General features: G+C 43.0%; 1 protein-coding gene across 4 annotated transcripts; it reads left to right on the forward strand.

The window, feature by feature from the left end:
• The first annotated feature begins 16543 nt into the window (after positions 1–16543).
• Tnc (tenascin C) lies at positions 16544–110868 on the forward strand. 4 transcript variants are annotated; one of them, XM_029476825.1, is made up of 27 exons: positions 16544–16753; positions 47804–48385; positions 50279–51688; positions 53341–53604; positions 55749–55864; positions 56578–56734; positions 60753–61022; positions 61778–61963; positions 62208–62297; positions 63198–63461; positions 68763–69035; positions 69548–69820; positions 74081–74353; positions 76623–76895; positions 85295–85567; positions 87108–87380; positions 93446–93568; positions 94667–94810; positions 97218–97337; positions 99298–99441; positions 100155–100285; positions 103245–103377; positions 103812–103963; positions 104797–104893; positions 105721–105882; positions 108311–108474; positions 110131–110868. In XM_029476825.1, the coding sequence occupies exons 2-27, from the start codon at positions 47929–47931 to the stop codon at positions 110239–110241; spliced, it is 6333 nt and encodes a 2110-aa protein (XP_029332685.1). In that variant the 5' UTR covers positions 16544–16753; positions 47804–47928; the 3' UTR covers positions 110242–110868. The 4 variants fall into 4 exon arrangements, with proteins under 4 accessions (XP_029332685.1, XP_085695372.1, XP_029332682.1 ...); XM_085839246.1 differs by lacking the exon at positions 85295–85567; XM_029476822.1 differs by lacking the exons at positions 68763–69035; positions 69548–69820; positions 74081–74353; positions 76623–76895; positions 85295–85567.
• The last annotated feature ends 33311 nt before the right edge of the window (positions 110869–144179 follow it).

The following is a 144179-nucleotide window of genomic DNA, read 5'->3' on the forward strand; positions in this document are numbered from 1 at the left end:
GTTCTGTCAATTGTAGGTAGACATCAGCAACTCTGCCCCATCCGTTCTAATTGGTAGTGGCACCTCTGTTCACTCATACCTATTACAGATTAAAACATTTCCAGTTCACTCTGAATTCTCCTTGTGAGGGTGATAAAAATCATAGCCAGTTAAGAATCCCCAGAGTGGGACAAATTAGAATACCTTCTTATCAAAAGATCAGGGGAAATTTTGAGGACACAGTGAGTCTACAGTTCCTTATACTGTTTTAGACATAAATTAAAAAAACAGAGCAGGGGTGGAGCAGACAAGGTAGTTCCTGGAATCTCAGCCCTGGGGAAACTGAGGCAAGAAGAGTGCCACAATGTTTGATGTCAGCCTGCTTTCCATAGCAAGTTCCTGGCTAGTCTATAATGCACATAGTAAGATCCTATCTCAATAAACCTAGCTGAGTGTCTTTGATTTGTGGGTCAAATGGCACTAGTTAAAGAAGAGCAAAGCCAGAGGCAATGTGGACAGTGCTCCTCAGCCCACAGCAGGAGGGACTGCACACTTATCTCCACTTCATACATGAAGACTGGGGCTCAGCTGATAGACATTCTTGCCCAGGACATACAGCCAATAAGTGTCTGAGCTTTAACTTGGATTCTGAACTTAGACCTGTGGAGATAGCTTTTCAGGTAAGGCAGTTTCCTCTGCATGTATGAGGACCTGAGTTCAAATCCCCAAGTACCCACATAAAGTGTTGGGCATGGCTAGAAGTACCTGCAACCCCAGTGTGATGAGGGGCAGAGATGATCTTGCTGGCCACTGACATAGCTCCAGGTTCAATGAGAACCTGATTCAAGAGAATAAGGAAGAGAGTTGAGAGCTGCCCATCCAGTATCCTCCTCTGGCCTCTGTACATGCATGTATGTGCATGTGCCCACATGCACGTGTACACACACCCCACAAATAAACAAGATAAATAAAATACAAATAAACATGAAACCTGATCTTCATGATTCAAGTGACAGAATTCTGAGCCACTGGGTTCTCTTAGCCTTTTACTTTGATGTCCATAGCCAATGCTATAAAAATAGCAAAGCTTATTCAACTAAGTATTTTACCAAGGACTTTGGCATTTAATATCATCTTCAACTAAAGTGGATGGGCTTCAGTATGCAAATCAGGCTTTCTAAGCTCTTATCTAGACAGGATTAACCCACACTTATGAATCAACATGAGATAGCACAAAATTAACCCCTGTGTGAGTGACACATATTGGATGGGTAAAAAAGCATACTTTAAAACAAGTGTTTCTAGTAATTTAAGCTTTCCCTGCATGGGGGTAGGAGAACTGTGTACCATGAAATTCAGCACACAGATTTATTGAGCTTGACAGTATAGACTTGGCTTTGGACAACCCTGGGTTCTAATCCCCAGCCTACCACTCTCCCTGTTGTGTAACACTGAAAAGGCAATTTATAGTGGGGAGCTTCAGTTCATTCCTCAGCGAACTGTAGATTTAAATCTCCACTTCTTAGGGTTGACTGGAATAACTAAAACCAGGTCCTGAGAATTAACATGAAGTATTCCATGCTGACTTGGCCTTTTCTCTTAGATACTTTCCTCATGGCTGTGACCTAATGCCTAACCAGAAACAACCTCAAAAAGGGTTTCTCGTGCCTCCCAGTTCTATAGATTCAGACTCTCATGGCAGGGAAGGCATGTCAGCAGGAGGAAGATGTTGCTGACCACATTGTGCCTGCAGTCAGGAAGCAGAGAGCACACAGAAAGTGGAGCCAGGCAAAAGATTTCAGAGTCCACCACCAGTAACTCACCTTCTGCAACTGGACCCTACCTCAAGACCCAGCACCAACTGGGGGCCAAGAAAGTGTTCAAACGCGTGAGTCCACGTGGGATAGGGATAGTCTACATTCAAATAGCAGCACTCCTCTAATTACATTCATCATTCTGCAACCATATGTGTGCTTATGTAGCTATGTGTATGTGGTAGTGTGTGTGTGTGTGTGTGTGTGTGTGTGTGTGTGTGTGTGTGCTTCTGTATCTGTTTCACAGTCATGTCATTTCTGAGTCTGAAGTTCTATGAATAAGAGACCCTACCTCTTCTAATGTGCCAAGACTTCTGTGGTTCCTGGCTCAGCTAAAGTATGCTCAGTTAATATTTAAAAAAGTGTTTTTACACTCTCTCTTCCCCCATTCTCACCCAATATAGTGAGCTTCCAGATAGTAAAACATTTAATCAAAGAAAAAAAATTAGATTCTTTATTGTTCTATACTCCTCTCAGCCTCTAAGGATTATTTTCACTATTGAACCTATCACATTGTTTTGTGTCACCATTTCTATGGTAATAAACTTCTTCATAGCTAAATGGCTCACTTATCAATCCCTATAATTTGATTTTATTACATGTACTCAGGGTATGATACATCTCTGACTCCAATAAGTTTTTGTAGAATTAAAAACATTGATGCCTTAAGGGGTACCTGTCCACTAAGTTAGATCTCAGACAAAATTATTCTTCTCATGTCTCATGACTCATAAATTCTAACTGCTACCAAATCTATCCGGACCTTTTCTGACAAACAGGAACCAATGGGAGGAAATGGAATTGTTTATGTTATCCTTGAAAAAAACTCACAACTAATCAATAATTCTCTATTAAATTAAATTTGATGCTTTAAAAAGAACTATGAGCCATATTTCCGTATCCAACTAGTACCTGAAGATTTATCACGATCGATCGATCACTCATGCATAAAACAAATGCCTACAGGTTGGTTGTTCAAAGTTGTGAGGTATTCAAGACTCTACTTAAAGCTTCCTAGGTCTTTGAAGACTTAAAGATTGGAGCTGGAAAGTTGGTTCAGTAGTTAAGAGCAGTGGCTGATCTTCAAAAGTACCCAGGTTCAATTCCAGCACTCACACCATTGCTCACAACCATCTGTAAGTCCAGCCCTACAACATCCTATGCCCTTTTCTGACTGGTGCCCTTGACATGCATGTGACACACAGATATACAAGGAGGCAGAGCATCCATATACGTTCAGTAAATTTTTAAAGAATGATTTTTAAAGGGAGAATATAAGAGCAATATTCTTATTTACCAAAATGGAATTCCAACAGTTTGTATTGGCTTACTTGGGGCAGCGAGTAGTAGTAAAGTCCTCAAGAGTATCTATGACAAATTCCTTTCCACTGATCTCAGCACTATTGGTGAAGGGAAACTCTGATACACAGAGGAAATGGTCAGTAAATGAAGTCCAGAATAGAATGCTTAAGGGCTGGAAAGTTTGGTACACCTGTGGACATCATCTCGCCACCACCAGGAACATCTCCAAAAACAGGAAGAGCTACTATTTCATCTGTCATTGTTCTCCACAGGAAAGAAGAGGGAAGCTAGCTATTGTTACTGCTGTCTAGCTGTAGTTAGGAATGTTCTGCATGTAGCCCTGTCATGGATTCTTTCTAACACTAAGGACAAGATGGATCTAGTTTCTTTGCTTCCCTCATCATGCCATTTTTCTGAGTTTCCTCCTAAGTGATGCACAGTGAATTCACTTTCATTTGTGTTATGAGTTGTTCCTCTTGCCTGATGGTTTATTCGGGAACCCAAGAATCTTAGACGGTCCAGGAAATTTGGGACCCATTTGCTGCCTTCTTCTTCCTTTGCCATGTTAAGAACCCTCATTGCCTGGCTTTTGAATCTAGAATCAAGCAGTTCTATTTCCTCTATACTCAACTCTGATGCTAGGAGTTCAGCAAAGCCTGGGAATCTCAGGATGCATTTCTCACTGAAAAATTATAATTAAAAAAAAGTCCTCATCTATCATGGTACTTGATATTGCAAGAAGGTAGTACTTGTTCCACATTTCACAAAACCCAACAATTTCTCATGCCATAATGTCTCATAGAAAGTCTGTGCTTAAATTTTGCCCATGATACTGTATGTTACAATATGATATTAACTTCAGGTCATCCCAATATGAACTATCTGATAATTGTCACGATCTTTATCTCTCTGTTTGCTAGATCAGCATTATTCAAATTCGGAACTAATGACAGTTTGTGCCAGATAGTTCTTTTTCATAAGACATCATCCTGTACACTGTAAACTTTTACCAGAGTCCCTGACTTTTGTCCACTTGATGCTATAGCAACTCAAAATTGTGGCAGCTAAAATATCCATAGGCATCATTAAACATCACTGAGGATCAAATTCACCCCTTGATGAGAAATGTCCTGGAAGATAACCATCACAAGAAAAGAGATTGTGTCTGCCCTGCCTGCAGCTGTGTTCTCAACATTTACTAGGACCTGTGTGTATAGACTGAATAAGCAAGTAAGTGAAAAAAAAGAATCAGAAAAAGTATTAATGTGTCCTCTTCTGGTATCCCTCGCCATGTGTGTGTATGTGTGTGTGTGTGTGTGTGTGTTGTAACTAATAAAATGAAAACATATATAATAACATTTACAAAGCCATAGAAAATAGAATCTGACACAAAACTAATAGGATCTTGGGTCCTAACCACACCTCTGACACCAGCTACGGTTATTATTTTTGCTCAAGTAACTTCTCTTCCTCAGGTGTCCATTTAAAATTGTAACAATTCTTATTCATAAATTTGCTATGAATATTAAATTAGTTTTGTATAAATAAAGTCCTAAAGATAAAACCAACATATAACAAATGATAACTAAAAACAGAATATAAGAAATGATGAAGAAAAACTACTTTTCCTTGTGAAAGTCTTTCTTTTTTAATTACTTTTTAAATTAATATTATTAGATATTTTCTTTATTTACATTTCAAATGTTATCCCCTTTCCTCATTTGCCCTCCAAAAACTCCCTATCCCATCCCCTCTCTCCCTGCTCCCCAACCTACCCACTCCTGCTTCCCTGTCCTGGAATTCCCCTATACTAGGGCATGGAGCCTTCACAGGACCAAGGGCCTCTCCTCTCATTGATGTCCCACAAGGCCATCCTCTGCTACACATGCAGCTGGAGTCTTAAGTCCCTCCATAAAGACATTATCCGTACACATTTTCTACTGCTTGGTCCAAAGACACCACACCTCCTTCCTCTTCCTCCAAACTCATCGCCCTGGCTTTATATGGTCAATATCTATCCTTTAATATTCATATCACCTTTTAAAATCTCCTTGACACATCCCTGACACAGACTATTCATAATACAAAAAGATGTTTATCTTGTTTTATATTTATAGAAGTTTGAGCCCAAGGCTAACAATCTCATTGGTTTGGACGTATGTCCAAGGTGGATAAGATGATAGAAATGTGTGACAGAGAGAGAATGCTTATATTTTAGGTAGGAAACATAGATAGAAGCCAGAGAGTCCCAATTCCTTTTGAGGGCATATTCCCCAGAAACCTAAGGAAATTATATAAGACTCTATGTCTTAAAGATCCATAGCAGCAACCAACACTGCCACACTGAGAACCAAGCCTTTACTTACAGACCATGAAGCCCTTACCTGAACCAGTTCAGTCACCTTCCTGTTCTTCCTGCTTTCTGAAGACAGGTTGGGCATCAGAGAATATAGTCAATTAGCCACGGTTATCAAAACAGTATGAGCTGGGGCACCTCAATGCCCTTCATGACTTCCATGACAAGACAGACATTGGGAAAAGTCTTAAAACTTAGTCAAAGTCCAAGTGTGAACTATCTTTGTCACAGATTTGTAAATATAGATCAGAATGTCCCATGTTTAACTATGTTCTTATGGGTCAAATATACTGTTCAAGGGCAATTTATTATGGGTTACTTATTAAAAAGATGTCAATAAGATCACAGCTTTCAAAAGAACCCAAGTATTCCCCATTGCATCAAAAGCAATCATTGACTACTGACTCCAGCACTTTACACCAGGCTCTCAGCAAGTCTTGCCTGACAATGTTTTCCACTTAAATGAGCCCCTGATGGAATCCACTTCAAAGCAAGCCCCCTTCAGTTGCTCTTAGCGTACAGCTGTCTCCCTGATTCATCCTGGCCCCCATCCCTGCCTTTCCACAGGGATTATCGAGGCTTTGCTGTCATTTCCTTATAAAGCGTTTCTACTAAGGGAAGCTTCTATCATCTGTCTCAAATGGTGAGTCATCTTTCTATCCCCACTTCAGAGCACTCCCATGTACTGTTCAACCATAAGTCAAGTCTGATCCTGGCCAAGTCAGGTGATCCTGAGGATCTGGAAAGTCTAAACTCCTTGTATGGAGGGTGCTCTGCAGGATGGTTTCTGAAAAGCTTACTGAGGGGTCTCCCTAAGCAGATCTCCAGTCCCCAGGTACCACAGCCACATCTGCCATGATTGCTGATCTCAGTGGAAACCAGAGAGAAACTGGAGAGAAAGATCAGACCTGTGGGCTGTTTTCAGAAGTTCTAAAGGAACAAAGAGTCTGGCATCATTCCACTCGTTCCTCTCAGATCCCTCTTAATGTTTACCCTGTCTACGTAGAAGCAACCAGATGTGTAAAGAGAGTTTAGAAGCAATCTATGGCAGAGTTTGTATAGCTCTTATGAAAATCTAGACTAGGTCCTTTCCCCACATAGGATGCTGAGTCAGGATAAGCACACATGGATGCAGGCCTAGCCTGTCCCACAGTGGGACAAAGCTCTGTGCTTCACTTTCTTATCTCTGGCTTGAGCATAATCCTCTCTTAGCTTTTCAGTTTGACAAAGTGTACTGTGGATGAATCCTTAGAGTTATCGATGAGCAGCCATCCAGATAAAGCCCGACACTTCCTGGCGTCACTCTGCCCCTGGGATGATAAGGAAGAAATGTGTCAGACCAGATTTCATCTTCCTTTCTGGCCTAAATCACTCAACACTGCAAAGCTCCCACATCAACAGACTGACAGCAAAAACTGTCAGGCTGAGGGTGAAGGTTGCAATTCCCAGACAATGTTTCTGTTCTTCTCTGTCCTCTGACCCACCCCATGAAATAAGCCTAAAGGAGCTGAAATAAAAGAATGTAGAAATGTCATTCCAAATTCCAAAGGAGACTAACACCATCTCTCACAGATAATCTCATTTAATAAAACGCCCCAAAAATTGTAAAGCCCTGCTGTGCAGAATATAGAAATAATACCTCAGAGATACTATCCTTAGATTCATTTCTATTCACGTTTTAGCAAATTATTCCCAGAGTTAGTGAATTAGCACTAATGAAATGTATTCTCTTGCAACTATGAATCATTGAGCATGAAGTGAGTTTAATTAATTAACTTCAAAATGTCAATAGGACTAAAGTCTTTCTAGAGACTCCATGGAGAATCTCTCTTGCCACTTCTGGTGATCACTGGCATGACCTAGCCTGTCGACACAATGCTATATAGTTATGTACCCTGGCCATATTATATTCTTCTCTCATGTAGTCAATACCCACCATGACTTCCTCTAATGGGACACATGCAATTAAATCCAGGGCAATTTTCAATTCTCAAGATCCCTCACTCTTCTACAACTACACACTATCCTTTGTCATGCAAAGACATACTCACGAGTCTCATGAGTTAGTATGTAGACATCCACCATCTTCTATTCAGGCTATTAGTCCATTTAACGACAACACATACATTCAGGGCAAGGCTTTTTCCCCTAGTCAGTGTGCTAGTCAGCATCCTCCACAGCTGTACAGAAGTGCACTTGGAAAAATGGTTAGCTCTTCTCCTGTGAGCATGCTGTTAACCCTGTGACATAAATATTTTCACTCTATTCTTACAGAGATAGAAACAAAATGAGGGGGCTTGAAAGGGGGTACCCAATACTAAGACACAAAGATGACAGCAATATAAGTCTGACTCATTTCAAACAGTGAGTGCATTACCAATTAGAAGTAGAGAGCCAAGGGAGTAGTTGTATGTATTATAAAACAAGAATTATTTTTGGATTGGCTTACACACAAAAAAATAAGTTTTTTCCCAGTGGCTACTGGAGAAGCAGAGAATGTAGGGACTTCTCAGTCCAAAAACCTAACTGTGATGCTGAAAGCGGGAAGCTCTGTGGAGAATTGATGAATTGGGACTTTAACCGTCTAACATCAGAGGACAATAATGGCAGCCATACATACATACATGTGCTATGTATGAAAAAAATGGTGTATATACAGAGAGAGAGAGAGAGAGAGAGAGAGAGAGAGAGAGAGAGAGAGAGAGAGAGAGAGAGACTGCTTTTTTTCTTCCTACTTTTTGTCCCATTCAGACCCACCAACCTCACACATTCAGAACTGGTCTTTATCCACCCATCACTTTCTCAGCTATTACTCCTTTCTAAAGCAGCTCCCCATAGACACAGCAAAAACCCTTCACCAGTCCTATCAAAATAACAATCCAGGCAAACCATTAAAGTATACTTTTACTATATATTGAACCCACAAAATTAATAAAAAATACATTCCTTACAGATAGATGCTTCAGTGGTAATTCCCACATGGAGATCTCCCAGTTAAGCCACAGGCTGGGCAACTTTAACCAAATGGGTTGACTTATTCCCACTTTAGGGAAAAAGTCACTTATAACACAGAGGACTCCCCATGTGAAAGCTGAGATCACAGCAACATTAAGTAATACAAACTGAAGGGGACTTGTTTGCCACAAATCCTCCAGCACTAGGCTGGAAGGTGGCATCTTAACCTATTTCATTGCTATAACAAATATGAGACTGGGTAACCTAGAAAGGGCACTTACTTTGACTTGTGATTCCACAGGCTGAAAAGTTTAAGAACTTTTTTTTTTCTTGTTAGAGCTTTGTGATTGTGATACTTCCAACAAAGTGAAAGGCAGGGGGCCAAGTAGCCCTGAGAAAGGGGAAAGGCTGAACTCTCCCAATGGCTCACCTATCCCCATGTTAAAAAAACAAAGCCAAACAAATCAAAACAAACAAAAAACTTGAATCAATTTATGAAGTCTTTACCCCCATGTCCCAAACACCTGCCAACACTGGCACAGTATAATCAAATTTCAACAGGAGTTGGAGGACAGGAGTGAAGAAAGCATCTTCAGACCATAGCAGGTGGGGAACAGGTAAGGATACTTAGTCAGAACAGAGGGCCAGCCCAGGATGCTCCCCACAGGGAAGAGAGGTGATTTAAGTAACTTCTTGAGGCTAGTCCACCAAGCCCCAGGTCCTGCTGAGGGCAATTCTGTTTCTGGGTTAGCTGAAATCAGCTGACTCTGAATGGAGGAAATCATCCTACTTAGAAAACAATGAAAGAGCAGTGATCTTGATCTTGAATCTCTGCTATTTCTGTTGCTGTTGGAGGGCAGGCAAAGGGAATTTTAGTTTTTGAAGGCAATTCATAATATTTCTCTCAGATATTAATCTCTCAGAATAACATTGAACATCCCTGCAGGAAGGCATTCAATTTTTCTTGCCTTTGGTAAATTCTATGAGAGAGAGAGAGAGAGAGAGAGAGTGTTGTATATGTGTAGTAAACAAGAGGGGTAATTCATGAAATCTGTGTAAAAAGAGTGATTACTACGAATTGGCCAAGCAGTGATCTTTGTAGCCTCTCTGAAAAGGAAATATGTATATTTCATTTTCTTGTTTATTTATTAATCTTTCATATTTAAATGTACACATTACTAGAATGTGGGACCAAGATTATGTTTTCCAAATACAAATAAGGAAAAAAGAAAAGGAAAAAAGGGAAACATTTGAAATGTAAATTTAAAAAATCTAATTAAAGAAAGACCCTATGAACATCTTGACTTCAGATTTCTGCTTGAGAGAACTGTAAGATAATAAATTTATGTTGTCATCTAAAAAGAAAGAGAGACAGAGACAGAGAGACAAAGATAAAGAAAGAAAAAAGGAAAGAAAGAAAAAAGAAAGAGTGCTTGACTGTCTCTTGTGAGGCTATGCCAGTGCCTGGCAAATACAGAAGTGGATGCTCACAGTCATCTATTGGATGGAACACAGGGTCCCCAGTGGAGAAGCTAAAGAAAGTACCCAAGAGCTGAAGCGTTCTGCAAACCTATAGGAGGAACAACAATATGAACTAACCAGTACTCCCAGAGCTTGTGTCTCTAGCTGCATATGTAGCAGAAGATGGCCTCATCGGCCATCACTGGGAGGAGAAGCCCTGGTCTTGCAAAGATTATATGCCCCAGTACAGAGGAATGTCAGGGCCAGGAAGCAGGAGTGGATGAGTTGGGGAGCAGGATGGAGGGAGTGTATATGGGACTTTCGGGATAGCATTTGAAATGTAAATGAAGAAAATATCTAATTAAAAATTGTTTAAAAAAAAAAAAGAGTGCTTGACAGAGGGACCATGTTTTTCCTTAAGATGAGTTACCTTCTAAATATTCAAGCTGAATGGAACCCAAGACTGACTGTGCCAAACTTATGTCTTTACCATAGTTGTTATCATGAAGCCAGCCAATGGGTGTGCCAGTCATTTTTATGGAAACATGAATGGACTTCCTGTGGTTTGGGCATGTACAGTAGGAAAATGCTGCTTGCCTTCAAGGTGCTGTCACAGAACGGCTGAGAAAACGGACAAGGAAATCAGTGATAACATTCAGCATTGTAAGCATCATCTCCAAAATATATATATGTCACTCTAAACATGAATGATATACAAAATTATTAACAAATTATTAATAAATATCAAGACATTGGCCATAAACAGATGCTAGTTATAAACATCCCTGCCAATAAACAGACATTAAGACCCAGTGCCTGTCATAGGTATCGGTGGTTTAGTAGAGCAAGGAGCCAAAGGAGAGACTACACGCATAATGTGCTAACAAAGAATAATGGTAATGTAAATGAGTGTAGAGGTGGAGTCCTCCTGTCTGGGTGCAAGAGCTCTGGAAACAGTCTCAGAAGAAAGAAACAGTACAAAATAAAACTTAAAATATAATTTATCATAAAGGTAAAAAATTGTTTCTCCTAGCAAATTGGATGAACAAAAGTGCTCAGGCTTCTAAATTATGTCTTTAAATTTTAACTTAAAATATTTGAACTTCTAATGTCCTTAGCAAGTGCCCATTTGATACCAAGGCATAGAGAGCTAGTTGGTGCAAAGGACATTCCCAAAGTCACACAGTCAATAAAACACCCCTGGAACTAGAACTCAATACCAAACCAAGTTCTTTTCATGCTGTTCAACCCCATAACTGACATCTTGGTTACTTGCGTACCTGACCTACCCTTTTCTTTCAGCCAAGCACCCATCTGTCTTGCTTCCCATTCAGGAACATCTTTGAGTTTTGAATTTTTGATGATTGGTTGGTAGTTTCCTTTGTTGTGTGGGAGAGTGAAAAGAGGTGAAATAGAGAAGCCAATGAAGATGATGTGTAGATAAGATGGGGAAAGTTTATATTAAGCAATGATTTTAATTGAATGACTGACAGTCTGCATTGGATCTAAGCTTTATCCAATTGTTTGAGAAGACTTCTGGCCACAGAAGAGTTGCATGAGACTTTGAGATGAGTTTTGGCATGCTAAATCACCATACTCAGACTCCATAACCATTCATCATAATCCTCTTGAGTCTAGAATGTGGACAGGGCTAGGGGCAGGAGAGGCAAACGTTACCAGAGTTGGAAGCCAGAGATCCTCACAGGAGGTGAGCACTTGATTTCCTCAAGTAAACTAGTCCTGGCCAATATTCTACTCACTGTCTAGTCCATCTGGAAAAAAATGTAATCGGCCATTAAGAAAATGAGAGTGATCTCACCTGAGGCAATCCTCCATACTCCCTTTGGCCTCCAACCACAGGCTCCACCAGCAACTCATGAATGAGAAGAGCAAGCAGCAACCAAGTCAGTCCTTGGCAGGGATTGATGGGCAGAGGCGGTGTTTACAAGCCTTCTTTCTACCCTCTCACATGGAAAAGAAATTCTCACAGTGCTGAAAAGGATATACCCATGCAAGATCAGATGCCAAAAGGTATCCTTGCCAAATCAAAAGATTAGTGGCTATTAGTTTCCATAAGCATCCTCTGCCTTAATGACTGGTAGATTTTGGAAGCTCGGTTCTGACTAAAATGACGATGGGCTGCAGCCATAGTGGCCTATAGCTAGTCATTTCTCCTTGCTAAGTCCCCTTTCTTCATGTGTACAACGAATGTGTTTGACATTATAATCCAGTTCCCCCTTATGTTCTGTAGCTAGAACAAAAGACTAGTTATACAACATAGTATGTCAAATATTCACGTATCCCTCCATCACATCATATATTCAACAACTACTTTTTGAGCTCTGTAATGTCCAAGTCTGTTTACTAGACACAGGAAGAAAGCCCTGGTCACAGACCCAGAGGAAGCCGAGGGTCTAGGGGGGAATAGTGGGCATACACATGTAGAACTACAGCATGTGAAAGTGATGCCTATGCTGACAGAACTGAGCTATGTGTGTGGAAGCATTTTTGTTGTTATGTATGTTTTGTATGTTTCAGAGCAGTTAGTTATCATTTCTTGACATAAACCTACACATATCTAGGAGGAAAGAATCTTAATCGAGAAAATGCCTCCATGAGATGGGTCGATAGACAAATCGTTGAGATATTCTCTTAATGATTGATGTGGGAAGACCCATACCACTGGAGGCAGTGCTACTTCTGTGTGCTGGGTGCAAAAAAAAAAGCCTGTGGATCCCGACCCCTTCACTGGGCTCCCTTGTCTGGCCTCAGTGGGAGAGGATGCCCCTAGTCCTGCAGTGACTTGATGTGCCAGGGTGGGTTGATATGAGAGGAAGAGGGGAATCCCCTTCTCAGAGGAGAAGGGGAGGGGGATGGAGGGAGGGGCTGTGTGGATGGTTCACTGAGAGGAGAGGGGGAGCTACAATAGGGAGGTAAAATGAATAAAGAAAGAAATGAAGGGTAGAACAAGAAAGCAGGCTACTAGGCACTGATGAAGACTAAGAGCCTTGCCTGGTTATAGAAGATGGCCAGTTCACTCTCTTTATGCCCCATTATGAGGGGCTTCACTAGCATCACTCTCACAGATTCTAGGGAGTTTCCACTGCAGTAGGTTTCAACATCACCAACAAAATGCCCCCAATTTCCAGTCATCTTTCCAAATACTCTCCCTCCATCCCTCCTATCCACCTTACCCTCAGCCTGATCCTTCCTATTCCCATCATGGCCTATTCCCAGTCTACCTGCAAAATCTATTCTATTTCTTCTTCCCAGGGAGATCCATGTGTCTCCCCTTGAGCTATTCTTATTGCTTAGCCTGCCTGGGTCTGAGAATTGTGGTATGATTATCTCTTATTTAAGAGCTAATGTCCACTTATACATGAATACATACCATGTTTTCCCTTTTGAGTTAGGGTTACCTCACTCAGGATAATATTTTCTAGTTCCATCCACTTGCCTATAAATTTCATGATGTCATTGTTTTTAGCAACGTACCACATTATCTTTATCCATTCTTGGGTTGAGGGAAATATCAGAGGGGTATCAGCCAGCAACTGATGGGGGCAGATGCAGAAACCCACAGCCAAACACTACGAAAATCTCTGTGGAGGAAGTTCAATATGTTGAAACTAGGGCTATGGCAGTTAGCCTGAAATATCGGAGTCAGTTTACTGTGGAGATTCTGCAGTAGCCACATTGATCATGGCACCACTCACAATCCATCTACCTGTCATCTGCAGATGAGAGGAGGAGGAGGAGGAGGAAGAGAAGGCACTAATTACACCCAGAGAAGTTTTATTCAGCCATAAAGAAAAATACAGCTATGCCATTTGCAGAAAAATGAACAGACCTGGAGATCACCGTGCTAAGTGAAATAAGCTAAACTCACGAAGGAAGACAAGCACTGCACGTTCCTCTTACATATGCAAATTAGGAGCGAGAAACATGTAAATGGAGCAGGACAGTCAGGGGTATGGAGGGCAAGGGTAGGCAAGGCATTAGAAGACTGATTATCAAAGTATATTATGTGTATTATGGAAACAGCACAACAAATGCAATCACTCAATATTATTACTCTATGTAAAATATAAAGAGTCCAGGGGGACAGAACAATGTCTAGTCTGAGCAGTCTTCCTCACTGTAAGACTGAAGTATAGCTAGAATTATGATGTTTCTCAGCACTTTGGGAGAAAACTTTTTTTGTTAGTGTAAGGGTCTTTTGTTTGTTCTTGGGGGTTTTGTTTGGTTGGCTCTGTTTGTCTTCTAGAAAAGGTTTCAGTCTAGGCTGACCCAGACTCATGGTGATTCCCAGGCTTGAACCCCTCAAATGCCAGGATCATGACAGGATGAGCCTCCATAACCTGCTGAACATTCCTTTTACAAGTAGATTGCAGTACAGCAGAGGCTGAACCTCCAGCCAAGGGATAGCATGGGCTAGGCCAAGGCTCCTCACACATATGTAGCAGATGTGCAGCTTGGTCTTCACGTGCCCTCCCCACAACTGGAGCAAGGGCTGTCTCTGAATCTGTTTCTTGTCTGTGGATCTCATTCCTCTAGCTGGGCCACCTTGTCTGGCCTCAGTGGGAGAAAATTCACCTGCAGAGAGATTTGATGTGTCAGGGTGGGGTGACACCTAGGGCCTGGCCCCCTTCCCAGGCAAAAGGGATGGGGCAAATGGGGGAAAGAGCTGTAGGGCAGGCACTGGGAGGAGAGGGAGGCTGGATACTGGGATGTGTAGTGAATAAATAAATTAATGGGAAAAAAGATAGATCTCAGGTGTCATGTGACACATTTCTGTGACCGCTGATGGTTATATTCTTATGTGTCAGGATCACCATCCTCAGGGCCTCCCATCTGACTTCGCTTTCCAGTAATAGGTTAAGCAGTTTGTGGTAGCTGTGAATTTATGATTGACTATAGAACACTAAGAATTGTTGGAGACCAGGGATGTCAAGTCTGGAATATTCTTAGAAGCCCTATTAATCACAGGGCTTTTAGCAGACTCTCTCGACTTTCCTTGTTCAGACATAAGAAAATGGTTACAAATAAACTGATTATATATTTATTGTATATAAACATAGCTCATAGGACACATGGAGTAAAGACACATCTAACACTTTATTTGCTAACTGAGAAGAGGTATCCTGGGTCTGCTTAGGAAAGCCTAGAGGCGTGGAAGCATTCACTACTGGTGGAAAGACAGGCTCGTGCCACTGAAATATGTTTTGGCTAACATGCAGAATGAAAAAAATTCCCAAAGCAACCAACATCTGAATCAGCCCAAATGGTTTAAAAGTTCAAATGAGTCGTTTTACGACATGACTATTTATGGCTGTTCCTGATGTCTGAGCGGTGTGGGGAGAACACTTAAGCAGGCAGTCTTCGAGTCCTGGAATCGATGCCACCCTGGGAATAGCCTAATTTTGGCTTGCTTTATTCTCCCGGAGAGATTGAAACTAAACGTTATGAGAAAGGCTGAAGGATGGTATCAATCAGTAAGGGGATGGTTGAAATTTCCGATAATAGTTGTTAATTAAAACATCAGAAGTCTCTTTTAAATTACAGAACAAAGAGATGCATTTTCCACAGTCCAGCAAAGCAGCTGTGTCTGTTGTCATGGGTGACAGTTTCCTACTTAAGCATCACTCACTGTTTCTGGTCACCAGTGTGTCATGGAGCCATGAGTTCTAAGTGCTTCCCAGGCACAGTTCCTTGGTGGCATTAAACTGCTTCTCTAAATTGCAGGGTACAAGCACTGCCCAAACAAGCCCAGAAGTACCGGGAGCTGAGCGTGGCCCCAGGTGCCCTGGGGATACTTTAACAGCTAAATGAGGACTTCAACCTAAATAATCTTACCTTTTGAAATGTATTAGTGCTTCTCTAAGAAAAAAAAAAAAAGTCTTCACTCAGCACCTAGGTACACTGAGAGCGCAGGAGTACACCCTGAGCTAAGTACTACACCCTACTTAGTAGACCCTACTAAGTAGAAAGCACTTAGCATGTGGCATAAAAAAATGTCAAAAAGTGACTCCTGCGGGGACATTGGAATCTGGATAAAGATTCCTCCAGGCAGCTGGGCAATGCTGGGTCCTGCTTCAGAAAAGCTCACTCTTCTAAGCTCCCAGTATGGTTCCCACCTGCTGAGAACTAATCTTGGGTTATCTCCAAGCTGGCCAAGAGAAACCTGAACTGCCCCGGGCTTGCTCAACCCTCCTCGATCTCCTCTTTCCAGGAACTCGGTTCAGCCCTCAGGCTTTCTCTGGGGTGCCACCCCGCAGCTGCTGCCCAGAGCCTGAGGGAACCCAGGTCGTGTTTCCAGCTTGCTCTTGTCCAGGAGCAGAGCCAGGATCCAGTTCCCTCTTATCCCAGCTCCCAAGGCTTCTGTTTCACAATTAGAATACTCATTTGTGGAGCAATGCAAAAAATCACACTTCACTAACAACTTCTCTGCGGGGGCGGAGGGAGCTGAAATTCCTACTTTTTTTTTTTCTTCACTATAAATTGTATGCAAATGGTCCGTTAGCTGGCTGCGCGCCTGGAGTGAGTGCGTCTTTCATGAGCTAACCCTGTTCCGCTGGGAGGGCTGTGCCTTTAACTCACCAACTGAAAAAAAAAGTGGGAAAGGATGTCTGGAGGCGAGGCGTCCCATTACAGAGGAAGGAGCTCCCTATATAAGCCTGCCAAAGCTGGCTGCTCCGGCCACAGCCTGCCTACTGTCACGCGTCTCTCCCGCGCGCAGACACACACCCTAGCCTCTGGTGGGCACAGACAGTGGCTGGGAAGACGCTAGGGACCGCGCGCTTGGGAACTCGCTGTGGCTTAACCCAGGTACTTCTTCAAGGAGCTGGTGCACCTAGAGACTTTGATTTTCCCCGACCTGGAAAAGGTGAGTCTGTTGATCCCATCACCCAGGATTTTTCTGGTGTGCTCCTGGCATTCCCGGTACCCAGTAAGGTGTGGGTTTGTAACTATAAAACTTTTGTTAATTTCCAAGCCCGGTAAAAGAGTGTTTCGCTGGGTGTGATCTGATGCGTCCCGATTATTCTATGCTTGCCCTCCTGCGGTCTTGTATTTGGTATGGATCTGTCAATAATCAGAGGAACTCAGGGAACTTTTGGTAAAGTTTTTGTCTCTGCCTTTCTTTGGAGGAAAAGTCTTACTTTAACACTTACCCTTTTACCTCATTGATTCTCACCTGTGGATTTTCCCCTTTTTTGGAGCGTTAGAGAAGTTGCATTTTAAAGTGGCATTTGCTCACAGCACTGGGGTGGGATGAGTACCGCGTACCCATAGTAGGGAGAACACAACTGTGCATCTACACAGTCTCAGCACTTGACAGTTTTTGTTCCCCTCTTGTCCCATTTGATCCTCAGTGTCCACTCTAGGGAAAGATAAGAGCTGGGTACCAGAGAGAGGAGATGAGTTCTGGGCACTGATGAAAAGCCCATAGGCTGTAAGATGAAACTGGTGGGCACGTCTGTGGGTTCTTGAAGCAAGGTGCCATCCTCCTGATTCAGAGACCTCAGGTGGGGCATGTTTAGAAGGTTTGGAGGCACCTGAACCCCATATTGCTCCCAAATCGGGCTCCCTCCTGACACTTTATCCCAGAACCTCAGTAACATCTTCCCTTCCCTGGTGAACTTTGGAGAGAGCACAGAGATTCCTCTATGCCATCGTTGTGACAGAGGGAATAAGAGGTTGGGGTTTGACCCTAGAAGTGGCTTGGGCATTCCCACTAGTGCCACCACAACATAAATGTGTCAGGAAAATATGTAACTTCTGTGAACCTTAGTTTCCACTTCTCTAAAGTGGGGACAGCAGCCCCCCTTATAATGAGGAGCGAATGAGGAACAAAAAAAGATCAAATCAGCAACTGGGCAATCTCTGTCATTGCCCAAAGCTGCCATCACCCTGGACGTGAAAAGCAGAGCCTCTTAACCCAGTTTTGCAGTGTGTCTGCTTACCCCGAAAACCTCTGTCTTCTTATCTTGCCCAATCTGAGACAGCCTGCTAGCCTGGCACGTATTTTACAAGCAAGGGGTTGTGTTGGCACCATTAGGAGAAAAGGTGGCAGCCTCAGGCTTGATGTGAATCTGGAGTTCTGACTCCAGAATGTCCTCAGGCATTTACAGGCTGAAGGGCTTGGCTATGGAGTGCTGTGTGGCTGGTGGTCTTTGGAATCAGATTCTTTGCCTCAGAGGATGAGCTGGACTGGGAGCTCTCTTTAAGAGCGAATGCCTCTTTTTCGTGTGTTTTCGTGGAATCTTTTTTTTTCTTTGTTTTATAGAGCTTTCCCTACATGCACCTTAGAAATGAAAGCTGCTCCCCACCCCACTGCCTTTCCTGAGATGCAACAAAGCTCACCAGGGCTGGCGAGAGGCATGCTCTGTCTAAATAAGCTGATGGAAAGTCCTCCTGTCTTATGAACCAAGCCTTTTGAAGGGCATGGGGGGTGGGGGGGCAGTGTGCCTTGGTCTGGTACATTCCAAGAATGTGACCACATCTAGGGAAAGAAGGGGGGTGCAGTGTGTGAATATTCTCTGGGTTACTCAAATGGGGTGAGCACGAGAGAGAGAGGGGGGGGGAGGGAGAGGGAGAGGGAGAGACAGAGAGACAGAGACAGAGACAGAGAGACAGAGAGAGAGAGACAGAGAGATGAGAGAGAGAGACAGAGAGAGAGAGAGACAGAGAGACAGAGACAGAGACAGAGACAGAGACAGAGACAGAGACAGAGACAGAGACAGAGACAGAGACAGAGACAGAGACAGAGACAAAGACAAAGACAGAGAGAATGGATGAAGCCAAGCTTGGTAATCACCCACTCCCTCATTTGTTCAAAACACCTAACTTCGCGCTCTTGGCCTCTCTTTCCCCTGTCTCAAGAGGTGACAAGACTTCCATCCATCAGTTTTGTCACTCATACAAAGAGGGTGAGGAGTTACCTCTCCCGGCGCTCTGTGACACACACACCATAAGAGTTCAATAGACAGAGGTGTTTCTGTTTACCTTGTTACTAGATCACAGATACTTTCAAGATTAATGTCCTAAACAAATGTTTGTCAAGTTTAACAATAGAAGCAGTTATTAATAAATTATGAACAACCCCCCTCCCTGAGTTTCTGACAGATAAGCATGAGGCTGCATGGGCTAACATGGGGTTAAGGGGTGCAAACACACTATTCATCCCCCTGGAACATTTTTACCAGATTGCAAACAACAGGACACACAGCTCCAGGTCTCACAGTTAGGCAGTCCTTACTCAGGTCAGCGTTCTGAAATCCAGCAGCTACGGGAGTAAGGACAGTTCCCCAAATGAAACAGGAGACAGGAATTTTAGAGGCTTAAGAAAGGTTGGTTAGTTCAATCAATGTTAGTAATCACTATAGCAGCATAGAATTAACCAGTGTATGAGCTATAGGCTCTTGATGCTTCCCTGGGCATCATGATATCTAATGGCCACAGCAGGTCTCTGGAGCATGGGTGTACTTATAAGACAGAGAGACTCACAGAGCAGAGAGATTGGGTCTTGGAACTCAAGTGATAAGGCCAGAATCTAAGTTCATATCTTTCTTTGGAGGCTGTGCTTCTTTTCAATGTGTCAGCTTCTTGTATAGCCCTCAGAAGGAAAGCACTTCCTTTCTGACAAAATATGCCCCACCAGGCAGACTGTGGCCACCCATAAATACAGCAATAGCCTGATCATATAACCAGAATAGAATTTGGAAAGGGAACTTAGGCTGACAGAATGAAAAACATACTCCCTGAATCCTATCCGTTCTCATGTTCACTGTGAGCTAAAAACACCTCTCATCTCTCTGCCCTCAGTTCCATGAACTTACAAAGTGGCTTTCACAAAGCATAAAGGCTCCTCCGTACTGAGGCTGTTTGGGTTTGAAAAGTAGAGCTTGAGAAACAAATATTTAGTTGGTTCTCCATATACAGTTTCTCTATGGTAGTCAGACACTGACATAAAATAGCTAATAGTCAGGGATGAAGTGTGACACAGTGATGGGGAAGACTGTCTACTTAGTTTTCTAAAACTGCAAATTACAAATCAACAGCTCCATTTAATAGAAGGAGAAACTGAGGCTCAAGGAAGCTGAGTAGCTCAGCCCAGGATCTTCCCACAAGAGTCAGAACTGGCTGCAAACCCAAACTTTCTAAGTAAAACCCCACCGTTTTGTCTCTTGTGCCACGCTGCCTCCTGATGTCAGGCTTGGCTACCCAAGTGCAGAACTCTGCACGGTGTCCTTTGGGGAATGGCCAGAAGAGCACACAAGACTCCAGCTGGCATTGGTGCCTCTTGATTTCACAGAGGAGCCCTGCAGCTATCGTTTTTCATGGTGCACGGGAAAGGTTAGCTGGTGGTAGTGCAACCCAATGCTTAGAAACGGAAACATTCCAATTTCAGCTGAGGGACAGGGTGGGGGAAGTAGAAAGGAGAGAGACAGAGACAGACAGAGACAGAGAGATAGAGACAGAGACACAAAGAGAAAGACAGCAAGAGAGAGACAGAGAGGCAGACAGAGAGAGCAGAAAGAGAGAAAAATCACACACACACACACACACACACACACACGAGAGAGAGAGAGAGAGAGAGAGAGAGAGAGAGAGAGAGAGAGAGAGAGAGAGAGAGAGAGAAAGGGGGTAGCAAGGTTGCAGGCATGTCCTTTCTAGTGATTTTCATGACATCAGCCCATACTTCCCATGGCTGTGTAGGTGGGAGCTACAAAAGGGAGAACAGCCATACCTGCATCTTCTAAGATGTAGGAGAGCTAAATGTGTGGTTTTAGCTGGGGAGATAAAAATGGGGCTATCCCAGGTCTTTAAAGGTAGTCAGGGCACAGCTATAGCCTCCATGCTACAGATTCTGCCAAAGCCTCAAAGAGGAAGATTATGATTCAAACACCTCTCACTGCACGAAGATAGCTGGGAATCCCCTTGAATCCCATCCCAGACCAGTCTAAACACCTTCAACATATGGAAAACATTACATGAAGGCCCCTTTCCAAGAAGGAAAACCCCTTAATGTATAGTGAGACAAGCCTCCTAAAAATCCCAATCCTTTACAACACAAAGCACACTGGTGACTTTGCCTTCTATGAAATCTGCACACACCCTGTGACCTCTTGTGGAGGAGAAACCACTACATAGTTCTCTGATTCCAAGTCTGGTGCTCAGACTTTTGTTCAATTATACCCTTAAATCTAATCATCTTTGTTCTTTCTCCTTTTCTGCCATATATACTTCCTAGAGCAGTGGTTCTCAACCATCCTAAAACTGTGATCCTTTAATTCAGTTCCTCATGTTGTGGTGATGCACCCCCCGAAATAAAATTATTTTTGTTCCTTCATAACTGTAATTCTCTAGTTATGAATAGCAATGTAAATTTGCTGTTTTCTGACGGTCTTAGACAACTCCTGTGAAAGAGTCCTTCAACTCCCAAAGAGGTCACAAGCCACATGTTAAAAAAAACACTCTCCTAGACAGTAAGAGCCACCTGGAGTTCAGTGCTCTCTGCCATTCTTGATTCTCCACCATGGAACAAAATCAGAATGCCCACACTCAAAGCAGGTTGTGAACGGAAAATCCTTTCCATGTGTCCTTTCACTCTATTTGTGAGTGGAAATTTTTAAAAGATTATTTCATTCCAAGTCATCTCAGATGTTTGAAATTTCCTGAAGTTCACAGGTCCTGAAATGTGGGCACTTAAACTCAAATGGCTTTGGCTGGTCCTTTAACCTTCCTCAAACAGAATGCCAAGAGACAAAGGTGTTTCATAAGCCCTGAAAGCAGATAGCTTGCTTCAGAATCAGCCAAAGGTCACCTCTTACCCTAAAAGAGGGAAGGTGGCTTCTGTTAACATCTCTAAAGAATAGTCCAAACTATTCTTGATGCGGGAAGATGAAGGGTAACTGTGAAAGTAACTGCATTTGTTACTTTGTCCATTGTCAAGGCTTTCATTTGGGTTACAGTTTGCAGGGACATAATCTGTTCTGGCAGAGGAGGCAAAATGGCAGGTGCTGAGGGTGGCTGGTCATCCCGTATCCATGCTCAGGGAACAGAGTGATTGAGAGCTGGTACTCAGTCTCCTTTCTCCTTTGTATGGAGTCCAGAACCCCCACTGCATGGAATGATGCCACCCACACTTAGGGTGAGGCTTCTCACATCAATTAATGCGATCTAGAAAATGACTAACAGACACGCCCAGAGGTTTGTTTCTAGACCCATTTTTTCAAATCCTATCAAACCAATGATCAACATTAACCAGCCCACTAAATGTTGTCACCTACTCGATCAATACTGTGCCATTTTACCATTGTTTATTATTTGCAATATCATTGCCATTCTAATGTTGGGGACCTGGGGTGAATTAATGTAAGTAGCCTGTTGAATATCATGCAGGTAGATGATAGGGGAAACCTTAACATAAACCCGGGCCAAGTCCCTAGAAGGAGGGACCATTAGGCTACGTGAGCCATGCTAGGCACCATGCTTCTGCTCCTCTTGTCATGGGCAGGTCATTGTCCCCAGAGTCTGCATGCCTTCTGCAGGCATCAGACACTCAGAATGTAATGTCTGTGAAGTTCTATGCTGTTCCCAATACAACAGGGTTTGACTTCTGTAGGTGTGCTCTGCAGCTCTTTCAGGTTTCAGGACTGACCATGTTTCTCATGTGCAGGACGGATCTTCCCAACATGGTAGGCTCATGAACCAGTGCATTAATGAAACACTCCTATGCACATCACCTCGACATGCTCCCAGACTGTATACAGAAAGGCTTTGCAGGAAGGTAAAATGAGGCCTTTGTTACTTGCTTAAAGTAGAAGGTAAAGGCATTCAGAGCTCCTTCACAGGACCAACACCATAGAGTTTGTTTCCCTCGTTATGCCACAGGATTCTAAAGAATTGACTCAAGTGTCTACATAACAAAACAGCTTAGAGATGACAGGCTATTGGCTTGATGAACATTTATATTTTAAAGATTTATTTTGTTTTGAGTTATGGACGTGTGTCTCTGTTGAGGTAGGTGCACAGAAGGACAGTTTCTCTAGGGGGTCAGAGGAGAGTGTCAGATCTCTGGAGCTGGAGTTCCTGGCAGTTGTGAGCATTCCTGCTTAGGTCCTCAGACCTGGACTCATCCCCGCTGAAAGGACAGCACAAGCCGTCTCCACAGCCTCACATTTGCATTTTGGAAAGGTAGTTAAGTAAAGCAGGCAATGCTTAGATGGGTGAATGAATTATCAATGAGGGGCTTTAGACAAGTCTGTGGATTCTGTGCACTGGAAGAGTCATATAAGACAGTTAAGGTAACAGTTGCTGAGTTAAAAAGTGGAAGAGAATCAAGACTGTTGAGAAAAGCATTAGTTTTATTCAAAATGTTAAAGCTATAGTACTAGGTCTGGGAATATTGGATAAAAGTACAGTGTTCAGGGAGCCCGAACAGCCATACAACAGGACGCCACTGCACGTCACCTGAAGAAGCAACAGACTGAGATCAGAAGAAGATAGTCCAGAACTCCATTAGACCATCTGCCAGCCCTTGCAAAACAATGAGTGTAAGTGCCAGTGTATGAAATGGTATATCTTTTTTAAAAAGATTTATTTATTTTACGTGTGAGTGCACTGTAGCTGTCTTCAGACACACCAGAAGAAGGCATCAGATCCCATTACAGATGGTTGTGAGCCACTATGTGGTTGCTGGGAATTGAACTCAGGACCTCTGGAAGAGCAGTCAGTGCTCTTAACCACTGAGCCATCTCTCCAGCCCTGAAATGATAATATCTTAAAAATTTTTTAAAAAGTATACATCTAATACTAAAGTCACCTATGGTGATAGAAGTTTGGTGGAGGTAACCACAGAAGGAGCTCTGGCACAGCAGGGGAGTCTGCTTGCTAGGGAAAGACAGGAAGCCAGACAGCTCCCTCCCACAGTGGACAGTGGCATCATGGATAGCCTGTGTCATTGGCAATCATACAGAAGTAGCTGGAAGCAGGGATGTTATAGAAGAGTGTTCTTACAGAGGCTGCTTTCACTAGAACTTAGAATGTCAATGCTGAAGAGGCTGATTGATGGGTACCCTCAAAGCCAGGAGCTTACAGATCAGGTTCAAAAAGAAATCCAGAGGTTATTCAGGAGATCCCGTGGAGAGAAGGGTGAGGCAAAAGTCACTTTCAACTTCATTTCAACTAAAGCCCCTCTCCGTTTATGTTTTGTGCATGGAACTTTCACATGAGATAGAAAGGAAGGCTTCTCTGGCACAAAAAGAAGAAGAAAGGAGGAGGAAGAGGAGGAGGGGGGAGGGGGAGGAGGAGGAAAATGTTTGTAAAAATCACTGGCCAACTTTAACATCTTCATTTTAAAGATGGTGAAACTGAGACATGGGGAAGAGAGATATTTTCCTAAGATGTCATGCCAGCTGGCAGCGGGTCAGGGCAGAATCTTGGGTATCCTGACTCTGCTCTTAGAATCCAGGGACAACATAAAAGTCTGCAGTTAATATATCCTCTTACAGAAGAAAAATGAACTGTCTTATTCTCTAAATAGCATAACACATGTGGATTGAGCTAACAATTCTATTAGTTACTTACCCACCACAAAAACGTAGTCATTAAAAACATCACAGGTGCCGGGCATGGTGGCACACACCTTTAATCCCAGCACTTGGGAGGCAGAGGCAGGTGAATTTCTGAGTTTGAAGCCAGCCTGGTCCACAGAGTGAGTTCCAGGACAGCCAGGGCTACACAGAGAAACCCTGTCTCGAAAACAACAACAGCAGCAACAACAACAACAATAAACAAAAACAAAAACTAAAACATCACAGGTTGTGTCTTATGGCTTCTATAGGTCTAGAATCAAAGCATAGCTGAGCAGAGTTAGGCTGGAATTTCTATGATCAGTTGTCATGGGCCTGGGTTTGGATCATATCTGAAGGCTTGAGTGGGGATCAGCCCTCTTCCAGGCTGTGTCTGTTGACTGGACTCCATTTCTCAGGAGGTTCTAGACTGAAGCTGTCAGTTCCATGCTGCCTTAATAACTGCTCACATGGGGCATTTCAACAAAGCCATTTATCTCATCCAAGCCAATCACACACACACATACACACACAGAGAGAGAGAGAGAGAGACAGAGACAGAGACAGAGACAGAGAGACAGAGAGAGAGACAGAGACAGAGACAGAGACAGAGACATTAGATAAATGGAGTTTGCTTAACAATAATCACCCCAAGTAGGATTTTGGGTTTTTTTAAACTCTTATAACTTTCTAATTTTTTTAACTTTCTCTATATATTTTTTTTTCATTTTTGCAGCACTGGCCTTTATGCCCTGCCAGCAAGCACTCTGCCAGTTTAGCTACACCTTCTGTATTCTGAGATCAGGTCCTAGGTAATTGATGTTAGTCTTGAACTTTCTCTGTGGCCAAGAATGACCTTGAGTTTTCTCCAGCCTCCTGCTTCCTAGGGCTGGGATGACTTGCACACACCACCACACCTGGTTTCAAAAGTAATCCATTGAACTAATTTGATCATGATGAAATCTCGAGGCTATTGAGAGCTAGTATCAATACAGTCAATTTTGAGTCAGCTTGCTATCGCTAATAATCCAGTGTCACCATTCCCTGGCATCATATTATAGATAACAAATTCACTCAGTCCATCTGCACTTATATCAATGGGTAACAAGATCACCACTAAGGTGATCTATGTTTTAATTCTTCTACCCAATTGTACGGTAATTATCATAGATCATTTTAGTGGCCCTGATTTCTTTCAAATATCACCCCAAGGCAGCATTTTAAAGACAGTAATTCCAAATGTATTAGCCAAGGTTCTCAAAGAGCAACAGAACTGATTAAATATCAGAAAGAGATTTACTATATTGGCTCACAGGATGTTGTCTGAGTAATCTAACAATGGCTGTCTCACACTGGAGAGGCTGAGAATCCAGTAAACTTTGAGTTTGTAAGACTGAATATCTCAGCAGTCTCCATTGGGTACTGACAACCTGGAGGACTCCTGAAGAACTGCTGGCTTCCTGGAAGTGTTAGAATCCCTAATTAATTGTTTCTGTTATTGGTAAAGGAATGCCTCAGCAGCAGAGTAGATGAATATGCCAGGAAGAGTGAAGGAAGATACGTGTGTTATTCATTTGGGGGTCTAGCTGTGGTTCCGTGATGCAGCACACAGTCTACAGGATGGAGCAGAGTTTGAAATGACTAGGGTTCTGCAGGATCCCAGGCTGGCTGGCTGGCTGTGTGTGTGTGTGTGTGTGTCTGTGTGTCTGTGTGTATAGTGGGCTGGTCTTAATGTTACAGATCTTTTAGACAAATACCTTCTCCAATGGTCTTCAATGAAACAGCTGAGAGGACCTTAGCTTATGCACATACCTTTATTTGGGCTGGGTTTGTATGTATTTATTCAGGGTGAACCAGAGCTATATATGGGCCTTGGAGAGTGGGAAGGAGTTTTTAGGATAAATAAAATCATTGGCTAGAGTTTAAAGTTCTGTGAATGGCTCATTTGTGTGGAGAGGCATTCCAGGAATCTCAGGTACTTCTGATGAGGGTTCTTATTGGGGGTGGGGAGAGGAAGTTGAACTTGTAGGTCTGCCAAGGACTACTCACCTTTCCCAAGATAGAAGGTGTGAGAAGTTGGGCTCCCCAAACAAAGTCAGAGAAGGGGAAACCCTGCTGGTAAATGGGAGTCCTCCATTTTCCGCTGAGTTCTGGTGATTTAACCAGTCATAGTAGACGTTTACCCTAAATTAGCAGGATTTCCTCACAGACAAGGAGCCAAAGAAACAAGTTTCTTTGTTTTATGATCTTTCATGTGAGCTGCCATCATAAGGTGCTATCCAGATTTTAAGATGGACCATCCTGCTTCAAATAATCTGATTGAGAAAACCCCTCACAGGAGTGCCCAGTACCTTAGATTCCAGATTCAGTCAAACTGACAAACAAGATTAGCCATCACACAAAATATATTTTACTGAACGTTCAAGCAGTGAAAATGAAAAGCACCTGCTTTTCTTATCACCCATCTAGGCTTCCCAGCATATAAATTAAGACTAAACTTTAGAATTTCATTTTCTTTCTTTCTTCTATACCATATGCAGTATGGTGTGCCCTCTACTGCTGTTATTGTGTCTTAGGATATCCACTGCAATGAAAAGACACCATGATCAAGGCAACTCTTATAAAGGACAACATTTAATTGGGTCTGGCTTACAGGTTCAGAGGTTCAGTCCATTATTATTGAGATGGGAGAACGGTAGTGTCTTGGCAGACATGGCATTGGCGAAGGACCTGAGAGTTCTACATCTTGTTCCAAAGGGAACCAAGGGAAGACTGGTCAACCCACCCCTTACAGTGACACATTTCCTCCACCAAGGCCACATCTACTCCAACAGGGCCACACTTTCTAGTAGTGCCACTCCCTAGGCCAAGCATATTCAAACCACCACATTTGGTTTAAATATAAAATGCTTCTGAAGGTTTGTTATTTCAGTACTTAATTCTCAACTGGAGATGTTGTTCCAGGGACTATAGATTCTATAAGTCAAAAGAATTTTCAAGGGCAAGGTCTGGGTGGCAGAATGTTACATCCAGCCCTCCTCCCTATTTTTATCTCTGGCTTTGTGCTTCCTGGCTTGCAATATGTGAGTGGCTTCTGACACATGCTTCAGTCACCACATCTTCTATATTAGCTCTCAAGAAACAGAACAAATAGGATGAATATATATTAAAGGAGATTTATTAGGTTGGCTTACCATATTAAGATATTGTCTGTAGTATAACACTGACTGTTGTCATAATGGAGAGCCAGAGAACAGGTGACTACTCTGTCTACAAGGCTAGATGCCCCAGAAGACCCAATGTGATATTTAATGTCTGGAAGAATCCTGAAGCACCCCTAATCTTTAGTCCATATTGGGAAGCTAAAGAATCTGAGTCCTCATGTCAGTGAAAGATGGCAGCAACAGAGGTAATAGTGGCAACAGAGTAGATACACTCACCAGTGGGAGAATAATGCAAACAGACAGAAGAGAAATCACTTTCCCCTTGGATCTTCTCATATACTGTCATCAGAGGAAGTTTCCACACACTCTGAGGGAGATCACTTCCCTTAATTTCCCTAGTAAATAACCTTACAGACCTGCCTTGATGTACACTTCTGAGCTGATTCCATATCCATTCAAGTTGACAACAAAGAGCAATCATCACAACTCCCTCCCTTGTTAAACTGATACCCAATCACATCTCCTTATGTTATGCTTCAATTCCCAAAAGGTACTGCCAAGCATGTTGTAACTATCTGTAAATGTGCTATACCACCCCACCCACGACTCCCCAGAATAGGTGACAAAGTCTTTGAGGAAATCTTAGTCTATTACTGTCTCACGAATTTAAAATATTCTCTGTCACGATGGACTACAACTCTCTGAAACAGTGAGCCAAAATTAAACTTTTCCTCCCTTAAGTTGGTTCTTTTTGGGGGATTTTGATCTAATCAATTACAAAGTAAGTATCAGAAGTCAAGCACTTCTCTGCCTCCCCATGCCCTCAGTTAGCAACCTCTATACTCAATTCTCAGCATCTTATAAATGAGCCAATACAAGAGATTCCTACTGGAGCCCCATCACACCTTTGATCTATGTCACAAGTTAGAATTATAGAGGCCAGAATGTCTATGCCCAAATATTTCCAAGCAGTTATTTTCTATGAAGAAAATTCGCATCACCTAGTTGACTTTTATGGTTTCCTATCGTCCAGACCCCTGGCCCCCAAGCAGACTCTGGGCCTCAGTTAGCATCATGCTTTCCACACACAGCTTTCATGCTTATTTTTTTCTTGTAAATGTCATTTTCTATTACATAAAATGGCATTCTCTGTTTTATATCTAAATGATCTTCTTTCTTTAGTTGTCAGTTCTGATGCCACCTCCTCCGGGTACAACAGATACTCCCATATTGTGCCCTTTTGCACCATCCTTTATATCAAGATGTAATTATTATACAATAGACAAACCCTTCTGACACAGCAGTTCTCAAGAGGATATTTGTACCTGGTTCACCTGAAAATCAGCATGATTCAAAATTAATCTTAAATACCTGATAAAGTCCTTATTTCCAAGACTCAAAAATCCATGTCTCATGAGTCTTGCTTAGAAAAACTAGAGTTAGAAGTTATTTATGTGTTTTCAGCACTGGACAGGAAACCATGTAGGACACAGACTTCAAGGATTATCTTTGCTTTCAAAGCCAGTCCTAAAAATAACTGCCATCATGACTTGGGATTTGGGAAAAGCCAGTACCAAGGACAGAGGACATCTGTCAGGGGATTTGAGAATGAGTCAGAGATGGCTGTTGTAACAAGATTGATCAATTACCAACTAGTGGGAGGAATGAATGGTCTCAGGGAAGAGATGAAGACAAGGATCTCCTTGAATTTGGATATGGGGAAAATCACAACCCATAGAAAGAAATGAATCGTGATTAAGAGTGTGGCTTTGGTATCTGAGGGCTCTGAGTTAAAAATATTTTTGTTTGCTATGCAAGCTTGACTAAATAACTGCTCTAACTTTAATATGTAATATATAATGTATAGTATATAATATATAATGTATGATATATGATATGTGATATATGATATATATGACACACTATAGCAATGCCTATCTTAGAAGATCATGATGGTGATTAAATAATATTATGTATTACATTGCTTCCAAAAATTGGCATGTGGCACAAATAGTGTCATTCATGTCGATACTGCTTTTGAAACAGTTCTTGGTAATAAGACCCCACTTGGTAAACTGTTCTCAAATTGTATCCTATGAAACAGATCCTTACTGAGAGTCACTTAAAGAGGGTTCTGTGGCTACTAAGTCTGGAAACACTTGACAATATCTTGGAAATTCGGGGTTCATATAGTCTTTTCAGCTCTCGTTCCAAAGGCTGACAACACAGTAGCAGAAACAATAAGGTAATATCCTATAATTCATTATAAAACTATTTTTCTTCTATGTGGGCTTCTATGGCAAATTTTTGTGTACTGGGTAGTATGGAAAGAACAGAAATCCACTTGCCTGGAGAATTTGATCTTAAGAATGAAACACCAATAGATTCCATGTCTCGGAAGTGCTCACATCCTGGTTCATAGATTAAGATTCACAGCTGTGCCTACACAGGTTGGAAGAGACAAGGAGGGGAGGGTCCATGGGGCATCATTCTAAAGGACAGTGATCCCATTATAGAAAGCCCTATCCACATGAACAGTTACTTTCTAACAAGCAATAGTACAATATTGTTAGGTTCCGATACATGAGTGTTGGGAGTATCCACAAATATCCAGATCATGCCATGAGGGAAGAGAGGTGATAAAAAGGAGCCAGACTAACTCCTAAAACCTTCAAAGGAGATGTCAGAATGGAATATGGACTGAGGTCTTTAGGCATTGGTTAGGAATCTGAATATCCCTGTTTGATTAGAAACTAATGGAATGTTTGATGTGATCAAATTCAGAATCTGAGAAATTCTGTTCAGCTCTGGTGAATCCATATCCCCAATCTGATGAGACCACTGACACCCTTATCCATTTGAAAGCTGCCTTAAAATGTGTTGGACCGAGTCCAATCACGCGGGACCTGAGACTTCTTTGGTTGGGGAGGCAGAAATCCGGCCTGAATAGGGCCACAAGCCTCTCCGGTCAGAAAAGCGCCGGGGTAGCTAGGGCGCTGGGTCGGCTGACACTCGCCAGCTACCCACAACACCCACCACAGGATCTTAAGACTTCTGGTGAGTGGAACACAGCTTCTGCTCCAATCCAATTGCGTGCGGGACCTGAGACTGCATTAGTTAGGGAAGCAGGAAACCGGCCTGAGTAGGACCACAGGCCTCTTCCGGCCGGAACAGCACCGGGATAGCTAGAGCGCAGGGTCGGCTGACACCCGCCAGCTACCCACGACCCCCACCACAGGATTTTGAGACTGCTTGTGAGTGGAACACAGCTTCTGCTCCAATCCAATTGCGTGCGGGACCTGAGACTGCTTTGGTTGGGGAGGCAGAAATCCGGCCTGAATAGGGCCACAAGCCTCTCCAGTCAGAAAAGCACCAGGGTAGCTAGAGCACAGGGTCGGCTGACACCCGCCAGCTACTCACGACCCCCGCCACAGGATTTTAAGACTGCTGGTGAGTGGAACACAGCTTCTGCTCCAATCTTTAAACAGTGACAACGACAACAACTAACCCCAGAGATTACCAGATGGCGAAAGGTAAACCTAATAATCTTACTAACAGAAACCAAGACCACCCACCATCATCAGAACCCGACACTCCCACTTCGCCCAGTCCAGGGCACCCCAACACACCGGAAAAGCTAGACACGGATCTAAAAGCATATCTCATGATGATGATAGAGGACTTCAAGAAGGACTTTAATAACACACTTAAAGAAATACAAAGGAACACGGGTAAACAGGTAGAAGACAGTAAAGAGGAAGCACAAAAATCCCATAAAGAATTGCAGGAGAACACTGCTAAAGAGTTACAAATCCTTAAAGAAAAACAGGATAACATAATCAAACAGGTAGAAGTCCTTACAGAAAAACAGGAAAACACATCCAAACAGATGATGGAAATGAACAAAACCATACTAGACCTAAAAAGGGAAGTAGACACAATAAAGAAAACCCAAAATGAGGCAACACTGGAGATAGAAACCCTAGGAAAGAAATCTGAAACCATAGATACGAGCATCAGCAACAGAATACAAGATTTGGAAGAGAGAATCTCAGGTGCAGAAGATTCCATAGAGAACATCGGCACAACAATCAAGGAAAATGTAAAATGCAAAAAGATCCTAACTCAAAACATCCAAGAAATACAGGACACAATGAGAAGACCAAACCTACGGATAATAGGAGTGGATGAGAATGAAGATTTTCAACTCAAAGGACCAGCAAACATCTTCAACAAAATTATAGAAGAAAACTTCCCAAATCTAAAGAAAGAGATGCCCATGAACATACAAGAAGCCTACAGAACTCCAAATAGACTGGACCAGAAAAGAAATACCTCCCGACACATAATAATCAGAACAACAAATGCTCTAAATAACGATAGAATACTAAAAGCAGTAAGAGAAAAAGGCCAAGTAACATATAAAGGCAAGCCTATCAGAATTACACCAGATTTCTCACCAGAGACTATGAAAGCCAGAAGATCCTGGACTGATGTTATACAGACACTAAAAGAACACAAACTCCAGCCCAGGCTACTATACCCAGCCAAACTCTCAATTAACATAGATGGAGAAACCAAAGTATTCCACGACAAAACCAAATTCACACATTATCTCTCCACGAATCCAGCCCTTCAAAGGATAATAACAGAAAAAAACCAATACAAGGACAGGAACCACGCCCTAGAAACAACAAGAAGGTAATCCCTCAACAAACCTAAAAGAAGACAGCCACAAGAACAGAATGCCAACTTTAACAACAAAAATAACAGGAAACAACAATTACTTTTCCTTAATATCTCTTAATATCAATGGACTCAACTCCCCGATAAAAAGACATAGACTAACAAACTGGCTACACAAACAAGACCCAACATTTTGCTGCTTACAGGAAACTATCTCAGAGAAAAAGATAGACACTACCTCAGAATGAAAGGCTGGAAAACAATTTTACAAGCAAATGGTATGAAGAAACAAGCTGGAGTAGCCATTCTAATATCTGATAAGATTGACTTCCAACCCAAAGTCATTGAAAAAGACAGAGAGGGACACTTCATACTCATCAAAGGTAAAATCTTCCAAGAGGAACTATCAATCCTGAATATCTATGCTCCAAATACAAAGGCAGCCACATTCATTAAAGAAACTTTAGTAAAGCTCAAAGCACACATTGCACCTCATACAATAATAGTGGGAGACTTCAACACACCACTTTCACCAATGGACAGATCATGGAAACAGAAACTAAACAGGGACACAGTGAAACTAACAGAAATTATGAATCAATTGGATCTGGTAGATATCTATAGAACATTCTATCCTAAAACAAAAGGATATACCTTCTTTTCAGCACCTCATGGTACCTTCTCCAAAATTGACCACATAATTGGTCACAAAACAGGCCTCAACAGATATAAAAATATTGAAATTGTCCCATGCATCCTATCAGATCACCATGGACTAAGGCTGATCTTCAATAACAAAATAAATAATAGAAAGCCAACCTTCACGTGGAAACTGAACAACACTCTTCTCAATGATACCTTGGTCAAGGAAGGAATAAAGAAAGAAATTAAGGACTTTTTAGAGTTCAATGAAAATGAAGCCACAACATACCCAAACTTATGGGACGCAATGAAAGCATTTCTAAGAGGAAAACTCATAGCTCTGAGTGCCTCCAAAAGGAAACTAGAGAGAGCACACATTAGCAGCTTGACAACATACCTAAAAGCACTAGAACAAAAGGAAGCAAATTCACCAAAGAGGAGTAGACAGCAGGAAATAATCAAACTCAGGGGCGAAATCAACCAAGTGGAAACAAGAAGAACTATTCAAAGAATCAACCAATCAAGGAGCTGGTTCTTTGAGAAAATCAACAAGATAGATAAACCCTTAGCCAGACTCACTAGAGGGCAAAGGGAAAGCATCCTAATTAACAAAATCAGAAATGAAAAAGGAGACATAACAACAGATCCTGAAGGCATCCAAAACTCCATCAGATCCTTCTACCAAAGGCTATACTCAACAAAACTGGAGAACCTGGATGAAATGGAGAAGTTCCTAGACAGATACCAGGTACCAAAGTTGAATCAAGATCAGGTTAATGATCTAAACAGCCCTATATCCCCCAAAGAAATAGAAGCAGTCATTAATAGTCTCCCAACTAAAAAAAGCCCAGGACCAGATGGGTTTAGTGCAGAGTTCTATCAGACCTTCAAAGAAGATCTAATCCCAGTTCTTCACAAACTATTCCATAAAATAGAAACAGAAGGTACTCTACCCAACTCATTCTATGAAGCCACAATTACTCTGATACCTAAACCGCAAAAAGACCCAACAAAGATAGAAAACTTCAGACCAATATCCCTTATGAATATTGATGCAAAAATCCTCAATAAAGTTCTTGCTAACCGAATCCAAGAACACATCAAAACAATCATCCACCCTGACCAAGTAGGTTTCATCCCAGGGATGCAGGGATGGTTCAATATACGGAAATCCATCAACGTAATCCAGTATATAAACAAACTCAAAGACAAAAACCACATGGTCATCTCGTTAGATGCGGAAAAAGCATTTGACAAGATCCAACACCCATTCATGATAAAAGTCTTGGAAAGATCAGGAATTCAAGGCCCATACCTAAACATGATAAAAGCAATCTACAGCAAACCAGTAGCCAACATCAAAGTAAATGGTCAGAAGCTTGAAGCAATCCCTCTAAAATCAGGGACTAGACAAGGCTGTCCACTTCTCCATACCTATTCAGCATTGTACTTGAAGTCCTAGCCAGAGCAATTCGACAACAAAAGGAGATCAAAGGGATACAAATTGGAAAAGATGAAGTCAAAATATCACTTTTTGCAGATGATATGATAGTATATATAAGTGACCCTAAAAATTCCACCAGAGAACTCCTAAGCCTGATAAACAGCTTCGGTGAAGTAGCTGGATATAAAATTAACTCAAACAAATCAATGGCCTTTCTCTACACAAAGAATAAACAGGCTGAGAATGAAATTAGGGAAACAACACCCTTCTCAATAGTCACAAATAATATAAAATATCTTGGCGTGACTCTAACTAAGGAAGTGAAAGATCTGTATAATAAAAACTTCAAGTCTCTGAAGAAAGAAATTCTAGAAGATCTCAGAAGATGGAAAGATCTCCCATGCTCATGGATTGGCAGGATCAACATTGTAAAAATGGCTATCTTGCCAAAAGCAATCTACAGATTCAATGCAATCCCCATCAAAATTCCAACTCAATTCTTCAACGAATTAGAAAGTGCAATCTGCAAATTCATCTGGAATAACAAAAAACCTAGGATAGCAAAAACTCTTCTCAAGGATAAAAGAACCTCTGGTGGAATCACCATGCCGGACCTAAAGCATTACTACAGAGCAATTGTGATAAAAACTGCATGGTACTGGTATAGTGACAGACAAATAGACCAATGGAATAGAATTGAAGACCCAGAAATGAACCCACACACCTATGGTCACTTGATCTTCGACAAGGGAGCTAAAACCATCCTGTGGAAGAAAGACAGCATTTTCAACAAATGGTGCTGGCACAACTGGTTGTTATCATGTAGAAGAATGTGAATGGATCCATTCCTATCTCCTTGTACTAAGGTCAAGTCTAAGTGGATCAAGGAACTTCACATAAAACCAGAGACACTGAAACTTATAGAGGAGAAAGTGGGGAAAAGCCTTGAAGGTATGGGCACAGGGGAAAAATTTTTAAATAGAACAGTAATGGCTTGTGCTGTAAGATCGAGAATTGACAAGTGGGACCTCATGAAACTGCAAAGCTTCTGCAAGGCTAAAGACACCATCAATAAGACAAAAAAACTACCAACAGATTGGGAAAGGATCTTCACCTATCCTAAATCAGATAAGGGACTAATATCCAATATATATAAAGAACTCAAGAAGGTGGACTCCAGAAAGTCAAATAACCCCATTAAAAAATGGGGCTCAGAACTGAACAAAGAATTCTCACCTGAGGAATACCGAATGGCAGAGAAGCACCTGAAAAAATGTTCAACATCCTTAATCATCATGGAAATGCAAATCAAAACAACCCTGAGATTCCACCTCACACCAGTCAGAATGGCTAAGATCAAAAATTCAGGTGACAGCAGATGCTGGCGAGGATGTGGAGAAAGAGGAACACTCCTCCATTGTTGGTGGGATTGCAAGCTTGTACAACCACTCTGGAAATCAGTCTGGCGGTTCCTTAGAAAATTGGACATAGTACTACTGGAGGATCCAGCAATACCTCTTCTAGGCATATATCCAGAAGATGTCCCAACCGGTAAGAAGGACACATGCTCCACACATGTTCATAGCAGCCCTATTTATAATAGCCAGAAGCTGGAAAGAACCCAGATGTCCCTCAACAGAGGAATGGATACAGAAATTATGGTACATTTACACAATGGAGTACTACTCAGCTATTAAAAAGAATGAATTTATGAAATTCCTAGCCAAATGGATGGACCTGGAGGGCATCATCTTGAGTGAAGTAACACAATCACAAAAGAACTCACACAATATGTATTCACTGATAAGTGGATATTAGCCCAAAACTTAGGATACCCAAGATATAAGATACAATTTGCTAAACGCATGAAACTCAAGAAGAATGAAGACCGAAGTGTGGACACTGTGCCCCTTCTTAGAATTGGGACCAAAACACCCAGGGAAGGAGTTACAGAGACAAAGTTCGTAGCTGTGATGAAAGGATGGACCATTTAGAGACTGCCGTATCCAGGGATCCATCCCATAAGCAGCTTCTAAACGCTGACACCATTGCATACACTAGCAAGATTTTGCTGAAAGGACCCAAATATAGCTGTCTCTTGTGAGACGATGCCGGGGCCTAGCAAACACAGGAGTGGATGTTCACAGTCAGCTATTGGATGTATCACAGGGCTCCCAATGGAGAAGCTAGAGAAAGTACCCAAGGAGCTAAAGGTATCTGCAACCCTATTGTTGGAACAACATGATGTACTAACCAGAACCCTGGAGCTCTTGTCTCTAGCTGCATATGTATTGAAAGATGGCCTAGTTGGCCATCACTGGAAAGAGAGGCCCATTGGACTTGCAAACTTTATATGCCCCAATATAGGGGAATGCCAGGGCCAAAAGAATGGGAATGGGTGAGTAGGGAAGTGGGAGGCGCTATGGGGGACTTTTGGGATAGCATTGGAAATGTAACTGAGGAAAATATGTAATAAAAATTAAAAAAATAATAATAAATGACAGAACAAGATACTTAAATGCAACTAAACATTATATTAGATAGAATTTACATAAAAATAAATATTAAATATATGTAAAAAAAAAGAAAGAGAATTATAAACATTGCTTTTGTTATGCTGCACAAAAAAAAAAAAAATGTGTTGGACCATGACCTTGGAAATGATACCAGAGCACCAGGCTCCACAGATGCTTAAGGGAACTGTCAATTTGCCCTCACACATTTAAGCTGACAGTAAAAAGGGCAAACATCCCACTTGAGCCAAAACAGGCATGCCCAGGTCAGGAAACCTAGCTGGAGAGGCAGAGACATGTAGAGTGTCATCCCAATTAGCAACTCTTTCTGGCTAGGGAACCCAGTGAGCAAAGCCAGACCCTGGCAGATTCTGGAACCCTGTCTAAGCCAAAGAGAACTTGCCAACATGTACCCAGGAGCTAATAACCACTTGCAAACAGTGCACCTTGGCTTTGGTGCTCTCCAGAGAAAAAGCACACAAAGTAGGAGAGCCAGCCAGAGCTCAGTGAGGAAGGCAGAGGTCAAATACTTGCAGAGTTACATGTGGAGACCACTTAGACAGCGGCTAGGGGTCTGGGAAGCAGAAGGTGAAGGAACTGTTTCTGCACTCCTTATCCTGTCCCTTACTGAGCAGTTCAACTTGTAAGTTGGCACTTTTTTTCAGAACTGAAGAAAGTGTTTGAGGAGCCATCCCGGTGTGGCACAATATGATTGAAATGTCCCACATGAAAGCCACAGTGCAAGCTTCAAAGGCTGCTTCTGTCTCATGACTTAGTCCTTATGCTTCCCTGTGTCCTAAGTTTAACTTCCAAACAGGGAGAGTAATATGCTCCTCACTAGCGTTTTATATTAGTAGCAAAATCGATGACAGTTCAGCAAGTTATCCAGTCAGTACAACTTGAATGTGAAAAAAAGGATACCTTCTCTGAACTGTCTCAGGCCTGTGCTTTTGATAGCAGGAAAATATGAACAGTGTTCTCTGATTGCCTAAGCTTGGATGGTGATGAAAAGGCATTTGTAATCGCCAAGAACCAAATAAATATATTGATTTGTCTCACCCTCGGTTCTAGTTGCTTGAGCTCTTCTATCCTGGGGCTTCACCCTTTTATCAAAGACAGGTCCTGGCCAGGTATAGCATCATTTCTAATGTGTAAGGACTGAAAAAAGAGAGAGGATCAAGGGTTTGTCTGGTGCCAGTACTTGCCACCCCTTGTGTGCCATCAAACCCAACCTGTGATGTACTTCAAACACAAAAGAATCAAGTAAGTTTGGGAAACACGCTATAAACGATCTTCTTGGAGGTTTCCACAAACACATAAAAGACCCTGGAAAATCCTGAAGTAAAGTAAGATACGTAATTTGTTTGGCTTAAAATAACATTGGCTTTAAAAATAGCCTTCTCCAAACATGATTAACTAGGAAATAACTTTTTGCTCAGCATTAATACCTCTCAACATGCCACAGACTGCACATTAGGAAATAGCTTCCTGCATTTGTATGGCTACATTAAGCCTAATTCTGAGCTTAGGCTTATCTTTATCTCTATTTTCTGGCTCTTGTGTAACTTCATAACTTCATGTTTTACACTGTTAATAGGTTTGGGGGGGAGGAGTGGCAAACTCAAGCTTATTTTGAAGTTAATCCTTTGAACTTAGTCATGCAAACCAGCCTTTGGCATCACTAAATTGCTGGAGGAAAACTGAGGGTTAATAATGCTGCCTCTAACTGATGAGTCAGACCACCAGAATTAAACTCTCCTCTCCTCTTCTAGCTATGTGACCCCAGTTTCCCCATCCTCAGGGAGAGGAAAATAAAGGAAGAAATGTCAGGGATCTTCGAGAAGAAGCAATGAAATAATCCATCTAAGGCACAGACAGTACAGATGTTTTCAATCAGGACTGGTTATTATTGTAGCTTTTAGGTGATCCCTTTTTGAGAAAGGAAAAGTAGACACCACGTGTCTGCATGCCTTTTCTAGGCACACTAGTTAATTACTGGAGTGGACTCAGTTTTCCATAGTGTCTGGTTTCTTGCTACCAATCTTAGAGATCCATTTTTATTTCAGAGGTCAGCTCCTATCAAAGTGTATCAAGGCTGGCTGATCTTCATGCCTCCTGGGTTTGGTAATTGCCAGTGTCTCTATCTGGCTGCATCTAAGAGCAAAGCTCAGGCCAGCAGAATTCCACTCATTTGAATACCAAGACTGTTATTTCAGAAAAGGTTTCCGAATACTCTAGTCCCCAAATGCCAAATATTTAGCGCATGCATTCACAGTGTCCTGCTCCTGTGTTGCTCTTTATCTATAACCTGTCCCTCCTGAATAAATAGCTCTAATTCTTGAACCTTGGCTCAATCATTTGAGACCTAGGAAAGAGCCAACTGCATTTCTTAAAATTCTGATGGAAATTCAAAATAGAGGAGGCTATTGTTCCAGGAGAAATAAATTCAAATTTGTTTTTGAAATGATTTTCAAGAATTTCATAGGAATCTATAGTGTTGCCATTTGGTCAAACCCACTTTTTATTTTTCTTTTATGTCTAGGCAAGGAGCAGAAGAGGGAAAACTACTGCTCTGCAGAAATTTTATTTCAAAAATTGAAACCAGACCATCAGGAGGTAGCTTGTGGTCTGAATGTATCAATGGGTCTAGTCATTTTTCATCAGAGCTGCTCTTAGGTATACTAAACCACAAATATGAATCTCATTATTGTGTCTAGATGGAAATTTTTTATGGATTAAAATTTGGGGACTTAATTTGGTTAGTAATGAAACTTCTGTTCAAGAAGAGGGAGGAGGGGAGCCACAAAATGCCATTCATCAAAATACCTGAAAGGAAAAACATCAATATAATATCTGGATCCCTTTGTATTTAATATTAGCCATTTTGCTTGTGTTTAAGTGGAAGGCTAAATTTGGTTTGACAGAACTATTGCCAAATTGCAACAGGTCATTACAACCAAGAACATTCTAAAACTGTGGTTGATTGTATTTCAGGTACAGTTTTTAGTGTTGGGTATACACAGCTCGATGCCACATATAACTTGCCTTCCACACATAACATGAAACCCAAATCCTGATATAGTCTATAGTCTACCTATGCATAACTAAATCAACCTCTCATAAGTATAAAATAGAACTGAAACATTTCTAGACATCAAAAGACAATTCAAAAGACAGAACGGAAGATAACTAACTTCCAATAATGGATGGTATTTTAGTTTCACTGGGAGGACAGATTAAGCCTGTCCATTCAAGTGGGGCAAGTGGGCTTTCAAGACACCAGTAATAAGTCAGATTCTGCAGCATCTCAGAGGTACCCAACAGCTTGCTTCACTCCACAGGGGCACCATCAGGTTCTGATCAAACAGAACTGATAGACTCCCCTTCAGTCTGCTGTTTGAAGGTCAGATAGGCAGAGCAGCAACTGCTCTCAAATACTAACTCCTTTCATTGACTTCCAGTGCAAAAGGCAGTGAACGATGATGGACTCAGAGGGACTTGGGTTCACATCCTTACTCCTTATTGACACTCCAATTTGCACATATGACATAATAATTATATGCCTCAGTTTCTTTATCTTCAAAATGAAGATAAAAACTTTATCTTGCAACTTGGAAAGAGTTTGAAATCATGTGTTTAAAATGCTTAGCACAAGCTCTGGAAAAATACAAGCAATGAATCACTCAGTATCTTTTTTACTTCTATTATCATTGTTGGTATCCTTCTCCTTGAACTCTCAAGAACTCTTCAACCAGTATTTGGCTGCCCTGGGCCTTTCCTCCTTCAGTAATACCTCGGTGAGCTCCTTAGCCAAGAGTCCCACTTCCATTCCTTAACTCTTTCACGGAGGCTGGCACTGGTTCTACCCTTGTGCATGCATAATCTCCACATGCATTGCCATAATGACCTCTGGGAAAAGGACACAGCTCTTCACTCAGTTGCTCCTCCCCAGTGTCCTTCACACTGTGAAGCCCACAGTGAGTAAGAAGCAATTATCTCTGGAAAGAATTTCAGCATGGCCTTCCCCTTTCTGTTGGGCTAGAACCATGTAACGTGTTCTAGTTTGTAGTGGCACTTGAGAGTAGGTTGAAAAACAGTTATGTTTTAGACTGTCTAGGAGGTAGTTTTAAGTTTTATTACTATAGAGTTCACATTTGTTTTGGCTACTGTTGTATCACTCATGCTTAACTAGAGGCTTGACACATGGTAGGTATTTAATAAGGATGGATGGATGGATGGATGGATGGATGGATGGATAAATGAATGGAGGATGGATGGAGGCCAAGTAGATGGGTGGATGGATGGATGGATGGATGAAAGGATGGATGGATAAATGGATGGAGGATTGATGTAGGCCAGGTAGATGGATGGATGGATGCATGGATGGATGGATGGATGGATAAATGGATGGAGGTCAGGTAGATAAATGGATGGAGGTCAGGTAGATGAATGGATGGATTGATGGATGGATGGATGGAACAAAGACATACAGAATCAAGAATTCTAGAAAGCTCTTAGCACAAGAGTCCTCTCAGTTCCTTTCTGTTACACTTCTCTCTGGAGACCATTACAATGGACTCAAGTTAAGCATTAATGGAAACTTTTCATATGTACTTCCTTCTATTGTTTTTATTTTATTTTTGAGATTATAATATAACTATGACACTTCTTCCTTCCCCTTCTTTTCTCCAAGCCTTCCCACATACCCCACCTCCCTGCTATCCTTCAAATCCATCAAATTCTTTTTTCACTAATTGCTATTGCAAGCATAAATGTATGTGAATATATATATATATATATATGTATATATATATATATATATATATATATATATATACATATATATATATTCCTAAATATAACATGTTCAGTACTTACCATTATAAACTTACATGTATGTTTCAGGGCTGACATTTTAGCACTGAACAACCATTTCTCTGGAGAGGACCACCTCTTTCATTGCTAGTGCATTGCTTGATTACCTAGAGTTCTTTGTGTAGGGTTTAGGCCTCGTGGGCTTTCAATATTAGCTTTCTCACATCTGTTGTTGGCATCCTTAGTTAGCTCAGATTTGGTTAGCCATTGTTGGTGAGACTTTGTGAGGATAGCTGTGGATATTACTAGGAAACACAGATTTATATGAGACTCTTCAATTCTCTGATTCTTACACTCTTTAATCCTATCTTCTACAACATTCCCTGAAACTTACGTGTGGGAGTATTTTGCAAATATATCCATTAGGACTGAGCTCCATAACTCTACATCTTGATTGGTTATGGTTTTCTGTAGTGGTCTCCATCTGTTGCAAAGAGACATTTTCTTGGCCTTATTTTTATTATTTTTTTCTAGCTTTACTGAGGTAGAATTTAAAAGCATTGGTGTATAATGTGATTCTTAGTAGACAGACAGATAGAAATGTTACCAGTTTCAAGATCATAACTAACATATCTACCACCACACATAGTTACTTTGTTTGTATAAGATGAGACTAACAAATATCTACAGTCTTAGTAAATTCCAAATATACAATGTAATATTATAGATCCATTTTACCATAATGGTTCCCATAAATAAATATATGTTATGATGAATGTATATGTCTATTTGGGGTAATCTATGCAGCATAAGCTTACAGTAGGACTTTCTCAGAACTGTGTCATTATTTGTCTGCATGTACAAAGTATGTGGGTACCACTAATTTACCACTTCTGGACTCAGTGATCCTCTCCTGTTGGTTGTATTCCCTGTTCAGTTATGATTTTGATTTTATAATCTGATTTCTGACTGCATATGGAAAGCACTGCAAGGCTGGGCCAAGTGTTTTCCATTAAGAGAACAGTTTTGAAAGACTAAACCACAGACAGTCTGTTCTGAAGAAATCGCTGGCCGGGTATCATGGACAACCATCCCAGTAGCAGTTCCCGGCCTCAGAGAAGTCTTGGCCAAAGTTCTGACCTCCCAGAAAAGAGCTCCACCCAACTCATTCACTCCCTTGTTCCTGCTACTGAATTAGACGGAGGCTAAGGGAATCCTGGGTCTGCAGCCACAGCCTTTTTGATCTCCTAAGGATTTCAGAATGCCCTGATATCAGACTAACTGAAACACTGAGGACTGTAGGCTCCCACAGAGAAAGCCACAGTGGGAACTAGAAAGATGGTTCAGTAGGTGACGGTGCTTACAGAGCAAGCCTGATGACCCAAGTTCAGATCCCTAGGATCCATGTAAATAAGCAGATGGAATCACAACAGTGTGTAATCCCGACATTCCTACAGCAGGAAGAGAATCAGGGACAGAATCACCTAGAAGTTCATGGACCTGCTAGTAAACTGGGCTCAGTGCGACAGAGAAGCAAAAGAGACCTTGCTTCCAACAAGGTGGAAGGTGACAATGGGCTCCCAGAAGCTGGCCTCTGCCCACTACCTGTGTACACATGCATGCACACAGACCCACGTGCACAATTAAATAAGGAAGGAGGGGGAAGAGAAAGAGGAGGAAAGAGAAAGAAACAATGAGCTTAAGGGAAAATGAATACATTTGGAGAAAAGGAAGGACTTCTCGATAGTACATTAAGAATTTATTTTTGGTCACAAAGTAGCCTTCTGCTAACCGCCTTCTCCAAACAAGACAAAGCAATCATGCCTACTAGACTTAAAGTCTATCTTCTTTTAAGTGTTAGCTAAGAAAGTGTTTTGCATAAATTATCTCATTTCTTCTCACATGCAGCTGGTATTGATGTTGTCATTATACAGATGTTAACACAGAGACCTAGACAAGCAATATTTTATATCCACTGCCATAGCAACAAGGTGGAATTATGTGGAATTGCTGCCACCCTAAAGACAATTTGCAACTCGCTGTGGTTCATACTAATAAGAAGAACAGAGTCAAGCATATTTGTCTGCCTCTACAGCAGGTGGTCCCAAACATCACATAGTCTCTTCTAGGACATTTATTCACTTTAGCAATTATGATTCCTCCCAGTAAATATCTGTTTCTATGACTGCCTCCTTGACTGACCTGTGACCTCAGTACAAACACAGAGCTGCCCATCACTGGTCTCTGAAACTCTCTACTAGCCTAAGTCTATCCCAAGACCTATAACACATCATTCAACTCATCTCTAATGGAAAAAAAAAGAACAAATTGTTTTAAAGTGACAAGTCTCTGAGGCAATCCGCAGTCCCATTGATATGTTACTGGACACCAATTAAGGGCCTATGATCCTATCTCAAATAGATAATGACTTGCCGGTACTAAAATTCAGACCCTCATGGCTCAGGAGGGTCTTTGGCTTGTCAGTTTAAGTTTTCTCTCTATATTTTTTCACCCAGAGTGTCCTGGATTCACTCAACTGAGGGGATCAGATGTCCTTGGAAAACAAATCTACACTTAAGGCTATTTCCTGGCTCCTGGCTCTTCCTGACACATTCCAAGAAGGAATTTATGGATGTTGGGAGGGACAAGGAGTGAGGAATTTGTAGACCATTTTAGAAGCCTGTGTTAGCAGCCCCATGCTTGACTGACCTAGCACAATAAAATTTTCTCCTCTGTTAGCCAGAAGAAAAATTTGCCGTAATGCCTTAGAGTTGCCAAAATGATGTGGAAACAAGTTCATCCGCATTTGAAAAAGTAGAATCATTGTTGTCTATCCAAGTCCAGGATATTCCATGTATGTACCTAAGTCAAAAAGATAAACACATTCCATGAGCTACTAATCACAATGTCATAAGTAACTAACACAGAGTGTGTCTCCAACCACATAAGGCTGTCCAGATAAAGTTGATACTTGTCTAAAACTGAAATCACGTATTGCTTATTCTCCAGTTATGACCAGGGAAAATATTCAAAGAATAACTCCTTTATCTCATAATGAAGAGATGACTAAAGATAATCTTTAGTATATCTCATGCTTCTTATAGGTGCTGAAGTGTCCAAACTTGTCACCAACCTAGTCATCCATAAAGAGCATCTACAGCAGCACTTGTTCTTTTGGGTACATGAAGACAACCCCACATCTCCTTCTCTGGGATTGATATATGGTAATACTGATACACTCCATGTTGGCTTCCTCAGCTGTGAATGAAGGAGCACAAGTCACCAGCTTACTATAATACATTCTCTGGGATCACACTTCATTTCTAGTAACTTCCCATAAATATAAGAGTCCAGGGCACTGGAGAAATGAATCTATGGTTAAGAGCATCTGCTGCACTGCCAGAGGACCTGGGTGTGATTCCTAGCACCTACATGGTAGCTCACATCCATCTATAACTTGAGTTCTAGATTAGGGGTTATTATTCACTATTATGGCCTCCACAGGCAGCAGGCATGCATGTGGTACATAGATATACACACAGGCAGCAGGCATGCATATGATATCCATACAGATATACATGTAGGCAAAAACATTCACACACAATATATGTTTTTTTCAATGATAATCATTTATCTGTACTTTTTATCATCTTTGGAAATTAACTTGTTCATCCTGAAATTATAAAAGCACAAGCTATCTGAACTTGACTCCCCATGTCTAACCTCAATCTCTCAAACTGCAATCTCAACTAATTTCCCCAAAGTCTGCCCTCAGAAGACATAAACCAGCCAGTTATCTGCATGCAGCAGAATATTTTGCATTGCTAATGTCATTATTTCTCTCCAGTTCTACACCCTCTAGAGTACACATTTCTATTTCTAGCAAATTGATCTTCACAAGGTTTAGTTTCTCATACACCAGTGATTTCTACAGCTTCTCTGATCCAGATCCAAGTTGCCACTGAATTTGGGACTGGATTCAACTAAGGCCAAGTTCTGGCTTAAACAAAAAGTGCTATTGGCATAGACTCTTGCTAGTGTGTGATCCCAAGAGTGCAACACAATGTCATGACGTTGATTGACTACCTATAAAGCATCAAAGTTGTGAAGCTCCAGTACACACCTCTAATCCATAATTCCCCCTGGTGTGTGTGTGTGTGTATGTGTGTGTGGTGTTTGTGTGGGTGGTGGTGGTGGTAGTGGTGGTGCCGCAGAAGCCAGAAGTCAACCTTAAGTGTCTTTCTTCAATTTCCTCCAGAGCCATCAACCTTGTTTTGGGGGTTTGGTTTTCTTGGGGGTAAGGGGGTGAGACTGGGCCTATCACTTGGTCTGGAACTTGCAGATTATACCTTGAAGCCTCAGAGATCCACAAGCATGTACTCCTATGCCCACCCTTTTACATAGATTCAAAGAACCAAACTCAAGTCCTCATGCTTTCATGACAAGCACTTTACTGACGAACCATCTTTGAAATTGTTTCTGAGCCTTATTTTATAAACAAGGCCAGGGTTGTGGATTGAATGACAAGTATATTGCCCAAGTTATGGAACCAGAAAGGGCTTAGATGTTCCACAACACAGAAGATGTGGATGATCTTTCCCAAAGCACCACCCCCAATCCTCAGACACCATGAGCTGATGTGAAAGATAACCCTCAAAAATATCATTCCTCCCCTCTTAACTACACTATGAAATAGTATCTCTCTCCCCACATTATCCTTAAGTCTTCCTTTGGGGTCTCAACCAACAGCTCAGGTGTATGTCATAATGAGAGAAGACCTTAGGTAACTTTCTGTCAAGTATTTATTTCTCACATATGTACATAAGCCATTGTTTTGTAAGTCTGAAAATGAGCCAGAGTTTAGCTAGGCTCTCATGTTCTCACTCAGTGACTTCTCAAGCATCTTGGACAGCTCCTCTACCCTACCTCAATGTCTGTGCATATGAATGGCATCGTGACTGATGAATAGTTAGCTCAGCAGTCAAAAGAACTTCAGGGTACATCTTCCTCCACATTCTGTCTCATCTAATCCTCCTCACTATGTCACATCCTCAATTGCTTCCTTCCCAATAAGCCATACTCTGCTATTCGTTGGACAATTCCTGTGATTTTCAAAGCCATAAGCAGTTGACTCTATTCTCAGAAAACAAATCATCTACATTCTTGTTTTTCTTTGTTCTCTAAATACTGAAAGGATTGTTCTGTTGTCTCATTAGTTTTGTTGTTAGAAGAGTCCATGTCTGATCTTTTATTTATTTCTACCGCCCACAGAACTTTGGTTGCTATAGAACATTTGGTATAAATTTTCTCGGTACTGCTCAATCTAAGAAGTCACTAGAAACTAGTGGACAACTCTTAATTTGGGTACCTGATTCCAAAGTGCTTTGTCAAGTCCTTCTAAAGCTTAGATTGTGCAATGTTCTGGATAGATAAATCAAGGAAAAAGGAATCTGAGGTACAAAGAAAGGATGCTACGCAAGAGCCTCATGACTAGAAAGAAGCAGTGTAGGACCTAAAACCTCATCTTCCCCTGAGTACTGTGCTTTCCCCCTCTGTCTCCAGTGACGGAGAAACAGAAGCACTTATTTCAACTTGAAGAATCTGTAATTACAGTCAGGAGTCATTGAACATCTCCTGCAGCTACACTTCACAGGACCAGAAAAATTCCCTCAGAAGGCGTGGCTTGTAAATACTGAGGGACAAGGAATGATCTCATCAGGCCAGCCTTCTAACACTGCCATTGGCCAGGATTTTCACTGTAAAAAGTGAAACAAGGGAGACAGTTAAGTAACTTACCTAAGTGCTCAGATCCGAAGCTGAGATACAAACCCCTGCCTACCTTTTTCTAATGTTCTGCCAGGTCTTTCTTTTCTCTATTGTCTCTTTGCATTTCCGAAGGTGAGTAATGTCAATCTTTCAAAATTGCAAGATTTTTCTAGAGACCATTTTAAGTCCTCATTACCGTATATAGTAAAGGGATATCAAGAAAGCTTCAGACCCAGGGGGCAAGAAGGCAAAAAAATCACTCGGAATTGTGGCCACTCCACAGTGTATTAGCGACAGTGCCTAATAACTATTGTTTTCCTTTATTTATAGATCCTTCTTCCAAGAAGATTGGGGACATCCAACTGTATTCCTTTGAGTACATCTAAATACCAAATTCTACTGGGAGTTCAGGTACCCTACAGATCTAGAGACACCTAGCCAGTCCAACCTCCACCATGGGGGCCATGACCTGGCTACTACCAGGCATCTTTCTAGCTTTGTTTGCCCTCACTCCCGAAGGTGGGGTCCTCAAGAAAATCATCAGGCACAAGCGAGAGAGTGGGCTAAACATGACCCTGCCAGAAGAGAATCAGCCAGTGGTGTTCAACCACATCTACAACATCAAGTTGCCCATGGGTTCTCAATGCTCAGTGGATCTGGAGTCAGCAAGTGGGGAGAAAGACCTGACCCCCACGCCAGAGTCCAGTGGGAGCTTCCAGGAACATACAGTGGATGGGGAAAACCAAATTGTGTTCACACACCGCATCAACATCCCCCGCCAGGCCTGTGGCTGTGCTGCAGCTCCAGATGTGAAGGAGCTCCTGAGCAGGCTGGAGGAGCTGGAGTTGCTGGTATCGTCTCTAAGGGAGCAGTGCACCATGGGTACAGGCTGTTGCCTCCAACCTGCAGAAGGTAGGCTTCCCAGAAGGCAACAGGGTTCATTGACCCTGTCTCTGCACCAATGAGAAGATGATGAGCTTAAAGGACTCCATGAGTGATTTTTTTAAAGCTGGTTTCCTGGGAAACTAGACAGACAAGGTAGTGATTTCAAAGAGAGACAGAGGGGGAGATTTTAACGTCAAGGAAAGGTAGAGATTGGAGCCATTTCTCTTCTGTTCTTTGAAGAGTTGTGCTAATAATAGTTCTCACACTAATTTCCTAGCATTTGAAAACTCTGTTTCATAAAGCTCCATTTCACTTAATTATATCTGTTGGATTTATTGGTCTGAAGAATTAGCTCAGCAGTTAAGAGCACTTGCTCTCCCAGAGAATACAGAGATTCCATCACCTACGTGGACACTCACAACATCTGTAATTCCACTCTCGGGGATCAACACCCTTTTAGATCCTCAGCCTACACCAGCCATACATGCAGGCAAAGAACTCAGACCTACGAAATGATAAAATAAATAAATCTAAATGTTCTAAGATTTATTTATTTGATGACTTTTGTGTATATATGTTTGTATGTGAGTGTGTACACATGTGTGGGCATTCAGTCACTCTTATAAACGTGCACTAAGGGCAGAAGAAGGCCTGGACATCCTCTATCACTGCCTCTCAATTCCTCTAAGGCAGCATCCTCCTTGAACCTGGGGCTCACATTTTCTCAGCTAAACTAGAAACCAGCAAGCCCCAGTGATGCCCCTGTCTCTACTCACATGCAAGATGAAGATATAGGCATACAGTCATAGGAGCTGGGACTTGAACTCTGCTTCTCATGATTACACAGCAAGCACCCTTAGCTGCTGAGCCCTCATCTCTCTAGTCCCTACTTTAATTTTATCTTGGCCAAACATGTTTGACTCCAAAATATAATTTGTAGTTACCCTAAAACATCTGAGAATAACACAGTGTCCCTCCTCCCAAAGGCATCTCTCAAAGAAACTGCTGTGTAGCCTTATCAACTCACTGTACATAGGGAAACAAAGGCCCAGAGGGGAGTGAGGTTCTCCAGGTCCTGCTGAGTTAGATGTTAACACAGTCTTCCACAGTCCTGTGTTCTTACAAAGGCCCATTTCTGCCTGGGTGTTACTGAGTCTGTGAGATCAGGAGGAGAGTATTCTAACGTGATGGAACACAGTGTGATAATGGGAAGGTGGTCAGGTCAGAGCTGTCCACACAGCCACCAGTATGTACCAGACACAGTAACTTTCTTCTATGATCCTCCCAACAACCCTTTAAGGCAAGGTTTAACGTCTCTTTGTAAATCTAAAAACTGAGATTTTAAGAGTCGACCAAATTTCACAGGATGACTCAGTGATAAAGGAGAACACACATAGACTTTGGATGTTCCCGGGAACTTCACTCTCTCTGGAGGACACTCAGGACCCTTGCACATCTATTCCAGTAATCCTGCTGCTTAGGAGTTCATTATCTCCCCCCACCTCCCCGAGTTCCAGAGGAATACAGAAGCATTAACGTCAAATCAGAAATGAGTATCTGTTTCCACCACTTAGAAAATACTATCAGAAAGGGCATTGATAATGATGTTGAGTGTGGACCTGACTACCATATGCAGGGTGTACTGTGGGACTCTAGGCTTCTAAGGCAATTATTAATAAATCAATTAATTTTCTCTCTGTCAACCCCCTTGAGGAAACATGTGTGTGAGAAGACCCGGTGAGTTTAATGTCAGTGTGGCTTAAATGTGACTGAATTCTGATTTTTTTTTCCCACAAAGCCTCTGCTCTCCACCCAGTTGATGTCTAGGGATGCAGCTGAATTTGAGTGAGGACTTTTTCGTGTGAGTACCAAAACCCAGCTCTGATGTACTCAGCTAAATACCTGTTATCTTCGATGCAGGTCGTCTGGACACTAGGCCCTTCTGCAGCGGACGGGGCAACTTCAGTGCAGAAGGCTGCGGCTGTGTCTGTGAACCAGGCTGGAAAGGCCCCAACTGCTCTGAGCCTGAATGCCCTGGGAACTGTAATCTCAGAGGCCAGTGCCTTGACGGCCAGTGTATCTGTGACGAGGGTTTCACTGGGGAAGACTGCAGCCAGCTGGCCTGTCCCAACGACTGCAATGACCAGGGCAGGTGTGTGAACGGGGTCTGTGTGTGCTTCGAAGGCTATGCCGGCCCGGACTGTGGCCTGGAAGTCTGCCCAGTGCCCTGCAGCGAGGAACACGGGATGTGTGTGGATGGCAGGTGTGTGTGCAAAGATGGCTTTGCGGGTGAGGACTGCAATGAGCCCCTTTGCCTCAACAACTGCTACAACCGTGGGCGATGTGTGGAGAACGAGTGTGTCTGCGACGAGGGCTTCACTGGCGAGGACTGCAGTGAGCTCATTTGCCCTAATGACTGCTTCGACCGAGGTCGCTGTGTCAATGGCACCTGCTACTGTGAAGAAGGTTTCACGGGCGAAGACTGTGGTGAACTCACCTGCCCCAACGACTGTCAGGGCCGTGGCCAGTGTGAGGAGGGACAGTGTGTTTGCAACGAGGGCTTTGCAGGGGCAGACTGCAGTGAAAAGCGGTGTCCCGCCGATTGTCACCACCGTGGCCGCTGCCTCAACGGGCAGTGTGAGTGTGACGATGGGTTCACAGGGGCTGACTGTGGGGATCTCCAGTGTCCCAATGGCTGCAGTGGGCATGGCCGTTGTGTCAATGGGCAGTGCGTGTGTGACGAGGGCTACACCGGAGAAGACTGCAGCCAGCGGCGATGCCCCAATGACTGCCACAACCGGGGTCTCTGCGTACAGGGCAAGTGCATATGTGAACAAGGCTTCAAGGGCTTTGACTGTAGTGAGATGAGCTGTCCCAATGACTGCCACCAACATGGCCGCTGTGTGAATGGCATGTGTATCTGTGATGACGACTACACTGGGGAAGACTGCAGAGACCGGCGCTGTCCCCAGGACTGTAGCCAGCGGGGGCGCTGTGTAGACGGACAGTGCATCTGTGAGGATGGCTTCACTGGCCCTGACTGTGCTGAGCTTTCCTGTCCCAGTGACTGCCACGGCCATGGCCGCTGTGTGAATGGCCAATGCATCTGCCACGAGGGCTTCACTGGCAAAGACTGCAAAGAGCAAAGGTGCCCCAGTGACTGCCATGGCCAAGGCCGCTGTGAGGACGGCCAGTGTATCTGCCATGAGGGCTTCACGGGCCTGGACTGTGGGCAGCGCTCCTGTCCTAATGACTGCAGCAACCAAGGACAATGTGTGTCAGGCCGCTGCATCTGCAATGAAGGTTACACAGGGATAGACTGCTCTGAGGGTGAGTATCAGCAAGGTGGCCTGCAAGTGGTCCTGATGGTGTATATACGCAATGCCTATCAGAGACAGATAGTGGGATTTATCAACATACCAATTCTTTTAATGTGTCCTGTTAGTATATTCCTGTTAAACACACACTCTTTTTCTGACCCTATGAGGGGTTTATACTCAGTCTCTTGGCACTGGGCAACTTAGATCAAAGGCTCAGAGAAGTAATACTGTTGTCCAAAAGACTCAGACCTGATACTTAAATATTATCTACCTCAACTGTATTGAATCAGCCATTCATTGTCCTTTACTTCGTATCTGTTTCCTTTCCTTCTCTACTCTGGCTTTGAACCAACAACAAACAAAGTTCTTCCATGATAATTCCCTGGGCTAAACAGACATTTCTATTAAATAAAGATTAACTTATTAATGCAGTCAACTAAAGAACAGTCTCTGGTTACCTGGGAACTAGACCTGATGCTTTTGGTGCTATCTTTATCCAAGGACTGTGAGCATCTCCCAGAATACTGTTTCCAGGAGTTATCATAAGCATAGGCATATAGTATGTGTTCAAGAAACATTGACTCTAAATGAATAAACAGCAAAGAACAAAAACAAAAAACAAGCAAACAAGCAAAACCACTCACGCTCAATGACCGTTTTCTCTTCATTTTTCTCACCCTCATATCATGATAAAGAACATCTTACAAAGGTAAGCAGGAACAAGTAAATAGCCCCACAGTTTAGTATGTCTGAACTGTGCAAGCTTAGTAAAGAGATGTGGGTTCTAAACCTGATGTAGGCAACCACAGGGGAAACCTCTTGTCCTTAATCACAGCTAAGGAACAAGAGAGTCTGGTTAGACAAACCCTATAGGACTAAGTCACAGGGCGCCAGGCTGAGGTGATAATTTTCTATACCCTGGTATAACTCTGAGCTAAGACCCAGAAAGTGGAAAAGTGTCGAACACAGTGTCGAAAGCAACACTATTGGCCAGGGACTTCAACATAAAGGCAATGGGCTAATAGATTACAAAGCTACTTCTGGTGGTAAAGGTCTGTAAACCCAGCTCCTACCGAGGCTGAGGCAAGAAGATCAAGTTCAATGCCTGCCTGGGCCACAGGGAACATTCAAGATAAGCCTAGGCCAGATGGTCAAAATAGATTGGATGGCATTCTCAAAGAACTAATGAAAATGTTTTTAAAGTAAAAAGAAATAGAGGAGGAGAATTTTCTTATAGGGAAAGTGACAGACCTCTTTTAAATACTTTTTAGAGTTATTTATTTTATTTTATGTGTGTTAGAGTTTACCTTGAATGTACGTGTATGAACCACCTGTACCTGCAGTTGTTAAAAGAGGGCGTCAGAGTTACGGGTGGTTGTGAGTCATTACTTGGATACTGGGAATGGAACCCTGGTCCTATGCAAGAACAAACGTGCTCTTAGGCACTGTGTCATCTCTCTAGCCCCTTGACTGACAGAACTTGTACCTAGTACATGCAGTAGAGCTCTGGATGAGTCCAGAAGGTTGGGAACAATGCATTTTAAGAACAGACAACTTCAGATCTCTATTGTAAATAGCAGAAGAGACTCATCAAGGGAGTTAAGCCTATAGGGTACTACACGAATACTCTTGACCTCCAATATCCTTTCTTATTCCTCTCAGTGTCCCCTCCCAAAGACCTTATTGTGACAGAAGTAACAGAGGAGACTGTAAATCTGGCATGGGACAATGAGATGCGGGTCACTGAGTACCTCATTATGTACACACCCACCCATGCTGATGGCCTGGAGATGCAGTTCCGTGTGCCTGGGGACCAGACATCCACCACCATCCGGGAGCTGGAGCCAGGAGTGGAGTACTTCATTCGTGTGTTCGCCATCTTGGAAAACAAGAGGAGCATCCCTGTCAGTGCCAGGGTTGCCACCTGTGAGTAGGCAGAGGATTCTGGGTAGACTCACCTAGCCTTGGCCAAGCTGTGTAGCACTATGCATACTTTAGGTGCCCAATATATACTAACACACTTCACCCAATGAGACAGAAGCAATTGTTAACCCCATGTGCAGATGAGGAAACTGAGATCAGACAGTTCATCATCTCCTCTCAATCCCCACAGCTAACAAAGATGGAGTTGGGCTTTACCCTGGAAAGTCTTGGGAGATTAGATCTTGATCTTCTTATCACCATCGTGTGGAGTTCTCATCTATTGACTTTACTGTCTCAGGTTATTCCTTTAAGAGTCAGTACAATTACCTTCATGCCTGAGAAGCAAGCTGTGGCTAGAAACTGGCCCTTACTTGCTAAGTAATAACAGCATTGGCCTCTCCTTACTGAGTGTGCACTGCATGCCAAGAGCTAGGTCAGCAGACCTCACGGAATGTATCACTCAGTCCTTGGTGCATACCCGAAGGAAGACACAGTTACCACCATCTCCCAGGAAAAGCAATGATCTCAGGGCTTTGTATAAATCTTGTCCAAAGTCACAGTGTTATCGGCGGTGGGTTAGATGCTGATCCAGGTCCATCTGATTCCAAATCCTATGTACGCTTTGCTAATTCAACAATATGAAATCATAAATAAGCAGTCATATGATCGGTCATAATAGGGGCATTCACATTTTCTCACAGTAGACTGCATGCCAGAAGTGCCTTTATTTTTTTTTTTGATTTTTAATATTTTTATTACATATTTTCCTCAATTACATTTCCAATGCTATCCCAAAAGTCCCCCATAGCGCCCCCCACTTCCCTACCCACCCATTCCCATTCTTTTGGCCCTGGCATTCCCCTATATTGGGGCATATAAAGTTTGCAAGTCCAATGGGCCTCTCTTTCCATTGATGGCCGACTAGGCCATCTTTCGATACATATGCAGCTAGAGACAAGAGCTCCGGGGTTCTGGTTAGTACATCATGTTGTTCCAACAATAGGGTTGCAGATCCCTTTAGCTCCTTGGGTACTTTCTCTAGCTTCTCCATTGGGAGCCCTGTGATACATCCAATAGCTGACTGTGAACATCCACTCCTGTGTTTGCTAGGCCCCGGCATCGTCTCACAAGAGACAGCTATATTTGGGTCCTTTCAGCAAAATCTTGCTAGTGTATGCAATGGTGTCAGCGTTTAGAAGCTGATTGTGGGATGGATCCCTGGATATGGCAGTCTCTAAATGGTCCATCCTTTCATCACAGCTACGAACTTTGTCTCTGTAACTCCTTCCCTGGGTGTTTTGTTCCCAATTCTAAGAAGGTGCACAGTGTCCACACTTTGGTCTTCATTCTTCTTGAGTTTCATGCGTTTAGCAAATTGTATCTTATATCTTGGGTATCCTAAGTTTTGGGCTAATATCCACTTATCAGTGAATACATATTGTGTGAGTTCTTTTGTGATTGTGTTACTTCACTCGAGATGATGCCCTCCAGGTCCATCCATTTGGCTGGGAATTTCATAAATTCATTCTTTTTAATAGTTGAGTAGTACTCCATTGTGTAAATGTACCATAATTTCTGTATCCATTCCTCTGTTGAGGGACATCTGGGTTCTTTCCAGCTTCTGGCTATTATAAATAGGGCTGCTATGAACATAGTGGAGCATGTGTCCTTTTTACCGGTTGGGACATCTTCTGGATATATGCCCAGGAGAGGTATTGCTGGATCCTCCGGTAGTACTATGTCCAATTTTCTGAGGAACCGCCAGACTGATTTCCAGAGTGGTTGTACAAGCTTGCAATCCCACCAACAATGGAGGAGTGTTCCTCTTTCTCCACATCCTCGCCAGCATCTGCTGTCACCTGAATTTTTGATCTTAGCCATTCTGACTGGTGTGAGGTGGAATCTCAGGGTTGTTTTGATTTGCATTTCCCTGATGATTAAGGATGTTGAACATTTTTTCAGGTGTTTCTCTGCCATTCGGTATTCCTCAGGTGAGAATTCTTTGTTCAGAAGTGCCTTTAAGTAGACCCCAGATTTGGCTACTAGCCTCAAGGACAGCTGTCTGTCACAGGTTTAGTGTATCCCACGCTGCGTGGCTACCTAGGATCTTGCCCTTCCTTATATTCTATGTGTGCTGTTACTTACAGATTTGCCTGCACCGGAAGGTCTAAAGTTCAAGTCTATCAAGGAGACATCTGTGGAAGTGGAGTGGGATCCTCTAGACATTGCTTTCGAAACATGGGAGATCATTTTCCGAAATATGGTAAGGGGCTTCTGGAGGAAGTGTTTGATATAGGGGATTCACAAGGTGGTCAATAGTCCCTGCTGCTTCTTATGTTACTTGGTTTCCTTAGCTTTGGGTGGAAGACTGGGCACTATCACTTTGTGTGATCACTTATGTATTTAAGTGATGTTGATTTCTTCCCTGCTGTTAATAAATAGAAAAGTATAGCATTTAGAGATGAGAGTCCAGACAAACACAAGTTAAATCATCTATAGGTACCAACGTGCAAATCTCTATTTGGGATAACAGAAACAGAACCAGTCTGTCCTATACAGTATTTCTTGGCACATCTCAAGTATGAGTAGATCTTCCTAGGACACAAAGATTAGGTAAATCGGTTTTCTGGTTATAACCCAGGCCCTGTCCCCAATTATCTGGGAGAGCATGGGGCAGGCCACCAACTTCTTTGAAGTCAACTGCTGACTTACAAAAGGAAGGGCTGAGTTACGGCTCTCACATGGTGCCATTTGACAGGGACAGGATAAGTGCAGGTGTCTACAGGAGGAATAAACAAACTCTAGAAGCAGCTTTCTCATCTCTGTTTTCTCAGCATCTAACCTCCCAATCTGCTGTGTTACATAGGAGGGTACCAAGTAAATAAATTAAAACAAGAAGCAGAAACAAATGAAGCATGAAGATGCATGGCTGTCCCTGCCTCTGAATCTTATCCCTGTGTTGTTTCCATCTTGCAGAACAAAGAAGATGAGGGAGAGATCACAAAAAGTCTGAGGAGACCAGAGACCTCTTACCGCCAAACTGGCCTTGCTCCTGGCCAAGAGTATGAAATATCTCTGCACATTGTGAAAAACAACACCCGAGGCCCCGGCTTGAAGAAAGTAACCACAACCCGTGAGTACCAGCCAAGACCTGTGATAGAGCTGATTGTGTCTCTTTGCACCTTCTGGTTTCTAGCATGCCCTCTGACACAGCATCTGCATCAGTGAGGATTTGCTTACCAATACAAAGTCCATATGGAGTGCCTTAAGTGATAATTCTGAAGGTTTGTGATTTGGACTTGGGCTCAGCTGTGTGATGCTTGTCCTTAACTGGGATCACTTGTGCATCTTTGTGAACCGAGACTGCTTGGCCTAGAATGGCCCCAGTCAAGATAATCACCTGTAATCCTTGCACTCTAGAAGCTGAGACAGGGTATTAGCATGAGTCAAGGCCATCCTGGACTCCATGGTGACTTCTAGGATGATATAAGCTATGGAAGGATACACTGTCACAATAAAACAAAAACAAAGCATAACGAGATGGCAATTTTATTTTTTTATCCTTGGAGCCTCCTTGTCATTGGGTTAGCCTGGGCATGATGGCATGCTGTTGAGTAGACTCAAAGTTGACATTTCTGTCACTGCTGTCAGAGGAAATTCTCAGGCCAGCACACATGGGAGAGACAGAGAAACAGAGGCATTCCCTCTCTGAAGTTCCTCAAAGGTATATTCTCAGGACTGTAGATGCAGAAAAGGTAATCATGGAGACTATCACAAGTCATCTACCACACCAGCTCATTTAATACTAACACCAAGTCTCCCATGACAGAGGTGAGGTGAGTATGCATGGTACTGTGTATGAAAACGAGGGAATAAGCCTTGGAGAAGTTGAGTCACTTTAACATGATGTAGGCCAGACAGTCATGACTCAAGCACAGCTGAGAAATGGAGAAAAGAGGATCCCCAAGACTTGCTGGTCAGGTCAAGGCTAGCCAGAGACCCTGGCTCAAGGAGGAAGTTGGACAGTCCAAGGAAAGATGCCTAAGATTGATCTCTGACCTACAGATACATTCACACATACACATACACATACATATACACTCACATACAATCTTTCACACACACACATACATCAAACACATACTCTCATACAATCACATATAAACATGTATATTCACATATAAACACATGCTCACATATACACTCACATACACTGTCACAGTCACACACATACTCACAAACACACAACTTTCAAAACTACACATATACTCAAACACAGTCTCACAGATACTTTCAAACACACACACACACACATACACACACACACATCTTTCACTTGACACTAATGTCCTTAGAAATTCTTGGGGTCAAGTAGGATTTAATAAACTAGAGACTTCTATGGGATATAACTGAATTTAGAATTGTTCTAACAGTTTTGTTCTTTTAAAAAAACAAGATACAGGAGAAATAGAGAAAGAGATCCTGCATTGGCATTTAGTAGGAAAATGTCTCATTTTCTTCAAGAGAACAGATGTGCCAGCTCTTTAAGAAATCAACTCTGGTTGGCAGGGGGTTGCTGGGAAAGTTAAATCTGTTGACACATGACAAGAAGGAACATCTTGCACTTAAAAGCTTGCACATTTTGCATAGCTCAGGGCCAGTACCTAGGACTGTCTCCTTCATAAGCAAATGTTTTCCATCATCCTGACAACAGCTCTCTGTGGTAGGTAGGAGGCAGGTACTGACAGGAAAAAAAATCATTAGATTACCAGTAAGGCAGAGAAAAGATCAAGGAAATGCTTATCCACTGTAGGGAAAGTACACTGAAGAGGCAGGTAACGTTTCTTTTTCCTGCCCTTTGCTCTTTAATCCAAATTATTTAAGGCTTGGCTGCTTTGTATTCTGCTTATTAAGGGACAAACACCCAGCCTTTGAAGTTCCAGAATATGTAAATACCAACATTGATTGACATGCACTTCTCTGTTCCTTTTGTGACCATTTCTGAGCATTTTTGCAGAATTAAAGTATCTTAATTTTTTGGTGCAAACCATGCTTGATCCCTTCTCCCTGGCACCTCATTGAGGTTTACTGTGATCATTCTAGACACATAAATGCTGACAAGAACCATCATCTTGTGATGATGAAGGGATGCGGTGGTCCTGAGTTTAAATTCCTTCCTTGCCATTCTCTTTCACTTTGGAACATCCTACTTCTTTAAGCCTTGGAGCCAATGTTTGGAAAACTGGGTTCATAGCATCTTTCTCATCAAGTTGTCTTAAGCCCAAGGCACAGATGGAACAACACCATGGGACATGGTCAGCAGAGAGTAATGTCAGTCTTCACTATTCTGAACACAGAGTTGGGGTTATCAGTATCCCTAGCCACCCCCTTAGCAGCATAAGTGGGTTTGTGGCTGACAGGTCTGAGAATGGAAGACAGTGTCTCTGTCTAGGTAATAGCATCATTTTCATGATGTGTTTTGTGGATCCATTAAACACTAGCTGATACATAACCACTTAGACTTCAAAAATGAACAACGCAGCATCCTCACAATCTATCAAAAATTGGTCCTTTCCCCATACTCTGCATGAATCCTGGCTACTTCCATTTAAAAACACTTACTGGATGGCTGCTAAAAGCATAGACTAAACAGCTTTTAAAGATAAAAATAAAATTATACATTAAATGCCCAGGATAACTTGAGGATCGTGAAGGCCAAACATCCATTTTCTGAATGAATGAATGACCCAGTCTAAATGTAACCTGTAAGGGTCCATGATTTGCTGAAGAATGACACCCCAGACTCAAATAGTATATAAAGCAAAGAGTATTTTATTCTGCAGAAGTCCAGCATGATGGGGTCTCCCATTACCAAATTAGAGAGACAACCAAGTGAGCTTGCAGGCTCGATTTAAAACACATTGGAGTTCCAGGGCAGATGAGCTTTGTCTTACGCTGTCTTTAGGCATTCTGGAGACATTATCGGGGAGTGAAGCTTGGGCATTTTTCTTCCCTCTTAGTAATTGTCTGGCTTGGGCTTGCCTGGACTTGCCCAGTTCTTAGGCCTAGTCAACTTATCTGCCAATTTGGAGTCTGTCATGCAATCAGCCTAGCCTTCTCAACCAAACTGTAAAAACATCTGTGACAAGACAATGAGCAACAGTAGCTACAAGGAAGAGGATGCATGTACCCTACAGGGAAGAGGATCTGTGTACCTTACAGGGAAGAGGATGTATATACCCTTCAGGGAAGAGGATGTATATACCCTTCAGGGAAGAGGATGTATGTACCCTACAGGGAAGAGGATGTATGTACCCTACAGGGAAGAGGATATATGTACCTGGTTGACATGAAAGGCAAAGAGGAAAAGGGAAATCTCAATAGATGGAACAAAAGAATAGCCTTGTCGAGACTAGGAGGTGAGGAAGCATGAAATCCAGGTGTATGGGGCAGGAAGTGAGTTTAACAGGATGACACAGGAATCCCCAGAATGAGGACAAAACAGGCTATGCTTGAAACAGAAATTACTCTTGCCCTGGTTCCTTTTATCAAAAACATTTTTTTGAGGCTGGCTCGGTGGCTCAGTTAGGGTAAGGGAGCTTGTCAAGCCTGATAATCTGAATCCAATCATCAGGTCCCTCCTGGTAGGAAAGAACCAACCCCAGAAGAAGTTTTCCTCTAAATTTCACACGTGGGCTATACAAAGATATGCAACACTCACATACAGACACACTCAGAAATACATACACAAAGAGAGACATGTATGCATAAACAACACATATACAGACGCGTAGACACACTCACACACACACACACACACATGGGGGGGGGGAGAGAGAGAGAGAGAGAGAGAGAGATACACACCAGCAAAGGAAAGGCTTTCATCACGCATCACCTTTATGCCAGGTTCCGTTCTAGATGCTTTATAAGCTTTCTCTGTTTTACTATTGGAAAAATGAGGGCAAAAAGCCCTCCATGTAGATCTTACAGTCCCTCTTTTCAGCTTGCCAAACAGAAACTGCAGCTCCCAAGGGCAAAAGAAAGTAAGGTGTCATTATGAGTCAAATGTCTATTGTGGTCTGCTGCAAAGCCCCCCCTACTCTCAACCCCTTCTGCTGGCATTGACCCTTTGGTTCCTTTGTTGGTCACAGGCCTGGATGCCCCCAGCCATATTGAGGTAAAAGATGTCACAGACACCACAGCACTGATCACCTGGTTCAAGCCCTTGGCTGAAATTGATAGCATTGAGCTCTCCTATGGCATCAAGGATGTACCTGGAGACCGTACCACCATCGACCTCACACACGAAGACAACCAGTACTCCATCGGGAACCTGAGACCTGACACGGAGTATGAGGTGTCCCTCATCTCCCGCAGAGTGGACATGGCAAGCAACCCTGCCAAAGAGACCTTCATCACAGGTGAGGAAAGGGCAGAGTACCAATTCTGCCCCACTCCATCCACGAGTCCTCCAGGCTCATATAACCCTAAAGATGGTCAAGGGCCTTTTCATCTTTGTGCATTCATTTTAGATAATAATTAGTGACTTTTTCAAAGAAAAGGGGATTAAATAACCTTCCAAACATACCCAGGCACGCACAAACATGTGTGCATATGTGTGCATGTATGTGTGCATGTATGATAGAGAGAGAAATGGGGGAAAGAGGGAGAGAAAAGAGAAAAAGGAAGGGCTGGTCTGATATTCTTAGACAACATTTCTGGTTAAAATTTAATGGCTCAGTGGGTAAAGGCATTTGCCTGACATCTTAGCAAATGGCATTACCTCAAAGGTATCCAAATGTCAATTATGTATCCCATACACATTTTGCAGGAGTTTGGTAGCACCAGGTGATCAGCACTAAGTTATTAAAAATACATTGATTCAACAGAACAGTTTTCATATCGACAGTCTTATGTTGGGGGCTTTGTATTATTCTTCAGACACAGAAAATGAAATCAATGTAGCCAATTGAAATACCACCTATTAATCCTCAAGAAAGGAACTGGGCCTGTGCTCTTTAACTTTGTGAATCAGTTACCAAGACAGGGGCTTCGGGGGAATTCTGACATTTCTGTCCATTGGCAGGTGCCTTTTGAATCTCTGATTAAAATGTCAAGTTCTCCTGCACTCATCAAACCTGGCATAATGCCCATCTTCCCTTTCCCTCCTAAACAGGCCTGGATGCTCCCAGGAATCTCCGCCGTGTCTCACAGACAGACAACAGCATCACCTTGGAGTGGAGGAACGTCAAGGCAGACATCGACAGTTACAGAATTAAGTATGCCCCTATCTCTGGAGGTGACCATGCTGAGATAGATGTTCCAAAGAGCCAGCAAGCCACAACCAAAACCACACTCACAGGTGAGCCATGACCCAGCGGTGCTGTGCCACAGGGGCCCTCGAAAGGACAGGAGCATATGTCCCTATTTTGCAACCCTGCAGAGATTATGAAATAGGCCCAGCTTCTGTCCATTCCTCTCACTGGCACTGAATCATGTGATGAGCATATACAATTCACAGTGGCCAGAAGCCAGTCTGGGGTCACTTTTAAAGTCTTCTGGGAGCCTGCCTTCTACTAGTGCCCAACCTTCACATTCTCTTCCAGGTCTAAGGCCTGGAACTGAATATGGGATTGGTGTTTCTGCTGTCAAGGGAGACAAGGAGAGTGATCCAGCAACCATCAATGCGGCCACAGGTGAGGGGCATGGCAATGCTACCATTGCTGAAGTAGACTGAACAGGAAAGGCAGGGCTGATGAGAAAAGTTTATCTACAAATTCAAAAAATGAGATTAGAGGAGAAATGGGCCTCTAGTGCCATGGAGCCCAGATGTCTACATTTAAAAGTACAAAAGTAGAATTCATAAGCTCACTCCTAAGGGAACTACCCTAGCACAACTCTCTACAGAGGAAAGAGAACAAAAGGAAAATTGGAAGCAAATATTATAGTATGCCTGTTTTTAGTTGTCAACCTATTCTCTTAAAATAAGCCTGTTTAATTGGTACATATGTGAAGTTTTTCCCCTTAGCTTTTGAGAAAATACTTCCCTAGGGCAGATAGTGAAGTAACCATATAGATAACTACAGCATCTACTACAGCATCATGGTTCCCGTAGCATCCTGTAGTGCCAGCCTTGGGTGAAGATTACATAGGGCTGGATTGGAGACTGTTGTTTCCCTCCTGAAGTGTTTTTCTGAAAAATCTACTACTAGATACATCACAGCTTTAGATTTCAGTAGTGTTGCACAGTGTGTATGTGTGTGTTTCTCTGTGTGTGACTGTGTGTATGTGTATGTCTCTGCGTGTGTAAATGTGTCTGTGTATATGTCTCTCTGTGTGTATGTGTGTGTGTGTATGTTTCTGGGTATATGTCTCCCTGTGTGTATGTTTGTGTGTGTGTGTGTGTGTCTATAAACCACTGCACATTATTTTTAATTTTCTCCAAATCCCAAAAGGTAGTGTGTAACATCTCCTGTCTATAAAAGGTGAGGTCAGTCAGGTGACTGCCCTGCAGTTACAGGTTTCCTCAGGGAACACTCAGCTACAGAAGTCCCTGTGCTTGGCAGCCTAAAGATGTCTCATCATTCTCTCTCCAGAAATCGATGCACCCAAGGACCTACAGGTGTCTGAAACCACACAAGACAGTTTGACGTTTTTCTGGACGACACCCCTGGCCAAGTTTGATCGTTACCGCCTCAACTACAGCCTCCCCACAGGCCAGTCGATGGAAGTCCAGCTGCCAAAGGATGCCACCTCCCATGTCCTGACAGACCTGGAGCCAGGGCAAGAATACACTGTCCTCCTCACTGCCGAGAAGGGCAGACACAAGAGCAAGCCTGCACGTGTGAAGGCATCCACCGGTAAGTCACCCTGAGCTCTAAGCTCTCTGCTAACTCTGGGTGGCAGCTTTGAGTCTGCCAAGCTTGTCAGGAATGTGATGCCCAGAGGTTAAATAAGCTCCTTTCTCTCCTCCTGGAGCTCTCTCTGCCACACTGAAATGGCAGCTTCCTTGTCTTTCGTGAAGATTGACATTTTTCTCCTGTCAGTCAACTGGTTGAACCAAATTGCCTCATGAAGAAATGCTGACTTCTAAGCAACTCTAACTAGGAGAATGTAAATAAGGAGCTCTGATTGTCTGTCTTGTCTCTTGTTGCTGTTTCATTTGTGCTCCATGGTATTCTATAAATTTCCCATTTCTCCCCTTTAATCTAATGACAGCTTTACTTTTCATTGTTTTAAAGATGCCCAGGATGTTGGACGTCATTATTTGAACATCTTCCTTGGAGTATTTTTATTGCAGCTCTCTTGCCCTCCTCAGCATAGCCCAGGAGAATGGCACTTGATCCGAAATCTGCCACGCTGCCTTCTCACTTTATTTCTAGTCATGAAGAGTTTTCTGGTTCTCCCTGGTTGATCCCAGGTCCCTCTTAGTCCTATTAGCCAGCTAACCTACCGACTTTCTCTCCTGTCACTTTAATTCACGGACTGAACTGCAGAGAGAATCTGGGGATAAAAATGGTTCTTCCTGTATGAAAAATGACACATTCAATTTCAGCCATGAAGTTTTCAAGATCGTTTGAGTTTTCATAAGTGACAGACTTAGCTTCCCATTTCATTAGCATGCATGCAGGCATGCAGCTAACTCATCTACTGCACTGTGCTGCTGTTTGAAGAGTGCTGTGTCACATGACCATCATAGCCTGATTGACCCCCCACACTCCGTAGAGTCTTTGGAGAAAACTAGAAGCTGGGACTATCAGAGATCAGGATGTTCAGGGGTCACTAGTGCTGGTCACGTAACACAGAAGTCACCCAGCTGACCCTCAGTAATCTGAAAGAGAATGACAATGAGGCAATTTAGAAATGTCATGCAGGGCACAAGTTATCTATTAATATCTTCAACTGAATACAACAGAATTTTCAAATGTCAGTCTCCTCCATTAAATTGATCTGTCACCAGGCAGTACAAGAGAAAGCATAATTGTTTCAAATTGTTCAGGATCCAGACTCCTTCACTCTTTCTCTTCTACCATCTTTTTAGGGTTTAGCTCCTATTCTCAAAACAAGGTCAGTATCACTACATGGCTGCTGCAATCCACCATCATCCAGGTTCTAGGTGGTAGGATGGAGGTAGAGTCAAAGCTCCAACCCATGGCTCTTTCTAGAGATTGTATCAATCATTTCCCTGTACATCTCATTGGCTGTTCTTACATAACACAAGAAGGCTAGTCTCCTATCAGAATAGCCACTGTAAAATCACAGGCATTTTGAAGGAAAACAGAGAAATTTGTGAGACAAAAGGACAGTCTAATCAAGTAAGAAATGAGTGCAGTGGTTAATTCTGGGAACAGTGCAGACTGCTCCCCCCCCCCCCTGAGCTGTAGGGTGCTGAGGCTGTCCGAGAAGCTTAGAAGGAAAAGTTCAGCAAAGATAGGGAAATAGAATTGAAAGGAGTTAGCTTGAATAGCCCGACTTGTATAATCTACCCTTGCATGAGTTTATTGTGTGCCAAAGGCAACTAAAAAAAAAAAAAAGGAACCAGAAATGTAAGAAGGAAGAGAACTCTCTTCTTGTTCCTCCTCTCCCTCTTCTCTTCTACTCTTTCCTCTTTCACAAAGCTCCAGAAGGAGGGACCCACCCCCATCTCCCCACATCTCCAGAATCAAAGGCAGATGTTGCAAGATTAACATTTCTTATGCTGGTCCTCCTGCATTTTCTCCACGGAAGCCCCATGCTCCAGCCATAGCAGTGGCCCAAGTCCAGACCTCCTCCATGAGGTGGCACCATATTGAAAGTAGAGTAAATCTTCCCAGCCTTCATACCTGTGCTCCATAAAAAAAAAAAAAAAAAAAAAAAAAAAAAAAAAAAAAAAAAAAAAAAAGGTACATAACAGCACCTTTCCAAGGGCTGGGTGGCCTCCAGAGTCTGGCTTCTCTGGCTTAGCTTCCACTATTCATGTCCTTGGCCAACACATGACTGTCCCCTTGTATGTTTGCTGAGCCTGCCTCCACCACCAGGACTGTATTCCCTTTGTTATATTCCTATTCTGTCCCCTGTTTTCCACTTATCATTTGCTCTAGTCTCATCCATTTCAAGTGCTATTCAAACCAAGGGCATCCTCTGAACAAGCTGTGAAACACCGCCCCCCACCCTCCAGTCCACCCCTGATGCTGCTCCAAGGTTTCATGGCTACTTACCAACTTGAGAATGGGCAGTAACCACCTCATTGTCCCTGACCTCCACCCACCCGTGAGCAGATTGTAGGGACAATCTCCTTTGTCTACTGCTGCCTGCAGGACCTGGAACACATCCAAAGCCAGAGTGAGCGTCAGGAACATCTGCAGAGATCCAGCTGCTCTAGGGCCAGCATTGCCACGTTTTGTTTTCTCCTTTTTGTCCTTCTCTGCTGTAGCAGCTGTCTAGCACCCTTCAGGAGCAAGGGGCAAGGTAGTTATTCCCTAGGAATTCGTTAAGTTTGTGCAATATGGATGACAAAAAGAGAGAGCATAAAAGGGGGAGGGAGAGAGGGAGAGACATAAAAGGGAGGGGGTAGAGACGAGGGCGCAGAAGACCAGTGTGGTTCTCTCCTGCTCCCTCCTCCCAACTCTCCCATACGCTTCTCTCCTCCCTCAGTTTTTCCTTTTCTCTTTCTGCGTTTACATCCCTGCTAACTAAACTCTGCCTAAAGCCAAGGCTACAAATTCACTGGGAGCAATACAAGACATAAAGGAGAACAATAGGCAAGAGCCAAGGGCCGTGAGGCATATTTTCACAGCAACCTAAGAACCCAATAGTGTCTCGCATGAATTTGGAAGGCGGAAAAATGAAATTTTGTTCCTAACCACAGCTTCAGGCATTAAACAACATTTTGCTCATTTTGCTCCGATTTACCATTTCACTTTTCTATGGAGCAAACTGAAGTGGATTCAAATAGTTATCCTTTCAATGTTCATTTATTTATTTAATATATGATGACCACATGCTAAGAATCAGACAGAAGAGGGGGACATTCAGGACAAAGAGAATGAGAAAGAGTGCACTGCAGTGGGAAAGATGGAACCAACATGGGAAGGACGTAGTTCTGCTGTTACAGAAGCATGGGGAGTCACAGGAGGATAGACCTGATCCTCATCACATGCCTGAAAAAGAGGACAAAAGGCTCTGAGGAGTCTTAAAAGAGGAGCTACCTAGATGAGTCCTTGAGGAGCAAGAGGAGGCAAGGTTCAGGAGAGTGCAGTGTCCTTTCCAGCAGGGGAACAGCATCTGAGAGGCTTAGAGTCAAGGGATGTTCTGTAGTCATCAAATAAGCTTAGCACTGCTGTGTGTCTAAGTAGAAAGACAGTATTTCTAAGGCTGCAGGCCTTCTGGAACAGGTGCAGAGCACAGATGTTCAGGGATTTTAGCTTTATTCTTGGTAGCTACTGAGAACCACCAGAAAGCTCCAAGGCAGCCAAGACTTCATATTTCAGGTATTTCATTCTCTAGAAAATGAGTTTGGCGCCATTTGAAGCATTCTTGTAGTCTTCCAGCTTGCATTGAATTCTCCGCTTGCTGTGGGAGAATCACTCTCTCACATACAAAGCACACAAAGAGATTCGGGCTCTGCATCCTGCCAGCCTATGGTAACCACCATCTATACAATGGTGGGAATCTGAAGGGATGACGACATGGCCAGAAATTCCTTCCTGCAGCTGCTTGGCCCACCATGAGTCCAGATGACAGAAGATTTGGAAATTCTGACTTCCTGGGCCCACTGGCATTACTCAGAGGGTAAATTCCAAAGCCCAGCTGGGAGAGAATGACAATAGCCTTTTCACTGTGGCCTGTAGGAAAGCTAGGGTGCAAGCAGAAAATGCAGTGAGCCCACAAGGACATCATTCACCCTGAAAATGAGGACTCAGCACTTACGCACAGCTTCACAGTCCACAACTGCCTGCTCTGTCTTTATTCAGAGCAACCCTCCATCCCTCTAGGTTCATCGGTGGAAGTTTCATCTTTCATATATGTGAGCATGTGTTTAGGGTCAACTTAGTGTGCGTGGTGTGCCAACAGCATCCAGTGTAGATATGAGCACACGCCACTTACATAAAGCAAAGCCATATCTGTATCTTTCTTGATCTGCCTGTGAAAAGAAAGAGGGAAAGGTGGAGAACTAGAGACCCAAACAGGATGGAATCTGAGCCCCAATGGAGACAGTTCTCTCAACTGAGGGAAGAGGTGTGGGGGGTCATGAAGTAGAAGCACCAGAGACACAGGCAAAAACTGAAGTGCAGAGATGAAATGAGTCTCAGAAGAGCTCAGTCTAATGTGCTGTCCCTCCACTCTTTATACCTGTGAGCATTTTAACATCTATACCTGTGACGATCTATAGTACCCTCCTCCCTCCTCTGCATTAGGCAAGTCTCCCTATACTTTATGCAGCCTCGAATCTAAGCTCTTTTCATGGGAAACAATATGATTAATGTCACCATTAGAGATAAGGCTTAAGATAAATTCCTGGAAAGAAAAGGTAGTTACTTCCTCTTCACCATGGTATAAATTCTCAACGCCAGTGAAGTTTCTCATTAGTGCTTTTAGACAGCAGGAGAAGGAAAATTTTTTTTCTGTTTTTTGTTTTGTTTTCAGCCTGACCAGTACTTTCCCCTTTTCCCTACTCTTCTGAAGTGGTTTGTTAAAAACTGACCTGAAACTCAGGAACAGGAAAGTCCAAATTAAACTATAATGACCTTCTAGGAAAGGCCAAGGCAGCACTAAGAGAAAAGAAACCTAAGCAGATCTAGGAGGCTGCAAAATGCAGAGTGCTGGAAAAAGACCCAAGACCAGCTGAAAAACCACTTTGTAGTGAAACCATTTTTTGTAGTGAAAAACCACTCTGCTAACTGGAAACTGAGGCATGGAGCCTCATTAACAGATGAGTACAGTCTTCTCTAGGACACTTGTAAACAAGTAAACGTATTTCCAAAAGGAAATTCAGCTGTACAAAGGCAAGATCAATGCTATACTAACCTGTTTATTGCATTTTGTTGGACATCACCGCTGGGCATACAGTGACAGCATCCTGGTACTGGACTCTATGGGCCTTGGCCAATGGATTTGCTGGGTTCTTAAAAGGCAAGCATTTGATGAATAGTGTAACTGACCTTGTCTCTGTTATTGTTTAGAAGAAGTGCCTTCCCTGGAAAATCTCACTGTGACTGAGGCCGGCTGGGATGGCCTCAGACTCAACTGGACTGCAGATGACCTGGCCTATGAGTACTTTGTCATTCAGGTACAGGAAGCCAACAATGTGGAGACTGCTCACAACTTCACAGTACCTGGTAACCTCCGGGCTGCAGACATCCCAGGCCTCAAGGCTGCCACTTCTTATAGAGTCTCCATCTATGGGGTAGCCCGGGGCTATAGAACACCAGTGCTCTCTGCCGAGACCTCCACAGGTACTTTCTTCCTTCATATCTAAAGCTTCTGTTTTTCTCAACAGGAAACTGACCAAGGATAATCACGCATCATTGATTTTAGAATGGCCTTGTTCAGCCACAAGCTGAAGTGTCATGGGGGTCTGATGCTGGATAGCCAGGCCATCGCGTGACATAGTTCTAAGGCCATGTTAACATTGTACATAAACAACACATTGCTGCTGTATGGAATCCATCATCTGAGACAGTCCAAATAAACCAAGGATGGTGACCCCACATTAAGGACTGATTATGTGCTAGAGTCCAAAGGAAATTAGCCACAGAAGGAATTCCTGAATTCTCTGAAATTGATAAACTAAGAAAGCAAATATTTCCCCGCCCCCTTCTTCTGCTCTTTCCAAGGTTTAAGATGTTACATGAAGCATGTTTATCTAACAAATGTCGTGTTTTCAGGGGATGTAAAGCCTGCCCTTGGGTTCTGGATTTCCTATATCTTACAATGACTTTTAAACGCATTCTTTGTCCTTCTCTAGGGACAACTCCCAATTTGGGAGAGGTCACTGTGGCCGAGGTGGGCTGGGATGCCCTCACGCTCAACTGGACTGCTCCAGAAGGAGCCTATAAGAACTTTTTCATTCAGGTGCTAGAGGCTGACACGACCCAGACTGTCCAGAACCTCACAGTCCCAGGAGGACTGAGGTCAGTGGACCTGCCTGGGCTCAAGGCAGCCACCCGCTACTACATCACCCTTCAAGGGGTCACCCAGGACTTCGGCACGGCCCCTCTCTCTGTTGAAGTCTTGACAGGTATTTTAGACCCGTTCACTCCTTTTCTCCTCTCCCTGTCTCTGCTTAAGAGGAATCCCATCTCTAACTGAGACTTAGACCCTTCCATGTTGGGGAAATCCTAGTGAATCACTTCTACTTCAATATCTTATACCTTATTTGGGCAGGTCCTGCTCTTAGTCTAGTAGACAGCTCCAGACAAAATTCCACCTACTCTTCTTTTTCAAAAGTGAGAGGTGACTTGTCTCGAAAAGTATGTTTCAAATTATAATATCTAAGCAACTTTAAAGCAAAATTTGTAAGTGAAAAATAAAATCACTCGGAGCTCATTTTACAAATACTCAAGAGCTTCCCATAAACCTAGTGGTATATCAAGAATGGAAGTTTTGAGCTCCTCCAAAAACTGCCTTCTATTCCCAAAGGCTGAAAGAAAGCCTTGGCTTTAATTCTAACAATTGGAGTGTGCTCAGTACTGCAGTAAATCACACATCCGTAGTCAATACAAACCAAAGAGCTCATCCCAACTTTAGCCAAATCCCATCTCACCTGAACCCCAGAGAGCAGTTCCCTTTATAGTAACGTCATCCCTGTGTATTCTCATGCAGAGAAGGTTCAAAGTCTGGGAAATTTCACAGTGACTGGACTTAGATGGGATGTTCTCAAACTGGACTGGACCACACCAGTCAGAACGTATGACCAGTTTATCACTTGAATCCAGTAGAATAGCCAGGCAGAATGGGCTGGCCTTATTATTCCTGGTCGCCCGTGTTCCATTGAAGTCCCAGGCTTCAGGGCTGGTACTCCCTACACAGTCACCCTGCACTGCAAAGTAAGGGGCCTCCATACTAATGCACTTGCTGTAGAGTTCATCACAGGTACACCACCATTCTGGACTGGAGATGTTATATATGCCAGTCTGGCTGTTCCCAGAATAGCAAAATTCCCTCATAGGTAGGTCTTGCCTGAATATGGTTTGCAGGCAACATGAAACTGTGACTTAGCAGGTCTGGATTAGAATTCTGTATTACTACCTGGATGTTTTCCTTTGCATCTCTTAGCCTTTTTTTTCTTGCCATTGTATCTAAAATAATACCCCTGCTTTAGTACCCTTCCACGAGGAATAGATGGACTAAGAAATGAAAGGGCCTGACAAAATGTTCATCATCTAGCCAGTGTTGAACAGCTAAGTGAGTAGTTATATTATTCAGGGTCCTCTAGAGAAACAAATTATAGAATGAATATATATGAGATTTATTGTGGAATACATATGGGATTTATTATGAATATAAATATGGAATTTATTAAACGGCTTACAAAGTGTAGTCTAGCTAACCCAAAAATGGTTGTCTACCAACAGAAAGTCCAAGAATCCAACAATTATTCAGTCATGAGACTGGGTGCCTCACCTGTTCTTTAGTATGCACTGCAATCCTGAATACGCAGGCCCTCATGTCAGAAAAAGAATGGACTCACCTGCAAGAGTGAGAGCAGACAGGCGAAGAGGGAGCCTCATTCTTCTGTGTGTTTTGTAAAGGCTGCCAGTTTCATAGAGGTTACCAGCAGAAGGTGTGGCCCAGTTAAAAAGTGCTTCTTCCTACCTCAAAAAAAGCTGGATTAAAGGTCAATCTTCCTGTCTCAAAAGAGCTGGATTACAAGTGGGTCTTCCCACTTCAAATGATTTAATGAAGAAAAAAATCCTGACAGGTGTGCTAATGCACTTGCTGTAGAGTTCATCACAGGTACATGACCATTCTGGACTGCAGATGTTATATATGCCAGTCTGGCTGTTCCCAGAATAGCAAAAATCCCTCATAGGTAGGTCTTGCCTGAATATGGTTTGCAGGCAACATGAAACTGTGACTTAGCAGGTCTGGATTAGAATTCTGTATTACTGCTTAGGTTTTAGTTCATTCCAAATGGAGTCAAGTTGACAATGAAGAATAGCCTTCACGGTGGTCAACCCAACCACGGTAAGACAAAGCACAGGCAGCGGGTGTCTGGTACAGGAGAGCAGAACTTTTCAGAGAAGTCTTTTCAATGCTGCCCTCAGAGACATTAAGTAATTCCCAATGCCGAGTCGGATCTCTTCAGATCTGGAAACTGATCTAGTCATCTTATGCCGAAGTCATCTAAGCCCATTTGTGAAGTGCACTCAAAGTAAGAACCTTTCTAAGAAAAGATGGTTCGTTTAAGTTCCATGTTTTCCATTTAGGCTGAAGAGAAAAAGAAATTCAGCTCAGTCCTTGAAATGCCCCTTGAAATATGCTGTTCCATCCATCACACAGAGCTTTATGCTACTCCAAGGAGGATGGAATGAATGGTAAAATTTGTGGTGATAAAGTTTTGATGCTGTACCCCTCTCCATGTGCCTTGTATTTTGATAATGCCATCAAATTACCTAATTCAAACCATCAATTTTCATATATATATATATATATATATATATATATATACCATATATATATATATATATATATATATATATACCAAGTAAACTTGCCCATTGCTGTGAAGTACACACATACCAGATATAAGGAAGATGATTATGTTCATATACCTAAGTCAGCCAGGTTATCATGTTGCCTTATTCCTGGACTGGGTTGAGATAAACAAAGGTCGTCTGGGATGTCTGCTCTAGGTCAGGGATGCTGATGAGCTACGTTTACAGTCTGCAAGCACTGCTGCAGCTGCCTAGCTCCTTTAGTAAATGGAATGTTCTGGGGAAGTCTTTCGTGCAGTAGATAAACAGTTCTCAGCAAGTGCACTTCTGTCCCCAGACCTCTCAGAAAACCCTGGGTCAGTGTTGGGACATCGTCCCCAAAGGATCCTGGGACACTTAGGAATAAGAATTATACACTTCTAAAAAAAAAAAAAAAGGCTAAGATCTCTAACTTCTAATTCATGGCCACTTCTGCCTTAGGAAGATGGAGAAGGGTATACTTCAGTTTGTCAAGGGCTTGCCTCTCATCCTTGAGGACCAGGGTTCGCTCCTCAGATCCTCAGAAGGGTACAGAGGTATAAATACTTAGAATCTCGACTGAGAAAATGGGGACAAGAGGATTATAGTGATGGTTTCTGGAGAGCCAATCTAGTTGAATTGGTGTGTTCCAGATTCAGTCAAAGAACCCTGCCTGAAACTTAGGTTAGGAGTGATTGAGGAAGACATTTGATGCCAACCTCTGGCCTCCTGCACACAACTGCATACATATAAACTCTCTCTCTCTCTCTCTCTCTCTCTCTCTCTCTCTCTCTCTCTCTCTCTCTCTCTCTCTCTCTCTCTCTCTCGCACACACACACACATTAGAGCTGAGACTGTACTGAATCCCAAACAGTGAATTTGTCCATACCCCAAAGTCAGACTTTCTTAATCAGCAATAACTGAAGATCCTTCTGACACAGTTAAAAAGAACAACTAACAGTGGGCCCTGCTTGGCGCGTGTACTAAGCAATACAGAATCACTCTTAAGTAAAAGGAAGCAAGCTGACTTCACACAGCCTTGCTTTGTGATGCAGCCATGTTTCATGCCAAGGGTTAAGACAGTGGGAGAGTGCAAGCCAAGCCAGGAATCTATTGCGTAACATCATGTCCTTGAAAGTTGAGAAAAAAGCTCAGAGATAAACCAGACCACCTGTCAAAACTTGGGAACACGAGTTCTTCAGAAGCCCAAATACAGAGCAGGTAGCCAGCCACAAGATGACCCTTTACCTCAAGTAATAAAATGAGGCATGGCTTCGCACATGACTAAGATATTCCAAAACACATCAACAGGCTCTATGTTTTATGTTGCCATTTATCAATTTCTGTGCCTTGTGTGTGAGATGAAGATGTTAATAAATATCAGGTAATCATAGAACCTAATGAGATGGTACTGTCACTTCTACTTAAAACTGAGGCTCAGAGAGAAAGCCAGACTCCCAAGATGATACAGCTTGCCAGGTCTGTGGACCTCCAACTCCTGTGCTTTGACTACTCCTACTTCCTTACCCCTCTGCAATCCCACATTGTCCTGGTTGCCTCTAGCCACTGCCTGTGCATTCCCAGAGATTTCCATTCCTTTCAAGGAGGAATGATGCAAAGTTTCCTTTCCTGCCTGTTTCAACTCTTCTCGAAAACCATAACCAGAGTAGCAAAAATCTGAATACAGAAATACCCGGAGATCAGGAGCTACCGAAACAAAACACTCTTTCTCTCCCCTTCTGCTTTTCTGGAGTAGGGTTGTGGGACATTCGGCTGCCTTGCTTGGTTTGCAGCACTAACAGCAAATTCTCTGCCTTCTTCAGAGGATCTCCCTCAGCTGGGAGGCTTGTCTGTGACTGAGGTCAGCTGGGACGGCCTCACACTCAACTGGACCACAGATGACCTGGCCTATAAGCACTTTGTCGTTCAGGTGCAGGAGGCCAATAATGTGGAGGCCGCTCAGAACCTCACGGTACCCGGCAGCCTCAGAGCTGTGGACATCCCAGGCCTCAAGGCCAACACCCCTTATAGAGTCTCCATCTACGGGGTCATCCGGGGCTATAGAACACCGATGCTCTCTACTGACGTCTCCACAGGTATCATCTCCACTGCCCATGCTTAGTCCTCATGGTTCTCTCGCACGCTCGCTCCCTCTTGCTCTCTCTCTCTCTCTCTCTCTCTCTCTCTCTCTCTCTCTCTCTCTCTCTCTCTTCACTCCCCCATCTCTCTCCCCACTCCTCTCTCTCTGAGATGGCAAGGGAATTAGCTTTTCTTCCTGGCTAATTCCTTTCTGCGCATGACGCATGCTCAGAGCCCTTTATGTGAGCTGTTCCATCATTCCAATGCCTTCGCCACAGCAGTGATGAGCCATGTAAGATACTCACACTTCTGGCCTCCAACATCCACTTTCTTGATTCACCTAGTCAGTACCACAATGGCATCTTTGCACGGTGGCCTCTGTTTGGAGAACCAACCTGTTTGGTTTTAACTTCCATCTGTAATCCTGGCAGAGAATCAAAAGCCCATCCTCCCCACATGTGAGCTTTGATGGAGCACAGACCATTTATTGTAGGGACTCTTTTGCTGTTTGAGCATTATTTCAAAATTTCTCGTGGAGATGTGTCCTACAGTGCTTACACTTACACAGTGATTCTTTGAAATGAAGTGAGCACAACAGGAGAACTGAATTACCCTCCAGTAGGCAAAATTCTCTCAGATGCAGAGTCATTGCTAGAACACCAAACTATCAAGCTATCCGTCAAAGAGAGGAGACATACAATTCTGAATGGATAATATACCAAAGATACTGTTGATCTGTAGCAGGACCCTCGGTAGCTCTCAGAGCAAGAAGTATTTCAGGCTATAAATGGAACAGAGTTGCTTTGCTCTGTGAGTCAAGAGTTATTCCCCGAAGCAAGCTTCCGATTCCCGATTCCGACACCAGGGATGCGCTCTGGTTTACTCCTTACACTGTTACAGTTATAAAGCTTTCAATGTGAGTCTTCCCAAGTGAACAGCCTTTCCTAACCCTGTCTTCTGTGGCTCATCTTCATGGTGTGCCCTGATGAGTTCTTTCTCATGACAATGTCTCCCTTTTTTATATACTCACTGTGTCTAAACTCTCATAGCAAACCATTACATCTTTGTTGATTCAAAAGGATAACTCTGCGATTTTTGCCTCAGTTGTTATAGGAACTGTCACTGATACATACATAAAACGTAAGCAACCCCAGTCTGGACAGTGACCTCAGGCTGACCAGAGATTACAGTTGAGGATCCCCTGACTTTTCTCCAGGGTTCTTGTCTGACATCCACAAACTATTCTGTCCCAGAAGGCAGAAAAATCAATCACCTACCACTTCTGATCTTTCCTGCAGATCTCATGGCTTGGATGCCATCTGTATTCTTTTTTATGGTAGCAACATTCTTGTCTCTGACGAGTTGGCCCACAGAGGGGAAGGGCTATAATTAATCTGTGAATCTGGGATTAGGGATCTTTCTCCTCGCTACATAGACTGTACTGGTTTCACAAATGCCTCCCATGTGCATACACTGCATGCTATATCACTGCTTCTCAGGAAAGCAAAAGCACTGGCAGGACATCTCCCCAGAAAAATATTATTTCTTAGCTAAAAAGGGTTGTCTGAATGGTTTGGCTGAGCTGTCTTGGCTGCCAATACAGGACTAACCTTCTTGGCCTACATAGACATAAGTAAAAGAGAACATGCTATTTTAACAGATGATGAGAATAGCTGGCTCTCCCTTATCTAAAGTATGGAAAAAATAATTAAGAGTTACCCTGAGAGATGGGAGTATCTTTTCAAGTGACAAAATCAGAAGCCTCCAGGTCCCACTCAGGGAGGCCCATGCTGTCAGCATTATTTAGCACTCATTTAGATAGATAGGCATTCTCTCAAAGCTAATGCAGGAATCCACATAATCTTGGTCCCTGAGTTTAGCTCAAGAGCCTGAAAGCTGTCAGCCCTCATATCTTTTGACTGATTGCCAATGGCCCTGAGGCAGGGCTCTCGGAGACAGATCCAGCTAAGATGAAGCCAATTCCACTGAGACTAGCCAGCCTGTCTTCTGTGCTGAAGTATCTTGCCAGGCCTGATCATCAGTGGCAAATGCAGGGGAGAAAAGTCTAACAGCTATCCCCTCCTTTGCTCAGTTTCCTCTTAACAAAGCCATTTTCTCCTTCCCTGGCACTGATTAGCAGTGGCAGCATGCTTTGTCTCGCTATAACCCTGAACTATCGGACCTTACTCCCCAGGCATGATGCTGTTAACCACCTCCACCTTGAAACACAGCCAAATAACTAAATCATTTGATTTTTTTTCTCTCTCCTTCCCTCTCATCCTTCAGCCAAAGAACCTGAAATTGGAAACTTAAATGTTTCTGATGTAACTCCTAAGAGCTTCAATCTCTCCTGGACAGCTACCGACGGGATCTTCGACATGTTTACTATTGAAATTATTGATTCTAATAGGTTTCTGCAAACAGCAGAACATAATATATCTGGTGCTGAACGAACTGCCCACATCTCAGGGCTTCCGCCTAGTACTGATTTCATTGTCTACCTCTCTGGAATTGCTCCCAGCATCCGTACCAAAACCATCAGTACCACAGCCACCACAGGTACATGAGCGTTCTCTAGTTTCTGACGCTTTCTCTCCACAGTCTCTCTCAGCACGATGAAGCCACTTGATTTCATTGGCCAATGAGGTATAAACCATTGAATATCAACTTTCCTAGGTTGCTGGGCTGCATCACTGTCTAACAAAATTTTCTTCTGACAGCCACCTAAATGGTACATTCGCATGAATCCATATCTCTGATTATCATAAGCAGACCATTCTAAGTATCATATGAAATTTTGTCCAGGTGGCCACAAATAAGGACCTCCCTCCTTTGGTAACTTCAAAATCATCATGATAATTGTCCTAGGCTTGCAAAGATGTCTCTTCTAATCAAATTTACGTTTTTTTTTTTGATTATCCTAATATCTGTCTCTCTGTAAAGTCTTGGATATCCTCATACCCAAATATCCTAGGGATTTAAGAAAATTGTCAACGGTGCCCGGTTTGCTTTTTTTTTTTTTTTCTCCAGCTGGGAAAATGGCAAGAAAGAGCTATGATAGTTAACTCATCATATAAGCAAGAGGTACCCACGTCATCCATATTACCTCAACCTCAACGCCAGTCGTAGAGGAAAAGATGTCCCTGTCTAGAATGCTGAGAGACACATAGCAAAAAGATGATAATACTCCTTCTCAGATAAGAAACCTGGGTCCGAAGGGAGCAAACTATCCTTGCTCTGCATATGTAGTCCTGAGGCATGTGTTCTGTGCCAGATGATTTCTTTAGTGCCTTGAGGAAGACTCCAGAGAGGAGAGCATTGCCCACTCAAGCAACATTCTAAGCACATTTGAGGCAGTACCTTCACTTTACAGATAAATTAACATGGTCCAGACTAGAAAAAACGTAAGGAATGCAGTTTTCCCTTATAGTTCACAAAAGAAGGTCCATGTTCTAGGGAACACAAGAAAAGGATTGGCATTATAGCATCGAAATTGCCTTCTGCTTAGATCACCAATGGTTGACGGAGACCCAATTTATATGCTGTTTTAGACTGTTATCAGGGTAGTCCTGGAAAAAAGGAGCTGGGGATACTTGGTTCCTAGTCTATTCATGTTAAAGTACAGTAACACAGAGGGGACAAAAGTAAGTTGACCATGTGTACTTGGGTTGAATTTGTTTTCAACAAAGAATAATTTCTTGCCTGAAAGGCAGAGTCTAAAACCTTATGGACTTAGTCTTCTGTGTTTTAAATTTTTTCTCTAATGGTGAATTTGATGAATATACTTTTATATGTAATCTTATTGCTGTCATAGACAGCTCTCCTCTTAGCCACATCTCTGCCTCAAATATGACCTCGGGAGCTTGCCTTAAATAGCTTTCTTATAGAAGTTAGTTGGTTTGATCGTCACCAAACAACAGTGGTATACTCTATCCTTAGTCATCCTGAAACTCTGCCATCTCCAGCCTCAAGCAAGGCATCTTCTAATTACAGCACTTAGCTGCCCAGAATGATAGGCAGATAGCATCCTCAGATCCTGATGGTCCATGCAGTCACAAATACTACCCATTAGAGGTTCTTCGGTCTCCATTGAGCCCCCTTTGAGCAACATTTTAAAAATCAGCTACTGCCCCCTTTTCATCCTCTTACTTCTACCAGATCCTTTTTAATTTAATGTAGGCATCTAATCAAAGCTTTAAAGTACAAATAAGGGACCTTCATAGTCTGTTTCTCCCATATACCCCTTGCAATTTGGAGTTGCTCTGTGTTGAGTTAATAGGTCTTGCTTTGGTTTGAAGTCCTAAATCATCTTTTCCTCTTCTCTTTAACAGTATCCCCTCATAGCACCCATTCATTCTCACCTGTCTGTAGTCCTTCTAATCAAAGCTTGCCTGTGTACCATTCAAAGGAATGTCTGCATGCTGTTTTAAGTCAAACATAATCTCTAGTCTCTTTTCATTTGCCTGGATTTTATATATTGATTGCTACCCTTGGGATGCTAAGAAAGAACCCTAAATTGCAACCAATAAGTCTCATGAGAAAACCCAGTGGTACCCACCTTGTCCTTGAAATTTTCATTTTCTGGATTCCTGATAGATAGGCTGCTCTCTTTTGACATCTACTCTGTTGAGCATGCACTGTCACCTGCTGTTGTCTGTTCCAAAGCACTAGAACTTTCTTCCCATCCATCATCTTGTCAGAGTTGCAGTGCATGTGGTGAATACTCAGAGCATTAAATCTTTAAACATGTCTATCTTTCTTGGAAGTAGACAGCATGCCAAGGAAGTGTTCATAGGAGAAGTGATGGGAGAAAAATTTCCCTTGCCTGCATGGAACACTGACCAAACCCTAACTAGCATTCTCTTTCTGGGTTTTGTCTTATATCTCACAATTCACCATGGTTGCATCCTCTGAGAGTTCACTAAAGGTAATGCTAACCTCAGGAACCAAGGCCTCCCTCCCTCCATCTGCATGATGAATGTGTTAGCACTGCCAGACTCCCTACTGTAGCATGAGAAGAATTATAGACTGTATCTTTAATTCAAGAGATAGCTCCTAAAGCAGAAGACAGTAAAGAGCTGAGTTCCATCTGGAGGACTTTATCTTTTGTGTGGTTGTAAAAACACTGCCAAAGTGGTAGCAAAACTACAGCTTTATCAACACCTCAGAATGACAGGACAGAAAAGGCATGCCAGCGCTATGATTGTAAGCTGTTTCTGAGCCAGATTGGTTGGATCCTTAGAGACTTTAGAGCATCTATGCCATGGAGTTTTGTAGTTAAATATTGTTCAAATGAACCTAGTCTTATCTCTAAATATTGGAGCTGAGACAAAACAACTTCCAGGTTGGAAAAATACTTTGCCTCTTTCCAACTCTAAATCCTATCAATAGCTCAGTCCTCTAGGGCTACCGATTCTCTTTAGAATCAACCTGGTTTGACATACTTCACATTTGTGTCATTTACTAAATGACTAGGAGTATGGACCTACGTACATCTCAGCTGATACTAGCTATGAAAGCCTATTATGTTAAATGAGTTTCTCATATTACTATTTAAGAAACAAGACTTTTTTTTCTTGGTTTTTCGAGACAGGGTTTCTCTGTATAGCCCTGGCTATCCTGGAACTTACTTTGTAGACCAGGCTGGCCTTGAACTCAGAAATCCACCTGCTGTCTCCTGAGTGCTGACCTCAACAGAATTTTCTCTTTACAAAGGCTCTATTAAGCAAACTCCCTAATCAAGGAATTTGATGTTTAACTTCAAGTTTTCCTACATCTTACACATCTACTAGACGTTTTTTAATATAATCCATCTTCACTTGTATAGCATTTGGGGTGAGGTATAGATTTTCCTATTATGCATGCATTTAAGTTTCCAATGTCCTTGAAGAAATTTCACATAGATGCAGATGTTAGCCTTGAATTTGTGCATCCATATAGGTTAAATGAACACTAAGAAGCAAAGACTGCTCAATGGGATACCATCTCACTGAGGCATTTAGAGACATTCCTAAGATATAGGATTCATAGCCTAGCAATGCTGGAGTCAACAAGACTGCATAGAATTAGTTACAGAACAAGCTTTTCAAAGCCTTTGAAGGGATGTGTACTCTGTGAATCTTATTGGTAAAAGAAAATGGTTGCTGTTTATGATGGATGCTTCAACATGAAGCTGCCTTTCCCTGGGACATCTTGACCTCAGAGATTTTGGCAAATGTAGCCACAATATATTTTATTCATCCTATCTGTACTTCTGATGGCTGGCTAACTTTCCTTTACAAATGGCTCCAAACATGTTTACACTTTAAAAGAACACAAATAAATGACTGCAGAAAAATCAGTAACTTCCTTGTCATATGGTAAATGTAAGCATAGATACTGCCTGACTTTCAATTTTTTCTGCAAGTATTTGGTTAAATACAGACATTCCTCTCTCTCCTCTCTCTCTCTCTCTCTCTCTCTCTCTCTCTCTCTCTCTCTCTCTCTTTCTCTTTCTCTGTTTCTGCCCATGTTCCTTCCCTTCAGAGCCAGAACCACAGTTGGGCATGCTAATCTTTAGCAATATTACTCCTGACAGCTTCAATATGTCATGGACCACACAAGCTGGGCTTTTTGCAAAGATTGTTATCAATGTGAGCAATACTCATTCACTTCATGAGTCTCAGCAACTCACAGTCCCGGGAGATGCGCAGCTTGGTAGAGAACACTGCCTGTGATGTCAGTGTGACAGGGACCACCTGGGCTGGTGACCCTAGAGGACCCCTCACACCCCTCACTGCCTTTGTCATTACAGGTATTCAAAGGTTCTCTCTGTCAGTTTAGGATTCTGGAAAAAGGAGATAGGCACTCTAAAGAAAAATCTAATCTCAAACATAGTCTTGACTCCAAATATAAAGGCCTTTGTTTTTAACCTACAGGAAATAAATATATATGTATTCATGTCATATATATGTCATATATACATATATATTCATTAGGATACATATGGTACAAAGTGATATTTTAACATATGTATTTATTGAAGAATCACCAAATCAAATCAAATTAATTTATCAATCATGTCATCTACCTTTTGTGATAATACTTAAAATCTAATCTTTTGGCTCTTTGGAACATCGGCTACTATTAGTTATTATTAACTGAGGCAACTATTCTGTGCCTCAGTTAGCTTATTCTGCACCTCACTGAAGCTTATTCCTACTGGCCAGTTGAGCTTTTGTGCCTCTTGACCAATGGCAAGTGGCCAACCCCATTTCTGGTGACCAGTATTCTTCTTTCTACTCCTATCAGTTCAATTTGCCAAGATTCTCCATAAAAGGGAGATGGTGAAGTGGTTTCTCTTCCTCTTCTTGGCTTATTTCACTTAATATTCTCCAGGCTTACCTGTGACATCAAGAATGATAGAATTCCCTTCTTTTGTGGCTAGATAGTATTCTCCTACATGTACTTACCAAATGTTGTTACTAATGTAGCCATTGAGGGAAACGGATTGCTATGCAATGTTATTTCTAATAGCAGAGAGGCCAAATGTAAATTTCTAGCCACTAAAAGCAATGGCACTCCTGAGAGGAGGAGGACCCTTATAGACCCTCTTGGAAGCTCTTTAGATTTGTAGACTTGACTTAGAGCGTCAGGTATCTTTTGGCCCGTTTTCTAGAATGCTTGATCCATGCAGAAAGTCTGGAGAAAGAGTGAAATTTAAATTAGTGATGATCTAGAGCAGGAATTATGTCCATAAATTGAGGTATGTAAGATGTAAAGTACCTAGTGTCCTAGAGGGTCCCCAAATCCTATAATTTGCCATTTAAGAAAAAACAACCCAAAGCCAAACAAAAAACAAAACAAAAACCTTACTCTTAAAACAGTCAAGCACAGAAACTGGCATGTTCAACCTAGGAAGATAGATACATGCTAAACTTTATACACTTATTAAATTTGAACTGTGATGTTTCTATGGATCATATAAAGAGATGCTGCCTATTTTCTGTCCTGATCTTACCTTAAGTCAATGGTAAAGTCTGTACATGGTTTCATAAAAGTAAATCTCTAACTTGACAAACCTCTAAAAAATGCTTAGAAATTCTCTTCTACTAAACTCTGAGGAGATAGACGTAGTCATGACCCTTAAACTAAGCTAGTTTCTCCCAGAGTCTAAATTACTATAAGTGAGCTGTGTTAATAAGTACAGTTAACTAATTGTGATAGCTGAGATCAAGTCTGGTTGATTTCTAAACCTATCCCACATCATCTTACCTACACATAGCCCTGGCAAATTTGTTTGGACCCTGATGTCCTTATGTTAGGGAAGAGGGTACCCACTGGTGCTGCTGGCCATCTACATTAGGAATCTAGCAGACACAGTGAAAAGTAACTGCCTAGCCTCCACTGGATCCTCTACTAGTGTTATGTCCTCCTGTTGCTTCCCAACAGTATAAGGAGAGTGGGCTTCTTAAAAGTAAATTGGGGTGTAGGTCAAAGTTAAATTCACATGTCTGGCATGAGTAAGACCTTAGATTTGTTCCCCTTCCACAAGCCCAGGGGAAACAATAGAAATATGCCTCACAACTTACTCTTAGTAGAACACTGGGTATGTTTTAGCCTAAGATTTTAAATATATTTTCCTTTCAATTATCAAATGTGAATATAAGCTGGGTTTTTTTAAGTACAGCAGAAAGAATGGGGTGAGAGGAAGACTCTTTCTACCTGAGCACCCAAAGCTCATCAGGCCCTTACATGTCACCTTCTGAAGGACCTCCCACAAGTCAGAGAGAAGCCAGGGAAGCTGAAAGAGCAGCCCTCAGGAGGGAAACAGAGATCCAGTTACAGAATTGTTTCTGCTAATCCCTGGTGTGAAAAGACTCTACATTTTGAAAGAGGCATACCAAAGAAGAAATGAAAATGAATAGGAAAGACTGTGGGTGGAAAAAACAAGCCCTTGATTGACTAATTAGCCTGAAAGTACCTGTTTTCTCTGGAATTCACTGCTTTGATGGCATGGAGTTACAGAGGCCAGCTATCAAAGAAGGGCACCACTTCTCTAAACAAAACCAACATTTGAGAACCTTGTTTTACAAATCAAGACTGTTTGCATGGTAAAAAAAATTTCATATTTGCTTTGATAGAGTTACAGCTCTTGGAAAATCTTATGAGAAAAATAAACTCTAAAAATAAACATTAACTGTTACAAAATCAGCACAGGAAGTCCAAGCCACAGCAAAGTTTAAGTCTCTACTTATGGATTCATTCACTTAGTCATCCAGGTGCCAAGAAATTCTTTTTAAACATTGTCTTTATATCCTAGGGAAATTTGACCGTAGGCATTGGTGCAAGGTCATTTATCGCTTTGAAAATTCTCAGTTAGATGAAACAACATGAGCAAGTGAGCAAGAGGGGAGAGGAGAGGAGAGGAGAGGAGAGGAGAGGAGAGGAGAGGAGAGGAGAGGAGAGGAGAGGAGAGGAGAGGAGAGGAGAGGAGAGGAGAGGAGAGGAGAGGAGAGGAGAGGAGAGGAGAGGAGAGGAGAGGAGGAGAGAAAGAGAAGAGAAGAGAAGAGAAGAAGAGAAGAGAAGAGAAGAGAAGAGAAGAGAAGAGAAGAGAAGAGAAGAGAAGAGAAGAGAAGAGAAGAGAAGAGAAGAGAAGAGAAGAGAAGAGGAGAAGAGAAGAGAGGTTCTAAATTACATGTTGCTAAAGCAGACTTGGGCATGGGATTTCCACCCTTCTCCCCTAAGTGCTGAATGAGTATGCACCGGTCTTCTCTCTCTTTTCTATTAGAGCTGTGTCCCCACTCTGAGTGTGTCAGAGCACTTGATAGCATTTACTAATTTAAGCATTGTGTTAGGATGTGCAAAGGATATCAAGCTTGCAGCAAGAAGGCCTTGGAAAAGTCAGAGACTTTCTCTCCCTGGTGATGTCCTGGAGGCCAGCAGACAGATAGCAACACCTACCTTACAGCAGTGTTTGTTGTGTTAGACTGGATCAACATTCTGTAGCCTCCTCTCCTGGGACTTGTTTTCAGAAATGTGGCTACCATAAGGTCACTTTTTGGAAAGCTCAAGTATGTGAAAAGACCCCTCCACAACTAGGGAATAAATGGGTCTGGGACACAGATAGACAAAACATAAAACCAAGATAACAAAATATGTTCTTGCTTTCTAACTTAACCTAGAAAAACCAAACAACATAAGAATTGCCAAACTTAGAATTCCTTCCTGGTTTATGAACATAAATCGTTAATTTGGATAAGTAACAACACAACAAATCTTATTACTCCTGTTATCCAAGTGTATGAAACTATCACTCAATAGTTGACCCAAATGATTGTATTCAAAATATGAACCAGACTAAGATATGAAATATACCAGAAAAGTAGGCTTGCAACAACCAATTTAAAAAAAAAAAATCTGATTTGCTTCAAAACAAGAAACAGCAAGAAGTAGATTAAGGTTCCAAAGTGACACAAGGTGTCCTATTTGTATAGTGAGATATGGATGGCCCAAGTTAGGCTCAGCTGGAGGCCTTGCTCTATCATACGTTGCTAAGGTGAGACTTGGGTCAAATCAGTTCATCATTTAGAAACTTTTCTTCTGACCTTTGATTGGGAATGATAGTACAGTCTTGTTAAGAAATTTACGTAACAATATCAGGCACCCAAGACATTACTAAATAGTCCTTTTCTGAGCATTTAACTCATGGGATGCTTGACTCAGAATCTATCAGTGTTCTTGGTATTTGAGCATTTAACTCATAGGGTGATTGACTGAGAATTTATCTGTGGTCTTAGAGTCATGAGCATTTAACTCATGGGGTGATTGTCAGGGAATCTATCAGTGTTCTTGGAATCAAGAGCATTGAACTCACAGGATGGTTGACTGGGAATCTATCTGTGTTCTTGGGGCTGCACGCTGCCTTAGTCAAATCAGTGCTGCTAACCTGAGTCATTTTCACTCCTCCCTTCTTTCAGAGGCCTTGCCCCTTCTGGAAAATTTAACCATTTCCGACACTAATCCCTACGGGTTCACAGTTTCCTGGACGGCATCGGAGAATGCCTTTGACAGCTTTCTAGTAACGGTGGTGGATTCTGGGAAGCTGCTGGACCCCCAGGAATTCACACTTTCAGGAACCCAGAGGAAGCTGGAGCTTAGAGGCCTCATAACTGGCATTGGCTATGAGGTCCTGGTCTCTGGCTTCACCCAAGGGCACCAAACAAAGCCCTTGAGGGCTGAGACCATTACAGGTATTTCAATTCAAGAGAGCCATCCGCTCCTCTTCCTGGTCCCTTTTTCTGTGTAGTCTGTCTTCAGATCCCTGTGATTCTTAACATTGTCTGTATTCTCCACTTAATCCACAGACGTAGCTTGTTCTCTCATATTCTCCACATTTTCCCTTTTTTCAGAATCTATTGAGTGCTCACACACACCCCATCCTAGAAAGGAGAAGGTGGAAAGGTTTCTCTTTAATGTTCCAAACCCTTTAGTTCATGTCTTGCCTGTAGCTCTCACGTGCTCACTACAATCACCTTCGTTTGTGTTCATCCTGGCTGGTTCCCAGCTACATTTCAGCTTTCTCAAAAGAAATATGCCAATGAGTATATTTTGAAAAAGTATTTTAAAATCTTTACTATTTCAAAGTCTCAACCTGTGATCTTAACCAACTTACCCAGTGGTCTTATGATTGGGAACTAAATGAAACTTACTATACAGGCCTTAAAAAAAAAAAAAAAACTAATATCAGAGAGATTCTTCAACCCAGACTAAATCCATAATGTTCTCAAGACTAATACTTCCTATAGAAATATCACATTAATAATTTTAACAGTCAGAAAACTGTGTTTCCCAAAGTATTTCTAGAGAAAACAAGCTCTGATGACTGTGTAAAGATCTCATTTGATAACATTTCATGTTCAGTTAAATTTGGAACTAGGATCTTTGACCACACAGGCTTTTCAGAAGCTCTTATTATGTATCTTGCAGAGGGCAGTAGTTCCCAAACTTGTTTGACAAGGAATGCTTTGTAAAGGATGGAGCTGTAAAACAGAAAGAGTTTGCTTTGAGCACACACACTTTGGGAAACTCAGCTTCAGATTTATTTTGACACCGAGTTTTGTCTAGTTACCAAAATGAAACTCTTGAGTACAAAGTATATATAATGATATCTCAAGAGGTTCTAAGCCTCATCCTACCATCTAAAAGGTAAACTAGCAAGGAAATAAAATTAAACAGGATATACTAGGAGCCTTCTTCTGGATAGCACCTCCCGAGAACAAAGCCCAAAGACCATAACAGTCTAAATCATTTTGCTCAGGCTCAAGGGAAATATAATCATCAGAATCGTCACGGACAGCTCCACAGATCATTAAAGTTGGTTTATTTGTCTTTTCAAAAGGAAAAGAAAAGGAGCTCACAGCAGACCAGCACTCAGCCACTGGAAGACAAAGAGCAAATGTAAACAAGTTATGGCTTTGAACTTGTTTAATAATGCACGGGAGGGGCCAAGGCTGCGTCCAGATATGGACTGATACAGTTACTTTTAGACAAAACTCACAGATGCAAGCGAATGCTTGGCTTGTATTGAATGTGTCAGCTCCGTGTTTTCCTTCTCCTCCCCCTATTAGACTTTTTTAATGTGGAATGATTTTCTTTCCTGGTATCTCAGGACACTCTGTCTCTGAAAACCGAGGCAGCACTGCATTCTGATACTCCACCAGAAGGAAGACTGCATGGATGGCTAATTAATGCTCTGTCTCCTCCTTCTTCCACCATCTTCTCTCCCTCTAGAAGCTGAACCGGAAGTTGACAACCTTCTAGTTTCAGATGCCACTCCAGACGGTTTCCGTCTGTCCTGGACTGCTGATGAAGGGATATTCGACAGTTTTGTTATCAGGATCAGAGATACCAAAAAGCAATCTGAGCCACAAGAAATAACCCTCCCTTCCCCCGAACGTACCAGGGACATAACAGGTCTCAGAGAGGCCACTGAGTACGAAATTGAACTCTATGGAATAAGCCGTGGAAGGCGATCCCAGCCAGTCAGTGCCATAGCAACAACAGGTACTGTAAACAAACAGGTGCCATAGCAACAGTGGCATCTATAAACAAACAGGAGAGGAAATCCAAGACTGGAATTCTTCTTCCTATAGGGCTGCATAATCACAAGAACTCTGGAGAGCAGAGAGGCTTGTGTTTAGATCCTGGTTCCTTTAAGCATAGACTGTGTTCTCCTGGACTGTGTGGACAAATCTCTGCACCATAAAAAGAGTATGATTTCCTTAGCAGGGTGGTGAGGATTTAGTGATCTAATTCATGTAAAAGTAACAACATAAGACCTGGGATGTAGTAAGGGCGTCATGGTGTCTCTCCTAGGTCATCAACTATTGGACATTTTAAATTCCAAAAACTTCCTTCGATTGCATAGTATCCGAGAACATGATCCCTTGTTCTTTGGTCAGATGTTGCAGTCACACTAGATGAGTGAGGGACAGTGGAGACATGGAATTGAGACCTGAAAGGATTATGACATGTTTATAAAATGTCCCACGTGAGCCATCAGTACTGTGGTTAGCAAACTGAAGGATGGAGCTGGTAAGGCTAGCAAGACATATGAGCCGACACTGCATGTAAGAGCCCTCCACGGGGGAAATAAGACCCTTTTTCCTATCAGCTATGCTAAGGAGAAAGGCAAAGATACTCAGACACATCATTACTATGGTCATAAAACTTATGTGACTCTTTAGAAGGAGAAACAAAGACCTGAAAATGCAGTACTTAAAAAAAAAACTGAAGGAATAGTCAAGATGGCATTGCATAGAACAACCCCCTCAAAGGAATCTGAGGAAGGAATCAGAAAATCCCAAGGAAAGGAGAAGCACTGAGAAGTGATGAGCCACACACAAAGGATCTTGGCCTTGTCTATTGATGCATTAAGAATCCGAGGCCCAGAAAGCTGAAGTACTGTGCCTAAGGTCAAGCTGCTATAATGAGCTTATTGTGACAGTGTGACTGTAATTATTTTAATATTCAAACCAGATGACAGCTAACCAGTGAATAGATACACTAGCTATGTCTGACAGACACAGGGAATATTAGTCCCAGCTCCCTATGTTAAGACATGTTTTATTGTATGGGTATGTAGGAGCTGGTATGTGTGTCTGTGTGTGTTTGTGTGCCTGGGTTTCTCTATGTCTGTGTATCTGTGTGTGTGTTCACTTGCATGTAAAAGCCAGAAGTAAACTTTCGGTATCATTTTCAGAAGCCATCTACTACTCTGTCATCTGTCTGTCTGTTTCTCTCTCTCTTCCTCTCTCTCTCTCTCTCTCTCTCTCTCTCTCTCTCTCTCTCTCTCTCTCTCTCTCTCTCTCTCTCTCTCTCTGTGTCTCAGACAAAGAAACATACAGAGACATTGTGTATGTCCATTTATATATGGTAAATATGCATGTGCAAAAGTCTGAGTATGCAGGTGCTCATGCCTACATGTGCACAGAGGCCAGGGGAGAAAGCAGAGAGTCCTGCTCTATCATTATCTACCTTGTTCTATTGAGACAAAGTATCTCAGTGACCCTGGAGCTGGGCTTTCAGCCAGCAAGCTCCAGGGATTTCCCCTCACATACACGCACATAGCACTAGAGTTATACACACATGGCCACTGTGCCTAGCTTCTTATGTAGGTGCAAGAGACTTCCACCCAGCACCTCATACTTCCCACTGAGCCCCAGCCCACCTTACATTTTTATACTGTACCTCTGACTGAGACCCAGGGCTTGCCAGTCCAGCTAGACTGGCAGGCCAGCAACTCCCAGGAATCCAGTCACTGTGTTCTCCAATGATTAGTTTACAAGTGTGACACCATGTCCAGTATTTTGCATGGCTGCTGGGGTTGTGGTCAGTCAGGTCATCATCTTATGCAGTAAGCATGCTGCATACTGAACTATTGTCTGAGCAGCATGACAAGATAATAGTATTGTGACAAGAGGCAGGATGCTACCACCTGCAAGAATCTACCCATAGAAACTATAGCCATTGCTTGTAGACATGGAGACAGTGCATTATGTGTCGAGAGGAAAGGCACTGCTCTTTCTGCTCACGGTACCCCCCAGTTCACACACTGGTTGCACAGTGGTTAGCATTGCTGTGCTCCTGAGTATCCCACCCCAACATTGATCTCCACCCCCCCTGTGGCTGCCAAAGAATGGCTCCAGATCAGGAGCAGAGACGGATCTTGGTTTATAAACACTGCTCTTCAAAGCTCTGATCACTGATTCTGTTTTGCTGATTTTTTTCTCCTTCTATAATCCCTGTAGTTCTAAAGCAAAAACAAAAAGAATAATCATGAGTTGATTTGCCTTTTTAAAGAACAAAAGAAAAACCAGAGCCTGTTTTGTTAGGAAGGACCCCCTCTTTGGCTTCTCTCCATGGGGGTCTTAAATTCACAGCCAAAGAGAAAAGCACATATGTGTATTGCAGCGTGTGTAAGCAATGTGTCCATGTGTGCCTGCACACCCATGCTCCAGGACCAGGAGAGGACAGAAGACATGTTGTAAGCAGCATAGCAAGGACATGCCTAACCTCATCTTCAGTACCCAGCTTCAAGTGTCCCTTTTATCTGTTTCCACCCCCACGTACACTTCTCTCTCTTCCCCCAAACCACCGTGAGCTCTCCTCAGCAACAGCAACCTGTCCCTCTTACCTCCTGGTAATGGTCTGCTGTGATTCCTCCTTGTAACATATTTCTGTCTGGCTATAAGCTGCCGACCCTTGAGAATCTAGAGCAGCAAGGAAGGCAGTGCAAGCTAGTGGTTAGCCAGTGATCTGGGCAAACTCCTGGAGCGTAGCCATGTTTTTCCCATTTAGCAGCTGTGTGACCTTGACCTTGAGCAAATCCCAAGACCCTCATCTGAAAAACAAACTTTAACTCAAAGGTCAACACAAGATTTAAACAGGACATGAATAGTGAGGGTTTAGCTCTTTCCTTTGCCTGTTGCAACAATGCTAGCTTTTGTATGCTTGGTGAGTTGTACATTTTATTTTTAATGAACAACAAAAACCAATTGTTAAGAATATAACAGTGGACTCTGACCATGTAGATGCATAGTGGTTTTATCTAGAAGTAATAAATAATATCACTCTCTTGTCTCTCTAGAGATACACAAATAGAGAAAACTCAACATGTATTGAATCCTTTGAGCAGTAGCTTCTTCCTCCTCTAGGAAGATAAACACTTCCATGTCCCTGTGCACGATCAGAAAGGTTTCTGCAAAATAGACAAGCAGTCCCATTAACAGAGAATCAAGACTGCTATTCTCTTCCAGAGACCCTTGCAACCCACAAAAAATGTTTAGAGTAAGGACCTGAAAGTATGTCCTTGGTCTGTCCCAGTCTCTGTCCACACACTCGTGTTCCTAGGTCTCTCTTCCAATCACGAGGTCTAAAGTACAGTTGTCACCTCTTTTCTCAAACTCCAGAACAGTCTCTACTCTAAACTGCCCATATTTCCCAAGCAGGCACCCTCTAAACTCCTCAGCCCCATTTCAATCAAGATAGACTTGAAGCCACACTTACCAAGGTTATTTCTACTCCAAAGTTCTTGCCCCCAAGCCCACCCACTACCTCCTAATTGAGCATAAGCCTAATGCATATTAAATAACCAATGCAAGTTTGTAGAATGAGGACTAAGTGTTAGATGGTAGACAATTGCCAATAACAGAAGGCATTCATTATAGCTTTTGAGAAGCAAGGTTTTATATGGAGTGCAAGCGCTTTAAGGGGTTTTTATCAAATCCATGCATTTAGCTACTAGAAGTTCTTTTTTTATTATTATTATTGAGTCTAATTGTAAGGAAAGCATTGTTACATAGGTCTCTCTAACTCTTGCATGTCTTGCGTGTGTGTGTGTGTGTGTGTGTGTGTGTGTGTGTGTGTGTGTGTGTTCACATCTGTGGTACATGTGTGAAAGATGTCTGAAAGATGCAGGTGCATGTGTGTTTGTGCTTATAGAGGCTGTATGTCTTCCTCTATCATATTTTATCTTATATATTGAGGCAAGATCTCACACTAAATCCCAGAGCTTGCCAATTCAGTGGGTCTAGCTACCTGATGCTCATGGAAGGGGAAGATATCTCTTTCCTCAGCTTCCTGAGAACTGGAGTTGCAGACAGGTCATTGTGTCTACCCAGCTTGTATGTGGATACTGGACATCTAAACTCAGACCTTCATATTTGTGCAGTTAGGCTTTTAGTGTTATGCCATATCCCCAGCCCCTCTCCAACTTTTTAATAGGTATGACTCTGGTGTTTTGTGCTTATCTATCTGTTGTAGGGCTCAGGACTTGAGGACCCCATAGCAGAAAGCTACACACTAAAGTAACAAACACCTTGGAAGCTCTTTAGTAGAAAAATATCATGCCCACTGCTCCTGGAATTCCATCACGATTGTGACATTGTTACAGATGATGCCTGGTGGCTTTCCTACTATGTGTTACCAAACACACGGCCCTGAGTAGGTCATGGATGAGGCCATGGGTTCTGCAGCATATAAGACAGTGTATATATTACTGTCATTGTCTAGATGAGAAAACTGAGATCTAAAGAAGAAAGCTTTGTTTATAAGACACGGATTGTGAAATGTAGCATAACCTACATGAGCCAGCAAGGTTTCCAGTTATAGCAAGTCAGTGAACTGAATAAGCAGAGAAAAATATTCCAAGGCAGAGTTCATGTACATCAGTAGGATCTACTCTCAGCTAGACTCATCTAGATCTCTCCTGAGGGCTGTCTTAAGGTTCAGGGTAGCCTGTGTAGGAAAAGGTCACATAAGGAAGAAAATAGAGGGGACAATTGCACCTAGTGAATTCTCTGCATGCCAGAGTCTATACTAAGGGTTTTACATCCATTATCTCTACTAATCCTCAAAACATTCCTGTGGGTACCACTTTCACCATTGGAAGGATGTAGCAACTGAAGCTCACTGAAGGGAAGAGACTTGTCCCAGGCTGCCCAACCTCTCAGTGGTGTTTGAACAATCAAGATCTTGTAGGTTCCTCGACTCTGTGGCTTGAAAAGAAAAGATTTGCCACGTACAGGGAGAATGAAAAGAAAAAAAAAAAAAAGGAGTGGTAGCCGCAGAGATCCGGGTAGTTTCTAGGTCACAGGAAAAAAACTGTAGGAGCAGATGTGTTAGATGAGAGAAAAAGACAGAAATGGGTATGGAAAAAATTCTCTCTGAAAACCTCTACGTGTTTCCAAGCTTAATGACCAACATGGGCTGAAGCAGGGAAGTAGTGAGGAAGCAGGCTCCCTTGAGACTGGAAATTGTTTCCTGAGTTAGCATGGTCAGCTGAAGCAGGCAGAATTCTAAGCCAAAAAACACACAGAGAGAAGCCAAAGGAATCCAGATTTGGGGAGGAGAAGGGAAGGCAGCAGCACTGCCCCTCTAGTCATGGGCGGCTTCTTGCCGGTGGACCCAGTGTCCCTGGTGTAAGTTTAGTTATGACCTGACCTTGCTTCTTAGTTTTGGATCTCCTTGAAGATACATGAGTGGGCAGCCAAAATTAGCTTCCAGTGAGCTTAATTTCCGGATGCCAGGCTGCCCGGTGCAGTGATCCAGAAAGGTCCCATCAGAATAATGTTAGTTGGAGAAGGGAGGCTTACTTTGGTCGTTTATATAATGACTACAACCGAATTTTCATCTCATGCGTGTTTATATGAGAAATTAGCTTTATAAGAAAGAACCATGCACTTTTATATCTTACCATTAAAAGAAACGTAAAACAAAGATCTGGGGGAAAAAGGCCAAAAATGAAATCAAAATAAGTTATTCAGATCTGTGAAGTCACTCTCTTCTCCTCTCCTCTGTGGAAACTGGCCAACATGCTAACATCCATCTTGGGTGAAGCCAATTGACCATGAAGCCCACAGTTACCTGGTCTACGTGGTCACTGTATCTGCTGTGAGTTTTCTTTCATGTCACAGTGTAACCATGTATCATGCATTCTCTATTCTCAAGGCTCGGTTCAATCAACTCTAGATACTAAAGGCTCCTGGGCAAGGAATCCAGGGGGGAAAGCTATTGATGGACAACATAGGTAATGTTTCAGGGTTTCTGTTTTGTTTTCTCCTTGACAGCCATGGGTTCTCCAAAGGAAATCATGTTCTCAGACATCACTGAAAATGCAGCCACAGTCAGCTGGAGGGCACCTACTGCTCAGGTGGAGAGTTTCCGGATCACTTATGTACCTATGACAGGAGGTAGGGGACCTGGAGGTGGAAGAGGGTGGGGAGAACATGCAAAATTAGGGTTAAATGGCAAATGAGACGCTGGGTGTTCTTATCAGACTTTCTTCAAGCATTATGGCTAATGAAAATCACTTCCCTCCTCCTGAGATCATCTAGAAAGATGCGCTTTGTAAAGACATTTTGGAAGAAACTATCTTGGAAAAAGTCACCTTATTGACACTCTTTGTGACCTTGAAATTGTAAAATATTTTCGAGGAAATGGTTCCCTAGTACTTTTGAACACAAAAACAAGGGAATTTATATAAACAATCTTTTTCCCCCCTTTGATCACAGTCATCTGGAAAGCTGAGATATGTGTGAGGTTTTACCCTTAGGGGCCATATCCTATCTCACTACAGGATAGAGAACTGAGTCTTAGCAATCTTAGAATTTGGAACACATAGACTTTAATGAAGACCTCAGGGAAGTATAGTTCAAACACAGTCTAGCGGGTAGTGAGCTGCCTCTTGTTGGAGGTTTGAAAAGATAGGCTGGTTGGTAACAGCAACACTGTAGCATCTCCATTTGGGCGTTTGGCCAGCTGGATTGCAAATCCTTCACTCTTCCTGAAATTCTAAGAAATATAAATTCCAGACTTCCTAATAAATTTAAGAGCACACATTTAACTGGGACCATCTTTTTTATCATGACTAAAATCTCTCCAAGTAACGGGGTCTGTAGCATCTTAAGTGAACCTGATGAGTTACATAGCTTGGATCTATTGTGAGCTTCCCATATAGTGCATGGAGGGACAAGAATAAGGAAAATAAAATTTGTGCAACATGCCAACTCCTTCCCGAAAGGAAACTTGCCATTTTTAGTATACTGTGACTTCATGATTTTTTCCTTTCCTGACTGGGTTTTTGGCATCTGCACCAATGGAAAAAAACATTATACAAAAAGTAAGGTCTTTTCCTTCATGCCAGAGGGTGGGATGAGAGGAGAGGAACTCCAGAGAATGAAATTGAATAAAGATATAATTTAATTTCCAAGTTGGATCCACCCGGTTTGGAGGCTATAACAAGGAAGTGTGGAAGAGGCTCCCCTGATCTTGCTTTCGCTAATCTCCAGGTGCCCCGTCCATGGTGACCGTGGATGGAACAGATACTGAGACGAGGCTGGTGAGGCTTACCCCTGGGGTAGAATACCAAGTCAGTGTGATTGCCATGAAGGGATTCGAAGAAAGCGATCCAGTCTCGGGGACTCTAATCACAGGTGTGTGTTCCCCTATCATGTTCCATCCTTACTCTTGGCATGTTGACTCATGACTGAGAACAGCACAAATGCTTGCTCCTGGAGTCCCAGTGGGAAGTGAGCTGAAATTAGAGCATCCAGCACCTCCCTCTGGCTCATCCTTAGCCTCTAATAAACTTGGTTGCCCCAGAGACGTCCTGAATGTCCTCTGGCCTCCATTTCCTCTGCTACTGTGGAAAGGAGTGAAGTATAGGAACTTTACAGAGCTGAGACCCTAAATCTTCCATGTGTTAGCCAGCCACGTGAGTTGTCAGTTAATTTCTCTGGGGTCTGATGAACTTCTCTGTAAAGTGGGTATGACTCTGCTCCCCTTGTCAGTGTGGCAAGGGGTCAGTAAGCATAAACACAACTTTCCCTGTCACCTCACTCCTTCCCCCTGTTGCCTGGAATCATTGTGACCACCCCCCGGGACATGTGCTTCTGCAGATATGGGATGGGGCGAACTGTGGCCACGCTGTCCCCTGTTTGGCAACGGTTGACCTGATGCAGTGTGTCCTCACTGCCGTAGTCATTCCAAGCTTGTAGGAGAGGCACCTGAGACATGAGGAGATTACAAAACAACAGGACTGGAAATGTGGAAGAAAACAAGGGTCATTCAGAATAACCCTCTCAACCATTTAAAATAAAGGTTGTTTTCCTGTTAAAATCTAATTTAAGAATAATGGCTGCTATTGTGGGAGAATGAAGTGGAAATTTTCCCTTCAGAAGTCTCTGTCTCTAGACAATTTATCCTTTGAGATATGACAAATTGTCCAACCCAGTCCATTCAGTGATCCGAAGAATAGGCCTCCCAGGAAATTTCAAAAATATACTACTTCCATACAAGAATTGGTAATGTACAATTAAAACAGCCTATCTGGACGCGAAGTCCTGTCTCCTCTCCTCTTGGGCTTCAGTTTTCCCTAAGAAATCTTGCATTGATGATTCTCCACAGCCACAGAAATAAAAGTTGGGCATGTCTCCTCCCAAGGCCACATTGTCACTAGCAGTTAAAGAAGGGTCTGTACACACATGAGAGAATCAGGGGGACACTGTGAGGGGAATTATATTGACTCTGACACTGGTTTGTCATTTTCTGACTCTTCAGCCAGTTCCCTAAGGTTCCAGTACCAGTCTGTGAGCTGGGCTGCTGTCTCCTAGGCTGTTGAGGGAGTAATTAAATTATCATTAGAAAAGATAAGAGAGAGATCCCACCTTCCCATCAACTTTCATGGAAGAAACTCTGAACAAGGAACATACTCCTTTGAAAGAAGCCAGAGATTAAGACCCCTGGAATATCCTCTGACAATATAAGTCATTTGAAAGTAACCCCCAAAGACAAGAGCAGTGGCTTATCTTTTTTACTTTCCTTGTTTCTTTCTCCTTTTTGTTTTTGTAAGATTTTATTCATTCATTTATTTATTTATTTATTTATTTATTTATTTAATATATGTGAGTACACTGTCAGTGTCTTCAGACACACCAGAAGAGGGCATCGGATCCCATTACAGATGGTTATGAGCCACCATGTGGTTGCTGGGAATTGAACTCAGGACCTCTGGAAGAGCAGTCAGTGCTCTTAACCACTGAGCCATCTCTCCAGCCCATGGCTTATCTTTTAAGAGCATACTCTGCCCTTATTTGAGTCCTCAAATTTAATTCCTAGTATCCATAACCGAAGCCTTGAACAGTTACACTTACATGTACACACCCCATACAGATAAATACATACCTGTTGTTTTTATCCACATTTGTCATTGTTGTCTGATATACTCTTACTATGTGGCTCTCCTCATGATCCTCCTGCCTCAGCACCCCAAGGATTGAAATAACAGGCTAAAAACTTTTACAAAGTATAGCATTAATAACAAATGCTGAGAGCTTCCATGTTATATAGGCACACTTCAGTGAAGTGGCCTTTCCAAAGACATGGAGACACAGGAAAATAAGCCACAGTAGAATCTGACCCTAGAGACCTCCAGGTTATTACCTATAAGATCCCCTACATAAAGATATCACCCAAAGCTCAGAAAAGCCTCAGGCAGTAGTGACCATACAGGTCTCCTCTATGTATGTTTATTTATGTTCCTTTCCTGGAAAAGAGGAACATGAATCCTGACAACAACCTTTGTCACACATTAAACATTGTTCAGGAACTGCCTACCTGTAACATCACATATAAGTCAAAAAGGAAAAGCCAGCCAGTATTATCATGCCCATTTTACATATGAGGAAATAGAGACCAAAACGAATACAACAGTAAGGAAAAGAGTCATGATATAAGCCAGGTTAGCCTGTTCAAAGGGGCCTGACTCTGAGCCCATCTAAGCACATGTCCTCTGATGTTATCCTCTAACATGATGAAGTCTTCTCCTGTATTTCTTTCCAGCTCTGGATGGTCCATCTGGTCTTCTGATAGCTAACATCACAGACTCAGAAGCCTTGGCCATGTGGCAGCCAGCCATTGCCACTGTGGACAGTTATGTCATCTCCTACACAGGGGAGAGAGGTAAGGTCCTGTCCCGTCTTCTCTACACTCTGATGAAGGTTTGACTTCTCCCATTCCCCCTTCAATGTACCATGGGATGACAAAACCCAGTGGTACGCTATAAGAGCCAGTCATGTCTTTGCCTACCTCCACTGTATCCTCGAAAGACTTGGGCAAGCCATTCAAGTGAAAAGAGAAAGAAAAAGAAGGCGCGTCTGGAGCTTTGCACGTTTTGCTCACCCATCCCACCTTGCTAGACTCTTGAGTTACTTTTCTCATTGCTATGGCCAAATACTTGACAACCAGCTTAAGGGGTAGCAAGTTTACTCTGGATTCTAAGTCAAGAAGGTAACTCCCAAATGTCAAGAAAGTGCTCGAAGCAGTAACAGGAAGCTGCTGGTCCCAAGGTATCCACAGTCAGGAAGCAGGAAATGGGGCCCTCTATAAAGCCTTAAAGCCTACCTCAGGTGGCTCACTTCCTTAAGCAGGCTCCACCTCCTCACTAAACCAAAACCTTCTCAAGCAAGGCTACCAACTAGGAATGAAGTTTTCAAACCCATGAGCCTGTGGGGACATTTCATATTCAAAGTACATCAGGGAGGGACAGACTCTCAAAGGAAGCAGCTCTTATTCTTTACAAAAGAAGTTTTCCAGAGTCTCAGGTCTTAACCAAATGGCATCATGGTGTCCTGGGGTGCCTAGCCTTCTCAGAGGCCATGGGAGGGCCTAACTGAAGCCAATTTGACTGAAAGGATCTGCTTTTCCCATCTGCCACCATCTGTACCAACTCACCCAGCGGGCAAATTAAACTCTTGCTGAGACCATCAACCAAACACAACCACTAGGAAGTAAATCAAATGCAATCAAATGCAAATCAAATAAGGAAAAGAGACCCTTTCTCTGATCCCATTCATACGTTTATGATGATCTAGTCTAGAAAGGCCTCTGTTATTTCATTTTCTAATTTTCATATTTTATGGCTCAAGACTGCTTGGCTTTCACTGGTAATATTACAGGACACCATAACCCATGGGGGGGGGGGTTAAATCTTCATTTAGCTCTAGCAAAACCCTTTGTTTCATGGGAAAAGAGAAAAGATGAGGCAGGAGGAGAAATTTCAGTTCATCTACTCTCCTCTTTGTTATTCCCTGTAAGGAAATTCTCCTGAGACGGGGAGGATGGTGTCACCTCCCCCTGATCTTATGGTTGGAGGAAATGGTGAAAATTTTAGATCAGGACTAATCAAGACCTAGCCAAAGAGGTTGGGGCTTGTTGAGAATGAGGCAAAGTGACCCAACTTGTACAGTTTTCCAGGGACTGCCCCCAGTGTTTACATGTAAAGTTCTCTGCCTGTGAAATACCGATCTCAACAAAGCAAAATGGGAGTCTCCTATGATTATGAGATGGATATTTTTTGCCCAGGCAATGAATCCAATAGGCCTGAAAGTCACTGCTGGGCTCTGTTGTCTATTACTGTCACCCCTCAGCCTTAATGATTTGGTAACCCTTGATTGGGCAGCATTTTGGTACTTTGTAAGAGGAATGCTGCACAGAGAAAAGGAAGGGTTGGGGCTAGAAGTGGCACAAACTGTATTTGAGCCTGAGTACCTAAGGCTTGGAGATGCTACCTGCCACTCTCCTGGAGCTCATTCCAGTGCCTCAAACACAACACTTTTCCAGCCAGTTTACCATACTGGGAAAACATCTCTCCATCTTTCCAATCTATTGCAAAAAACAAAACAAAACAAAACAAAACAAAACAAAACAAAACAACAAAAAAAAAACAAAAAACAAAAATACCAGTCTCTGTATGATCCACCTTTTATCATGTGAGTACTCAAGAGAGAAAAAGTCACCTGTGAGTCACCTCAGAACTGTGACCTTCTTTGCTGTGGGGGTCACCGAAAGGTTGTGTCTTAGAAGGAGGTATATGTGCTGTTTGCCAAGGGGTAACTGCCACATGTGTGTGTTTCATACTTAGTGCCAGAAGTTACACGCACAGTGTCTGGAAATACAGTGGAGTATGAGCTGCATGACCTGGAGCCTGCCACAGAGTACATCCTGAGTATCTTTGCAGAGAAAGGACAGCAGAAGAGCTCTACCATCGCTACCAAGTTTACCACAGGTACCAAGACAGCCAGAGTGCAAGTTCTCCTTTCTGAGTTGCCCACCCACAGCCTGAATCTTAAACCACATCCCCTCCCCTGCTCTTCCTCCCTAAGTCAGGCCCTTGCAGTGTAATGACATCAGTATGAGTAAAATTCACCAGTGCCCACTCAATCAAGACCCAAAGAAGCATACCATTTCCCCTTGAACTGAAATGACCCAACAGATGAGAAAAGGATATTTAAGGGAAGCTTTGTAAGTGGAAAAACACTCCCTACTGGCTCTAAACCCAGCATTTAATGATCCATGCTCTGGGCTGGGAAATAGTTTTTAAGAAGTTTTCAGGGTAGTTTCCTTAGATGTTCATTGGGGTTTTATGTATTGAGATCTTTTTTTCAAAGCTCAACATTTGGGGAAGTAAAGGATTGTCCCTTCTGTTGGGATGAGGGCCAATATTAGCACTCCTCAGCCCTGTCTGTGAGAAATAATGGATCTGTAATGATCATCAACCCAAATCCAACCCAAACCACCCAGGAATATGTTGGTCTTTCAGACCCTTGCGGTGATAGGACTCATATAACCTTTGACTTTGGTTCAAGTTCCTCATCGGTAGTCAGGAGGGATTCTTGTCCAAGGCCATGGTTAATGTTATTGAACAAACTTGAGGCCAGTTCTCTTCTTGCTGTCTGTTCTACACCTTCTAGCTTACTTGATACATACTCTCTTCTCCAGACCTCGATTCCCCAAGAGAATTTACAGCTACAGAGGTTCAGTCGGAAACTGCCCTCCTTACCTGGAGACCTCCCCGAGCATCGGTCACTGGATATCTCCTGGTCTATGAATCTGTGGATGGTACAGTCAAGGTATCTATAAATCAACCATTTCTGGGTAAAACATTTAATGTGCAAAATCATCAAAGTAGGAAAGGATTCGCTGATACTGTGTCTTCACTCCAATACAACTAAACACCTAAAACAAACAAACAAAAAACTAGTAAAGACTGGATATAGAACCAGACCTTGTGAGTCACAAACCACATGCTCGCTCATCTTTCTTCCTTTAACCAGGCTCAAGCTATCTGAGCAACAGCCAAGATCAACAGCAGTGCTTTATAAGACTTAACAATTTCAGAGTTGGGCTCATGGCCATCTAATGTTTCATTGAGAAAGTACCAACAGCCTCTTCTGCATCTTTGCCACATAGTATCACCACCTGACTGACTGTGATTTATCTCACCACATCCTTGCAATGTCACTTGTTAAAAACAGCTACATCTATTGCTAATATTACCTGTGTTCTCCCCTCCATGAACTTTACTGTATTTCTAAGCTAGCTTACTTATTTTCTTCATACTTAGCTATTTGCAACATCTCCCCTATATTTTTTATTAGATATTTTCTTCATTTACATTTCAAATGCTATCCCAAAAGTCCCCTATACCCTCCCCCCACCCTGCTCCCCTACCCACTCACTCCCATTTCTTGGCCCTGGCGTTCCCCTGTACTAGGGCATATAGACAAGGGATCTCGCCTGTATTCTGTGTAGCTACTTCACTTTCGCTCAGAAATACATGTCACTGCTATTGTAGTCTATAGCTCGGGGTTATGTTTCTTCTAGATCTCATTAGTTTTGTTGCTGGAGTTTGGGTTAGTTTCCACTGTCCATGCTAGAAACTTCTTCCCAGTGTCTTTTAGTCCTGGCTTATTCTTTCATACTTACGCCAAGAACAAAGAACCTGATTAGAATTTCAGCTGCACATAAGGGTTTGTTGACACGGGTTCAATGTAGAGATCAGCTGCTGTGTACCTGGAAATTTGTGGGGAAACCCCACAGTGCTTAGGCTCTTATTCTATGCAAGCTTTGCTTGCTCTTACACTTCCAGTGTGGTACCTTGACCTCCTCACCAGCTGATCCTGGTGGATTTGAATTCAGAGCCTCCACTGTAATGCAGATGCTCTGTTCCTTGAGAGGACAAGGAGAATGGGGAATCAAGCACTACCTCGTGCAAAGCTTCTAAACGGACTGAACCTCTCTTGAGTCACATACTACATTGCCTGCAAAGGCAGCTATGCTGTTATACACATGCATCAGAAACTTGCTGAGTGCTTCCTTGTATGTCAGCCAGCCTGGGGTAGTTCTGCCCACTCCAGGTGGTTCCTAGCACTTTCTGCTTTGGCACTGCAGGAATTGCTTCCTCTACTATACACCTTCTGCCCAGCAAGGTACATAGGAGCTACCTCTCTTCCTCCCTCTCATTCACTTTTGTAGTTTCATTTCTTCTAGTCCACTCCTGTTTTATAAGATATGAAAAACACACAGAGAAATATTGGTATTTCTGATCTGCCATGTTTAACCACAAGTAGACACATTTCTAGCTTTTCTGGAGTTGAGACAGAATTCCTAGTAGGAACTGAAGCTGGTCCTTTATCGTCATGGTGTCAGTGCCCTTAACTTTAAGATACGTGCATTGCCTTTCTAGACCCCAAAAGTCTTCTGCAGGTTTGAGGTTCTAGGGTTGTGCTTCCCTGGTTCATAAACCTCATTTCAGACCATCCAGGCTTAGACAAATGAACACAGAAGCAGAGAGCTGATTGCCAGTCTAGGCTCAGGCAATTCAATAAACCTTGCTTTGTTCCCTGAGAGTTGATCCTTCCCCAGCAACCAGAGCTGATGGCACCACAAAGGTCACTAGGTCACTGGCATTGAGTGAACACACATAAATCATGGATAAGGTGGTGGGAGACTAGGAGGACATGACACTGTCCTCTGCCATCAACAAATTAGGGATTGGGAGCAAGTATCTCAGCTTCTGGGAAATTCAATTCCCACACTGTAAAAACATACATAACATACCCTCACTCCAGGAAGTCCCTAGGAAGGAAAATAACCTTCCAGTGGCCTCCACACTGACCTGTTATTGACTAAACCCAAGGAACTTGGTGAGTTCTAGAGATCAGAATTGTGTTTGCCGTGATAGAGGAGGAATTCCAGTCTCAAACACCAAGGTCATCTATTAATAACAACTGGAGCCCAGTATGAATCTGAGGCAATGTGGATCTTCTAGAAACTGAGCCCAAACACTAGTCTAGAAGCCAGGGACCAGCCATAAGCATAGTAGGGATCACACATCTGTTCCTCCTGGGTCAGCTCAAGCCTTTATCCTGCCCCACCCACTAGGCTCTTAACATCATCTTGTGACTCAAGAGTTCCTCAACCTGAGTTTTAGTTTCCCTAGAGATAAGTCTGCCTCCCCACCTTCTGATAATTCAGTGAGTCTACACTGAGGCCCAGGTTATCAGACTGTTTAAATGTTGTGATAAAGGCTAAGCCCCCTTTCAGAACTGCTGACATAAATGGTCTCAGTGTCTCTTGCCCCTTGTGCAATTCACCTTACCATCAGCTTAAGCTTCTTAAGCCTCAGCAGCTTAAGCCTGTTCAAAACCTCTCAGACCTCCCAACTCCTTGTTGTTGATAAACGCCAAGCCAGTCAAGCCGAAGTGCGTAGTAACATCCCATTAATGGTGTCTTGTAATCCCTCTTTGCCCATTTCCATTACCCACCCCCACCTAAAATTAAGTAGAACTGATGCAAAGCAGTGCTTCTGTGTTATTTAACCCCCCTGTCTTTCTCATCCCAGAGCTTTTACTTATGCAGCACTCTTGCTATCGCAAACATTCCAGAGGTACACTTGGAATCTGGCATGCAGTAGGTGCTGGGTGGGGTTTTATGTTAAGTGAATAAATGATTGCACTAGCCAGTAAAAGGAAGCATCTTTACCATGAAACTATCTGGGACCAAACTGATTCTTTTGCCTGCCCACAGGAAGTCATTGTGGGACCTGACACCACCTCCTACAGCCTGGCAGACCTGAGCCCATCTACCCACTACTCAGCAAGGATCCAGGCATTGAGTGGGTCCCTGAGGAGCAAGCTGATCCAAACCATCTTCACCACAAGTAAGGGGTTCAGAGAGGAACACAGTCTTAAGATCTGACCTTGTGACAGCGAATCAACCTTCCACATCCCTTTCAACTTCTAGTTTACATTTTCAAACAAAAATCTGAAATGTATCAATTCCCTATTAGTGCTTAGAAGCCTGGGGAATGTAGATGTAGGCATCCTAGTGAAATGAGTAGAGGACCAATGAGAGCTCATCTACATCCAATCCTCACCCCCATGTCCTACTGGCTACAGCTTAGAAGGCACCTACATTCCATGAGCCTTACATTCTTCATCTGTTAAGTTTAATATAAGCTCTGTCATGAGGAACACAGAGAAGCAGGGGCTGTCTGCTTGTAGGAACCTAGTCACTGCATAGATGAATTGAAGTCTGTTTGGACAGTAGCCACCTCCTCCCTCCACTCTCACACCCTTTCTCTTTTTCCTGCAGTTGGACTCCTGTACCCATTCCCCAGGGACTGCTCTCAAGCAATGCTGAATGGTGATACTACCTCTGGCCTCTACACCATCTATATAAATGGTGACAAGACCCAAGCACTGGAAGTCTACTGTGATATGACCTCTGATGGAGGTGGATGGATTGTAAGTACAACAGTGGGTTTTAGAGTTCTGGGACAGGGGCTTGGATGAAAGGAAGTGTGTCCTCTCAAATACATGTGCATAATACTTTGCAAGGTAATCCTTGTCACATGGAAGCCCTTCACAATTGTCTATTTAAGTAAAAAATAGAAGGCGAGGACTGGATATGTAGTTCAGTTAGTAGAACGCTTACTTAGAATGTAGAAGGTTTTGAGTTCAAACCCCAGCACTGCAGAAAACCAAGAACAAAGTTTGTAACTGTCTACTTGCACTCAGAACGTAGAGGCAGAAGGATCAGGAATTCGAGGTCATCCTAAAATATCAGTTTTGAGCCCTTTTGGACTACCAGAATGAGGTGGCAAGAGGAACTCTGATATGAATGGCAGTGATGATCAAAACTACTAGTTACTATAACCAGTGTTGGCTGAGTAGTTACTCTTTACCAGACTTATGATAAGAATTTCAGGGCTTATTTCAACCCCATGACCATATTGACTGTATAGGATTTTCTTTTATCAATAAAATTTGTTTGTAGGTCACACCCCCAACCTCTCCTCCACTGTCAGCTTCAGTGTGATGCTTCATGAAGACTGAGGAGAGGCTAAGATCCAACGATGTCACCAGCACTAAGAAGCATTGTCCATTCCTAGTTTTCTGAACACCTAGACGTAGGGAGGGGAGGGGCATTGTGTGCCCAGAGTCACAAGGCAAATAACTAAGCAATGGAGAAAGCTGAAGATGGATGCCTGTTCTTCCCTCCGTCTGGCATGCCTCCTTCCAAAAAGACATCTTATCTTCTCTTCCTTTCTATTACTTAAGTATCCATATTGTTGTAGGTTTTCCTGAGACGCAAAAATGGACGTGAGGACTTCTATCGCAACTGGAAGGCCTATGCTGCTGGGTTTGGAGACCGCAGAGAAGAATTTTGGCTTGGTAATTGCAGCTCTGAAAGTTTGTGACAGATATCCCTATTTCTGTCCTCTTGGTCACTTACCTTCCTGTTGTGAGCAACAGGGAGAGGAAAGGATCAAAAGGAAAGAAGTTTGGTAGGAGCCACAGAGTGTTGAATTAATTAAATACTCCAGGTCACAAAAATAAAGCATTATCAAGCCAGACCTGTGGACAAACCTTGCATTAAGTCAGACACTAAAACCAATTATGGAACCAACCTCAGTGCTGTCGGGAACTGCTTCCCTCTTAAGCTCCAAACACTGAGATGGGTCTCCTGGTTGTAATCTTTCACCTAGAACATCCCTGCAAAGAGCAGAATTCCCATCTTACTCATGAGAAAACAGACCCTCAAGGATGTTGTATGGTTTGTCTATGGCAATCTAGCCAATTGACAAATACACTGTCATTCAAATTTTCCCAAATTAGTATAACAGGGCCATCATTCATCATGGACACTTTGCAGCAAACCACATGGACAAAGCATTGTTATCTGCACCACTGTCCGAGCCTAAGACATCCCATCCCAAAGTTATCCTTCGCTTCACATTGGTTATAAATTTTAGAGTGTACAAGTCATGTCCCTGGATTATGACCTTTGAACTTCACAATACAATAGGAAGCTGATAAGCAAAGGTGTTGAACTGTTTTCTTCTGAGGCTCAGAAACATGAGATTTGTTTTGTCCGCCTTCATACCAACAAGCAGAGAATGTTTCGAGCCCAAGTTTGCATGATATGTCCCACTGTTGAGTGTTCCCCTACTGCCTCAGTCACCTGTGATTACTTACCAGACATTACCCGTCATCCACAGGACTGGATAACCTGAGCAAAATCACAGCCCAAGGGCAGTATGAGCTCCGGGTGGACCTACAAGACCATGGGGAGTCTGCCTATGCTGTGTATGACAGATTCAGTGTTGGAGATGCCAAGAGTCGATACAAGCTGAAGGTAGAAGGATACAGTGGAACAGCAGGTATGGGGTAGCTACACTGTGAGTCTGGAGTCATGAAATTCCTATGGATTCACTCATTCACCACTCCTGGTTCTAAATCAACAGATATTTGAATGTCTCCTGGATGCTAATCTAGAAGAAATATAATTTAAAAAGTCTAAGCCAACATCTGCAACATCTGAGAGGTAGAGTAGGTCAAGAATCATGTCAACTATGGTTGAATTATAATGACTCTCATTAAAGAATATGTTTCTTATTCTTTTGTAGTTAGTGGTTGTAGAGTAGTGATAGGAAAATGGTCTTTCAAAGGCCTCCATCTTCACCAGAAGCTTCCTTGTAATGGGCATCTGATGTCTCTGAGAATCTGCTGATGTGTGAATTCTGATATATTGGGATGTCATGGGGAGACGTTAAGATGTGTTTCTCCTAAGTTCTCTGGTGATGCCCACATTCCTAGCATTGTTAGTCTTTTGACTGCCAAGCAACCTTTTGTTCTTCATCTAAATTATAACCCTAATATGATAAGTTATGATTATGTGATACCCAGGCTATCTGATAATATTTAGTGGCCTGAGGTCTTACTTATGACTGTAGCCAAATACCTTTGTACATAAGGGACATGCTGATTTATACTATTCGGGGGAGAATAGAGGTTTTTGTCTTTGACTTAAAGTGACCCTTGTACAGCTTTCTGGCTCCACACTAAAGGAGAAACTAATAACAGAGCTATTCTTAGCAAGGCTATGAGGTGGCATCCTTCTCTGAAGGTATTTTCAACTACTGAACCTTCACAAACGTCTTTTAGGAAAATGATATAAAGAGGGAGAAAAATGGCTTAGAAAAATTCAGGAAATTTCAGCTCACAGTAGGAGTGCGTGAGTGTGTGTGTGTGTGTGTGTGTGTGTGTGTGTGTGTGTGTGTACACACGTGTGCACCCAGGCATGTGTGCCTAGAGAGCAGTGTAAACAAAGAGGGGCTGGGTCAAGAATGCAGACCATCTTGTGTAAGCCAGGGCCTCTTTGGGTGGCCTTATTTTATGATTATTTAAACAGGAGACAGATTTGTGACCCCTCTGGGAGCCCCTCCAAAAAGGAAAAAATCTTCACCTTTGACTAATAGGTGCCAGAGCCAGGTTGCAGTAAGAAGGACACAGAGCCCCTTTGAGAGGCAGTTTGGTGTGATGGAAGAGAGAAAGGCAGGACTGGAAATTATTTTAGCACTTACATGCCTCAAAAAAAAAATCTGACACTTTATCACCTAACAATAAATACCTCTTTGGCTGAGATCATGTCAAGAAGGAAGGATCTTGTTACTTGGAAAGAAAATCCGCCAACCAACAAGAATGTGACTTACGTTCTCTCTGTATCTTCAGTGGAGGAGAACACCTTGGTTGTTCCCTTCACTCAGAGCAATGTTTTCAGGTTGTAGCTTCCAACAGGCTTTGGTGATAGCGCCTCACAGGAAAGCTTCATCAATATCTGCTTGCTCTCCTGCAAGTCATGGGTATCATCACTAGTTAAAAAGACTCTGAAAAACCTTTGTCAGCTTGCTCCAAGATCTCAGCAACAAATACCTGGATGTCTTTAGAATGTTTGCATACAGCCCTATGGCTTGGGAGTAAGAAGGACTCAGATAATATTCTCAAGTAGCACTATATGAAAATAACAGGTTCTTAGGTAAGACTCAGACAACACCAGCCTGGTACACACTCTTTTAAAAATGATTACAAGAAACCCAAGGCTACCTGACAACATTTAGAGAGTGAAGGTCTTAATTATGATTGTAGCCAGACACCTTTGTATATGAGGGACCTGCCCTCTGTTACTATTTTTGCTTTGTTTGGAAGTTTATGGGGTCCCATTATGAAGCCTACGTTGGCCTCAAACATGTGCACTTCCTGCCTTAGCCCATCCCACCACATGCTGGGATTACAGATGTCCACCACCATGCCTGACGCACACATCATTATTAAATGCAAATTTCTCACCCTGTCCTCGTAGGTCTTTTATGCAAAGCAAATATAGACAAATCATAAACAACAACCCTGGCTCTTTGTATGCCACTTCTCCCTGTCCAGAAAAACGTTCTGGACAGTGTATTAGAACAGCGCTGTGAGTTAGACAGAATCCGCTGGATGTCTGCATTTTTTTAGATGAAAAAAAAGAAAGCTTAGAGGAAGCTCAGCCAGAGAGATGGACTTCAATGGAACTTTCCAGAACCACCTGCAGCCTTCTTTTTAACATATAACAGTGCTTCTGTCATAGATAAGTCTTGGGGGTGGCATTCATGTCTCATGCTTTGATCCTCAGTCCGGTCTGAGGTTCAGTGCCAGTGTACCCAAGGATCTTTCAGTTCTCGCCTTTAATTCTGCCCTTGACAACCTTCAGAGACTTTGATTTTGGGGGAGTCATTATTCTCTCTTATCTTTCTCCCTTTTATTCTCAATAAGGTGACTCCATGAACTATCACAATGGTAGATCCTTCTCCACCTATGACAAGGACACAGACTCAGCCATCACCAACTGTGCCCTGTCCTACAAAGGAGCTTTCTGGTATAAGAACTGTCATCGTGTCAACCTGATGGGCAGATATGGGGACAATAACCACAGTCAGGTGAGTAGTCTGACAAGGTTGGAGAAGCAGCGAGATGTGGGTGAGGGAAGGACACTTCAATTACAAAATGTGTTATCTTCCAACACATTGAGAAATCTCAATGGCATGGCAGGTGAGTGAGCGAAGAGGGAAAACAGTACATATTAACTCTTAGAGAGCCCAAGGAGAACCACAGTCCAAATAGTTCACAAATTTAGAACTTTCCACACAGATAAAATTACTGATAGAACTCTGTGAAGCTGATCAAAGTGGACGCTATTCAGGGGACACAGGGATGATATAAACCCTGGCAGAGCACAGGCCCACAAGCATCTTCATAGTCCCAAGAAGGACCTGGGCAGAAGGCGTGAACTGCAAATCCCCTTGACTCACACCCTGTGAGAGCTGACCTTCCTGAGGTCGCAGAATGATTTTGGAATCATGACCAAACCTTCATATGCCTAGGCCCCCACCCTCTGTTTTTTCCACAAACCCTATCCAAGTCTAGTACAACTAACTCCCACCATAGCAGATTTCTAAGCTCAAGAAAATACAAATTACATGGAGTGAAATTGAGGCCACAGGATCTGTGGCTGTTCAAGACAAGACCCTTTATCTCTTACACAAGTGTGTGGGGGGGGGAGGACACACACATATAGACAGCTATGAAGTCTGCTCCTTCTTCTCACCTTTATGTGGGCTCTCAGGTCTCCTGGCTTGAGAGGTGAACTCCTTTCCCGGTTGAGCTGTCCACTCAGCCCTCACATGGAAGCACTGATATGCAATCCTAACCCTGCATGTCAAGTTCAAAGCTTATATTCTACCTGCACTCTATTTTGCTGTTCTATGCCAAACCCTTAGTAAAATGCCCCCACGGGAATCTTGTGAATTCACACACACACACACACACACACACACACACACACACACTGTACCCAGCTTCTCATTATGTTGTGCTCATAAAAAGATAATAAAAAGGTATTAAGATATGCTCTATGGAGGGAGTATAGGGGAAGGGGGTGCCTTGATGGGCCCATGCCAAGGCATCCCTTCCCTCTGAGGGACCAGCCACACAGTGGTATAGTATAGAATAGAGTTTATTCAGGGAATGGGGAGGGGAGCTAAAAGGGTATTAGAGGCAGAGAGAGGGAGAGAATAGCAAAGTAGAGGTGGGCCATGACCATGTGGACAGAGGGGAGAAGGGAATGGGGAGAGAAGGAGCAAGAGGCAAGGGAGAGAAGCAGGAGTAAGAGAGTAAGAGAGAAAGGAGGGGGGAAGCAGCCCCTTTTATAATGGGCCAGGCCTACCTGGCTGTTGCCAGGTAACTGTGGAAGGAGCATACCTGGACATTTCCAGGTAACTATGAAAGTGGAGTTTAGACAAAATACCAACAAATGCCAGGCACTATTTTATTTCAAGATGACTGCCCAAGGCTCTGTGCAAACAGCAATGACTCCTAATGATGGGTAAAGAGTTTAGATTCAGCTGGCCCATTTGAAAGTTTTCACAGCACAGGCCAGCAAGAGACATTCAAGACACAGCTCACAGCTGCTTGCAAAATGCCAAGTGGTTAGAAGCTGAAAAAAAACCTTTGTGTTTTGATGACTAAATGGTGCTGGCCCATGATCATGTGTCCAAATGGAACTAACCCAGGGGTCTCTGGTTTTTTTTCTGCAGGGCGTTAACTGGTTCCATTGGAAGGGTCACGAGTACTCAATCCAGTTTGCTGAAATGAAACTGAGACCCAGCAACTTCCGAAATCTGGAAGGCAGGCGTAAGCGGGCGTAAATTCCAGGGATAATTTGGTGAGAGAGGAATGGGGCCCAGAGAAAAGAAAGGATTTTTTTACCAAAGCATCAATACAACCAGTCTAACAGTGAAGCTCTCCTTGGGCATTTGATGGGCATCCAAGCAGACCACGGATCACTGAGGCACTGATGTAGGCCCCTCTGCAACGACTTCCTTTGCACCAAAGACAACAGTCTGCAACAACTTTCTGCTTTCCTGTTTGATTGAGCAAAGTCTCCTAGTGACAGCAACACCATGAATTTTACTTCTCTTGGATGGTTCTGGGAATGGGAGAGGGGCAACCTGGCCATACAGGGGACATGGTCATTCTCCTAGTCAGCTGTGTTTTACACAAAGCTGTACAATTGTTATTGGTTGAGGTCACAAAGATGAAACTTGTGTCATTGGAAGTTACCCCTTGCCCCACCCCCACCCCCAATGTTTTGTACATTTCCTACAACTGAAGCCAGAAAAGTGATATTGTTTAAATTTCAAGGACATTAATATTATTAATATAATAATGGTGATGGTGATGATGAAAACTGAGGACTTTTAAAGAGATTTTCCCTTCCCAAACGCGTCTGGACAGTACCTGATTGTATTTTTTTGTTTTGTTTTGTTTTTTAATAAAAGCACAGTACTTTTCAGTTTGTCTGTCATTTTGATTTTCATTGTCAAATTTGAATTTCATCAAAACCAGTATATCAGAACAAAGGGAGGAGTGCTGGAAAGGAGAGGGAAGGGGTCACAGGACTCAATTCCAGAGAAGAAGAAAGAGGAGACAAGGAGGCAGAGAGGGAAATAAACTAGAAGTTTTGCAAGGTTGAAAGAACTCACACCCTGAGATGGAGCTTCGTGTTTGTCACTTTAATGATTGGTATTTTTTTATTCTTTCTTTATGATTTATGTTTTAAAGATGCTTTGGTGTCTGTTTTCTAGTGAAGCCTGGAAGTTCTATAATGAGAAAAGGATTGGTAACATAGGCAGACTTCCCAAACTCAGCCATCCCCAAATCACCTAACTTCTACGAGTCTCAACTCCCTATTCTGTAAAGGAAATGCCCACTTCTTTTTTTTTTATATATTTATTTATTTATTTATTTATTTATTTATTTATATTTTTATTACATATTTTCCTCAATTACATTTCCAATGCTATCCCAAAAGTCCCCCATAGCGCCCCCCACTTCCCTACCCACCCATTCCCATTCTTTTGGCCCTGGCATTCCCCTATATTGGGGCATATAAAGTTTGCAAGTCCAATGGGCCTCTCTTTCCATTGATGGCCGACTAGGCCATCTTTCGATACATATGCAGCTAGAGACAAGAGCTCCGGGGTTCTGGTTAGTACATCATGTTGTTCCAACAATAGGGTTGCAGATCCCTTTAGCTCCTTGGGTACTTTCTCTAGCTTCTCCATTGGGAGCCCTGTGATCCATCCAATAGCTGACTGTGAACATCCACTCCTGTGTTTGCTAGGCCCCGGCATCGTCTCACAAGAGACAGCTATATTTGGGTCCTTTCAGCAAAATCTTGCTAGTGTATGCAATGGTGTCAGCGTTTAGAAGCTGATTATGGGACGGATCCCTGGATACAGCAGTCTCTAAATGGTCCATCCTTTCATCACAGCTACGAACTTTGTCTCTGTAACTCCTTCCCTGGGTGTTTTGTTCCCAATTCTAAGAAGGTGCACAGTGTCCACACTTTGGTCTTCATTCTTCTTGAGTTTCATGCGTTTATCAAATTGTATCTTATATCTTGGGTATCCTAAGTTTTGGGCTAATATCCACTTATCAATGAATACATATTGTGTGAGTTCTTTTGTGATTGTGTTACTTCACTCAAGATGATGCCCTCCAGGTCCATCCATTTGGCTAGGAATTTCATAAATTCATTCTTTTTAATAGCTGAGTAGTACTCCATTGTGTAAATGTACCATAATTTCTGTATCCATTCCTCTGTTGAGGGGCATCTGGGTTCTTTCCAGCTTCTGGCTATTATAAATAGGGCTGCTATGAACATAGTGGAGCATGTGTCCTTTTTACCGGTTGGGACATCTTCTGGATATATGCCCAGGAGAGGTATTGCTGGATCCTCCGGTAGTACTATGTCCAATTTTCTGAGGAACTGCCAGACTGATTTCCAGAGTGGTTGTACAAGCTTGCAATCCCACCAACAATGGAGGAGTGTTCCTCTTTCTCCACATCCTCGCCAGCATCTGCTGTCACCTGAATTTTTGATCTTAGCCATTCTGACTGGTGTGAGGTGGAATCTCAGGGTTGTTTTGATTTGGAAATGCCCACTTCTTATTTGTAGTATTTCCATGAAAAGAAAACTGTGCAGCCAGGAGCAGACTCTAGCACCGTGCTTCACAAACAGGAAGGCAGTGACTGTGAGCTCTCTCTACTATTAGTTCCTATGGACTGACTCTCGGTCTTGGCTATGGCTACTTATCCAGTTAGTAAGCAGAACTGCTTAAACCTGTGCCTTTGCCTCTGTTCCCTCTCTAGCCAGCCCCTGGTGAACACCTCTCCTTTTCGGTTTTTGATGTGCCACTGTAACAGGGTTCTAGTTGGAAACTAGAGTTGGGGAAATTCAACTGTCTGGTGTGTGAGGCACTCTTGAATTATTAAACCTAGAAAATATTCCAGAATTGTCTTCTTCTCTCCCTACATCAAAGGACCTAAACAGAAGAGAGCTCCAAACTCAGCCCAGACACTTAATGGAACTCTGTACTCCCTACCCAGACCAGCAGGCCTGAGCCTGTTCAGCAACGCAGTGAATCAGAGTCATGGGCTGTGGCATTTCCCTTCAAACCAAGCACAAGGCAATCCCTCACTCATAGTCTTAAAGAATCTTAGCAAATTGACTTATTTAATGAAAGTGTCTGGGCCTCCGGGACCTCGTTCAAATGGAATGTAGTGGTTAAGAATCTGGGATGAGAGGAATTCATGGCTCCAGCCAGATCCTCCGCTGCTGAGTTTATCTTGCTTTAATAAATGCTGTCACATTATATACACAATTTGCTGTTCCAGATCATAAGACCCATAACCTGCAACTCAGTCATAGCAACGCTTTCCTGGCTGCATAAACCCAAACAAATGGCTCCCCATAACAACTAGGCCTCAAGGGCGAGGCTTAACTCTCCAATGGCCACTGACTTAGAAGGGCCTAAGCCCAAATCCCTTCTCTCTTCAGGGCTACAGATAGGCCTAGCTGCTAAGATGCCTCCTAGAACCCATACAAGAATCAAATCCTCACTAGAAAAGGGCCCATATTAGACAAGAGTCCTTAATTAGAGCTTTGAGAAGAGTTTAGACACCCTTAAAACAGTGGTTCTTGACCTGTAGGTCATGACCCCTTTAGGGGTCACATATCGGTTATTTACATTACGATTCACAACAGTAGCAAAATTACAGCTATGAAATAATTTAATGTTGGGGGGGGGTGCACCACAACATGAGCAACTGTATTAAAGGGTCACGGCATTAGGACAGCTGAGAACTATTGTCTTAAATGGAGGCCAGGGAACAGAGGGGTCTGAGACTACAATGTTCAAAGCTCAGCACATCCTTCAGTCTCTGACCCTGCTGCTTTTTCAAGCAGTTGCCTCCAACTGAGGAAGTCTCTCCCAGCTATACTGCACACACAAGTTTGTCTACTGACATGAGCTAAACAAAGGCGCCCCTGAGACCAATATTCAAGGTGTTCAGTGGTCCCTAAGATCCTTTGGTCATCCACTCTCCTCCTCTCTCCCTCTTTTGTGGTGCACTCCAAGATTATTTGGGTAAATTATACCAATGCCTCCCAGCATTGGTAGAGTATGGTAAGTGGGAGGCACCAGCACTACACCAAAGGAAGATGGAGGGTTGGGGTGACTCAAGGGACCTATCTTTCAACTCCTTCTCTGTGCCACAACTGTAGGATTGGGGATGACATATTCTTTCCTAAGGTTCAGCAATAGCCAGTTGACAGTACACATCTCTTTCCTCCCTGAAGTTCAGATAGCTGACTTTCACATTTACCCCTTCAGACCTACAGAGGTGCTGCCCCACAGACACAGACTTGGGGAGCTGTGCCAGCCCTGTGGCTCTGCTCCACCGTGGTTCTGCTCCGCTGGCAGGCATCTTTAGAAGAGTCCTTTGCTCAGACTTCTCAGAGACCCTGACAGGTGGCTCACTCTTGGGACTGCCTGGATTATTGGTGCCATCGCTAAACCCATGTTTCTCCTATACATACTCATTCTTGTCTCTTTTCCCTTACTCCAGTGACCACTGGTTATTTAACAAATTCCCAGCTAATTCCAAATTCCTATCTATATCTAGAAGACTTTCGAGTAGATAAGGAACCCTATAGTCCCATGAAGACCAGGAGAAAAACATTTCTTTATCCTTCTGATTGTCAACTGGATACTCATAAAGAGAGCTTTATTATGGACCAAGGATTATATTAATAAATCAAAGGGCCCCTGAGACTGGCTTCCTCATAGTGTTTAGCTGAGGGGTGTCTGTGACTACCATCCATGGCTGGCTATTACACTGGAAGGGCCACCAAAGCCCAGTCCAGCTTGCTGACTTGAAGCTGAGGCCCAACAACTTCTTACATGGTAGACACCATCACCATTAGAGGCAGACATGGCCCTGTATGCCTTTGTACTCTCTGAAGCAGTGCTTTGGAAGACCTGAAGGAGATGATCTTCTCTATACTCAGCCCTGACAAGCACGACTGGGTTGACAAAGCTTAGAAAACAATTAAGGCATAAAGCACTTGGTTTTTTTTTAAGACATTTTACAAAAGACTAGATACTAAGGGTCCTAAGTCATCGATAACTCGATCCATTGATGTACCCAGACTTTGAACACACTATTAAGAGGTATTACAACAGAGGAAAGTGAGATGTGGCTGGAAAAACTCAGCCACTGGGTGTGCCTTTGAAGGGTCTGTCTTAGCCCTGACCCTTTCTTCTTCACATTCACCACAATGTTCTTCCTTACCGCAGAAGTAAAATGAATTGTTTGTGATATAAATATAAATAATGGATTATTCCAGCGGCTGTATTTCTTTACCTTTGCTAAACCCCAGTAACCACTCAGAGAACTCTAAATTTATTTCAGGCTACACCTCCAGAGCTGAGCAGCTCAATGATCTTCCTTAACTTCTAAATAATCTGGCTCCCTCCCAGCCACGAACGCATGATACTTGTATATTATTATTGATCTGGCTCTTTGGGCTTCAGATATCTTTTCTCACGGTGTCTTCTCAGACCCTCTCCTTGTGATCTTTCTAAAAGATCCCTTCCCTTGTCCTCTCTCTCCTCCTCCTGGCTGGTGGAAGCTTCTGCCCTATTCTCTCTGCTGCACAGCCGTTGGATGATCAGCATTTATTGACAAGGCAGAGAATAAATGGTAAGAATTGTTTACACAGGCCTGAGACAGGAGATTCTTGCTAGAAGCATTACAATGCCTTGTCTAGATTGAAACAAGATATGAGGGCAGAGAAGTCAGCATTTGAAGAACACAAGGATGACCTTTATACAGTGCACAAAACAGTATCCCTACACACAGACCCAGAAACGATGGGTCCAGCCGACCATGGATCGTGCTTGACTATGAAATGTTCTCCACAGGCTTGTGAGTTTGAACACCTGCTCCCCAGTTAGTTGCACTGTTAGGGAAGGTTAGGGAACCCTAGGAAGTAAAATCTCGCTGGAGGTAGCAGTTCACTGGAAGGCAGGCCTTGTGGTTTCATAGTGCATCCCCCTTGTGATTAGTGACTCTCTGGTTAGTGACGACAGATGGCAATGTGGCCAGATGGTCTCCTTCTCTTGTCATCAAACCTTTCCTGTCAGGATGGAATGTGTCCCCTGAAACTGTAAGCAAGACTATAAACCTTTCTTTTCTGAAACTGCTTCTTGTCAGGCATGTTGTTGCAACAATGAAGAAATGAAACTGTTAAAAAGGGAGACCTCTAAAGCAGTGAGCCTCAATACATCCTTCCAGGAAGTGTTTCTTTCACCTTTGGTTACAATGGTGACACACCTATGGAAGAAATGCATGATCTGAGATCTAAATTAGCAGGAGTTCAACCAACTGAAAAGAGCAGAAGGAAGAACAGAGCATGCCTGCAGACCCACAGCTGCCCAGCCACTCAGAGCGATTGTCGGAGGCACCAGTGCAGGAGAGGCACAATGTTAGCTATCTTTGCACAGCTATGGCCAAATACCTGAAAAAAGGTTAAGGAAAGGGAGGGTTGTTTTGGCTCATAGATTGGGACCATGGTCCTCCACGGCAGCTGGGGAAGCTATGGGACTGATAGCAACCGTAGCTAGAAATCAGCAGATCACAGTGCATCCACAAGAGAGCAGGGAGACAGGAAGGTAGGTTTTCAGTTTGTTCTCTCCTTGTTTTGACTTGATCCAGGACAGGATCCCAGCCCATGGGGTGGAGCTATATACTGTCAGGATACCTTTCACTCCTTCCATTGATCCTCTCTGGAAACACCCAAGCAGACACATCTAAGGGTGTGCCTCATTAATCCCTGATGGATTTAATTAACCCAGCCAAGCTGACAATGGAAATGAGCCATCATAGACACAGAGCACATAAGGCTACATGGAGCAACAAGACCCGTCACACAGCCCTCGCTGGTCCAGGAAACAGATTCCTGACTTCAATGTAGAATTGCTGGAAGAGGTGTATTATGTTCAAACCCTTTCCCCTCAAACCATGTGGTGGTGCTGTGTGGAAGTGGACTGGAGACAGGACGGAGGGGAGCATACAGGATGCTTTGGGGGTCCATAAGAAGGAAGATGAGCTCTGGCTGAATGTGCAGATTCAACATGGGGTTCTGTGAGGTTTACAGGTAGCGCTCATAAGGTTTGGGACCACAGAGAGCTCCTCCACACCTTACCCCTAGTCCAAGCTGCTTATGATAATCACCTGAGATTTATTTTTCTGAATACAGCTGTTCGTGTCTATTGAGGCAGCCCAATGAGGGATGTGAGAAGCTGAGAAGAGGCTTCATTCACCTTCGAGCAGGGTGACAGGAGGGCCCTGAGTGTCAGAATCTTCACTTCTAGGGTAGATAAGGAACCCTTTCTTGGTGACTGTGCTGAGTAAGAGGCCTAGTAGTGAGGTCAAGGTGAGACCTGTGCTGGATGACAGGGGTGAAGAGGGTAAGGAACACAAGTGAAGGTGACTTCACAGACTATGGCTGAGAGTTACTGAAGACACTGAGCCCAGGCCTGGCATAGTTAGCCTTGCTCTCTAAGAAGTGTAATTGTTCACTAGAAAGGTGTGTATCCCACCCGTTCATACCCTTCCAGCTCAGGAGCATTGGGGATGCCAATGTGTGCTGACTGGCAGGGTTTGTGTTGGTGTCTGGTACAGCATCACTTTCCTGGTCCTCCTACCACCCCAAGAAGCCCACAGATGAATCCAGTCTCTAGAAAGGAAGCCAAGTGAGGCTCATTTGGGATTTGCCCCAGTCCCACCAGAACCAGAAAGAAAAGCTTAATAGTTCACAGCAAATACTCACAGGGTAAGGTGGGGGACTCCAAACTAAGAAGCCCCCATAGACACATGCCACATTTGCCACTACAGGTTGGAAAGATGAGTTTCTCAGCAGTGAAATGCCTTTCTCCAAGTTCACCTAGGCCCTAAGTGCCAGAGTCTATGATGCTTACAGACCCCTCTGGCCTGGGTACCTTGAAGAAAGCCTGTACATTTTTTTCCTCCAATATTTTATTAGGCATTTATTTCATTTACATTTCAAATGGTATCCCGAAAGTCCCCTATACCCTACCCACCCCCCACCTGCTCCCCTACCCACCCACTCCCACTTCTTGGCCCTAGTGTTTTCCCTGTACTGGGGCATATATAGTTTGCAAGACCAAAGGGCCTCTCTTCCCAATGATGGCTGACTAGGCCATCTTCTGCTAAAAATGCAGCTAGAGACACGAGCTCTGGGGGTACTGGGTAGTTCATATTGCTGTTCCATCTATAGGGTTGCAGACACCTTCAGCTCCATGGGTACTTTCTCTAGCTCCTCCATTGGGGGCCCTGTGTTCCATCCTATAGCTGACTGTGAGCATCCACTTCTGTGTTTGCCAAGCACTGGCTTAGCCTCACAAGAGACAGCTATATTCCTTTATCCATTCTACAGTTCTGAATGCTCAGAACACCTCCCATGTACCAATCCCCTCATCTCAGTTCACAGGCTGCAAAACCAGCACACGCTGGTACTGTGGCGCCCTCTGTAAAACGCTGATAGTCGTGTGGACATCCTGGTTTGTATCTCATGTTCTCCTACTGCCAAGTCATTTGGGAATACCCACCTAATATTTCTGAATATCTTATAAAATGAAATTTAAGAATAACTATCTTAACGACGGGTGTAGGGGGCTGGGCGGGGGTGAGGGTGATGAGCAGGGATAGACATAGAGAAAACTCTCCCCACAGGTTTATCACCCTCAAATCGAAAGACAAGGCAAACGTCTTTGTAGGTACTTAAAATAACCAGCAGGTGGCAGCCTCCTCCCATCTTAGGAGGGCAATGACCCCTGGTGTTCCTAATAGAGATGATTGATGTTATTGGGGTTCTTGGCAAGAGGACTAGACTGGTGATTTGATGATACCTCTGGGCAAACAATTTCTTCCCCTTCACATTAACCTTCTCCATGGGAGTCTCCAATACTTCCTAGCGACTTATAAGAAGCCTGACTGACCATCACTTCTTTCCTAATTCCATACCTCCTTTTTACCATCAGATACATTCTAGGGTGGGGACAGGAGCATTGCAAGCCAGGAGTGTTTCTGTCCCAGTGTCCAACTACCATTCTGATTTGACATAGGCCCTGGTAATAAACAGCTTCCTCTACAACCTGCTGAGCAGCTGGCTCCTTTGTACCCTAAGCCCATTTCTGGTTTCCTTCTGTTTGCTCATCCCCTCTTGCTGGTTATAAAGACAAACTGTAATATCCCCCATTGTCCTGGTCTATTGCTAATCTTTTACCAGTGATACTTCTAGTCCTCTTTACTCATTTTGATTTCCATCATGGAGACAGGTGAGGAAATGTGGGACCAACTTCTCCCCATGGCTCTCGCTATGCCTAGTGCTGTTGGCTTTCTCTCTATCAAGCCCTGTTTATTGGTTCTTGCACATCATCTTTAGTAACATGATCAGCAATTGGCATAAAGTCAAGAGCACCTTAGCACCTGCTTCCTGGAGCCAATCTCCATCCAAAAGCACTATAAAGTGTTCTCTTCAATCATATTGTGCTGCTCTGTGGCTCAAATCCTGACACTTGTCTTCTGGTTCAAAGAAAAATTCAACATAACAGTGGCCTTGACGACGCCTACCTTTCTGTCCTATGATGCTCTGGGGGACTGGTCTCCCACTAAGCCACTCAGGAGGCATGGCCACTGTAAGTCCTTGATCAAGAATGGTTTTTCCAGGCAGACAGTGGTGGCACAGACCTTTAATCCCAGCACTTGGAAAGCAGAGGACTGCAGATCTCTATGATTTTGATACTAGCCTGGTCTACAGAGCAAGTTCTAGAACAAACAGGGCTACATAGAGAGACTCTATCTTGAGCCCCAACCCTCAATCAAAAAATGTTCTTCCCTTGGCACAGGTCAACTTTGAGTCGCATTCCAGCACCATTATCTCCCGGAGATATTTCCTCCATAACTCTCCCCTCCCACCTCTCTCTCCATCTCTGTGTCTCTGTATCTCGCCTCTCTCTCTCTCTCTCTCTCTCTCTCTCTCACACACACACACACACACACACACACACACACACCATCCCCAACACTTCTTTTCTTCTACAGCATGCACTTCTACCCTCTTGCTTATTTCTGCGTATTGTCTCTGGAAACCAGTTTCTGACCATATTTCCTTTACCTTGTCTCCGGCACCAAGAACAAAGCCATCCTAGCATTTCCTAGCCATTACTGATTTGTTCACTGAACACATAAGCAGACCAGGGAGGAGGGCTCAGCAGTCCCATTAGCTCCACTTGCTAATGGAGTTTGTGCTCCACTTGCACAAACCGTAACAGCATCAATCATCAATATTAAGAACGCCCAGGATTCCTAACAGAGTGCTGACTGTATCCCGTAACTCCTGTTCATTATTGTACAGCTGAAATGAACAGAAAGTGATCTTGATGCCACCTATCAGATCAGCGTGGATCTGAATTCAGATCATGCTTGCCCTTGCCATGAGCTTAACAAAAGAGAACAGAGAGTGTGGTTTAGAGAAACAGTCACAGAATTGCTCTATTAGGGCATGTAGAAATAGCCTTTTCTTCAGAGAATTAGATTGTCCTCCGATGAACTTAGCAGAAAACTGGGGGCGAGGTGAGGGGCAAATACTACGAATTTCAGTGTTTTTTAAAGACAGAGTACACTACACGCCTAACCAAAGGAAAAGTACTTCTCCCAGGACTCTGTACTCACATGGTCCCTCAGGAGCACCCTCCCAGGTTCAGAGCAGGGAAGGAACATTTCTCAAGAGTCAGAGGGAGAGAAGGCACATCCACTGACCTCTCAAAGCATCACTGATGCTGAAGGTCCTTCGGAGCATGAGGGAAAGGAGAGGGGAGTTTCCCAGGCATGCTGGGGGCAGCTCCAGCGTGGCCTCCCACTCTTGTGTGCTCAGGAGTTACTCAAAAGGACCAAAGAAGGCCTTGATTGTCCCCAGAGCCATTCATCTTTGCTCTGTAGATTTTCTTCTCGCTAAGGACTTAATAAGTAGCTGGCAGAGGAGGAGAAGAAGAAGAAGAAGAAGAAGAAGAAGAAGAAGAAGAAGAAGAAGAAGAAGAAGAAGAAGAAGAAGAAGAAGAAGAAGAAGAAGAGGCCCTCGGTGTATGAAAAGAGCCTCAGAGTCAGAAAGAGAGAGAGTAGAGCCAACTTCAAAGAGGCTGAGGACCATGCTCCACTGGGTGCCTTTGAGATGAGCAGGAGATCCAGGTGTGGACAGATGTGTCAATCCAAAAGCGTCGTCCACTCAGTGTGACTGATGAGACCTCAGAGCAGACTGCAGATTCTTGAGTATGTCCATCTCTGTGCTTTGATGGAGAGGAGCACTGCACTCCTTCCACATTTACTGGACCACCACTTCACCACTGCCGTGTCTCAAATATCCACTCCCACCGCTGCAGCACGCCACCGGTAAAGAATCCTCAATGCCACATCTACTATTAGATGGACCAGGCACCCCATTACAAACTCTTCATTAATAAATCAATTTATACTGCCCAGAGGATACTTGGAGGAATTCAGAGGTCACATCAGGCCTTGTAGAAAAGAGGTTTTCACTCTGTTGACAGATGAGGTATTATATCTGCCATCCTTAGAATGAGGTCTATGTAGGCCTCCAGGAGAGTGGAGAGAATAGAAACTATCTCTTGAGAAATAGATCATTGATAAGGAACAGAGATATGATGTTTGTTTTAAAACAACCTCTGTTATAAACAGAGTAGACTTATTTGCTGAGTGATAGAGAGAAACAGAACCTAATAATAGATTCCACAAGAAAACAAAATAAGCTAAGGGAGGAAGACTTGGAAAGACCAAAGTCATACCAAGAAAGAGATTCTCAGAGCAGCAGCAAGCCCTTGACGTGGCATGGCAAGGGCCTTAGGTACTAACAGTAACTAGGTGAACTGCAATCCGCCCTCACCCCCAGCCCTACAGTATCCCCCTTCTAGGCCTCTGACTTGGTTCTCTCTTGCTTCCAAGGTGTTGAAGATGTTTCCTCTCCAGTTTTTCAGTCTCCAGCCTGCATCCCAAGTGCAATGGACTGAGACAAACATGAAGATTTGAGACACTGGGAAATGCAAGTGCTCTTCTTTGGAGAACAAAGGAAGTCTGAAAGAGCATGTCCCCCAGGGACCACATACACAGGAGCCACCCCTACAAAGTGATGAACCCCAACACCTCTGATTTAATCCATATTCCCACAAATGTGCTTCTTACTGAAAGTAAAAAAAAAAAAAAAAAAAAAAAAAAGCAGTCAGTCCCAGACATGACGAATGTCTCTGTCTCCTGGGTTGGAATCACTTTTACAAGAAATTATTCTTGGGCAAATTTCTCTGTTACATGAGCCTTTCCAAACCTCACCTAAGAAGCTGCAAGAAACTTGGAACGCAGTCAGAGGCTCGTGCCTATAAAGGAGATCTTTACCATAAAGAGATCTTATCCCTCTCTTCCTTGCCCCAGACACCACATAATCTTTTTTTTTCTTCCCCCAAGTAATCCACAGAGTATTCCAGTGGAACTTAAGTCACTTGATGTGCATCTTATAACAGATGCTTTCAATGCTAAGACGAGAGTCTGGGTAAAGTAGGACCCCTGACCATGCAGTCAGGAAACTGCCTTGCCTGCCAGACAGTGAGTGTGTTGGAAGCAGGAATTATGTCTTTGAGTCTTTGTGGCAGTCATCACTGTTGACAAAAGTAGCAGTACTCATGAGTGACTGGACCGTCCATCTCTTTCAAATCCTGGTTCTACAATGGAACTAGACATCTACATTTGGTCATGCTCCCTAATGATTTGGGGTGTTCAAACGTTTTCTTTTATAAAACAGAAATGATAACTGTCTCATATGACTACAATAAATGCAGTGCTGTACCTACAATACAGAGCTGCACTGTAGTAAATGACAAACAGTATCTTGGCTATACTCCCCGCAACCATCCTTCACACAGACTAAATGATCAATACCCATTTGACTGGCTGGTCAATAGGTGGAGCTAATGTGAGTGCTTTCGGTTAATTTAAGTGGAAGCCTGAGCAAGCCAGGTCAAGTGCCTCCTGCCTTTTAGCTGCTTTACAGAAGAGCATGAAGCAGGCAAAGAAAAACGAATGTTAACTCTAAATATACCCAGTTGAGTGTGAGAAGCAGCCAAAATAATATTTCACTTGCATTACGAGTTCTGATTTGGTACTCTAGTCTCATGAAGCAAAGGCCCAGGTCCTCCAGAGAATCACATAAGATGTCTACCTCTGGTGGCTGGTCATGACAAAGCTGATTATGGAAAACTGTACTCAAAGTCGTATGTCCTTAGGGAGTCACAAGAGATATCCCTACAGCGTCCGGTACCCTCCACAAATATACCTGCAGACAAATATGCATGCAGTGCTGCCCAGGATGTCAACTGTCTATCAGTCGACAGTTCCCAGGTTCATTTGCTACAAGGACACAAGAACAGAGTTACTGGCTGTGCCTTTCAGTCATCATGGCACAGGTCTATGCTGTGGTCTGTTTGTTCTAGTTCCTTCTACCACTCTCTCTTCTCCTTTTCACGCCAATGATATAATTTGCTCTCTGTCTTATCCATAAGCCACTAAAAATTCTTCCACAAAGAAGAATATTTAAGATGTGAAATTGTATAGATTCCCATTTTGTAAAAGCTCCTTGGTGTTTCTTCTTTAGGTCCTCCATCCTGACATGAAAGATGGAGCTAAAAATAAAACAAGCCCTGATTGACAGCAGTTCCTGTTACAGCTGCTGTCCATATCAAAGCTCATTTAACATTCACCACCACTTTATAGTCTCCATTCTACAGACCTGGAAACTGAGGCAGGTTTGGCCAGTGTCGCTGAGGCGGTGGTTTGCTTCATGCAATCAGAATTAAGTGAAACACACTGGCTTAAAACCTTATTACCCAAGTAGTGGCAATGGCTGTGAACATGATTAACAGCTTTCACCTGCACATCTGAGATGACAAGAGGGCCAGACCCCTTTCCTGTAGCCACTAACACCTCCTCTATCAGAATGGAGTACAGACTCTAAATGCAGAAGTGATAGAAACCAGGGGGTTACTTGTTGTTGTAAGTCTATTTGGAAGAGAAAAAATCCTTAAGGCAAAAAGACAGATACCTTAATGATTTCTCTGCCTGCAGGGTGGATGCAGCATTCTGTAGCCTCCCCTGTGGAGGGGAGATAGTTCCCTGCAGCACAGAGAATTGAGACAAGATCACCAGGTCCCTATCAAGTGGAACCTGTATCCTCAGCTTCGGGAATGTGAGACACAGTGTTCAGAGCTGTACAGGCCTGGTTGTCTACCTGCAGCCTAGAAAGTCCATGCTGGTAGAAGTTGTCTTCACATGCCTCTTCATTCCAGGCCCTCCAGGACACCCGGGGTAATTTCAGGCTGCACACATGAGTCTACAGAGGCTGTAGAGATGAGACACAAAAAGCCCTGTGTTCGTCCCTAAACCTTATGTTTAGGTTTGGAGAACAGACTGTAACCACATATGTCTGAGAACAGACAGAAATCTGCACTAAGGTTGTAAGAAAGTCATCCCTTTCTCCAGCCTCCAATGACATCATGCACCTGGCTACACTGAAGAAGAGGAACCAGATATAAAATTCTCCATGCCAGCCCACCTCCACCTGTGCATATAAGTCTGGCTGGGTCTGTCCTGTCTCTGAGTGACAACCTATTGCTGCCTCCCTCCGAATCTCTGATAGTTGGTCTCTGTGCTTTTTATATTCAACTCTGTAGAATTCCCTGCCCTCACCTCTTGATGTCCTCCACCCCACACGTAATAATCATCTGAGCCATCGCATGCCTTATTACTCCTGCTTCTTACCCTGGAATCTGACCTCTCTATATAATTGCCCAAGTCAAATCTGGCATCAGTCTTGCTTGAACCTCTGCCATGACCTGGACATGCTGTGAGCTGGTAGGATTTAAACCACTCTGACCCAGATACTAGAAAAGGGTCATGAAGAAAAACTGGCCTTGAATAGAGGAACCACGGTAGCCTCCTTCAGACAGAATGTCAAGAGGGCTATCTCTAAAACTGGGACATTTGAATCTAAACATGTGTGATGGAAGGCACCGTTCTTGCAAGCGGCCTGGAGTGGGGAACAGCTTGGTAACAAGGTAGCATCTGCGGACACATTTTCATATTTATTCTGCAATACATATGCACATGCTCTCCCTCCAAGCCAGTGTGTCTCCACTTCTCTGCCTCAGGACTTTCTCAAGAGCTTGGGAGTCCAGTAAATCTAAGCCAGAGTCATTTTCAAAGTGTAAAATAATGGGGGACTCTAATCCAGTTCAGGGGAGGAAAAGTGGAGGAGTGTCAAAGGTTTCTGTCCTGTAGCAAGACAATTGGGAGGCATTGTCAACCTGCCCTTGGGGTGCGGGGGGACAGAGTCAAGGCTACTCAGAACAGGAAACAGGTGATTGTGTAACCCATGTCAACTGTTTTCCTTCCCTGTCTCACTCCACCTACTCCCTCACCCTGATCTTGGGACCATCTCCTGTGCCCTGGTCTCAGGCTCTGCCCTAAAGCCTAATGAGCTCAGAAGGAAGCGCACTGTGGTCGGAACATATGAGACTCAAGATCAAATCAGAGAGGCCATTAAGGACTAAACAGTAAACAGCCCCTGGAAAAGCTTCAGACTGCAGACCGCAGCGTTTGGGTGGTCGCCATGGAAGTCTTCCATGGACTCAGCAGACAGAACTTTAGATGGAATGGTGGCAAGAGAGGAGGCGGAGGAAGAAGTAGAAACAGAATTTGTTGGCAACACTGGGGCTAGATGGAGTTTAGACCTCAGATAAGCTGAACGAGGTTCAGGGCAAAGAACTGGGACCAGCAGGGACAAGACACTGAGCTGAAGGCTACTCGTACAAATGGGGCCAGTAGGGAAGCCCCAAGATGTAGGTCTAACTCAATTGTTATGCAAGTGCCCAGAACTTGTTTCTAGTGCATTGGATTGCTATGAGAATAACCGCAGCTTTCCTGAGTGCTGCCTGCTTACAGTCAGCATACTAAGCAGTTTTCACAATGAGCCCATGCAGACCTCAAAACAGCCATGTGCGTTATTCTCCCCATTCTATGGATGGAAAAGCTGAGGCCGGGAAGTGTTAGAATCAAGAGTTACTGGATTCCAAGTGTCATCCTCTGATCATCAGTGACCTGGCAGGATCTGAAGGTTGTGACCCCAATTTAAGGTCAAGGATTGACTGAACTTATAAGCATGACGGTAATAGAGAGGACAGTCTGATAGAGGCAGAAGCTGATTTTCAGTGTTAAGATACAACATGAATCTGATTGCCTTCACTGGAGAGGAGAGTCTCACACCAGGTGACTGCTGATCAGCCACTTTACAGTTGTCCTTCTGTTCACAAGGAGTATTTCTCAGGTTTTTTTCATCTGTCACCCACTTTCACAAGAGGAGGCTGAATATGCAGCTTCCAGTAATATAGACTAGAATCACACTATCCTTCTGCTCATGAGCATACACCCATTTACAAAACATATTCTAGGGCCTGAATTTATGATCCTGAGTGGGAGCAGAGCAGTTTGTGGAATTCCCATTTCCCAGTGTTGCAAAATTGAGGACCAGGAAAGTTGAGAGCCTGGGCCAAGTGGTGGAAATAATGGCCACTGAAAATACAGCCAGAAATACCCATTTCAGTAGTATTCTGCTCCCGTCTTGATCCATCTTGACTCACCTTGGGCCCTTGTTCTTCCTGAAAGACTGAATTTGCAGGGGAAGGGAAGGAAGGAAGGCTGTCTCTCTGACTAACTGCCCAAAGTGGAGATAGAACCCAGCAGCAGTGCTGGGCTATGACATGAAGGAGCAGTGTCCGTAGTGTCAACACACCATGTCACTGGGTGGGTAGAGCTGCTGATTTCTGTCTATTTTGTCTAGTACAGTCCTTCCATATTCAGTCTGCTTTCTCTTCTGGTCAAAAAAATTTCAGCATCAATTAGGGCTTCCATCTGGCACTTTCTAAGCTACACTTCATCATCAGCATAAGCTTTCTGTGTGCTTCCAATCCCCAGTCTTTGCCTAATGTTCCTTCGTTCCTCCCAAGATCAAAGGATAACAGGATAGACACAACCCAGTCTTCTTCTCTACTAATGAAATTGACCTTATCAGAAAACCCAGTGTCTAACAGCAGACCTGGTACTGACCTTTAGCATAGTTTTCTCTTACATGGTATCATCCTGAGAACATTTCCTCGGCTCCATCTCTAAACTTAAGAGCTTGGCCTCACTTGAATCAAAGCATCCCTTTTAGCGTTTTTAGAACTCTGACAGGTAGGCACAGAGCACAAGGCAGAGGATGTGCGTCAAGCCACTGAAGCTGTGGGATCATCAACAAAGGTGATTTCCCCAGATTCAGATGGGGAAAACGGTTTGCTGAAGGGATGAGTGTAGGAGCTGATGTCATGTCCATTTAGGCAAAAATCAGCCCAGTTCCTTGGTTCAGAAGGTACTGACTGAGTGCTGGCAAAGCAGAAGATGAGGCTCTGGGCTCAGGATTTGAACACACCTGTTTTCAAGTGGTACCTGGCTGTGTAAAGGAAGGACTCAGCGATGACACTTATAAGACAAACGTGCAATAAGTGACAGAGAAGCTGTAGGTGACATGCATGGCAGAGTCACAGAGTCATGCAGGGGATTCCCTTGATTCTTATCATGTTAGACTGAGGGATGAAGCTAGCTGGGAAAATCAAGGTGAGAGACGGCAACGTCTCATTTATTCATTTATCTCAGCATCATGTGCCAGACACTGACTATACAGAGATGAATAAAATGCAGCCTTTAACCTCCAGGAACTAGGTATCTAGGTTCAAAGACCAGCATATACACAACTTACTGATCCCCTAGTGTGATAACTTCCCCAGACAAACGAGAAGGCAGCTCAGCTCTTCCATACTAGAAGCCTGAAGAGATACACACAGCCATCTACGAAGACAAATACAAGGATGCCTCCTGCACTTTTGAATAAATGGAGAATAAATGAAATATGGCATTTGACTATATAATGGGACCATGGGTGAGAGGGCTGACCAGGCCTGGGAGGCAGCACCAATGTTTGTTGTGAAGCCATGGAGACTCAGATTTCAAACTTGTGGCTTCACCACATACTTAAGGGGGGAAAATTCACAAATGTGATCGCACTTCACCTCTGATGGCTCTACTGTTTGTCTTATCAACCCAGCAGTTATCTGAGCTAAATGAGTTTTTAAAATGCAGAATCCTATATAACTGAGAAGGAGAAAGAGGAGGAGGGGGGAGGGAAGAAGAAAATGATGAAAACCAAACTAAAACTCTGATTCTACGTATCTACCCCCTAACTCCTCCCCCACAGTGGCATCTGGTACTCTGGACACATCAGGACACTGGAGCACAAAGTTTGATGGATGCTGGTAACCTTGATCTACTTCATTGCAGACTTCCCTACTGGTGTTTGTAACTGAAGCTGATGACAGGCGAAGCTTGACATCCTCTGCCTTTTGGTCCTTCTCTCTGTGATCTGATAAAGCCCAACTCCACCCCACTGTTCTAGACACGCTGGAAGTGCGGCTAAGGACCTGGAGTCTTTGCAGAATACAGAGCTATTCAGGCCACACTCATGCCTCAGCTCCCGGTTCCTGGTCCTAGCCACAGTGCGCAGGTTTGAGAAGGCACCTTGAGACTGGTGAACCTCCAGGCCATTGACTGCCATGTTGGCTTGGAAGTGCTACTGATGTGCGTAAAGCATCATGTACTGTGGCAAACAAGAATCACCAGCTATTCTGCATGCCTCCTTTGTTTATCTAAAGCTCCCGTTTTTGGCCAAATGCCCAGGTAATGAGGAACTTAAATGGGGGATGGTTCAATTTTCTATCCTTCCCATTCAGCATCGCTGTCCCCTTTCCAAAAACCACTACGCTGGTAGAATGGTTCATCTTATGGATCAACTTGGCTAGATCATAGTGCCCAAAGGTACTTAGTTAAACCTGTTTGGATGTAGATTTGAAGGTATAAATCTTCAGCATGGGTTAACATGTAAACAAGCTAACTGGATAAAACACATTAGCCATCATAGAGTAGGTGGCCTCATGAGAGTTCAAGACACTAAGGAGAAAACTGACCCTCTCCATAGCAGAAGGAATTCTGCCAGCAGATGCATTTTATGCCTGAGTGCTCCATTAAATCTTCACAGGCAGTCTAGCCTACCGGCTTATTCCGCAGACTGAGAGCCTGGCAACCTCCTCCACTCTCTCTCTCTAAGATCTATCTATCTATCTATCTATCTATCTATCTATCTATCTATCTATCTATCTATCTGTATCTATCTTCCCTCTCCCTTTCACAGTATCTTACTGGTTTATTTTTCTGTATTTTTATTTAGTGTGTGTGTATGTGTGTGTGTGTGTGTGAGAGAGAGAGAGCACACTCGCGCTGCCTCTATCTCATCATTGAGGGTTACAGACAAATACGGACATTCTCAACTTTCATATGGGTGAGGGGAAGCACCATTTGGGTCCTCATGTTTTGAGGTGGGCACTTTAGCAACTTAGCCCTCTCCCTAGCCCATATTTCAATTGGTTGTGTTTAACAACTGATGGTTCTGTGTCTCTGGAGAACCCCTACTCATACAATTTAAGCCAATTTCATGTTTCGTACAGAGGTATGTACCCAGGCTTTCAATGTGATAAATGGAAGGTAAAAAGATTAGCGCCCCTTAGCAACCCTGCTCAATCAGTTTTCAAGGCTTTCATCATCCTAAGGAGATGTTCATGGTTAGTGGTCATTGCTAATTGGATAAATCTTGAATTTCCTAAACACGGTACCCTGAGCATGCCTGTGGATGATTACCTTGGTTGTATTAAGTGAGATGGGAAAAACCATCTTAATTGTGGGCAGCAGCAGATCCTGAACAGTACAAACTGAAGAAGAAGATGAAGCAAAGCACTCCCATGCCTTGCCCCTCTGCCTTCTGTTGTGGATGTGGTGACCAGCTGCTTCAAGCTCCTGCTACCTTGATGTGTCTGACCATCATGGCGGATCTTGAACTGTGAGCCCAGACAACAGACAAACAGACAAATAAAACACTTTCTCTACCATGTTGCCTTTCATCACAGAAACTTCGACAGAGGTCAAGAACCTCAACTTGAAAGAGTAAACTTGAAGGCAATAGGAGATATCTGGGAAACCATGACTGAAGTGGAGATGTGTATTTACCATAAATTGGTACATGGTTATGTTTGTGATCTCAGTCTCCTCATATCTCTGAGCTATATGAATCAGGAGAACTTAGTGAACTATGGATGCAAAGGGCTGCCTGCTGCATACTGAATACTGAGTTAATCGCTGGGAGAGATATTAGCTTTTGGAGATTTGACCACACAACAATCAGAATGTCAAATTTAATTGTAACCACAAGTGAGGTGCTGGGCTCTGTTTTCAGCAGGGGTGATAAGGTGCAAGTTCAGCAGCCATAGTGAGGATCATACAGAATCTATATGTATAAGATACATTTCAAATGGACAAATCTCAGGTGAGTTTTAAGAGCTCAGTAAGGGTGAGTTTGGAATTAACATGCAGTGCCCTGGGATAGAACAGGTGTTTGGGTTCATAGAGGTCACAAATAAGATACAGAAAAATAACCACCTCTCCTTCATCCATCTTGTGTCCTACATGTAGTGATTCCACTTAAGTCTGTCTTTGATCCAATAAGGGTCATTCTGGAGCCAGCCTCACCGTCTGCTTTGCTGTGTAAGAGTGAACGAACTGTAAAGCGACTTCACCCTGGACTCCGGGGAGAATGGGGAAATTCCCCTGGAAGCCCAAAGTGAACAGAAGCCAAACACTGGGCTTTTTCTGAGCAAATATTTTGAGAGAAACCAAAGTGATGATGATGTGGAAGGCTGCGTGGGGCTGTCCCCTCACACAGACGCAAGTCGATGAAAACAGGGATTCGCACAGATGAATCATTGCCAGTTCTCTCCAGAGAGCCCTTGCTAGTGGCAACACAATAAATACCAGCTCAGAAAAAAAAAATGCTGACAACTGTTCTAGAAATTGCTCCTGAAATTGGGGAAAGGAGACATTGGAGTGTGGAAACTCGGGATTCTTACCCCTGGCTATGGTGAGAAATCTCTTATTCTTCTGAAGTAGTAGCTCTAAAACTTGGATGAGCTGTACAAACAATTCCATCACTTCTCTTACTTGGTAGGCTGGGGAGTCTTGTTTTTCCACGATGTGTGCCCTTTGACACCAAGAGGACAGTCATGGAGAAGAGGGGGAGCGTCCCTCTCACCAGGAGACAGGAGGAAGAGGAAAGCTGTCTGGTGTTGTCTTTTACAGAAAATGAAGTGGTTACAGATTTTTTTTAAAATTTATTATTAATTTATTTTTTGCACTCCATATTTTATTCCCCTCTGACCCTATCCACCCTCTGACTGTTCCACATCCCATAATTCCTCCCCTCCCCCCTGTCTCCACATGGAAGTAACCACTACCCCCACCCCACCTGACCTCTAAATGACCCAAGGTCTCCAGTCTCTTGAAGGTTAGGTGCATCATCTCTGAATGAACACAGACCCAGAAGTCCTCTACTGTATGTGTGCTGGAGACCTCTTATCAGCTGGTGTGTGCTGTCTGTTTGGTGACCCAGTGTTTGAGAGATCTCGGGGGACAGATTAATTGAGACTGCTGGTCCTCCTACAGGATCACCCTTTTCTTCAGCTTCTTTCAGCCTTCCCTAATTCAACAACAGGGGTCAGCTGCTTGGTTGGGTGCAAATATCTGCATCTGACTCTTTCAGCTTCTTGTTGGCTCTTCTGGGGTGAGGTCATGCTAGGTCCCTTTTTGTGAGTGCTCCATAGCCTCAGTAATAGTGTCAGGCCTTGGGACCTCCCCTTGAGCTGGATCCGACTTTGGGCCTGTCACTGGACCTTCTTTTCCTCAAGCTCCTCTCCATTTCCATCCCTGTAATTCTTTCAGACAGGAACAGAGATGCGAGTGTGGGATGGCAACCCCATCCCTCACTTGATGCCCTGTCTTCCTGCTGGAGGTGGGGTCTATAAGTCCCCTCTCCCTACTGTCAGGCATTTCATCTAAGGTCCCTCCCTTTGAGTCCTTAGAGTCTCTCACCTCCCAGATCTCTGGTGCTTTCTGGAGGGTCCCCCCAACCTCCTACTCAAAAAGGTCAATAAGCTGAAGTGTCCAAATGAGGACAACTCAGTCCCACTTGGGAGACAGAAGAAAGCAATCACATGTGGGGAGGGGGGAGGGACCTGGAAGGGAAAGGGGGAGGAGAGGGGAACCTGATCTGGTATTCAGTGGGGAAAAAGAACTGAAGCCCTGAGGGCCGGCAGAAAGAGTGGTTACAGATCGTTAAAGCACACCATGAGCTCTTCAGAGTTTTGGCCATGAAAAATGACACATAAAAAACATATAAGAGAAAGAGGACAAAATCAGGTAAATATAAGCAATGTATAGCATCCATTTCAGCATCATGGCCTCAATGAAACTACTGGTAAGTGAGGAACTAGACAAAGGGTACTCCATTCATCCTGTTAATTCTATTTTGTAAAAACAGTTTATTATGAGTTATTCACATACCATACATTTGATGGCTATTAGCATATTCAGTGAGCCATGTAACCATCACTGTCCATATACCAACATCAGCCCCTAAGAATGCCATGCCCCTGAGCCATTACAGCCCAGTCTTCTCAGCCCTTAAGCCTTGGAGAACTATTAATCAAGTTCTCTGTCTCCACAGATAGGCCCATGTGGGAGATTTCATATACACTAATACCACTGGGATCATCAAATGCACAGCCCTTTATGACCAGCTTCTTTTACCTAATAGCCATGATAGAGTACATCAAAGACTTCATTTCTGTACATTACTATGCAGTTGTTTATTATACAAATAACCCATATTTTGTTCATCTGTTCATCATTTGGTGGGCACTCATGTTTTTCTCTTTGGGGTATAACTAAATTATGCCACTATGAATAGTCATGAACTCTGTGTGTGTGTGTGTGTGTGTGTGTGTGTGTGTGTGTGTGTGTGTGTGTGTGTTAGAGACAGAGACAGAATGAAGCTCTTGGGACTACTTCTGATAATAGCTGTTTAACTCTTGAAAAATACCATAATGTTTTCCAAACATCTTCACCTTTTTACACCCCAACAGTAGTTAGTATATTTTTATTTCTTCACACTGTCAGCAACAGTTAATTTTATCTGCATTTTTATTATAACCATTTGAATGAATGCCAAGTGATTTTAATGTGCAATTCCCACATAGCTAATGAAGTTGAGCATCTTTTCATATGCTTATGGCTCTTTTTTTATTTTGTAGGAGAAATATTCAAATAAGCCTTATTCACTTGTATTATCCATCTTTTAGTTAATATTAATTATTTCTCATAATTATATGTGAGACTAAAATGATCTCAATGAAGACTTTAATTTGAATTATAGTATTATTTTAAAACTTGCAGTAGAAGGGAGTCCAGGAAAAAAAGTACTAAATCATTTTTCACCAAAGAAGATATACCAGTGACTCTAAGCACATGAAAATACGTTCAACATCGTTAGCCATAGGACCCTCAAGCTTATCAGCAGTAAAGTATAATTGCACATCAATCAAAACAGCCAAAGTCAAAGTTAATGAAAAAGAAAGGCAAATGGTGGTAGGACCTGAAAAGCAGGGTCATTTGCACATTGTTGGCAAAGATGGAAATTGGTGCAGCTTCCCTGCAGAACGGTTTCTCAGAATATTTTAAAACAATCAAAAGGTACCACTGCCATCTGATGCAGTAATCCTTCTCTTTGGAACTGGTCCCTGAGAATTCCGTACTTCTGGTCACACTGGAACCTTTCTGCCCTTGTTCAGAGAAGCCTTATTCCCAGTAACAATTGAGTGACTTGTTTTTCTCATCACTGTGACCCAGCACCTGACAGAAGCAACTTAAGGGAAGAGACATTTGTCTGGGCTTGTGATTTCAGATCATCATGATTGGGAAAGCATGGCAGTGTCTAGAGCATGCAGTGGGAACCCCTCACACCCTAGGAGATGGGAAAGGGAATGCTTCAAAGCCAACCTCACCATGTATGTCTGCACCAAAATATCCACAACTTTCCAAAGAGTACCTCCAACTGGGGACCAAGAACTTAAACTCAGGAGTCTGTTTTAGACTCTGTGCGTGTAAACCGCAGTAACCCCAGAACCAGAAATACTCACATGCTCTCATAGAAATGGTTGCATGTTGTGGTGTGCCGATATCACAGAACGTTACATAAACGAGCAAGTATAAGAGGTTACCACTGCATGTGTACCTAAGAAACTAAACTGAGTTAGGAGCAGTGGATCACAAAGGGACACGTGCTGTGCTGTGTGCAGCAAAGTGACAGAAAGTGGGTAAGTGCTTGCCAAATGCAGATTTGCCACAGACTATGGGAAAGAGACGTGAGTGTGACGATCATAGGCAGCAACAGGAAACAGAACTACAGCAAGGGCCTGCACCTTGAGTGTCAGTGCCTAGGCCTCATAACTTCATAACTTGCTAAAACCGCTGTAATTGTAGAAAAGCACCAGACCACAGGCATTCCTTCTAAAAGCACACAAATCTACTACGATGTCAAATTAAAGTTTGAGAGCTTGTGACATGGCTCAGAAAGTAAAGTCATTGCCCCCAAGAATGATGACACAAGTTCCCTCCCCAAATCTACATGAGAGAAGAAAAGAATGAAACCCATGAAAGCTCTTATCTGACCTCCACCCATACCTCCCAGCTGTACATAAACAAAAAAAACAAACAAATAAATGTTAGTTTTGAGAGAAGGACAAGAAGTACATTTTTGGCCATGCACAGCTCCACCAATTGTTTTTTTTTCCTTATTTTTTTCTCATACAATACATCTCAACTACATCCTCCCTTCCCTCTCCTTCCAGCCTCCCACCCTGCCTTTCCTTCTTCTCCAGATCCACTATGCCTCCATTTCCCTTTAAAAGACATCAGGCCTCCTAGGTATATCAACCAAACATGACATAATAAAATACAATAAGCCTAGGCACAAACCCACACATCAGGGCCACACTAGGCAACCTAGTGAAAGGAAAAGGGTCCCAGAGGCAGGCAAAAGAGTTAGAGACATCCCCACTCCCACTGTTAGGAGTCCCACAAGAGCACCAACCCGGACAATTGCAGCGTATATGCAGAGGTCCCAGTGCAGACCCATGCAGGCTCCATGATTGCTGGCTTCAGTCTCTGTGAGCCCCTATGAGCCTTGCATACCTGATTCTGTGGGCTCTACCAATTAATAGTCATCTTGGAGGTGTGTTGACACAGTCAGTTCTCAACTGTAAAATGGGAATACCCCTATTCCTGTAGTTATAATAGGAGCCAAGAAAAATAAAAATGATGCAATCTTAACAAAGAAATCCAACTATTCCTATAACTAATTCTCTAGTGTCTTCAGTCCCCAGTCCCTTAGCAAATCTCCCCAAAGCCGAGAGGGACAATTGTCATTTGATTTTACGTGGCTGCTGTGTGTACAGCAGCAGAGCTGCTTCTGAGGAAGCAAATGGCCCCTGTGAAGGACTTGGGAGGCTTAGGACAGACAGCCAACCCTGGAAGAAAGTCACAAGCTCTGTGGGCTTCTGAAGACCAGACATTGGAAATTCTGCCCTGGCCTGCGAGCTACCCCTTGTCCAAAGCTACACTTACATGATGAGCAGTACTTTCATCCAAGGATTATGTAAGGACTACACACACCACAGCTCTGTTTCCTTCTCCTGCCATGTTAATGCCAGTCCCATCAATTCTGCACATTTCACTTAAGAAAGAATTGTCACTTTCTTATCTGTACCCCCCCCCTGCCATTAAATCAGCTTTTTCTTCATATTTGTTGAAGGAAACAGGCAAAGATAAACATGTCTTCATATCTTAACATCTTTAAAAGCAGCATGCTTCCTACAATCAATGGTGCGTGATGACTTAATTAAGTATAATTATTTATCTTTCTTAATGGACTATGTAATCATGATGTTTTTGTAATCAGTGACATTTTAGATTCTTTTAAATAAGGAATGCCATTTCTTTAAAAGGAAAAACCAGCTATGCTTATTAGTAATAGAAGGCACCATTTGAATAAGTACCTTTTGTTAAATTATATTTTAATTGAATTTTCAACATAATTAAATTTTAGCTAGAGTGTGCTGCCTGCAAATAGTTTAGCTCAGAGCTCCATTCTTATCTAATGCAAAAAAAAAAAAAAAAAAAGAATTCAGCTAGCAAAACAGGTTGTGGTGGTTTATGAATAACAAGCTGAGAGCACTGTGGCTGCAGGCACCAAATAACTGCAGAACGCAGGTGAAGCACCTTGAACCATCCATGTCCATGGAAAGTGGCTCATTTTAAACCATGGGAAAAGGTCTATGGGGAACATTCATAGGGAAGTCACTGATCAGCGGCAGAGAGGGGGAGACAATACACAACCCATCCCTAGGAAAAGGTAAGAGGGGCTTCACCCAGAAGCAAGTTAGGCAGCAGTTAGAATATGAACAGAGTCTTAGGAAATCGAGTGAGAGAATAAGAAAATAAATGTAGTATTCATCAACCCATTACCTAGTAATCTAGGTAAATATAAAGCTTATCCATGGAACAGGCACTTTGGTTAAAATGTATAAATTGTTATCAAAGAGAGAAGAGACCAAAGGCTTGGGAAGAAATGTTATTTTAAAAATGAAAATAAGTTTCATCCCAGGGATGCAGGGATGGTTCAATATACGGAAATCCATCAACGTAATCCAGTATATAAACAAACTCAAAGACAAAAACCACATGGTCATCTCCTTAGATGCGGAAAAAGCATTTGACAAGATCCAACACCCATTCATGATAAAAGTCTTGGAAAGATCAGGAATTCAAGGCCCATACCTAAACATGATAAAAGCAATCTACAGCAAACCAGTAGCCAACATCAAAGTAAATGGTGAGAAGCTTGAAGCAATCCCTCTAAAATCAGGGACTAGACAAGGCTGTCCACTTTCTCCATACCTATTCAACATTGTACTTGAAGTCCTAGCCAGAGCAATTCGACAACAAAAGGAGATCAAAGGGATACAAATTGGAAAAGATGAAGTCAAAATATCACTTTTTGCAGATGATATGATAGTATATATAAGTGACCCTAAAAATTCCACCAGAGAACTCCTAAGCCTGATAAACAGCTTCGGTGAAGTAGCTGGATATAAAATTAACTCAAACAAATCAATGGCCTTTCTCTACACAAAGAATAAACAGGCTGAGAAAGAAATTAGGGAAACAACACCCTTCTCAATAGTCACAAATAATATAAAATATCTTGGCGTGACTCTAACTAAGGAAGTGAAAGATCTGTATAATAAAAACTTCAAGTCTCTGAAGAAAGAAATTATAGAAGATCTCAGAAGATGGAAAGATCTCCCATGCTCATGGATTGGCAGGATCAACATTGTAAAAATGGCTATCTTCCCAAAAGCAATCTACAGATTCAATGCAATCCCCATCAAAATTCCAAATCAATTCTTCAACGAATTAGAAAGTGCAATCTGCAAATTCATCTGGAATAACAAAAAACCTAGGATAGCAAAAACTCTTCTCAAGGATAAAAGAACCTCTGGTGGAATCACCATGCCGGACCTAAAGCTCTACTACAGAGCAATTGTGATAAAAACTGCATGGTACTGGTATAGTGACAGACAAATAGACCAATGGAATAGAATTGAAGACCCAGAAATGAACCCACACACCTATGGTCACTTGATCTTCGACAAGGGAGCTAAAAACATCCAGTGGAAGAAAGACAGCATTTTCAACAAATGGTGCTGGCACAACTGGTTGTTAACATGTAGAAGAATGCGAATCGATCCATTCCTATCTCCTTGTACTAAGGTCAAGTCTAAGTGGATCAAGGAACTTCACATAAAACCAGAGACACTGAAACTTATAGAGGAGAAAGTGGGGAAAAGCCTTGAAGATATGGGCACAGGGGAAAAATTCCTGAATAGAACAGTAATGGCTTGTGCTGTAAGATCGAGAATTGACAAGTGGGACCTCATGAAACTACAAAGCTTCTGCAAGGCTAAAGACACCATCAATAAGACAAAAAAACCACCAACAGATTGGGAAAGGATCTTCACCTATCCTAAATCAGATAAGGGACTAATATCCAATATATATAAAGAACTCAAGAAGGTGGACTCCAGAAAGTCAAATAACCCCATTAAAAAATGGGGCTCAGAACTGAACAAAGAATTCTCACCTGCGGAATACCGAATGGCAGAGAAGCACCTGAAAAAATGTTCAACATCCTTAATCATCAGGGAAATGCAAATCAAAACAACCCTGAGATTCCACCTCACACCAGTCAGAATGGCTAAGATCAAAAATTCAGGTGACAGCAGATGCTGGCGAGGATGTGGAGAAAGAGGAACACTCCTCCATTGTTGGTGGGATTGCAAGCTTGTACAACCACTCTGGAAATCAGTCTGGCGGTTCCTCAGAAAATTGGACATAGTACTACCGGAGGATCCAGCAATACCTCTCCTGGGCATATATCCAGAAGATGTCCCAACCGGTAAAAAGGACACATGCTCCACTATGTTCATAGCAGCCCTATTTATAATAGCCAGAAGCTGGAAAGAACCCAGATGTCCCTCAACAGAGGAATGGATACAGAAATTATGGTACATTTACACAATGGAGTACTACTCAGCTATTAAAAAGAATGAATTTATGAAATTCCTAGCCAAATGGATGGACCTGGAGGGCATCATCTTGAGTGAAGTAACACAATCACAAAAGAACTCACACAATATGTATTCATTGATAAGTGGATATTAGCCCAAAACTTAGGATACCCAAGATATAAGATACAATTTGCTAAACGCATGAAACTCAAGAAGAATGAAGACCAAAGTGTGGACACTGTGCACCTTCTTAGAATTGGGAACAAAACACCCAGGGAAGGAGTTACAGAGACTAAGTTCGTAGCTGTGATGAAAGGATGGACCATTTAGAGACTGCTGTATCCAGGGATCCGTCCCATAATCAGCTTCTAAACGCTGACACCATTGCATACACTAGCAAGATTTTGCTGAAAGGACCCAAATATAGCTGTCTCTTGTGAGACGATGCCGGGGCCTAGCAAACACAGGAGTGGATGTTCACAGTCAGCTATTGGATGTATCACAGGGCTCCCAATGGAGAAGCTAGAGAAAGTACCCAAGGAGCTAAAGGGATCTGCAACCCTATTGTTGGAACAACATGATGTACTAACCAGAACCCTGGAGCTCTTGTCTCTAGCTGCATATGTATCGAAAGATGGCCTAGTCGGCCATCAATGGAAAGAGAGGCCCATTGGACTTGCAAACTTTATATGCCCCAATATAGGGGAATGCCAGGGCCAAAAGAATGGGAATGGGTGGGTAGGGAAGTGGGGGGCGCTATGGGGGACTTTTGGGATAGTATTGGAAATGTAATTGAGGAAAATATGTAATAAAAAAAAATTGCAAAAAAAAAAAATGAAAATAAAACAAAACTGGCTATTTGGACCACCCTGTTTGGAAATATATGAATAACACAACTATTTATCCATATAAAATATAAATACAAGTATAAACTTCCCAGGAGACTCTCAAGGATCAGACAGTAGGTACTCAATAATAAATGTTTGCTGTTCAGAAAGTCTGAAAAGCTGACTCGGGTGTCTTCAAAGTCCCAAGTACTAAATTCCCATTGGCCTCCCCTAGGTGAATACCACTCTCTTATCCCGTCTCCCCTCTACAAGCATCTCAGGTCACCCACACCCTAAATCGCTGGAAACCTAAAATGTTTTCCTGAAACTGATTCACAGACCCTAGGGCAGAGTTACTTAGTGACTGAGTCATGCTGACCTAATGTATGGGATGTATAGCCATGGGGTCAGAGATGCAGAGGCCCATTGGAAACATGCAAGCCCATAATTAGAACCAGGTTGTTTTCCTTCTGTGTGTGAGCATACATTTTTCCCCTACCCACCATGGACAATAATGAACCTCATTTGATTTGCCAATTAAATCAATACCAAGGAGTATTGAGAGTTTCTATCTCTGATGCGCCAGATGTTTGCATCTATAGTGCTATCCAGCAGGCACAGAGGGGACGGAGTTATTGAAGGCCCAGAAATTACTATGAAGGCAGGGAGTTTCTTCACTGACAAAGTGAAAACAGAAACATCTTATTATGTCATTCCCAGCATGCCTATTGTTGATGATAAGCTATTCCCTGACAGCTTGGTGGCAGAAGGTCAAGCCTGTGATTGCCTAGAATCTTAGGATCCTCAGAGGGTAGGGGACAGGAGTAGGATGATATAACAGAGGTGGTACCAGGTCTAGGCAGGGACAAACACTATCCTAGAAGAATTACCCCATACTCTCAAAGCACAAGCAATGTTCACTTTTATAGAGCTGAGTGCATAGCACTGCAATGCAGGGAAGCTCCAGCTTCCAGCTGCTGTCCATGTAACCTGAGCAGGTCTTCATGCTCCACAGCATTAGGAAAGGGATGAGTCACCAACACTGTTTTGAGGTCAAATAGATTTAAGTTTGAGCCCTAATCCTGACAGAAGTTAACTACAATCTTAAGGTTGATCCTCTTAGATGGTGTTTAGAATAGCCCAGAATGTAGTTCAAAGCAGAGACAGTACTGGCAGAGGAGAAGAACACTTCATAAAGAAAGAACATTGGCTGTGCGACAAAGAGGATGACAACTCTGGGAATTGGGGTTTACTGAAGACTAAGAGATCACCACATCCACCCAGACAAAAGCTCTGGAGATGTGGTCAGAAAGCTCTTCCAAGACAAGACTCTTGTCTGCTTCCTTGAATGCCCTATGCTGAGCCAACCAAAACCAACAATAATGAACAGATACTGAGAAACCCATTGCTACCACCATACCAAGTGCTCTCAGAGGCCTGGACATGAATCAGTGCCATGTATTCCCTCAGGATGGGTTACAGGAAAGTGGGAAGGGGAAGACTTTCAGGAGGCTATCTAAAAGAAAGAAGACAACTGACCTCTTTCTAGATGAGCTTTAAGCAAAGAGCTCAGTCCTCAGGGAAAGAGGACACTTCTGCCAGTCACACCTGGGAGGAAGGGGACAGATGCTTCGAATCTAGGGATCTGAAAGAAAAATCAAAACCGAAGCCAAAATAAATCACTGAACCTAGGCATCTGTAGCTAGAAATAGCATCATTTAGACCAAGCCTTGGAATGACTATCCCCTACTGTCCTCCCTACTCTTTCTTCTGCTCAGGATAGTCCCTCCTTTAATCTTGGAAATGTCAGGCATCAGGAAGTTCCACTGGACATAAGCTTTCTTCCAAAAGGGAAATAGAGACAGGTAGCCAAAAGAGAAGGGAAAAATAGGATGAGATGGAAAAGAAAAGAGAATATAAAGAAAATGAGCCTTCAACTATAGCAGACAGCAGTTAACCACCCACCCTGCTCTGATTAAATGCCTACAGGCTTACCACAAGTTGAGATCCTTGCAACTGGGAACAGTCCTGAGAGCCAGTTCTGGACAATGTTGAGTTGTAGGCAAAGCCCTGTGAGTCCCAGGGTCCCCTGCAGGAAGTAGAGAGGGTTTTCATGGCTCAAAATTTGGGCCCCTGTGCATCAAGTATTCATTAAGCCACATCAAAGACTGAGGGTGGGTTGCTAGGTCTGTACTGAAAGTCCTCAGGAGCCACAGCTCAGGAAGGGAGAAAGAGGCTCCCAGCACTGCCCCCTGCTCCCCAGGGCACAAGGTACTTTCCTAAAGAGAATGCATCACTTGGTTCTTCCTGTGCTTTTACTGTAAAGTCTTGGTTTATCACGCACCTTGGAGGAAGGACAGAGTAGAGAGACAGAAGCAGGGACAGAGAAAGGCAGATGGTTTGAGTTAAGAAAGAGACACAGTAATTAAGTAGCCACAGATATTTATACATCCAGAGCTATGGGTGACAGGTCTGTGTGATTGATAGGCAAAGATGAATCCAAGAAGGCAAAAGTGAAAAAAAAAAAAAAAAAAAGAAGCAAAACAGCCTTCTGATGCTTTTCACTGCACCTTTTGCAGAACACTGGTGAAAACACTTTTCCTGAATCCCTGTAGGATACAAAGACTCAGGGTGGGGGAGACTCAGAAACAAGGGAAAAGGGTTATATGTCCTGAGGCCTGTATGCGCTTACAGAACAGTGGCATACTTCGTTGTTATCCATGTACCAAAACAGAATGAAAAGAACAGAAGTTTCCCTTGCTATTTTCCCACCCAGTGGAAGAGACACTTGCTCAGCTCCACCCATTCCCTAGCAGAGTAGGACATGGGTTGGAATTGCTTAAGAAAGCAGCCAGTGATTGTGGTGAACAAGCGACAGTGGTAAATCAGCTATGGCATTCTGGTCTTCAGGTGAATGTGTGTTCACTAGAGGAAGAAGTGTCTTCATACACATAGGTGACCAAGATCTCAGTGCTGAGAGACAAAGAGCATGATTCAGGAAAACCAGTCCTGTGACAAGCTGTGGAAAAAAGTCACTTAGAAGACAATGACAACTTGAAATGAAAGTCTAAAGCCTAGGAGCCTGACCCTCCAACCCTCAAGCCCAGGAGGGCTACATAAAAGGCAAGAGGCCCTACCTGCGGGTTGAAACCCTTGGGTCCTGATATGTGAAAACCTTACTACTTCACTTCCTATTTGTGAGTTTGTGGAGAACCACACCCAAAACCATGAGCAAAACAGTACTCATCCAATCCATATATCGCTTTTACTGGATAGTGAGAGGGTAGGCCATTTCCTCAATTCTGTCTACATGAAAGGCACTCAGGAAGAGACACACAGAACTTTATCTGTGTCTCTCGAGTGTGGTGACTTCTAACTTGAACAAATAAGAGGATATGATGTCTACTGATCCCCTCAACTGCAGCCTACTGCTGGGCATGGTGGCATGCACTGTAATTGTCACACTTGGAATCCCAAAGCAACAGGATCTGAGGTTAAGGCCATTCTAGGCTCCATAGTAAAGCCTCATTTTAGTAAATAAGTCTCAACTTATTTTCCTCTCTCTAGTTCCCAGAGTGAGCATGAATAGCGGGATTAGTAACTACACCATGCTCATCTTTCTCATGGGGATGGACCACAGATTTATCTTCGTTACCACCTATGCAGATAGATGCAGTTCATTCTTCTGGCTGTAAAGAATGCTGTCACGTTTCACTTATTCATTCCTGAGCTTTAATGTCTTCCTAGAGTAGAAAGCAATGCATAATGAACAAAAAAAAAAAAAAAAAAAAAAAAAAAAAAAAAAAAAAAACCTTAGAACTGACCAAAAAAAGGAATTGGTTTTGAAATGCCAGTTATGGCACAGACCAGTCACTTGGGTTGCAGTGAACAGGTTGGGATAGGTGGAGCAGGAACAAGACAAGAGAGTCTGGGTGGAGATGAAACTGTCCCTGATATGTGAATGGTGGCTAGCAGCTGGGTTCTAAAGCCCAGGTTGCTCTGATTGCAAACACCAAGCTTTCAGTCACGATGTCATAGAGTGTATTGCCAATAAGGGACTTGAGAAGACACCAGGTAAGTCTTTGTTAAGGGGGTGGACCTAAAGTACACGCCAGGCAGCATTCTATTCTGACTTGGAAAATTATATCACCCATATCACACATTCCACTGAGCTCCTTGCATTACATAAACAGATTATGGCTTCAGTGGGACTAAGGGAACCAGAAACAGAGTCTGACATTATTGTATTCAGACCACATTCCAGAGACTGAAGGCCTGCAAAGTTCCCCAAGAGAAGGCCTACTTTAAATAAGGAATAAAAGGTATGTTTGTTTATGTTGGTAAATGTTCATGCATCAAGCATTAAGTCATTAAGTTAGCACTGGATGATGACACCCTGGGACATTAACATATAGGTAGGTACAGAGAAAACAAAATATTTGTATGGAAACTTCCTGACACACCAGTCACTCACTTCCATGCACTTCTGTATAATTATACACCCGGTGTGGTTGAGAGTAAATGGGCTCTCCTCATGGGAGACACATAGAATGTTAAAGTGCCCATATCTTCTCTCCTTTTATCACAGAAATTATATTGTTACTTTTATTTTTA

This window comes from Mus caroli, unplaced genomic scaffold, assembly GCF_978045245.1.
Source record: "Mus caroli unplaced genomic scaffold, Mus_caroli_1 scaffold_6, whole genome shotgun sequence".
Classification (NCBI taxonomy): domain Eukaryota; kingdom Metazoa; phylum Chordata; class Mammalia; order Rodentia; family Muridae; genus Mus; species Mus caroli.

Excerpts from the sequence above, each read along its gene's own strand:
- Tnc (XM_029476825.1), top strand. The coding sequence starts at position 47,929 with ATGGGGGCCATGACCTGGCTACTACCAGGCATCTTTCTAGCTTTGTTT. Across the intron at positions 69,821-74,080 it reads CTCTGTTGAAGTCTTGACAG|AGGATCTCCCTCAGCTGGGA; the intron begins GTATTTTAGACC and ends TGCCTTCTTCAG. Across the intron at positions 97,338-99,297 it reads CTCCTACACAGGGGAGAGAG|TGCCAGAAGTTACACGCACA; the intron begins GTAAGGTCCTGT and ends TTTCATACTTAG.